General features: G+C 38.9%; 5 protein-coding genes across 6 annotated transcripts in view; 2 read left to right on the top strand and 3 right to left on the bottom strand.

Annotated features, from left to right (window-relative positions):
- Nucleotides 1-9,178, top strand: part of rasgef1ba (RasGEF domain family, member 1Ba) — a 102,511-nt gene extending 93,333 nt beyond the window's left edge. For both annotated transcript variants that reach the window (XM_027277406.1, XM_019272429.2), the window contains 5 exons: nucleotides 1,043-1,138; nucleotides 4,087-4,182; nucleotides 4,762-4,885; nucleotides 5,689-5,761; nucleotides 7,494-9,178. In XM_027277406.1, the coding sequence (XP_027133207.1) occupies nucleotides 1,043-1,138; nucleotides 4,087-4,182; nucleotides 4,762-4,885; nucleotides 5,689-5,761; nucleotides 7,494-7,518 (414 nt within the window). In that variant the 3' untranslated portion in view covers nucleotides 7,519-9,178. The remainder of the gene's footprint in view (nucleotides 1-1,042; nucleotides 1,139-4,086; nucleotides 4,183-4,761; nucleotides 4,886-5,688; nucleotides 5,762-7,493) is intronic.
- A 4,576-nt stretch (nucleotides 9,179-13,754) lies between these two features.
- On the top strand, nucleotides 13,755-38,147 carry prkg2 (protein kinase cGMP-dependent 2). Its single transcript, XM_019272408.2, has 19 exons — nucleotides 13,755-13,898; nucleotides 14,761-15,292; nucleotides 18,454-18,620; nucleotides 21,600-21,713; nucleotides 23,021-23,126; nucleotides 23,941-24,004; nucleotides 28,474-28,551; nucleotides 30,370-30,464; nucleotides 31,096-31,164; nucleotides 31,657-31,755; nucleotides 31,939-32,089; nucleotides 32,935-33,071; nucleotides 34,094-34,183; nucleotides 34,489-34,630; nucleotides 35,171-35,334; nucleotides 35,549-35,671; nucleotides 36,019-36,081; nucleotides 36,222-36,288; nucleotides 37,599-38,147. The coding sequence occupies exons 2-19, from the start codon at nucleotides 14,769-14,771 to the stop codon at nucleotides 37,692-37,694; spliced, it is 2,349 nt and encodes a 782-aa protein (XP_019127953.1). The 5' UTR covers nucleotides 13,755-13,898; nucleotides 14,761-14,768; the 3' UTR covers nucleotides 37,695-38,147.
- A 3,023-nt stretch (nucleotides 38,148-41,170) lies between these two features.
- On the bottom strand, nucleotides 41,171-49,157 carry bmp3 (bone morphogenetic protein 3). The gene is made up of 3 exons (XM_027273955.1): nucleotides 48,402-49,157; nucleotides 46,411-47,330; nucleotides 41,171-44,166 (listed from the first exon to the last, which is right to left on the bottom strand). The coding sequence occupies exons 1-3, from the start codon at nucleotides 48,676-48,678 to the stop codon at nucleotides 43,975-43,977; spliced, it is 1,389 nt and encodes a 462-aa protein (XP_027129756.1). The 5' UTR covers nucleotides 48,679-49,157; the 3' UTR covers nucleotides 41,171-43,974.
- Nucleotides 49,158-54,016: 4,859 nt separating this feature from the next.
- Nucleotides 54,017-122,514, bottom strand: cfap299 (cilia and flagella associated protein 299). Its single transcript, XM_019272413.2, has 6 exons — nucleotides 122,356-122,514; nucleotides 118,165-118,307; nucleotides 104,655-104,745; nucleotides 68,185-68,327; nucleotides 56,615-56,744; nucleotides 54,017-54,341 (listed from the first exon to the last, which is right to left on the bottom strand). Exons 1-6 carry the CDS (start codon nucleotides 122,512-122,514, stop codon nucleotides 54,249-54,251), a joined length of 759 nt encoding a protein of 252 aa, XP_019127958.1. The 3' UTR covers nucleotides 54,017-54,248.
- A 6,007-nt stretch (nucleotides 122,515-128,521) lies between these two features.
- On the bottom strand, nucleotides 128,522-138,647 carry fgf5 (fibroblast growth factor 5). Its single transcript, XM_010751104.3, has 3 exons — nucleotides 138,273-138,647; nucleotides 135,422-135,525; nucleotides 128,522-129,022 (listed from the first exon to the last, which is right to left on the bottom strand). Exons 1-3 carry the CDS (start codon nucleotides 138,481-138,483, stop codon nucleotides 128,651-128,653), a joined length of 687 nt encoding a protein of 228 aa, XP_010749406.2. The 5' UTR covers nucleotides 138,484-138,647; the 3' UTR covers nucleotides 128,522-128,650.
- Between the last annotated feature and the right edge of the window lie 5,532 nt (nucleotides 138,648-144,179).

The following is a 144,179-nucleotide window of genomic DNA, read 5'->3' as shown; positions in this document are numbered from 1 at the left end:
TTATATGATTACCCCCTCCAAAATAATCACAAAATACTGTAAAAAAAAAAGCATAACATAGGTTTTCCTACCACTGCCATCTACTGTATTCATACATAAATAAAAATTAGGTAAATAGGAAGAAAGAAATTTCAACTTTCATTTTGTTCTCAATTGGTCATTTTCAGATATATTAATCCCCAAAGGTTTGGATCTAAATCTCTAACATAAAACACAAAACGTGCTTTTTTTAAACCTCAGAAAAGGCAACAAACAAACAACAAATCTAACACCCAACATATTGAAGTGACAAATCCAAGCATGACAGCAGGTGGAGGGAAAGTGAGTCCAGCAGACAGAAAGTCCCAGATGTTGATGTATAAATGGGTTAAAACATTACACATAGCCCCCTCCCCTCCCTATACTACCTGAGGAAACCCCATACTATAGGGAGGACTCTCTCTGAGCTCTCTGAGACCAACAAGTCAGTTGGCCCTTTGAAAGAGGAGATCTGAGGTGGAGACAAGCCAGGCTGGCACACTCTTTGGGATCTGAAAGAGACTCAGTTCTTTAGGTTCCCTTCATGTCTCAGCGGAGTTCATCTCCTTCTCTTATGTTGCTCTCTCTGTCAATCACACACCTCCACACCTCTTTGCTCTTTTCATGATTTTCTTTTACTTTCCTGTTTTGTCCCTGTGAGCATTATTTGAGGTGAATTCTGAACTTTCTGTACCAGAGTCACAATTTGCTGTGATGGCTGTGTGAAGTTAATGTGCTCCTTGCATAAAACAGAAACCAAATCCTTAAACAAAAGAATATAAAAATAAGCAAATAATAACTAACCGTGGGTTTGTAGACACTGTTTGTAGAGACTGTCAGAACGTCCCTCTTGGATTTCATTTATTCGCAAACCAATGTCATCTAAGCCAGAGCATCGCAACAGGAACTTGCACTTTAAATACAGTTAAACATACTAAACTGACAGCTTGCTGTCCTCTTATCTTTGTCTCTTTGTGGAGTTTTGATCAGAGGTGCTCAAATTGACTATATTTTCTCTCCATAGCATCAGATGGATCCTTCCAGCAACTTCTACAACTATAGAACAGCGCTGAGAGGAGCCACACAGAGATCGATCACCGCCAACAGCAGCAGAGAGAAGGTGAGCCCTTTGGATAGACACTGTACAATACAATACTGGTGTATGGTTGAGCTGAGCACATTGAGTAGTGTATGTTCATAGAAGTAACTCAGTGGGTTTCACTTGTAGTCCAGCTCCTGTCTGAATGCACTGTGCTGATCAGAACTTAAATTAAAAAGCTGGCAGCTTGTTAAATAAAGTTTGAAATTCTAAGAAAATACCACAGGCAACTCGGATAAAGTCTGAGTCTAGTCAGGGCAAGTCGACAAATATTTCTTCAGTTCTTCATTCAGTAGCCATCATTTATATAAACCCCAAAAAGTGTGAACATCTGTGCTCCAGACTTTGGTTTACATTTCATACATTTGGCTGAAACTAACATCTAGAGCCACTTTGGTGTCTTGCTAAAGACTACTTGACAGCTGCAGAGGAACCAAAAGTGACCACTCAGTGCTCTGAACCACTGGACCGCCCTGAACAAAGCGTTGCTGACGCATGTTGCGGCAGACTGTTTGAGCTGATTTACAGTTATGTAAAAAGTTGAGATGGCTATCGCACTGCCTCCTAAGGCCAAACAAAAACAAACCGTCACGCTGTCACTCATTGTTCCTTGTTATCGCCTGGAAACTATTGTGTTTACAGCATCAGCAACTAGTTTCCAGTGTAGCGGGACGGTGGTTGCATAACAGCGTCACCCAGATGAGCACACAGAGGTCGAGTTGTAAGTGGGTCAAGATATTCCTCCTCATCAAACATGTTGTGTTCTCCTCAGTGAGGGTGGGGAAAGAAAACACAATCGCCTGCCAGATCACATAGTGTTCTTTGCTGCTCCTTGAGTTGCCCGCCCAGGCAGAATCTGAACCAGCACAGAGAGTGTGGGCTGCCAGACATTAGTGGTTAGTCTCATCACATGTTGAATAATGTGTGTTTTTTCATGGAGACACACTGTACCGTCAATATGTGTCTGGCTCCCTGAGGTTTGTGAGGGATGTTCTTTTGGAGCTAAGAAATGCAAACATACTCGGACAAGAGGTTGGGGGTCATGAAACGGAAAGTTCTCAAGAAGTCTGGTATGTTCTTGCCTTTGTGACCTCTCCTTATTGGGAGGGGTGGGGGTTGTTTGTGATCTCCTCTAGGCACCCACAGTGCTGTTGACTTTGTCAGAGGTTCAGCAGGGCCAACATTCACGCTTCATTTCAATGCTGTTTTACTGTAGTTTTTTTCTTTGCTGTGAGGGGCATAGAGACTGAAATTATCCAACAGTTGTTGCTGCACTGATTTGTTTGCTTGATATAACAAAATGCCAAATAGCTGATCTGAGGCAGACTTGACGTATCACATGCTGGAAAGCCATTTTACAAAGAATGTAGAAAAAGTTTCAGTTTACACCCAGTTACATCACATGACGTGCTTCTGTTGCTTGTTTCAATTAAAACTTGGACGGTGAATTAAAGATTCCAGAAGGAGTTCACACTTGGACTATGCCATCAGACAACAGGCAATACAATGATTATAATCTAGCAGTACAAAAGGCAGCACAAGTGTTTGAGAACAAAAGTAAAGGGAGATTTATGGGCTGCAGCTCTTGAATATTTCTATTATTGATTATTGTTATCTTGTTTTTACTTCATCTTCATGTAGTCTGCAAGTTAGGGTTAGTGACTGCAGGGAGAAAAAGTATTCATATTTCAGTAGGTGTTTAAAACATCCTTTGATGATAACCATCAAATCTAGAAACACATGGACATGGCACTGAATAGATATCAACAGCTTTTACACATCCTCTTTGTAGATCTAATTTTAGGAGACATGGTGCCCCTCTGGCTCCAGACCCTCAACATCCTAGATATGTCCAGCTGTGAAAACGACTTCCTCACAGCTCCTATTTGGAACGTTTCCTCTAAAAGCAGTACATGTGTACAGACGTGGGTGCCTCCATGCATAACAGTCTTCAGATCGTGCAAAAAAAAAACATGTCGTTGTAAACATCCTACCCAACACGCCCCTGAGAGTAGACTTTGGGTTTACTAGTTGTTATCCAAATTATGTTGAAGGGTGGTTGGGGAGGTGTTTTCATATAAGCAAGCTTAAAATTTGAGTCAGCCAAGAACAGGGTTAAAGAAAAACACATCAGATCAGGATTCACTGGCTTGGCAAACGACCATATTGTGGAAAGAACTAATGAGGAACGGATGTGTGTGGTTTACTCGAGTGCATCCTCTGACATGTCAGAATGACTATGGCTAGATAATACACAGAATGAAACATACCGTTAATTGTGCACAGTCTGCTGCTTTCTTTCTGATATTTGTTCTTTTTAAAGGCTTCACCACCATGTTTAATAATTAATTATCTTTGGTGGGGAAATGTTGCGACTGTCACAAAAGAGTTTTTTTTTTTTTTTATTTGATATGTCACTGTGCCAGAATACAACATACTCTGGACACACGGAGAAAAGTGGTGTTTATTTAATTTATTTTTACCAGTGTAAAACGTTTTTTTAATCTGATGCCCCTTCCCAACCTCGCGCTCCATCAACATCTATATCTGTTAGTGCCCAGACATGCAGTGACCTGAATCATTGTATGAGGTTGGTGATGAATTTTTTACGGGACTTTAAGGGGGAATTCTTCTTCTGTGGAAACTCCAGTCTCGCTTCTCCATTTTTGGTTAGAGAAATTGATCCTGGCTAATTTTTTTAGGCTATTAAAAGTTGAATTATCATGCTAATACAGGCCTGTAAGAACATCAAGTTAGTGGCTTTCTTTTAATGAAAATGTGTTTATGATCAGAACAGAAGCGGGTCTGTTTTTCCCAGGAAATGAACATTAAGAGATTCTCTTTGTCTTCTGTAATCCTTTCCCTTTGAATCAATGTTTATACAGACCACACACACCTGAGTCATGTGGAATCCCCCTTCACATCTTCTCAGTGAAATGAAATCCCTTTCTCTTTTGGTTCTCTTGCAGATTGTCATCCCTTTCTTCAGCCTGCTCATAAAAGACATCTACTTCCTCAACGAGGGATGTGCCAACAGGCTGCAGAATGGCCACATCAACTTTGAGGTAAGCTTAAAATTCCCAGCAACAGATTACACCAGCTTCTCTGTTTTGTTTTTTGTTTTTTTTCTGTCACCCAGCTGACTGTCAGAAAGCATTACTTCACATGGCGACAGATTTGGTGCTATTTAGGTCCACTTCCCTAAAGAGTGTTTAAGAATAAAGAAGTCAAACTTTTGTGTGCAAAGTTCAGCTGTGTTTCCATGGAAAACACACTGACCAGTGACTCAAGACGTATTTCCACTGGTCTTTGGTCACAGCTACACTGAATCAGACACTATTTTAAGGAGTGCTTTTTCTGTCCTTCCCAGTTGTGACGTTAATACATTCACATTTCAACACATTAACACTTCAGAACCGCTACGATGGCTGCAGTGTTATGTTAGGTCACTGGGCAGCTTCAGTGGAGCCCTACAGGGTTATAATGCAAATTTGCTCAAAGGTAGTGTGACAGTAATATTTGGAGCATGGAGTAAAGTTGTATTAGTCAAGTCAACTTTGCATACACGGTGTAGTGTAGACCCTTAAATATATTGATTCCTTCAGAATATTAACATGCATCATCTGTTTTTGGTTTCATTTCAGAAATTCTGGGAACTCGCCAAACAAGTGAGTGAGTTCATGTCCTGGAAGAAAGTGGAGTGTCCGTTTGAGAAGGATCGCAAGATTCTGCAGTACCTGCTGACTGCTCCAGCATTCACTGAAGATGGTACGTTTATCAGTGAATGAATGATAGAAGATGTGCTAAACCACAGTGCAGAAGTCTTACGTGATTGAATATTTTGGAAAATATGTTTATTCACTTTTTGGCTGAGTTAGATGTTCAGATTGATAGTACCTTAATAGACATTCACAGTCAGACATCATTCACAGTAACCTGAACCATGTGATTTTATTTACAATAAAAGCAACATAGACTCATTATTAAATAACCTTTTTACTAACCTACTAACTAAAGAAATTGTGTAACTGCAAAATCATAATGACCTGTGGTTCATTATCTGTGATAACATATTATCAGACAGCAGACTTTATTTTCCTACTAAACCTCAAATCCACACACACTTTGTTATCGCTCTCATGTTCGAACAGCGCTGATAGTCTCCTTTAATCCACATCAAAGTTGTATGTCACTGGCTCGGGCTCTTATCACTATCTTATCAGTGAGAGAGAGACAGGGAGGTCTGTGAAATCCTCCTGACACTGAAGTGCACAGACTGAAATGACCAATGAGCTCTTGTATAACCAATACTATCAGCCATATGTGACAGGGGTGAACATCCTCCTGTCAACCAATTGGATATAAACAGAATCACAAGGGGAAGCAGGTTGATCTTTAGAGGCGAACTACAGAAAGCAACAGTAGACGACTCTTCTAAGAGTAGAAGATTTAACACACTTTTAGGAGAACTAAAGTAAATTCTGCATGATCAGAGCAGTTGTTGTTTTTTTCAGGTTTAAAAAGAAAATCATTTTAGAAAAGCTAATGATTCTTTGATTTTCTCATTGCAGCATTGTATCTGGCATCATATGAGAGCGAAGGTCCTGAGAACAACATGGAAAAAGACAGATGGAAGTCTCTGAGGTGTGTATGACCCACACCCCCCCACACTCACTCTTCCCTCGTCACACAAACACAGACTCACCCTCAGGGGTCTGGAGTCTTTCAATCACGACTGTCACCCAACGTCCCCTCCATCCTCCCCACTGACCAGACAGACCGAGAGGGATGTAGGTCACACACTGATGCTGACCTGCACGCTATTCAATAAATACATTAAAGCACACTCACACACACAGAGGTGCTCATCATTCTTCTTTGTCACACCATCGCTTGCATAGAGCACCCAAAGGACATCAGTCATTTTCACACAATTACATCTTCACACACACACACATTGTACCCCGTTATCACACAGCACTTCGGACATGTGTGTGTGTGTGTGTGTGTGTGTGTGTGTGTATGCGAGAAGATGGATGAGAGAAAGTAGTCTTTGTTCAGTAGGCTCTAACTCATTGAAGGAAGCCCCAGAGAGCTGACAGAGGGATATTTCCTCTTGCTTCAGCATCACATGCTCACGTTTAATTGACACAAACTGAGTTTGAGGACATTTGGTTTCCTTGCCATGACAAAACGGGACATCCAGTACATCGTTTCCATCAAAGGTTTTTTACTTAATAGTATAAAAGCATATTTAATATTCTCACAGCTCATTTTTCTATCGATTAAATTACAGCTGTACTTTTACATCAGTGAATTTATTCGGAAGAAAACTCAGTAGTGTCATTGCTGAACAAAGACAAAGTACCCGTCTACTGATACTTGTTTAATAATGTAAAAATCGATCAAAGATCCAGTCTTATTATGCTCACTAGCTGGTGGAGACCAAAGCAGAGCAATTTCTTTTATCGGTTAGATAAAAACACAATAGTTGTCTCTGTTAGCCCTAACAAGATACTCCCATGTCAGCTTGTTGTACACACCTCCTTTCTCCAGTTGTCAAAAAATATATAAATGGATGCAGCTTAAAAATGTATATATTTAAAAAGGAGTAAGGAAAATCATTCAACCTATGTCAATATTAAATCGAGTACAAAACTGCCTGTAAACGGTTCCAAACCACGGTTTTGCTTACAATATGATTTTGTACACATTTTATTAAAAGATTGAGATAAATCTTTTCAAGGAGACAGACAGTTAAACAGTATTTATGGACAGTGAACACATGATTCAAAGCTGATGGTTATGTTTGGGGGTTGCCAAAAACTGACCCCCCACACACCCAGCCACCCACATATACATGTGTAAATCAGATCTGCTGGCAGGGTCAGAGGTGAGAGCAGGTTTTCTCAGACCCGGAGTCCTGTAAGGGTTAAGTTAAACCCAGCCACGGTGAATCCACACTGGTGTGTGGTGTCACGTTTTCTGATTTCCTGCCAACCCTCTCTGCATCCCCCACGAGCTTCGCCTCCACTGCGACACGATCTGTCACTTTATTCTAGCCGAGCTGCGTCAGCAGAACATGCTGCTCAGCTCTGCAGACTGTCTCTCTACACATACATCACCCTTAGAAATCCGCTGAATACAAACTGTTGCCGCGACTCAGACTCTGTGTATTATTGGGTACACTGTAAAAACAACAAGTTTCAAACCCAAACCGATTTAAGCAAAACTAACATTAGTCATAAGTCATATTGAAAAATTTGAATGTTCCTGTAACATTTTTCATAGTGTGAAATCATCTTGAATAAATAAAAAAAGACTAATTCAGAGGATTATCTTAATGTTGATGGTTGTTTCTGCCTTGTCTCCACAGATCCACTCTGCTAAGCAGGGTCTAAACTTCAATACTGAAGAAACCAGAACGATGAAAAACCTGACAAGCGGGCCGTGCCCTGCAACCGCCGCTGTTGTCCGAACAAAGTATCCCCATGTTGGAAGGGAAACGACAATCTCTACTTTGGCTGGCGAGGGTCTTTTGTGTTCCCCCCCAGCTTTAGATTTCTATTAAGCTCTGCTTTTCCTTAACCCCCTGCTCTTTGTGCTGTATATTTCGAGACAGCTGTTTTTTTCATCTTTGTATGACTTTGTAGTCTTTTTGTAAAAAAAAAAAAGAAGAAGAAAAAAAAAAGAAATGCTACAAACCCTCGAAGTAAAAGCCAGGGTGCTTTTTCTTGTCTTATGCATTTTGCCTTCACCTTCTGTGAGCATTAATTGAGTCATTGGGGTTGTTTGTTCCCCGCAATATTCCTCAAAGGTTTTTTTTTTTTTTTCCACTGAAGCTACAACGTTAGCTGCTGGTTGGCTAACTCAACAAAAACGCTACTTTTGCTGGTTCCATAAGCCAGCAAACTTTGTACGGAGAACTCAAGCCTTTCCCGCAACACTGTTTATCATTAAGCTAGCCATTATTTGTAGTTTTGTTTCGTGTCTTTACTTTTTAGTAGGAGTGAGTAACACTCACTTCATGTTGCTGATGGTTTTGTTCATTGTGATGTGTAAGGAAAAAAAATGCACTGGTTGCAATTTAAAGATGTAATAGTTTTGTTTTGTTTTTTTGTATAAAATGTTGTGATTTTCTTCAGCAGGAAGCGACTAGTCATTTATCTTTGACACACTCAAAGCCTCAGTGTGCTTTGGATGAATTAAGGTAAAGTTCAGTCAAGTGTTTTTCATTTGGTTGAACAGCATCTGAATTGCCGTCCCCCCTCACATCTCTCTGATGTCGGAATTGGGGTTAGATGAGCACTTCATTTGAGGAATACTTATGCCTTCAGCAGTGAGCTTAAATGGAAGGTGTGATGATAGTTTGTTTCCTGTTGTTCCTGATAATCAGTGTTAAAATAGCCCTCTGCTGCTAAAAAGATAAGCCAGGCTCTGGGCTGCTATTCATACTTTCCCCTTTTGTTCCTGCTCCAATATAGAAAATGAGTGTGGTTGTGCTGCCCCCTGGTGGTTCAGTTTGAAACGTGAATGGGTTTTGTGTGGTTGAATAATGTGAACTGAGGATTTCTGTTCAAACCCTACATGTGCTAAATGATATCCTTTTTATGTTTTTATTTTTCATATTATTAAAGTAAACTTTCCTCTGTTTGTTTTATTTATAAATCTACTTGTGTAGTCACATTATGTCCTCATGCCAATATTTACTATTATTTTATTGTTATTTAATTTTGTACTAGGTACATAACATGTTTAAGTAGTCCTCAGATATTGGCTTAACTATTATTATTTTTTTATATACTAGTTTGTATGAGACACTTATTTTTCAAGGTCCTAGCTCAGAGTATGAAGTTAAATGTTTGACTGATGTGTGCTTCGCCTTGACTGCTCCTCCCTCAACACTGAGTGCTGTTGTAGTTTATTTTGTACATACTGTGTTTCTTTTTTTTCCCCTCTCCCTGTGTTCATTCATTTGTATTTTGACTGTTAAAATGGAATAGAGAACCGGTTTATAAATTAGTGTTTAAAAGAGAGTTAATAAAAGAATGTTTAAAAGTATCTACTGATTCTGTGTGTTTGTTAAATGTCGTGGGTATGCAGGTGAAAACTGTAGGAACAGTATGTGTAAGACAACGGCTCATGGGTTTGCTTACTACCTTTTTAAAGCTTTCTACCACTGACTATCACTCCAAGAGGTAAATAACTTAAAATGCAAATGTCTTACTGTAGGCCCTCTTGTTCAGCCTTTAGTACAAAACACATTGCACAAAAGGTTGACATATGGAACATTTTTATTAAACCTACCCTTTGTTAAAGATGGCCACATCTTACACCCACATTTGTTTGCTATTTGGGTTAGGGGGTTAATCAGTTAACAGAACATAAACTACACAGTGAACACGGCTCAAGAAAGCAAATAATGAGCATGGAGGAGATGTTGAGGTTTGGGGGTACTAAGGGCTACTTTAAGTGTGGCCTTAGGACCTACAACAAGAACCAGAAACAAAGCATATCGTGTTCAATGACCATAAATACAGTATGTGTTTTTGGATCCACTATGATCTGCAAGAACAGAGCATGACAGTTTTTACAGTTTTTCTCTTTTTTTCTTTTTTTAGTTTTTCTCTTTTTTTAACTGCACTATCAAATAAATAAATTGAATAAACAAACGGCAAAAATGATTCTAGTTTCAATTGAGACAACTTAAGTCATGTATCAAAAAGTTAAGAGCAATACTGCAATGAGCACTTCATGCAGAAAAAAGTAAAATCAGCAGAGGTAAAATCTTAGTATAAATGGTCACAGAACAAAACAAACAGAAAGCAGCTGAGTCTGTGCTGTAATGTAACACAGTGACGCATACAGATATAATTACACATATAAAAACAAAACTAGCAAATAAAAGCACGTGGGATTATTGAAGTCTATCTTATCTTATCTTAAACAAACTTACTGACATAACACACGTTCTGTCTCCCTATAACAGAGATGAAAAGTAAAAAATATGGGAAGGAAATTAAAATTATTAAAGTTTAAGTTTCACCTAAACATCATTCACAGAACTTTCTTAAAGGTAAAAAAACAAAAACTTTACATGAAGAAGAAATAAATACTTGAACCCAGCAGATAATATTTTCTGCTGCTGTTGGATTTGAACAAAGATTTGGCTCCATCATGTGCCCAAATAAGATTAGTGCTAGTGAATTACAGACACACATAACAATGCACAGATCCACCCATCCATTATCTGTAACCACTTATCCTCGTCAGGGTCATGATGGGGCTAGAGCCTGGGGGTGGGGGTGGGGGGTTGATTGGGGCTATGTTGGACTATGGGAGGAAGCTGGAGTACCCAGAGAGAATCCACACAGAAAAACTGTTGTACAACTCCACACAACCACAACCCCAACTTTAACTCCACACAATGCAAAAAGATTTAAAGCAATAATAGAGTGAAAAATATATTTCTAGCAGAACTATGATTCGTAAGTGCTGGTTTGTTAAAACACATGCTAAAACTGACATGAAAATAAAGACAGCATGTACTAGTGATGGGAAGTTCAGCGCTTTTCAAAGATTCATCTTTTTTGCCTCAGCTCCCTTCGAAGAGCTGGCTCTCTAATGGCTCTTCATTTAGTATTTAGCCTTCTGTATTAGCCTAATTTAGCAATTATGAATGATTTGTGTGCTATTAAGCAATTTTTCATTAAGTGTGCAGGTTTGTTGTTGTCTCTGCTCTGATGGATATTTTCATTTTTACAAATTCACTTGCAGTCTCCAAAATCATTGAAATGTAGCCAGATGATGCTTCTTTTTCTTCTCTCTCATTTCTTTACTCCTCTACCACTACACTCACAGGCCCTGTCCTTCTTTCACATAATGGTATGATCCTAGTCTGTCTGTGCTTGCAATTGGCTCCATGGTGTGTCCATCAAAATAACCTGCCTGCATGAATTCTGAGCAGGAGCAGCTAAAGTTTGGCTCTTCCTGACGGGAGTCGGTTCTTGTAGTTCACTCTAAAGAATCGGCTCTTAGAGCCGGCTCGTTCGCGAACGACACATCACTGGCATGTACCTGTCCTTTTGTCTGATGATGTGATCTTACAACATTGCCTACTTGATGGTATTTAATATTAATACTGCCCTGATTTTATTTTATTTTCTTCCAAACTAAACATATGTTCTGCCAAAGTGGCCTTAAGCAACTTACTGAAGCCCTGTAGAGGCATGATTTACAGAGTCAGCTAAATACCTTTAGAGTAAACATGTTTGCTCATTCAAAATATGTCCTCAGATCATTTGCCAGCCTCTCAGATTTCCTCTCAGGTTCAGGTTGGGAGTCTGACCTGGATTATTTAGCTGTGATCTGAGTGTCACGGATGAATCAGGTTTGGCCACCTGCCATTATTGTTCTGTGCCTGTCAATAAAATGCGCTGCAGGCCGGGCTGCTCAACACACTGGGAAAACCAATTAATCATTTGAATCATCTGAATGTGAAAGCCTGCAGCTTTTGGTGTAGACTTAAGCTTGTTAAAAAAAAGAAAAGCAAAGTACATATAATGACCACATGGAGACCAGAGGAGGAACATAGTTAAAAGACATAATTGAGCAGTGCACTTTTCATTGCATCTTGTATCATCTGTCAAACAGAATCTCTTTCATTTCTTGCTGTCTTCATATTTGCAGCTCCAGCAGGCAGCTGTTTTTGAGCAAACAAGCTGATACAGAAACACAACTCCAAATCGATCATAATGTTGCTCTGTGTAATATAAGATAAGATTTTAATGTCCCAATGGAACTTTGTCTTGGACAAATGTATCTGTATTTACAAAGATACAAAATAGCACACAGTTACTGCTGAATGTATAACTGTATAACTTATCATAGGTCCAACATTGTTTTTTATTATCTTGTTCTACTGCCCCCAAGTGGCCAAAAATACTCAGTGTATCTTCAAAGTGCACCTATGTACATTTTACATTTTATAACAACTGTGGCCACAAATTACAATTCCAGGATAATGCTAAATGGTAAAATAGAGCCTAATGGTTGCACAATACAGAGGTCCGTCCAAGGTTTAACCTAATATAAGCCATAAGCTATGGGTCATACAAGACCAAATTAAGCTGCAGTAGCAGCTAAACTATTGAGTGTATTCAGTTGAACATGGTTGTGTTTCATTTCTTATGAATTCCTACGTAATTTCTCTTGAGGTCTCGCTTGGCCCACAGCCTTTACATTAGGTCACAATTTTTTTAAATCGCTTTTGTGTAACACTTCTACACAGGTCTCTCTTTTATCATGGAGGTCTATGCAGAAAATGTTTGGGTAACCAATGGACAAAATTGGAAGTGCTGAGCAGCAACGCTATATCTAGTGGTGTTTCTCAATTTGCATCCTTCCAGACTTAGATGTACTATTTTGAGTACTACATATTGTCAGTTATACAGTGTGCACCCATAACGGTCATAAAGCTGAGTGTAGAATGTTAGACACTTCTCACCCTCAATGGTTGCACTTTGGCTACGTAGTGGAAGAAGAGGGACCACTGGCATGGTGAAAATGGTGTATGAGAAAGCTGCTGGAACTGAAGATGTTACATTCAAATAGTTTTATTTGTTTTATATATTTTTTCTGGTAGTTTTATATTTTGTTTTGGCAGATGAATTGAGACACAGCACAGCTCTTACTGTACGTTCATGATCGCAACCTATGGGGTGCCGTTTGTAAAGCGTCTCGCTCTGAAAATAACAGCAACATTTTGACACATTTAGCTAAAAACAATGTTTAAAAAACTGGTTTGAATTTTAGAGAGTCACTTTTTTGCACATTTAGAATATTTGTGAACTTGCATTTTAGCTTAATATTTAGTTTCACCCGAAACATAGATTTATATTTAACATTTATATTTATATTTATATTTAACATTTAGATTTATATTTAACATTTAGATTTATATTTAACATTTATATTTAACATTTATATTTATATTTATATTTAACATTTAGATTTATATTTAACATTTAGATTTATATTTAACATTTAGATTTAGATTTAGCATTTAGATTTTACATTTAACATTTGGATTTAAATATTTAAAATATCTCTAAGTTCACAAATATTGTTCTAAATGTGCAAAAAAGTGACTCTCAAAAATTCAAACCAGTTTTTTTAAACATTGTTTTTAGCTAAATGTGACAAAATGTTGCTGTTATTTTCAGAGCGAGACGCTTTACAAACGGCACCCCATACGCAACCATGTTGTTAACTTGAAGGAGAAACTAAGGTAGCTGCAAAATGTTTGAAAATCATGAAAGAACCATGTGGGCTACTGTAGAAACGTGTCAGTCTCTTTGGAAGAAGACCCTTACAGTCTGTAGATATAAAAAACTGAACATTCTTTCAGGTGATTAGTTATGCATATTATATTCCATTTCTGACATATTGTGTAAATAGAGGCCCCTAAATCTGACACAGTGGGCCTGTGAGGTGTAATTTTTACAGCTTATACAAACTTTTAGAGTTGACGTTACCGTAAAAAAATAAAATAAACAGGATGTACGTCGGTCACACCTGACTTGCCAATCACATCGGTTGCCGCGCACGCGAGAACGCGCACCGCACAGAGGAGGAGGAAAGGAGAGCGCGAGAGAGGTAGAGAGGGAGGAGAGGAGGAGAGCAGGCTGTGGATGGACTGTTTGTCTCCGGATGCTCGAATGTGCAGATACGTAATTTCTTCCAGTAAATCGTCTTCAAGGCTCGTTTGAAAACTAACCGGGTGAGTACCGAGATTGACTCTGAGCTCAGCACGGATTCATTTATCACTCACATCTATGGAGAAGAATGACGAGGCACTGCTGTTGGTGCAGGTGCACGATCCTATTAGGAGATGTTTTAAGAAGTAAACTTTTTTTTTTAAAGGATTAAGGGTTCTTACTTTATTCTTATAATTTAAGACGTTCTCAGTTGAACTTTTATCTGGCAGCCTGGCTGTTTAAGCTCTATAACAAAAGGAAAAACAAGTGGAATCTCTTCAGTAATCTCTTTAAATATGTTTGTAAATGATGACAGTAATTTGGATTTTCAGAATAATGTTGGAGAACAGTCTGATCTGACATCCACTCACTGTATCCCAGCAAGAATGCCATGAATGAAGTCTACTGTATGTGTGAGTGGGTGACAGTCCCAAACAACAAAAACTGTATTGTTCTCAGACATTTTTTCCCATATTTCAGTCTTACTATGTGGAAAGAAACAAACTTTAAAAGATTACTTCAGAGTCAAATTCACTTTTATTTTGATACATTTTCTTTTTTCATAAGCAGCATTTCTTTCACTGCTAGCAGATAGGGAGTGACTGTTGATGTAATGTAATACTTCCTGCCTTCTGAATAATAAATGGAGAAGACACTCTCATTGACCATTATATACTGATTTGCTCTCTCTCCTCTCTCTTTCCGTCTTTCTCCAGTTTTCTCCCCTCACAGCGTCAGCTCTTTTGTTTGAAACCTCACTCCCAGCTTCCTCAAACAGACCTTTTCATGCTAAATGTCACTGTACTGTTGGGAAAGCTCACTTCTCTTTGATAACGTTTCAGTCAATTCAGCAAATATTGACTTTGAAATCTCTCGTCTCCTCAGGTGATAAGATGGGGAATGGTTCAATGAAATCAAAGCGATACAAACAGACAGACGGCTCTGCAGCTGCATCCAACAGCAGAGCTCACAAAGATAATGGCGGCGGGTTCAAGAACTCGTCCCTGGAGTCCCTCAGGGCCCGAGTGGATGAGCTGGAGCGAGAGGGCAAGAGGAGGGATGAGGAGCTTTGTGCCAAAGAGCAGCAGATCAAAAGTCTACAGGAGCAGCTGGCCAAACAGACGAGAGCTCTGGCCGAGCTGAGCGAAGAGCTCCAGAACAAGTGCATCCAGCTCAACAAACTACAAGACGTGATGAAGAACCAGAGTGGAGCCTCAGCAGCTCTGGCATCAAGAACCCCCTCCATCAAAACCAGTGGCAAGAACAGCCCCAACCTCGGTGTTCGCATCAAGGAAACCCTCAATAGAAGGAAAGGGGCCAAAGCTGGAGTGTCTGCCGAACCCACATCCAGGACCTACGACTCCAGCAGCCTGCCAAAGTTCTCCTTCGAGAAAGCCCGGGTACCGAAGGATGCAAGGTGAGAGGTTTGTTTTCAGGGAGGTTCAAAAACAAAAGGAGAAAGAAAATGAGACCAGACAGAAGGCAGTTAAAGGTTCATGATGCCCTCAGGCTCAGTCCATCTCAGTGGAGGAGAGTTAAAAATGCAAGCAGCAGAGGTTTTTAGTGGCTTCTGTGAGGATGTAAAAACCTATTCAGTCTAAGAGTTTTTAGCTGCTGGTCTTTGAATATATAATTAACTTTATGACGACTCTTCAGTTCCAATGCCACAATATACAGAAATATTGTGCTTCCAACTTTGTGCTTGTGCTGCTTTCCTGTTTCAAAATGTCCACAATGCCAGGTCTATAACAAAATGGTCCTCTCAGCTTGGTGTGGAAGAACATGACTAGCCTACACAGAGCCCTGACCTCAACCCCATTCAACACTGGGATAAACTGTAACACAGCTGTGAGTCAGACTTTATTGCCCTACATCAGTGTTGGACGTCAATCTGAATGGGAGCAAATCCCTGCAGCCAGGAGACAAACTCTGGCGGAAAGCCTGACACCAAGAGAGAGGAGGCTGTTATAGCAGCAGAATGATGTCTGTGATTTTGGACATTTAGTAATAATGTAGGTATAATCTTTGGGTGTCCCCATACTTTTGGCCATGGAATAAAATGTAATAAAGAAACAAAACCTTTACAGTTTTAAGAAAATGTTCTGTACACATTATAATCATATTTTAAATGAATATCAAAGTGCACACAATAGTTCTGTTTCTGTAATTTATTACCTAAAAATGGGGATTATTATGTGACTATATCTGTTCCAGCAGGTGTAAACAGGCATCTTTCTTTGCAATAAAAGAAGAGCTCCACCCCTGCCGTGAAAAACAATCACCCCACTGTTACCGTTATGATTGATTTATACTAACTGTCTGTGTTACAGTATGTCCCACCCCAACACAAGTATATCAAATTAAGGAAGTAAGTCGATCTCGAAATGCTGTTACCTTTTCGACAGTGCCAGGCTAGCCATTTCCTCCCATTTCTTTGAGCTAAGCTAAGATAACGTCTGCTTGCTATAGCTTCATATTTAGTGTACAGACACTTGATATCAATCTTCTCGTCTAACTCTCCAACATAATGCAAATGCACTTTTTTCCCTCAAAAGTCAAACTATCCTGCCCATTTCAGGTCAGTTCACTCAATTCTAATGGTATTTAGAAGTCTGTCATGCTTTGGAAAGCTTAAAAATCTTTAAAAATAGCGTAAAAATCTAAAAGGATACAGGACACAGACGCCACATCATCATGCCTTTTTCATTTTTGTTCTACAATCAACAGATCAGTTAACAAATGCTTCCCACGTCCCTTTAATACTCTTCTCTGATTGGTCATTCAGCCGCTTTTGTTCTTTTACAGCGTTAATGAGTGCAAACATAAATAAGTACTGGGCTTCTTTGTCATTTTAACACACCCTGGCAAAGAAAATTAGTCATGTTTTACATTTGTTTTGCCCATATGACACTGTGTAGAAAGATCCATTAGAATCAAATCCAAATGTACGACCCCCTGTCATGTCGCATCATTTACTGTGCACACAACAAGCTCAGGGAGACAAGAAACAACACAAAAGATGATTTAATGAGAGCAGTAAGTCTTATTGGATTTTCCAACATGAAAGGCAAAGTGTCTTTTGTCACAGTAAGTGTTCTTCCTATTGTACAACATGAATCACAGCGCTGTGCAGTGAATAAATGTGAGCATGCAGAGTCTCCCCCTCTCAACCTGATCCCCATGTTTAAAACATATGCCGCTAATAAGCCCAGCATGTATTATATAACCAAAACTAATGTAAATAAGGCAGGCTGGTACCCTCATGCAGACTGGCCCTTTGAAACAGAATACTCATCTTCTGTGAATGACAGTGTAACATGTTGCAGACTTGGGGCAGAGTAATGACACATCTAGGTGGGAGGAAAGGATGTGGTTTGAAAAATAAAAGACTGGATGTCATCTGCTCTTGTTTTATGAAGCCCAAAGTGATAATTTATTACACACGATAAGGTGAATAAACAGACCACCCACCACCTGCACTGCTCGGCTCTCTGAGCAGAGACCGGGTCTCATGATCTATAGTTTGCATTCAACTGTGACTCTTAACCTTTTCGGTTTACAACTCCCCAAAGCAAGTGATGTCTTCTTCTTATGGCCCCTTGCTGCAGCTGTTAAAATGCACAACGGTGAACTTTGACAGCTCATGATGATTTTATGTTTTCGCTGTTTCTTTTGATTCATTGTCGGAAGGAGCCCAGAGGCTGCAAATAGTCATCTTTTCACAGGGGACAAAATATTTATCATGCAGACTAAAAACGTGGTGAGTAATGTGGATGTGGGTGTCCTGGTGGCTCAGAGGGATCAGGAACATACAACATAGCTACAATCAGCGATGGGAGAAGTACTTAAAATGATCCGTAACAGTTTTAATACTTAAAAACAAGTATTAAAACTGCAATGGAAGCATACAGAAAGGCTTGACCTCAGTAAACATAAACAAGTTAAATAAATATAACATACATCAGGTATCAAAAGTATCAAGCTGAAAAAATGACAGTAAGGTTGTTTATGTTTTTGGATTAGTTGAAGAAGGCCATGAAGGATGGAAACAAGTTAAATAGGTATGAAGGAGGAAAAGGGAGAGAAAGCAGCAAAAGTAACAAAAACAATTAAAGAAAGGAGGTAAGGAAGAGAAAATGACTGAAAGAAAAACAAAGAAGAAAGAACAGAATGAAAGAAGGGAGGACAGAAATGAAAGAAGAAAGACGCAAAGAAGACAGAGGAAGAAAGATGGAAAGAAGAGAGAAAGAAGTAAAAAGGAAAGACATAATTGATGGAAAGACAAAATGTAAACACAGGAAGGATTGAAGAAAAGAACAGTAAATAACAAGTAACTACATCTGTATTCTACTAAAAAGAAGTGTAGCTAGACAAAACACTTACATTAAGTACAGTTGTCGATTAAAGGAACTAAGGCACAAAAACAATCTAAAGATATGCGACAAACAACATGTGATTCGTCCAGTGCTGTCCATTACAATCAAACATTAGCTAACGTCCCCAGTTACAATCACAAACACCACTTATTCTCAAAGCTGAAATCATGTTTTCAACTCTTCCTCTGTCTGTTGTGAACAGTGTAAAGAAGCTTCTGACAGACGCCCTGAACAAGAACCAGTACCTGAAGAGGCTGGAGCTGCAGCAGATCAAAGACATGGTTGAGTGCATGTATGAGCGCACCTACCAGCAGGGAGAGTACGTCATAAAGCAGGGAGAGCCTGGGAACCATCTGTTTGTCCTGGCAGGTAGGTTCAGGCCGGTTTGATCAACTTTTTCTTATTCAAGAAATAAATTAGGAAATTAACATTTTCTGTCCACCTCAGATTATTGAAGACTAGTGTTGGTAAAATATCACATGACATGTACGAAGCAGTAGCAATGTGTGATATTCTGAACCATGTCCAGTGGTGAAGCCAGACTGTTCTGTGACCTCAACAGGTGGTTTCACTGATAAAGTCTTCCTCTCTACTTGTTGAGTGTTTATCAATAGGTGGAGTCTTTGGTTGGAATGAAAATCTGCAGACCATCAGCTCTCCATTAACCACTGCTCTAAAGGGACAAAACAAGCACATGATGTAGAAAATCCTGGGAAAAGATGAATGCCTGTAGGCTCTCTGCACATTTTTTTATTTATTTATTTATTTATTTTTTTACAGTTTTTCTCCATTGATTTGTTGCTCTTCTGCCAACTGTGCTCTTAGACTGCAAATGCATTCACTTAAGATCTGTCTGGTTTTCTTCACACAGTTCTCTTAAGTTTTCACGCAATAGAAAATATGGGTTGCAAGTTGGGATTTTCATCCACCGCAGATTAAAACTGTGCAAAAAATTTTTTTACGTTTGGTGCATCAAACTGTAGTGATTCAGTGAATAAATCATGACGTATATAAAGCATGTGACTAAAATATCAGATATGTCCTCTCAAATGGATACATGAAACATCATATTTCCATAATGTTTTTCCCACCATTTGAGGTTTGCCTGTTGTTTTTTGACTACATCTTTTGCACCCTATTTTTCTACAATCGTATAACGGCACCAGACTGGAGCACCTACTGCACCCACTGCTATCTCCATGAACTCCTTCCAAATATTTTTTGCATAATAGCAGTAAATGGAAACACACATACAAATATATGCATATAAATATACGCATGTTTCCATTCACTGCTGCATTTTCTTTTGCAGATTCTATCTGAGAGCCTGCTCACAATATTCTCAATTTTGTTTCAAAAGACGAGAAATCTGTTTCTGCCGTTAACTGTGTGAATATAAAACTTTTGATTTCACAATCAGTCTGATGTCACATGTACAGAGACAGTGTGTTAGTTAAACCTAGATCTCATGTTCAGGTCACATGCCGAGGTCATGAATTTGGCCTGCGATGACGTCACATGATGTGAAGAATGCATTTGTCAGACAAATGTTTTTTTTATTAAAGATGTCTAGTCAGAGGAAATATTATAGTGTGATGTGGATAGCCAGATATAAGGTAGTACTTAAAGAGACCATTCATTAATCCTTCACAATCTGCGTATTATCTTACATTTGACTACATTTTAAGTGACCAATTACTGAGTTAAAATTGTGCTGACTGCTGTGTCTGAAATTAACAGAAAAAAAAAATTGGACTTTGGCAGGAAAAGCAGAATCACTTGCCACAGCGGCATGTAGCTTTTTGAGATGCCTTCATGATTTTTTCGTTCTTTTTTTTTTTTTTTTTGCATGCTCTCAAACCTTACCCTTACTGGCTACTGGCGTCTCTGACCACGAGCCAATCAAATCAAAGTGAAACAGCAGCTCTGCATCATGTGATTTTGATTGGTTCCATGGCTCTACACTAATTAATGGCAAAAAATGTAGATTGTAATTATTCTGTCCATTGAAAAGTATTCTTAGCAGGTGTTTATAATATAAATTCCTCCATTTTTTTTTTTAGCTCTTGGCAGGAGTCAAAAAGCAAATTTTGGTCACTAATATATTCACCCAGACACTGTGTGCTATGAAGTGCATGCAGGTGAATGCACCATTTATTTTTTATATATATATTAAAATATTGTTATTCACCAATCTTTTACTTCTTTATTTATTTACTTATTTACAGATTCTTTTAATTGTTTTTTTTTCTTTCGTTGATATAGGAAACTTACAGCTAACTTTTTGGTCTCGAGTAACTGGTACATCTCAAACGTCACTGGCAAATCTCTAAAAGTAACTAGGCAACTAAGTTTTTTAGATTACCACATGTCCTCAAAACAGTGGTTGGTCATCTGCCTGTGTGAAGTCAGCCATTCACAGACAGAATGTCCTAGTATTTGTTCTGCTGTCTGGTGTGACCGTGATTTCTTACCCTGGACAGAAAAATGCCATGGGTCACAACAGTAATGTCTCCAGTAGAGTCATTGCCATAAATGTAACAATCAGATGTGTCCAAAATGACCAAACATATTCATGTTAAAATGACTAGAAAAGACAAATAATAAGACACAAGTTTGACTGTGATGTTACTCTGAAAAGGGAGCAATGAATCTGTGACGTGTTTTATCACCAAAAATGAATCATACACAGCTTTTGCTTTTGTGATGTGTATAGTTACTAAGGTATTAAAACTGCTCATGATTAATGATTATTCACTAATGAAAGCCCTTGAAATAATCGCGCAGATGTCAGGAGCCACTGATTGTAATCTAATCTTCTAATGAAGTCTTTAATTTGATTCATAATTTGTGCAGCAAATGATTTCTGTCAGGGTCACTGATGGACCAAGAGCCTAAAAATACATAATATGTTATGTATATATATGTTGTGGTAACAGTAGGTGCAGATGGTAGGAAGGAGGAAAGGACGCAGGGGCAGGGATATTTTGTTGTTTTCTTGTCTTATGATTAAAAGATTTAGTAATTTAGCAAAGATAGTCTTTTCTTTTCTTTAGACTGATAGCATAGAGCTTGACAGGGGTCGCTCCAAGAAGAATTGAGGCTCTAAAGATTGTAAAATTACAGGAAATTGTCCATATCTATGAGCTGGTAAAATCATGGAAAACACATGAAGTATTTTGTGATGTTCTAGGCAAAGAAGCCTGATGAGTAACCAAGCCCCTTATCTAGTGTTAAACTTAATATATATATATCATTTAATTTTGCCTGTAGCATGTGTCTTGTGTCCTGTGTTCTAAATGTGGGTTTACAAAAAAACTATTGATTGTCCTTGTTTTAAATTTACAGATGGGAAGCTGGATGTGTTCCAACATAACAAACTGCTCACGTCGATAACGGTGTGGACCACATTTGGGGAATTAGCCATTCTGTACAACTGCACACGGACTGCATCGGTGCGAGGTAAAGATAAAAAACAATCTCAGAACTCAATTTCTCCTAATCAGTCTGTACTTTTACATTTTCTGAATATGACTGAAACCTGTCCTTAGACTGAGCAGTCAGTCGGTGAGTCCATGATGGCTGAAGATGAGTGCTCCAGGCACTGAATCAGTGAAAATCAGAACAAAGTAATGAAGTTATCAAACAGGCTCTGACGTGGTTGTGCTTTCCTGCAAACCTAATTGGCTGTAATTGTGGGAAGCCAGTGAGGGATTCTTGCGCTAGTTGCTAAACTCTAAACAAGAGTAAAAACATGCAAATAATTCAAAATAATTGTTTTGACTATTTTACTTTGACAGTGTCATTGTTTGGATAGATTGATTATATTGGTTTTTCACACAAGGATTATTAACAACAGCTAGCACCTGTAATATTGGGATCGTGGCAGAGGGTAAAAGATGGTAGCTACAATGTTACTGGCCACCCTGACCAATGAAAATGAGTCTCCCATCCGGTCCAGTATCTTTTAACATGAATGTAATCTGACACTTCTTTGACCTTCATCTGAGTTGCAGTGCCTTTGCCAGATAGTGAGAGCATGAGAATCAGATAGGTCATTAGACTGAAGTAAACAACCTTTTGCATGTGTGTGTTGACAAAGGCTTTACATGATATCCACAGCTTTGCATTCTGATTGGTTTTCACCTCCTTGGCATTTGGAAAGCACATACCATGTACTATGTGAGTGCTCTTTGTCTGGGTTTGTATATATAACCAAGTAATTGACTGGTGGTCCTTGGGGGAGGGACACAGAGCTGACCTCAATATTCAGGGTGAACTGGAAAAACCTTGACAGTTTGACAAGTCTTTCTGAGCGGGTTTTACTTGATACCAGATGAAGTGGATAACGGGGAACTCTTTCTTTGCTACCGGTTCATGTCAAACTTTCACAGCTACTTCCTCCTCGTACCAACAAACGCTTGTCTCAAAGTTCCTGTAGATTTGATGTGACTCACCACCAAGATAGAGGACAGATTATAGTGTTTTTCTCGTCTCCTTTGTCCATCTGGCAAAACAAAACAATACATAATTACTCTGCTGTGACAGAGGGGTTTAATTAAACTAGAACATGGGAAGAAAGATAAGGGAGGAGAAAAGAAAATGTCCTTTTTTTTGTCACTCACTTTTCCATCATGGTCTACAAGTTTTCCTCTGTTATTGAAAACAGCTGTGACTCCTTAAATATTTACTAATCAGGTTAAGTAGTTCATTGAAAGGTTAGAACCTGGACCAGGACCCAATTTCTGATGTGATGTTTGTTTTTTAAGCGGTGAACAAAGTGAGGACGTGGGCTTTGGACCGGGAGGTGTTTCAGAACATCATGAGAAGGACAGCCGAGACTCGACATGAACAGTATCGCAACTTCCTCCGAAGGTTAGCCCCAAGCTATAGCTGCTAAGATAGCATTGCCGTACTGGTATAATTCTGAACATTTTTCCTGATACAAGAAAGTAAGAAAGATAACAACATTGTTTTTCACTGATCTGATGTATGATATATGATTTTGATGGATGCCTGCCAGCCAATTAGGAAGTGCTTTATAGAGGACATGGTAGATGGTCAACAGATCTCTTCTGTAAAGGTTTGAGTTCCTGATTATTGGCAAAGTACCCAAAAAACGTGAAAATAGCCCAAGTAACTGAGGTCTGGGGGCTCTGCTGGCCACAATATTAGAATTAAGAGTGTGTCTTTAAGTGGTTACTTAATTTCAATTTTAAACAAATTTGATTGAATGGATTTTTGTACCATGGATAAACAAGGTAGTTTAGAGATTCCAAAACAAACTCATAGCTACAGATTGTTAATACATCAGTGGTGGCCTAATTTGTTAGCAATCAGTTAGATCCAAGTAGCAGACCCATGGCAACATGGAGTTTTGTTTGTGTCCCACCAATGAGTCCAATCTTAGCTCTGATTTGGTCTGGTTTGGATGGTCTCCACCACCACCTGAGAAAAATCTATTGGTCTCTCTGCTGCCCTGACGTTCAACTTTCTTTACTAGCAACTCTTTTCATATGGCTGTCTGCTGTTTGGTGGGCAGGTAGTGTAGGTCATGTAATTTGTCAGTTACATTGTCCTGGTTACTTGTTTACTGTAGAAACATAGTTCCCTTGTAGTGTATGTGCAGCAATTTGTTTTATGATGTAGAAATGAACTTTGATCATCTGTGTTTTGTCTTTTATGTCAGTGTTTCACTCTTGGCTAATCTACCGGAAGACAAGCTAAGCAAAATAGTGGACTGCCTCGAGGTGGTAAGTTATTCTGTCAAACTATCTATACTTCTACTGGAGGGACAATTAGACTTTTCATTGTATTTCCTCAGTATTGCACAACCCTCTGGCAGCTCATGGGAGCCCCAGCATTGCAGATAGCTGCTGTCAAAATATCATTACCATTTGGCCATATACCATTACTGTGTGTCAGCATATTCCTTCCACCTCCAGTCGGCAAGACCTCACAAATTACCTTGTTGATGAACAGAGCCGATATTATTCCTGTCATCGCCGGGTGCTGTATATTGTTACCATAATTATTTGACCAAGGCCCCAGAAAGTGTTTATTCAAATGGGGGACGAGTGATTTCTTAAAGATGTGCAAGTGACAGGCTTTTGGTGCAGAGAACATATAAGTGTGTAAAAGTGAATGTGTGTGTAAGGGTGTACGTCGAAACATGCAGAAGAATGGCTCTCTCCAGTTCTCCTCCATAAGCATTGTATTTCAATGGTGAAGGAGAAAGCGGAGCACAGCTTGTCAGCTTCAGGTCAAAAACAGCCTCTCTCAGCGTCTTTTCACAACGAAAACTTCAAGGACGTTTGTTGCAGTCCTTGGTTGTCCCACTACTTTCCACTACGGGAGAATTTCCTTATTCAGTCATTTCTGATGGAGCTGACTCTGTTGTCTCTCTCGGGGGGGGGGGGGGGGGGGCTGGGGGGGGGGGGGGGGGCTCTGTAAACTTAATAGTGGTGCAGATGTTCGTCAAGAATCCGCCAGATAATATTGAAGCTTCTTGTCAAACAGTGGCGGAATGGAATTTTGTGCTTTCTGGTGTGTGTGTGTGATTTTTTGGCAGTATAGTATGTCTGTGTGTGTGTGTGTGTGTGTGAGTGGGGTCCGGGTACCTTGGGTGCTCTGTCAGGTTTTCAGTCTGATCTGCAGATTGGAATTTGAACTGGAAAGTTTCAATGGCAAAAGAAGGAGCTCTGTTGAAAGTAAAAACCTCAACTAGAATTTAAAATAGCTTACCTTTCTATTCATTCAGGATCTTGGCATGAAATAACTTATATAATAAATAAATAAACACACACACACACACACACACACACACACACAGTGCCTCTTAAATATATCTAATTCTATCTAAAAGTATTGTCCAAAATGAGGAAGATGCTAACTATAGTACACAACACAGGTTGTGAGAGCTACTATATAATGTTATATGTTCGATGACAGATGGTCAACCTGAACAATGACATCAAATGTGCTTTCAGACAGTGAGCTCCATCTGTTTGATATAATTCATGTTAATTAGTCCAGCACATGCATAAATTGTCACGTTTTCCTTCTGTTTCCTTAGAAGTGATGAACGTGGATGTTACTACCATTGGACGTTGAAGTGTTTCTTAAGTTAAGATCGAATTGATACAGACAAATAAAACAATTATTTGGTTAAATTTATGGAAAGATAGCCTTCGTTCACCCAATTATTATTATTTACCGGGACGTGAATGGAAGAGGTTTGCTGGGAATGTGTTTATTATCCCGCTGGCAGAAAGTTAAATGAGAAGATCAATACCACTTTCACATGGTATAGTGACTAGAAACAGGTGGTTTCCAGTCACTGTGCAAAGTGTTAACAATTAGTACTGTTATTTTTCCAGTCTTGAACAAAGTTGCATAACATGTTGTGACACTCTACATGGCACACAGATGGCATATGGACCATGTGACCTAAAGTATGTGTTGTACATATATATGTATATAAGTTCTAGTATATTATAATACAAAATTTAAAACCCCAATGGAAAAAATCACTCATGCAACCACTTCTCTACTAAGTTGTCCAAAAATACCACTTCACTGCAAAATGGGGATGGCTGAAACTGTCATATTTTATCCCCTTTCAAATTCATTCATGCATGTTCATGTCATGACTGATATTTCAACAACTCCAGTACAATGTTTTTAAGGAGCTGCACAGAACAACAGATCCACTTAAGGGCTGCTGAAGACTGGGGTGGTCTTAAAAATAGGTTTAGTCCTTCCTCTTGTTTTAGTGTCTCTGTCACTGGAAGCAGAAAGAGGCGTGCAGTTGAATATGTGCTGTGACTGGTCGATTGACAGTCTCCAAAAATAGGACGACTGCAGCCAAACCCAGCACACACAGGGCAGAGCATTAACACTTTAACACTGACATGAGCAAACCAAGTTGATGGTAAGGATACGACAGAAGGGAAAGTATGTGATTGTTGTGGGTCTGGGTACTTGAAGTCTTAAGAAGAGACATAAATTTAAAGTTTTTAGAGAAAATCTTTCTTTCCTGAAAAGATAAATGTTAGGCTCAAGTTCAGGATTCAAGCTTGGAAGCTTGGTATAACAAACCCGAGACATAATTCAAATGCTGTCGCTCCCCTGCATAGTCACTGTATCATCCAGACAGACTTTATAAACAAAACCACTGTCTCCACTTTTACAGGCTGGTGTTAAACTAGGCTCTCCTGAAGCGTAAATGGGACGTAAACATGCTTGGACGCTCAAGGAAAATGCCACTTGTGTCAAGAGTTTTGACAGTAAACACTGAGCAATGTTTACACACGGTTACTCTGATTTGTTTGTTCACTTTTCACCAAAATTCTCTATAGTCAAATGGATCACGGCCATTATCTCAGTGGCAGGAATTTGGCATCTGTCCCAGAGAACATTTCATCATGGTCACCTTCATTCTTTGCACTTTTCTACTTCACCCAAAAACTTTAAAATGGAAAGTGATCTGGCAGATTGCTGATTCAGCAGCCTGGCTTTATTGCTGAGGTGGAGCGAGAGAGACTGACAGCATAAGGTGAAAGAATTTGTCTCTGAATTAGAGCTCAGTGGACATATGTGGTTTTGTTTGTACTCAAGAGAGAACATACTGTACCTCTGTTTAATAAGTGTCATTTAGGTTTATGATGCTTGTAAAACTCAACTAAACATTGAAACAAACTTTCTCGGTCAAGTGTGATCCTACTTCTGCCCCATCTAGAGTGTGCCAACCAAGTCTGATTTGGGAGTTTCTACTATAGCCAGAGGAACTGTTTGTTAATGATTGAAATGCTTGATTGATGAAATTGATTTTAAATCAGTACAAAGAAAATATTTAATCAGCAAAAAAAACATAGCAACAATACTTCAGGCTTTGTTAGCGTTTACCTCTTACGGGCAAAACCAAAAAATTAATGAAGATTTTTGCCTGTAATAAGTGCCTGTGGTATAAGGGTGATAATGCACTTCTGATAAGTGATCTCATATATAAAATAAGGGACTTACATACAATTTCGCAACATAGTGGTTTTTACTTCCACTTTGTTCATCATTTCAGGACATCATATATCAGTCCAATTCATTTTATACTATGACCAATGAGAATGCCAGGCGTTCATTTCTTGTAATGGACAGTATAAACGGGCACCTCTGTTACAGATATTTGTCTGCTAGATTAATGCTTGAGAAAGAGAGAGAGAGAGAGAGAGCTAGCATGTGTGTGTGTTCATGTAACTTAAGGAGAGTGGTGAATGTAATTGTAAAAGATAATTGATAATATCATGTAGCATGTGGTGAAGCACTGTTCTCTATACTTCAGGTTACGTGTATCCACAATTAGATAACCGGTTAAATCAATTTTATTTATCTTTACAATTTGTACAGCATACAACACCCTCAGCCCTCAGACTTTTGTCTTAGGATGAACAGGCATGCATTTCAATTACAGTTAATTACAGTATAGACAATATGGATAATGGTAACATGTGAATGCAACCTGATATCAAAATGGTCTGGTTTAAGACTGCTGTAATCTGAGCATCTGCATCTGCTTTGCTGAAACCCTTTCCTGCCATTAGCTATTGTGCATTAGATGTTTATGCTAGGCTATGTCTTGCCTGACAATGCCAGCAGCAGGAAGAATAAATTACATTTATAAAAACTATAAATCTAAGAATATGTTGGGATTCATATTTTAAATTTGATTACAAGTGGCAGTTTATGTGTTGCTCGTTTTTTGCCTCTGTGTCTTCTTTTACAAGTTTGGTATGTACACCTCATCAGGTTTGTGTATTGTCACACATTATTAGTATTAGTAAATGAATCGAATAGTAAAAATGTGTTACATTATGTACACGTATTCCTTCAATGGTTTCAGTAAATGATCAAAAATACTAATATTCACCATTGTACCAATTCATCCTGTTACCATGAAAAGCTCTCATAAAATCATTTTAATTAACACATACTATTGACCTATGCTTCATGTTTCATTATTCCCATGAGCTCCCTAAACACCCCCCCCTCAGCAGGTTGAGGAGCTCTGTATGACAAAGCATCATCGATGGCTGAACTACAGCTCACGCAGGGGACTGGGACTACCAGGAATCAGACCAGCTGGGTCGATGGTGAAATCAATATAATGCTTCAGTTCTGACTATGTCCCCCCTTATCGTCCTCCCCCCCGCTCCCCTCATTCCATTAGGAATACTATGATAAAGGAGAGTACGTCATCCGGGAGGGAGAAGAGGGCAGTACCTTCTACATCATCGCACAGGGAAAGGTAAGGTGTCATATACACTGTAAAGGAACAGTCACACACAAGCACATCATTTAGCTTATGTTATATGTCAGCACTCTGTAGCACTTACTGTTTACTTTAATCCTAACCCAGCGAGTTCACCTGTCTTGCAAAAAAAGTCCATGTTGGTACAGAGAGAGATAGATGCTACAAACATGTTCCATCTTTTCTACCTTGTTTACCTTGTAGGTATAATTTTCTCATCTTAGGCTAACATTTGCATGTTAACACACAGCTGAGGCTGATAAATGTCATTCATTCAGCAGGCATTAGGTCTGATGGTGGTGCTAGATGAAAGGTCAAAAGATCACAAGATCAAGTCACTGAGATTCATCCTACGGGAACCATGAATGTTTGTCCAAAATGTCATGGCAATTCAAACAATAATTAAGATAAGTCTCCAGAAAAGCAGTGGATTAGTGGTAATTAAAATAACTTTTGTCTGGGAGGGAACTTGCAAATACTCACTACTTACAGGAAAAGTTCTGCTCATTTTTTAAATCGATCTTTTTAAATAGGCTTACTCCATTATTTCCCTTGGTTATGATAAGATGTTGTACATGGGCTGCACTGCAGCGATTTCTGCGACGTTTTCAGACTCTGGAACAATGACACTTATTAGGGCCAAAGTCACAAGCCTTAATCCTCAATGTGGTAAGGACACCACAATAAAAGAAGTCCTCCAGTGTTTCAGTAAAACGCTTTTCTCATCAGTCATCATGAGTGTTAAATGGCCACAGAAATACCACTAGTCTGGGACCGTCTCTGCTTTCATTCTTCATCTTTCCCCTTAAATTTGGTTTCTATTTGAGTACAAACAAAACCACATATGACAATGAGTATAGTATTGGCAATTTTGAAGTGCTTTTAGGACATTATCAGACCATAATGGACATTGTTGTATACCTTACATAATGTCTGAAATCACAACCAACGGAAATAATTTAAATGTTAAAGTTAAAATACAAACAAAACAGACCAGTTTTGGCCAATACTTCAGCAAAACAAGATCTTGGTCAAACTGTATGTGAGTCTGGGAGGTGTTGGACTGTTACTCACCCGCCCGGCTGTCTGATAAGTCAGCAACCTGACACCGAGGAGCGAGGGGAGATGGAGAGGGGCCAAGGCTATCCACAGGGGACTTTCAAAATGCCATTATGAGCCGATGTGAGACACAGCTCCATAGTGCTAAGCTAACCAAACCAGAGAGAGACACATGTTGTTTAGGAGTAAGGGGTCTAATACAGGAAATGGCTCTACTACCCCCACCGCCACTGCCACCCCTCCACCTCTCCTCTGAGTCTGCCACCAGGAAAAACAGGGGAAGTAAAGGTCACTGAGGTCAAACGGGACACTTACCTAAAACACACCCCGGCCGTTATGGCTGTGATGTCATTGCAGCATTTCTTCGGCAGGATGGTGCCACAAGTGGGATGTCTGATTCTCGACCAGGGTGGGCCACTGGTTTTTAGAGCCTCACAAATAAAGAGGAAGTTTCACAACATCCAGGCTGCCAGAGCACTTTTGTTGAAGTCTGCTCCTCTATAGGTGGCAGTTTGAGAGACGACAACAGAGCAAATAGAGGCAGCTGATTAAAAAAAAAGTGTCTATTTTGGCAGCATGTCAAGAAAATATACTGTATGAACGCCACTTAATCACTCATAGCCCATCATGCTCCAATTACTATAATTGAATATGTCAATTATTTCAATTTCTTAGAATTTGGACTTTTTACAATGCACATGAAAATACTTGGAAAATTGAAAGCACCTGTAAAAGCTAGCTAACTATGTCGTGCAGGTGAAGGTGACCCAGACCACCGAGGCCCACAAGTTGCCGCAGATCATCAACACGCTGCAGAAAGGAGACTACTTTGGAGAGAAAGCACTTATAAGGTAAAAACAAACATCACATACCACCACAGATTTTCCTCCTACCTCTGGATTTTTTAGTGGAAAGAAATACTGTTGTAATAGCCAAGTCATATTAAGTCATTTTTATTATTCTGCACGCAATCACACATTTGTCTCAGAAGGTTTTAGGACACCCTCTGGCCTTAAACTCAAATGAGGAACACTCCACAAAAAAACACTCAAAGTGCAGGAAGGCAGTGTTTGCTTTCCATATTTAAAATAATGAGAGGAAGGAGCAGGGCTATAAAAACTTCTGGTGAATATGCAGCCGTATGAGAACATGATGACTTGATTTTCACATTTTAATTTGATTGACTTACCTGTTATCTTATTACATGTAATCTGATTGACAGCCTTACATGTCAATCATTAATATGAGATTCAATTTCCAAGCTTCATTGCTTAAATTGCTTTATTGTTAAAAACTACTAAATATACTAAAAATATTTTAGGGATACAAAATGTTTCATATGTTGATTGTTTTAGAGGAAGCACAGCTGTGACTGTCTCGCACAGCCTTTTCTTGTACACACTGAATACAAAATGTCCTCATCCTTATCAAAACAGTTGTTGAAGGTGTCAGAAATGTGTGCATTCTCTCTGTCTCTTTTAGTGATGATGTCAGGTCGGCTAATATCATCGCTGAGGAGAACGGGGTGGAGTGCCTTGTCATCGACAGAGAGTGAGTATTCTGACATTTGAAATGTCATTTTCTGATTGGGAAATCAGACATACAACATGTTCTGTCTGTAACAGGTTATCAAGTAGCACTTTATATTTAGCCTATATAATTATGGTGTGTGTGTGTGTGTGTGTGTGTGTGTGTTTATTATTTTGTTGGCTAAATTACGGTACCAAAAAAAACACTGAGTGAGTTTTCTTCAACACTGAGTTCCAACTAATGTTTGAATGCCAGCTAAAAGTGGCATTTCCAGTATGTTCTCCTGTTAACAACAACAAAATGTGATCTTCCTTAGAAAAACATACAATAGGGTAATTTTAGCTATCAGCTGCTGTCAACAGTGTGCACAAAACTTTTCTCTTTCCATGATTTCGTCTTGTAATGTAGATCTATCTCAGCAGGACACCGCGGTTAAATCAAAGTCGCGTTAAGAAGCCTCTCAGCCAAGATTCCAGTGGTTGCACTGTTGATGTGTGGTTGTTGCTTTTCCAGGACATTTGATCAGACAGTGGGCACCTTCAATGAGCTGCAGAAGTACCTCCAAGGCTACGTGGCAACACTTGATCGTGACGACAAGAAGAGACATGCCAGGTAGGTGCAGCACTGCATGCTCAGGCCAGAATACTGAATGAAAAGCTGTGTTAAATATATATATTTTCCATTTTTGAACAATAACCTTCTTCATGTTACTAAGGAAAATATACACATAACATTTTTCTCATAGTTTGAAATCCATTACTTTTTATTGGTTGGTTGTTCTATGTCTCCATTCAGGAAGTCAGTGTCACGCCACCAAAGCCAGCCGCTATCGCCGGACGTCATCCAGCTGAAGGAAATGGTGTCAGTGTTCCCTTCATCCAGGCCTTTTGACCACCTGCAGATCATTGCTACTCTCGGGGTCGGCGGCTTTGGACGAGTAGAACTGGTGAGACGTCAATCTTGAATCCTGAATTACATTTTGTTATTTTAGACTTTAAGCTGAAAAATTATTGATTCTAAAAACAAGTTAGTGAAAATACTGTTTTACAAAGACAAAGAGGTCATATGTATGACTGCAAAAAGCTCCAAAGTTTATCTAAGTTAAGGGTCCAGTGTGCAGGACTGGCATCTAGCAACTGCAACTAGTTAAATGCGGATCATCTCACCCTTCGCTTCCAAGTGTGTAAGAGGAACTACGGTGGCAGCGAAACTCGCAAACAATAGAAAGGGTCCTAGCTAGACCAGTATTTGGTTTGTCCGTTCTGCTACTGTAGAAACATGGCAGAGTGAAAAGACCCGTAGTGTCTATAGATATAAAAGGCTCATTCTAAGATAACAACAACATAATGATTCTTATTTTCTCATGGTCATACATGAATTAAAGCATAGTTATGTATATTATATTTAATTTCTGCCAATGGGTCCTCCTAAATGTTACACACTGGATTTTTAATTTGAGTTTTAGCAGTCTGAGTTAGACAAATGAAGTAGGTGTCTGACAGTTACAGTATTTTAGCATAAAAAGGGGAATTTTGAACAGAAATGACTTGGTTTGGGTATGTCATTTAACTTAAAATAAAAAGAAGGAACAATTACTGCTAGTAAAACAGGTTTTAATGTTCATATGGAAACCTGTCTATTGTTTTGAGACAGACTTGAAAAATTGTGAACCTACCCTTTAATGTTATTAATTATAGATGTGCTTTTTCTGCAATCAATGCTACAAGTTAAAAAGTCTGTTTTGAAAAAAGCTTATATTGTGACATCCACCCTCATATTTACCATCTGCAGGTGAAGGTGCGGGGTGAGGACATCACTTTTGCACTAAAGGTCATCAAGAAAAAACATGTTGTGGACAACAGACAGGAAGAGCACATCCACTCAGAGAGGAAGATCCTTGCTGAGGCTCGCTCGCCCTTCGTTGTCAAGTCAGTCCTCCCGCCCAGCCTCCAAACCCATTTCCATTTTTCATCCTATGTGATGAAGCTCTGCTCTATTAGTCTGGGAAAACAGTGTGGCGCTTATTAGTTTTTGATGAGATCACAGTCGAGGCCTCAAGCTGATTACATCTTCTCAATGGGGTAGAATGCCAGGGGATATTGAGATGTCTGCTACGAAAATGTTATTTGTTATGAAATATCACAACGGTAGCTTTTCTTTGCCTTTTGTGAGATTACAATGATCTAATTTCATTGCATGCAGTGGAACAGACTCAGATATTAAAGCCATTCCTCACCTTCTGAAACGCTCCTTCTGCTGACCTCCTCTTCATGCACTACACTCCATGTGTTTATTTGACCTTTGTCATATGTTTTAACTATTATTTCTTCATATTTCTAATCTGTTTTCAAGACTGATGTTAGGTAATCTAAGATTTAAGACTATGCAGGATGACTGTGGTAGAGCAGTTAACATCTGTATCTGTTGTCTGGAGCGTGATATTGAACCTGGTCATGCTCCTGGGTTGCTATTAACAATTTACTCTGAAAAAACCCCAGAGTCAATTAAAATCCCATTAGTTTGCAAATTAAGCTATAACTTGTCCAATAATGCCTCTAAATATATTATAGTTCACTGCACTGCAGTACATTGTAATAATATGCACTGGGGCTGCATTAGTGAATTTAAGTGTCCTACTTATTGCTTATGATCTTTTTTGCATCATTATTCCATCATTCTCTCCCTGATGCTTTTTCATGTGTTTATCAGTTTAATATTTAATAGCAGGAAAGTTAGCCTGAGTAATGTTTTTTTCTATACCAAAACAAAGCTAATGTGGAATATTTTAGCAAGTGATTATTAAATGTGAATGCTTTCAACTCATTTTACAGTGACAAGAAATAATAGTACAAATATATAATAAAAGAGGACAAATGCGGATCTTAAATTAATTTTGTTGACATGAAACCTTTTTCTTTGAAGGTTAACACGTCTGCTTCTCTTATTCCAGACTATATCGCACGTTTAAGGATAACAAATATGTGTACATGTTGCTGGAGGCGTGCCTGGGTGGAGAGATTTGGAGTCTGCTCAGAGACAGGTAGGAGACACCAACCACTGACTGATGCCACTGACGCTGTTACATTTTTAGAAATTTTGCATCCTTGATGTGTAAAATTATTGTATTATCGTTAGGTTATCACCTATTGAGTGGACTTATATCCTATCTTACAAAAATAAATCTCAGGCACACTTCATAAATCACTGAATATGGGCTGCCTGCAAGTGGGTTCAGGTGCATTTGTGTAATGAGACCACTGGTGCTGCTTCTCTTTCTCCTGAAACATGTAAGATCTGACCTTACTTGTCAGAAAAAAAGTTTAAATTTGGCTTTCTTGTCTTTAGGGGGAGTTTTGATGAGCCCACTGCCAAATTCTGCGTTGGTTGTGTCACAGAAGCTTTTGATTACCTCCATCGCAAGGGCGTCCTCTACAGAGATCTGAAGCCTGAGAATCTCATGCTGGATACTGAGGGATACATCAAACTGGTGAGTATGCTGCCAGTGATTGAACATATAATGTCTTGAAAACATGAAATAACTATGACATCAACTGGCAGGATAATCTTGTTCTTAGATTGGCATTGTCAAGAGTTTGATGACTGTGATAACTAATGTGTTTCTAGAAGGTTTAAGTAATCTAGTCACAAATTTGCATTATACAATTAAATGACAATTCAGAAAGTCTGCAGCTTCAAAGTCACAAGACACAAAAGTTTTCTTTCTTTTTTGATGGCACACATTGAAGTTTGTCTACAGGACATTTCAAAATTGAGAAAAAAAAGATTGCAGTGTACATTGTGATTATTTTTTGGCCAGTGAGCCCACCCCTTCATTGACTGTAGTACTCAATGTACTAAATTTATGGTAATAAAACTATGTACTCATGGGAGGTACAAGCCAATAAGCACTCCAGTGCCTCAAAAGCTCCTTAGTTAGTGGTCATTTTCAAATTCATTAAAGTATTTTTCCAGGAATAGGATAAAAATTCCCCTTTCTGGAGTTAACCAAACAACTCTGTCTATCAAGGTTGACTTTGGTTTTGCCAAGAAAATCAGATGTGGCCAAAAAACATGGACCTTCTGTGGGACACCAGAGTATGTGGCCCCTGAGATCATCCTCAATAAAGGCCACAACTTCAGTGTGGACTTCTGGTCTCTGGGCATCCTGGTGTTTGAGCTCCTTACTGGCAGGTTAGTGCATGTGGTCATTTGTGCTTTCACTCTGTAGCAAGGCTTTGTTGGAGTGCAGCACCCCATAATCATCCTTCATCTAGTTATCACTTCAATCTTCTTCTGCTGATTTGCAGTAATTATGTTTGTTGACTTGAATAGAGCACTGCTAAAAAGCTTCACTACAACAGACCTCAGCTAAATCAAAGCCTGCATTTTTTTCCATCCACTCCAGTCCACCATTTTCAGGGAGTGACCAGATGATGACGTACACTTTCATCTTGAAAGGAATTGAGAAAATGGACTTCCCCAAGAAGATCACCAAGAGACCCGAGGACCTCATACGCAAGTTATGCAGGTACAAGATCCTACAGGCAGAGCAACATTCAAAAATGAAACTAGAAAATCCTCCAATCAACCATGTTTACTCAGCTACCAAATTTCTCAGAGCAGAATGTGATGATGACGATGAGGAGAAGACAGATTTTAGCCTAACAATCCATACCTGAGATGGGCCTCATGTGATTTAGTTAAAACTCGCTTAGCCTTTGAGTGTTTCAACTAAAATCAAGGAAATGTCTTCACATTTCTAAGCACTTGGAATTTACCCAAACTAGAAAATGGCAATAACAATATTTGAACAAAGCAAACAAGATACAGAGAAAAAGAAACTCCAGTAATTTCCCATCCTGATCTACTTTACAGGCGAAATCCCTCAGAGCGACTGGGCAACCTGAAAAATGGAATAACTGATATCAAGAAGCACAGGTAAGAAGGAACTGGCTCATCTTGTTGCTGATCTCAGTGGATAGATTAGCTGTGCAAATTAGCAGTGATTCAACATTATGAGTGTGGGCCAGGGGTTTATGACCTCTTTTTTTAATGCGCTGTTCATAATGTGTCTGAAGGTGGTTTAACGGCTTCAACTGGGAGGGACTAAAGGCGAGGAATTTACCATCTCCACTGAAAAGAGAAGTAAGTATATTTATTTATCCGAGCTTGTAACTAAGACTTTGCAAACTCTAATGCAAATATGATGACAGAGCACAACCTAACCTTTTTCACTTGCAGAACTGTCAAATGCTTTGTTTCCAAAAAAGGTTGGCGTGCTGTCTAAAATGTAAATAGAAACAAAATGTGATGATAAGCAAAACATTTAAACCCCATATTTAATTGAAAATAACACAGAGATAACTTACCAAATGTTGAAACTGAGAAATGACACTGTTTTTGGAGAATTATATGCCTATTTTGAATATGATGCCCACAACACGTTTGAAAAAAAATTGTGACAGGGTAATGTTTACCACTCTGTTTATCACCTCTTCTTCTAACAACACTCTGTAAGCTTCTGGGAACTGAGGAGACCTATTGCTGTAATCTTGTAATCTTGCCTGATGTAGGATTTCACCTGTTAAACAGTTTGGCGTCTCCTTTGTCGTATTTTATGTTTCATAATGCGCCAAACATTTTCAATAGGTGACAAGTCTGGACTGCAGACAGGCCAGTATAGCACCCGGACTCTTTTGTTACGGAGCCATGCTGTTGTGCAGAATGTGGTTTGGCACATCATCACATTTTCTTTCCATTTTACACAAAGTGCCAACTTTTTTTTTCATATGTGGATGTGAATTTCAACCATTAAAATAGTGTAATTAAAATATTGTATTAACCTTTTGTGTGTCTTGAAGCAGGCAGCTATACCCCTTAAAATTTGTATTTGTTCACATTTTATTGGGTTTTCAATAAACACATAGAAAGGGAGTGGAGAAAACAGTCAAGTTTCTGCTCATGTCTGTGTTGCATGTGTCACAAAGGGCAGCAGATGTAGTGGTGAACCTCTGATTGTTGATTTCTAGCTCTCCTCAAGGCTTCTCAAAAGAGGTTATCAGTTAAGCATAAACTACCTTATGTTATTACATGATTGGTCAATTACGGCATTCTGCGGTCTGTAATTTCTGTATAGCACACTGCTGCTATGAATAACAGACTGTCACTATGGACGCTGTTATGATAATAGGCTATGGAGGACCACAGCTTATGCAGTAAAATAATTTTAAAATCTCTAGTAAGTAGCTGCATGACTCCACTTCGTGTCAGGATCTCGAATCACTGTGAAGAGGTTTATTTAGCAACAGTGACCAGCTTGCTGTACATTATACCTGATATAGTAAGAATTGACTTAAATTGACCATTTTAAAATCCAACAATGGTCATCCACTACTGTTTGATGTCAAAACTGAGTCTCACTCTTTCCCCTTCCATTGTATTCTCGTCAACTACAGCTTACAGGACCAACAGATCACAGCTATTTTGACAGCTACCCTCCAGATGAGGACAGTCCTCCTGATGAGCTGTCTGGTTGGGACATGGACTTCTGAGACCTTCTGCTCCATCTTTCCATTATTTTCCCTCCGCTGCACACCTTAACGACCAGAACATAATGGACGACGTGGGTTTTCAGGTTAACTCACATCACTTCTGGCAACCATGATGGAGGTCCTCAGGGTCTAGGCAACAGAAGCTTTACCTGGTTACTTTGTGAGGTTTGTGGTCTCAACATATATGAACAGCTATGAGAATTCCTCTTTGAGTTGGACTGTAAGCTTGTTATGAAACTTTCACTTTCTGTCCTTTTGGTTAATGTATCTGACTGGCACTCTAGCAAATCAAGTGAAATGTAGTGCTGATAGTGGTACAGTAGTAGCAGCATGTTACCATTAAAGCTAAAATCTGAAATACTTAGCTACCGAGGTTCTCCTCAATCTGGGACAGTGGATAAACACCTAAACTGAACACAGCTGGCAGTGTTTATGGTAGGGAGGCCATGTAGGGATTAAGTCCTTGTTACTAGCCCTTTCTGGATGGTTGGAGCTAGAATGGCAGTTGGTGAGCGCAGACCTCCGCCAAGGTGTTTTGGTCCTAAAGAGATGTTTTAAGTGGCTTTTATAATTTTATAAACAGCACACCGTTCACTTTAGTTATGATGGGTTCGCACATGTGTGACAAATACAATTCATTTTGCCATAGACACCTGTGTTACAACTGACTTATTGAGCAATGTCAACAAAAGCGACAAATCATTTGTGTATCTGCACTGGCATCTGCATCTTCTTTAGCCCATGCTACACCTTTGCACCAAATTTTATGAAAATCAGGCCAGTAGTTCTTCTGTGATCTGACAAATTCTGATAGACAAAGGCATTTTGACTTGTTACCTCTTTGGAAGAGGTAACAAGTCAAAATGCCATTGTGGTAAAGTGGAAGAGTGGTATGTCAACAACATTTTCACCACATACTGTAACAAGAGAGTTTCAAAAATACTGCATTTTCAAAGTTTGAAAAGATATTGATTACTGATTATTGATTACAGCTTTAGTTTTGCTAAATTAGCCAGCAGGCCGTAGAAATAGTAACTGTGTCCAGGATAAAAGCTGGCCTCCTCAGGCTCCATTTTATATTGCTTAGGAGGGAGTAAGTGTTGAGTCAGTGTCCTGTGTCACAGTATTATGTTTTTACATTCCTTAATCAATCTACGCCCATATAATGACCTCTAAAATATTGTTTTCAGACACTTTTTTTCTGGGCCCACATCATGGCTCCAGATGTGATGCAGCTGCTAAGTCTTTATTTCTTACAGCTGAGGGAATTTGTGATTACATGTGCAGTTTGTTTACGGCTGTAGAGGAATGGAGGTGTGTGGAGAGGAGATATCTGTGGAGATAACACTGCAAAACAGGCAGGCAACTTGAGACACAGACTTGGGAGAAGAAATTAACTGCTTAGACTGCATCTTACCACAATGCTTCTACTATCCCACACACAACAGTTGTGCTAAGAAGCATCAAGAGTTCCTTGTGTCAACTGTGTTATCCCCACAGTCCTGCCACTGCCTGAACTAGACACACAAAAACATGAACACCTTCTCCACTTAAGTTATAGAGTGTGAGCATCCCGCAGCAGGGTGCCTGACCTGAAGAAATATTTACCTTTTTGAAGCTGAGTCAACTCTGCGGTTCCCAGCTTCTTAAGAGAGAGTGAGAGCTATGCTCAGACTGAGGCGTTGATGATGTGAGGAGGAACAGCAAAGAGACCAAACTGAGCAGAAAACCTTCAGGATTTACTATAAGGGGATTTTCAGGAGCTTCGGGTTAAAAAAGATGTATTTTCCATTTTTAAACACTTGAGGTTTACAGTAAATCCACTGTGCACCATGTGTCTATGTATATACTGTATACTGTAAAGCACAAACATCAAAATTACACAATTTATACAATCCAAGCTACTTGTTCCTTTATGTATACCTTAAAAACTGATCGAGTGGATTTTGTAAATATCACATATATGTATATGTTGAGTGGTGAATGTGTACAGTATGTACAGTATGTGATAATGTCTCTGTATTGAAGCACCTGAAATTCTTGGAGAAGCTGTGGCCTTAAGATAATGACTTTTAGGATGCAGCTGTGTTTGTTAATATTTAAGAGAAGTTTTATGTGTTTTGTGTTTTTTTAAAAGTTTAAAAAGACTTTTGCAAAACTGTCTTCTTAGATTGGTAAATTTCCTTTTTTATTTAAATGTTTTATGTCCCAATAGATTATTATTTTTTATCTTTTTTCTTTTTCTTACCAACATTGCAGACGTTTCTCATTGTAGACATTTTGACTTCTCAAGCACGACTCTCCAGTTGCTGTAGCTAACATCACAACATCAGCATAACTTGGCAAACTAGAAAGTAAGCTGAATGTCCATGGGCAAGTAATTTAAAATGACCTGACATGCAAATCCTGACTGGAATGGCTGGAATAACAAGTTAGTATTGTGTGGCCCAGTCCAAGCCACTTTTTTTGTTTTCCATTTACAGAGACGGTGTACAACCACCAGTGAGCATACACACAGTGGAAAGCTAGCAGACTGTAAGGAGATATTTGCTAAAACTGAAATGAATTTGAAAATAAAATCAAATAAATGATTAGATATTGGATTAGAATTCCATCACGTAGAATCATGTATCCCACCTTAATGGCTATATTTCATTTAGTCCAGTGTCAGGCCTTGACCTAGCCTGATAATCAAGCTAAATTGCAACTTCATCTGACTTTATACATTCAACCTATCATGCTCAATATATATATATATATATATATATATATATATATATATATATATACACACATACACACACACAAAGTTCGAATTGGATGCCCCTAAAACAACCTTCCTTAAACAATACAATGTTGCCTTACAGCAAAAAAAAAAAACAAAAAAACATCATCAGCAGTGTTATTACACTTCCTTTACTGCAATGAAAAGTCAGAATGTCTGCCACCAGAATGGCCTGTTGCTTAATTTGTGTGGATTCTTGACTGAACTATACCTCAAAATAAAGTTTTACAAAAACAGAAATGTAACAAAACTGTTCAAAGCCTCAAAGTATATTTTGACCTCACTGAACATTGTTGGCTTTCGAAGATATCAAATGTCTCTAAGTCTTTTAGGAACTGGGGTTGAAAAGTTTGTAGTGCAGTATGTCCTGTACTGTACACAAACACACTGTGCTATCTACAACTGCCTCTGTTTAGTGCAATACTACAAAATATATTCTGCACCTGTTTATAAAATGTAAATATTGACTTTTTTTTGAGCAGTAAGTGAAAGCTGTAGACCATACTGTACATAGAGGAATTGTATTATTGAATTTCAGAAATATTGATCTTGTATTTTATGCAAAATGGATACCAGGGGTATAGAGTATAATGGAAATAGAATTTGAGTAGTTTGCTTTGTTTGTGTGTTGTTTTGTGCCACTATCCTTTAAAATCTTCCGGTTTAGAAACTAAAAAAACCTTGATAGATCTGAGTCTTGCATACTTTTATTCATTTCTTTGAACGCTTTGTAAGGATGGTCAGAGCTCAGAGGAGGGGAGAGCTTTAAACAGTTCACCGCGCTTTCACATCAGTAGTGACAATTGCCCATCACAGACATAAAGACCATCGACATGTCAGAGCTTTTATCCCCCTTTCCCAGACCACACCTCTACAAGATATGCAACATACAGAAAATAAATAGATGCATGTTAAAGGTCATTTCCATATACAAATATATTTTATGAAGCTTATTGTACAAGCATTTCTTTTTCTTTTTTTTTTTTTTTACCTACAACATAACATTTACAAGATAGGCTTGAACAGTGAAGTAGAGTAAGCTTTTATAACCTGCTGATATACTGCACTGTAAACTTGCACTGAAGTTTAGACATGGGTTGATTCTCAAATGGAACAAAAGCAAAGGCCCCAAAAATGACTCATAAGAAGGCGACTCCATTCTACAGCATGAATTGCTAAAATCTGTATTGACACAAGATGAGGAGGCACAAACTGAAAAAAAAGTGTCAGTACAAAATATATAAAGTAAAAAAAATCTGCCTTTAGCTATTGACACAAAATAAATGTCTCTGAAATATCAAAATAGCGACTTATTTGCAATACATTTTCGAATGAATTCCACTGGCAATCATACTTTTGTTTTTTTAAGTATATGCACTATGTTCACTCATTGTAGACTATTTTGTACCATAAAAGATATTCTCAGCTGTTTGCTTTGACTTCAGCTTCATTGCAAACTGAGCTCAGTTCTCTGAATAACTCAGCCCCCCTGAACAGGCGATGAATCAAATCAAACTTCTTGAAAAGCAGAAATCCACCCATTCAAAAGGCACTTCTATCTGAAAAGGACATTAGAATGTCATCAGCATATAGTGAGCTATATACAAAAACAATGTACAAGTCTACAGTAAAAAGCTTGCTGCTATATTTCAGTCTATTTGCTCTGAATAAATATTTGGTTTTATGAACTCTGACAATAATGCGCAACCCAAAGCAACATTATGACATGTTAACTGCTCTTCCAAGTGTGCCTAATATTCAACCTGTTGACCTGACGCAAAGTACATGTGATAAAATAACACACCCTTTAATGGTTTATGTAAAATCTACTCTATACAGTAATATTAAAGGCTTATGCGACCTAGGAAAACAGATCAGCTCTCCATGATCATTCAATATATTATATGTATTGGTCATAATTTTTGGCTTTTATTTTCTTTTTTAATGAGAATTTGAAAATCAGATGAAAAAATACTTTCTATTCGCAAAAAAACATTGTTCTTTCCACCCCCATTACTGTACGTCAGATTTTCAACCCCTCTCAACCAGAAGAAGAAAATACAGCAATTTATCACTTACAATTAAAAGAAAAAAAAATAAAATAATGAGCCTTAAGGATATGCAACGGAAAACTGATTCCAGACCAGCAGTGTATATTGACTTGATACTGACTTTGATATCAGTTGATAAAAACAGATTTCTTGAAGCATTCTGGCAGCAATAATAGTTATTCTTCATAAATGTCATTCTATGCTGTAAATACGATACATAATTTTAAACATTATGTAATGGCAACATGTTTTGAACTTTAAAAATGCCAAAAAACAAGGTTCAGCCTGATATCAGACTCACTTAAACCACTAGTATTAATCCTTGATGCCTGCCAAGTTCCATGACTTATTTGATTTCTTTGTGAACTTATCAGGTCACAAAGGCCTCAAGAGTTCCACACAAACATCAAGTTGCTTTTTAGTGCCCTGTAGTTTGACACTTGTAATAAAAAAAAATGTTGATAGCCCTTGTATCATAAACATAGTAGTTTCTCCTTTTGATATGCTTTATCCCTTTATCTTTCTAAATTAAACCTTTATTTGTAAAGCTTGAGCATTTTCTTGGCAAAGCAATAGCATAATGGGTCTCCTTAAAAAAAACTCCCCATTCCAAATGTTACTGAAGACCACAAATGAAAAGTAGCTTACTCTTCCGCATATAATAAACTTAAAATGTGGGTTCTGTACAACAATGGAGCAGTGATCTAACACAAATATGTATGGCTATCTATTGTACCGCCTACATCATAATTCTGGCTTTGGAATCTAATATATCTCTCTATAGCAGCCAAGCCAATAATTATACAATAACTTCTCATATAGTGAATAACACAGTGATAGTACAGACATAAATACATACACATAGTAACAAAAACCATGCAAGTGCGAGTCTGACTTTGTGGTAATGACCAAAGACAACTTCAAGCTATGAAGGAGAGAAAGATATGAACGCCCCCAACCCCCCCCCCCCAGAGGCATCAAAGGTCATTTTTTCTGAAAGGTGATTTTTCCTTCAGTTTTTGTCTCTCTTATGCCTCATTGGTAGTTGTATTTCTTGATAGTGAGTTTATGATTGCATTTACCCTGCTATTGCCCAAAAGAGAACTGAGCAGCGATGGTGAAGACATGAAGATAAACAGTGGTGCCAGAAGTGAAATTGGAGCATGGAGATTTGATTTTCCATTCCAGTTATCTTTCACATAGATAACTCACATGATCCATTCCTTCCCAAGAACAGAATGGTCTCCTCTTCACCTGGAACAACAGGAAGTACTCTCCTCCAGTGCAAAAGGTAAGTTGCGTTCAATGGGTGTTTGTGAGTGAATGAGTGTATGACTAAAGAAACAGGAGGAGAGAGTGTTGTTCTTTGGCTGCATGTGTTGTTGTTTTTCTTTTCTGTATGACATGAGTTTTATGTGAACAGGCATTGAAGGAAAAAAAAAAACTATCTACAGGCGCATGAATCTACAGTCATATTGGGGTAGACTTTCAGCACCACGTTCTTGTCTTCATCAAAGAAGAGGATGCTGAGGGAAGACATCTTCTCTGGGACACAGCACGGCTCGGGGATGCCTGGGACGACACCCACTGCCCGCACTATGCTCTGGATGGTGGCATGGTTAGAGGGCTTCAGAGCCTAAAGCAAAAGGACAAACATTTATTAAAAATTATCTTTTTTTTCCTATGATAGTATCCTGTGAAGCATTTTTGATCACTTTGTAGAATAATGGGATTGTTGCAAATTGTGACATGACTTTCTTACTCTAATTTTGTTTTTAGATGCACTTATAGAGAAGATTTTTAACAGCTTAAACTTAGCTTGAACACTAAACTTAACAGCTTTGTTTTGGCCATCATTCCTCTTGGTAATACTCGAGGTAGATAGGTAGGCAAGAGAGCGTTATTGCTAAAAAATAGTCTGATGGGGCAAAAAAACAAGAGCAGGCACATATTTTGACAGGTTTTTTTTTCTTTTCACAACTTATTTGGGAAAAAAAAGAAAGTAAATAGTATAATTATTAGCCAAAATGACCATTGCTAACATCCTCTATAGTTTACAGACTGAGATCCTGCTTTAATTTTAAACTTGCTGTAGTTGCGCATGCATATAGTTCAGGTGTACTCCTTGGTTTTTCCTTCAAATGAAATTATTTCAGTTATCTTGATAAAACTATTTGATCAACTGCCCCATCTGATCCTACTGTTGAAGTGATGTTGTTACTTTTGTGAGCCAAATCTAATAAAATAAAACCTATATCGTAATCTAATTCATTAAGAGTCTAGAGTCCAGAGGTTTTTGAGTTTTGCTACAGCATCCATCTTTTGGATCACGCACAATGTTGTCTAGTGCGTTCAACAAGCAGCTGCAGGTAAATCAAACTCTTGAGTGCTAGCTCTATCCCGACCCGTTCCCACACCTGATCAGCTGCTTCATGTCTTAGCAGGATCCGATAAGTGACAGGGCTCTTCCAACACATCATAATAAACTAGTCAGAGCAGCTTTTAATAGTAGCCATTTAGCAGCTTCTAAAGCTTTAGCCTGACAAAGGAGAAACAACATCACAGGATCACAGGCCTGTCTGAATGAGAAGCAAACCTGCAGGAGAGAGAGGGGGTTGCCTTACGCCCTAGGCCCTACTTCTGGGACTAATTACATCCGACTACAAAGGCCAGCAACTTAAGGTAACGAATTAAGTGGAGGGACCTCGTGCATTCCCGCCATGTTTAAAATACCTGTGATGTTATCTTGTCACCAGGGCCACAAGCTACACGGGAAGCTGATGTTCAACATCAGCTGAAGCACAAGTTTCTTTGTTTCTCTTACTTATCACATCTTTGTACGATCTTTCAAATGTGTAAAACTATATGTCATGTTGCTTCCTTCAAGGTCCTTCAAGGTTCGTTTTCCTTGAGCATGGTTATAAAGTTTTACACATTTTCAATGTCAGTGTCAGCCACCTGCTCCCCAGGAAGTTGCATAAGAACTATTTTTCATTTTTTGTTACAAATCCATTTAGATGACTCCATCCATAGTTGTAATAAATTGATAATAGTAATTTTTACTGCATGTTTAAGACAGCAGGGGGTTAGGGTTTGGATTAGGGTTCACCCTAGTCCATTTGACTAACATTCCTATTAAAAAATATAAATTTATCAAAGTATATATTTTAACTCTGATGCATATCTTCAAAGATCTCTTAATTCTTAAGCTATACTGTAGAGCATAAAAGCATGAAGAAAAAACTGCAGGCGGTGCTACCACTGTGACGAGTTTATCATAGCAGTTGAAGATGAAAGCAGATGGCATAAATGTTTATCAGGTTCTTTGGTATTATCATCTATAATATGAGACAGATTGGCTTCAGGGACTTCTGAAGGTAATATTATCCAAGTGAACATACTATAAAGCAGTAACAGCATCAGTAAACAACGGACTGAAAGCTTAATGGATACATTTACTGATAGCTCAACATAGCCTCGCTATATTTACATAATGTATACCAGACTGCCTGGAAAAAAGCAGTTTACATGTTAACAATACAGACTGGTGTGTTTCATCTTCTGTACTGTATATGCACTTATGTCAGTATACCTGGTGCTAAATGATGATGCTGGCAAAACATGGAAATGTTAGTGCAGAGGTTTAAATTCCAAAAATAAGAAAAAGGGTTTTGTAAATATAAACCAGTTATGAAATGCTTGTCTTCTTTTGGCTTGTGACCCATAAAAGCAAAGTCTGCTCGCCCACTGTCACTAATTGCATCTATCTATGGGTTATGACCAGGTCAAGCAAGGAGTATTTTTTCTGTTGTTTTATCTCAATAAAATTCAGAAACCTGGAAACTTTGGGAAAAGTACACTACAAGAGTCAGAGTCTCACCTTTGGCATCGGGAACTGGCAGGACCCTGAGCAGTAGTAGGCGTCAAACGACTTAGGTGATATAATCCATTCACTCCATCCAATGTCAGCGAAGTCCACTTTCAGGTATCTACGAGCACAGTTCCTGGGCTCGTTCCACTGCTTCTTTCGTGCCTTTTTAATCGTCTGCTCGTCAAACTGCAGGAGAGGCATCTTGTGCCGCTGATTCTTGCGTGTCTTTTTACGTGGCCGACGGGCCTGCTTGTTTTCGAAAGGTTCATATGGACTCGTCTCATCCCACCCAGTTGTCTCGTAGGGATACTCGGGCCCAGGAAGTTCATTGTTTTGCAGCGGGAGCAGAACGTTAACCGAACGCTTGTGTCTGGGCTGTTCTTGTTCTGTGTGGTTTCGCTCACGCAGTCCCAGTTTATGGAAACTGTGTGACACAGAACCTTCCCCACCTACCGGGTGGTGTCTCTGGAGGGTGGCAACCACGCTTTCAGGTTCTGAAATGGCAGAGTCATTGGCATAGACCAGGATGTAGGGTGAGCGGTCCGACAGGAGCTTCTTCCACGGCTGGGGACCTTGTGAAGCTACATCAATTCCAATAAGCAGCTCATCATGGTTTTTGGCCTGGTTGACCACACGAGTTATGTCCTTCCACTGCCAAGATATGAAGTCCCTGTAGAGGGTGGACACATTGATCCGAAAGTGTCCTAGAGTCCTCATCTTGTTATCTACAGAGGCGAAACTCCAGATGACCATGTGGATGTGGCTGTGTCTCCGAGGGCCATGGCGACCACAGCTTTTGGACCTAGAACAGCCCTGGGTGCTGTTCTGAAGGTCTCCAATGTAATAATGAAGAGTGGCTGACAGAACGTCTTCTGACTTGGTGACGGAAGTGAGGTTGAAAATCTGAAGCTGCTTCTTGTTTATCGTACCTGTGTATATAATAAGTAATATTAGTTATTAATCCAACACAGTGCAGGATTCAGAAACTAATCTCACTGATTTACTTGGCCAAGTTATAACATCTTCTAAGTCCTCTAAGTCCTCTTCTACCCCAATACAATTGTATTTGATTAGAGGTCCCCAAAGCACTTAAAAAGTAAAATTCCACAGCAATGTCTCTTTCCAGGATTTAACTTTTACTCTGGATAATCCACAAAACACACTTGATGGTTTTAAAAAGCATTCTCTCTTCAAAGATTCCACTGAAAACATTTATCTTGTTTGTAATTTGGGTGAACTGCCCCTTTATATGACATGACATACAGCTACCAGGCGATAGGAGGCAGTATAATCTAACAAACTTTGACCTTATGTGGAAACTCTATGTCTTTAATGCAGTCCACGTATGATAATAGTATAGCGAAGCCTGTGAGCAATTTTGACCTTAATACGATTAAAGCTACTCTCGGAGTTCCTGGAGAAAACACTTAAAGCACCTTAAATGCAAAAGCTCACTTCAGTGAAAGCTCTGCAGTTCTGCTGCCATACACGCAGGCTGGGCAACTAGAGAGATAATCTATCTAGACTATCTGACACTAAAATCTCAAGGTGTGAAAACGATTTTGTCAGCAAACGATTTTGAGTTGAATGTAGAGATCTGGTGCGGGTTTATATGTTCTTGGCACAGGGAAGGGGCAACAGGTTGATCACATTTCCATGACTGGATTAACAGGTGTATTTCAGTTTCAGCTCAGTAAACCAGCATGCGAATGACAGCAATTCTACTTGGTTTCTTTCAGTTTTTAAATCTAAGACAGGATAATAAATCTGTTTTACTGAACTGTTTGTATATATTTTTTTTAATATGCCTAAATTGCGCAAAGATTCTGTGGCCACACAGCTCGGTGCACTTGCAATGTGTGGATAATTCCAATTCAGCAAGGCAGGAGGCTGCAGTTTAAGATTTACCAAAATACAAACAGCAAAGCACGCACACATGCCATTCACTAGGCTGGCAAAACCCCTTGTTGTTAACATGCGTAAAAAAATTAGATACCTACCCCAGTGCGCTTTGAAGCTGCGGACAGTGTTGCCGTCTTTGAAGGGAAATCCAGCCCGGTTGTACTTTGCGTAAAGCATCTGCATGTGTTCCGTCATTGTATCCTGTAAAAGCAGATCCTGGTCGTCTTTCGTGAGGTGCTTTTTATCCACCGATTGCGTAAAATCCACCTTTTGCCTCTCGGGGAAATTGTCTGTTTTAAGCATCGCGCAGTATCCAACGCACAGATAACTCCATCCATAAAGCAGCACGAGCACAAATCGAGAGTAGAGAGCCATGCTTGAGCCAAAGCAAAAATAGCAGCAGAAAAAATAATAGTTCTGGAAAACCTAGCACGTTTCCAAAAATGGTTCCTATCTCCCAGAAGACATACCATCACCTGAGAATGAGTCCTCTGTAAAAGAATGATACCATCACCTTTGACACCAGTCACAGCAAGAGAGGAGGGTGAGCAGAAAAAAAAAGTGTAGCGTTATCCAAGTTACCTCTTTTTGCTTTTGATGAGTTACAGGTCTAAACGTACTACAGTCAGTAAATGATAAAAGTTCCGGCGCACAGCAAAAGGTGTAATGGGGCAGATGCGGGAGAACTAAGCTGCTAAAACAGTGACGTTCCTGGTTTTGTATCCGAGCTCTGAGTTGATTTCAGGACCAGCAGTCAACCGTCCCCCCGTCTCAGCTTTCATTGAAGGTAAAGCATGTTGTGCTTGGTATTATAGGGCTTGTGGGACCAGCTGGGTATTCCTCTCACACACACATACACACACACACGCAGGGAAGGAGGGAGAGAGGGAGGGAGAGAGAGAGAGAGAGAGAGAGAGAGAGAGTTTCCTGTTCAAGATACTTTTACGCACGTTTAGCCTGGGGACAAATTATCTCATGTTATCAAGGGCTGAACGAGATTGTTTAGCCAGTTGATTCGAGACGGATTTTTAAAAAATATTTTATTGAGAGACATTCCGCCGATTTATTGAACTGATTTTAATATCTGAACTGGTGCCACAGAGCAGCCCCTCCGTGCGTAATTTCTACTCCGCAGAGCTGTGCGTCTGGGCCGCGCTGCTGAATGAAGCGGCTTATTGTCGGCATTAAAGGCTCTCTCCCCTATTTAGTTTAGTTCAATGGAGTTAAGCACACACATCCTGTACCATCACGGTCCGATCCGGATGCTGTTATGGTGCCCCCCACGTCCTTCCCCACCGTCACCCAAACAGGCCATCCAGGCGGGGTTTAAACACCCCATCCAGCCGCCCTCCACCCCCCACCACTGGGCTTCTCTTTCAGGGGCACTCGGGAGGAAATGATTAGGGCATTTCCCCGCCCTTGGACATCTGATGGCAATAATATTAGCATGCCATGTCCTTCATAGGAGTCAACACACTGAACGGGTTTAACCCCTTCTGCTGGGGTGGAGATGGGCAGGAGAGATTCAAACAACATAAAAAAGCAGCAGTGAAGTGAAGTCAGCTGGCGTCAAAGACCTGACTGACATCTCAGAAGATCTCAATCAATCTCAATCAATCAATAAATCAGTGCAGATGTGTAGTCCATGAAATAAAACATGAAAATTAAATTAACCTCACTCACTCACTCACTCACTCACTCACTCACTCACTCAGGTCTTTCCTTTAGTTTTGGATTGATTTAAAACCTATTTAAAGTATAACAGGGAACATGTGGATGAATAAAGTGATTACTGTGAGTTATATTTGTCACATTGCACAAGATGGAGAGGTTTATACATGTGGGCAATGCTGCACAGATGTCTGCTGTGAAAAAAAACAACAACAACAACAACCTCTTAATAAAACAGACTTAATATTAAAAGGTTAATAGTGATATTTAAATTAAGACTTAAATTATGTTCTGTTCAAAACAAAATGTGGTCCAGTCTATCAAACAAGAAAGTCAATTGGAATATCAGTGTGTCATAAAATAAGACAAGATAAGATAAGATAAGATAAGATAAGATAAGATAAGATAAGGTTTTAATGATCCCACAGTGGGGAAATTCACTTATCACAGCAGCTTGTACACACAAGGTGGATAAAAATTTACTCAATAATAATAATTATACATTAAATAAAAGTCATGCTGAAGAAAGTATGACTTCATCATGCTGGTGTTAAAGAGACTGACAGCTGTTGGAATGAAGCAACTGCATTTGCGCTCCTTTGTACTTGGTCGGAGTAGCATGAATTTCAAATTATTCTCCAACAATAGTCAGGTGGACATTGGAAGATACTTAGCTCTAACACAGACAACTAAAGCCTAATTTTGGTTTTAAATGAACTTTGCAATGTCTTTTTATACAAAGGACCTCTTAATGACTAGCATGAAAAGCAAGCTTTCGATGTACACCTGACTCTTGTTTTAAGACAGACCTGAAAAAATGTGAATCTTCCCTTTAACATAAGGCCTGCTTGACATATTGAGGTGCAGATGCTCAGAGGTTTGGCTTATCCAATCTCATCTGGAAGACTGAACTGGAAGAGATCATCAACACACTTATCATAAATCATATTTGCAGTTTTGCTTAAAATCCCAAGAATCTCCAGTATTATGCAGTTATAACTCAGGGCACTTTAATCAGAACATATACTGGGTTCAAATTGCTAAGGTATCCTATAAATGATATATGATTGTGAACAGAAACATAGTATAGTTTATTGTCTGTTTGTTTGCTTTACTGCTCCTGTCAGTACCATTTTGAAAAAAAAGTTTGGCATGCCAGGCTATACTTTTCATTTAATTTATTGTTGCATCGTCTGAAAAACATTATTATAACCAGCCCTCACACCTGCTAGTTCTCATGGTTTCATGTGCAAGTTTTAATCTAAGTCATGTAAATTTAGTGACACAGTGTCATTGTGTTTGCTTCATCTATCTAGGTCCTCTGCAGCTCAAATGTTTCTGGCAATCACATGTCAAACGCATAAAGATGTAAAAAAGGCAAAGCAACAAGGAGAGATACAAACTGAAGTGAAACTGAGCTTGTTACATGGAGAAGACTAAATAGTGCCTCTACCTCCTAAACCCCAGTTTAGTCTGAATCCACCTCTTTACCTCATGTTGTGCATATTAGGGGCAAGTCAGGCCTCAAACTAATAAACCACGCTTCAGTTAAAACCCTAACAGCTTAAAAGCCCAATAAAAGAAATGAAGAGGGATATAACCATTTAAATTAGACTTTATTGTGAAATCATTACTATTTGCAGACACATGATCTGTCTGGGTGAGTTCCAGGGACTCGGTTTTTTGGTCTTCCACAGAGGTAAGGCACATAAAAAGTAGCCTGTGTATTTCATGAGCGATACCTGCTCATTTGTCAATCAACTGGCATTTTAAATTTGCCTATTTTTCATGGGCATGATTGGTAGGTGTTTGGACTGACCAATGCTATTTTCAGGGAGGGAGAACAGAGCGGGGCTGTTCCATCACCATCACCAGGCCACATGAATAAGTTGCGGCCTGTAAGCCTGCACAGCTGTAGGTGGGGATGAAATATTTGTTTGTAACCCAGCCGATTTGTGTTCTTACTTCCAACACATTAAAAAAACAAAGCAGGTCAGGTATTGAGACAGTCAGGTGGATGGTTTGTTGATAGCTCTCGCCCTTAGGTTAATCTGGCCTCCGAAAAATGTCAGGGAGGAAATGGCATTCTTAACACAATCATTCAATCAACATTTGAATGTGCCTCCCATCCTTGTCAGTCAGGTTAGCATTGGTGACACAATAAGAAGAAAAAAAACTGTTAGAGGTTAGAGAATGCTTAACACAACCAGCTCAAGATAAACATTAAACAACAAACAAAACAAACAAACAAAAACAAAAAAAAACAACATATAATGACATACAATAACAAAGAGGACAAAAGAAAGGATCACACTCGCAATCATGGTCACATTTTTATAACCCCTTAAGACTTTCACTAACTCATTATCACCCCAAAACAGGCCCAGAACTCACATCTTCTTAGAAAACAACCAGAGACCCCACTGATTATGAAAACCATAACCCCCCCCCCATTCCACAAACCCTTGCTTTTACAGAACCAGAACCCACATCCCCATGTCACCACACATATTGTTTCAATGAGGCCAACAGGGTCCAATTCAGTCAAAACAGATAAACAGATGCAGCCAGTGGAAATTGACATTAGACATTTGTGTTAGAATGAACTAATTTGTTTAAATCCCATTACTTTCAGAAAGAAATTTCAGTTAAATGGACGCAGTGATATGAGTACAAACTCTGCCTGCCACTATGTCAGTTTGAAGGAGTAGTTGAGCATGTTGGGGAAACATGTAATATTAAGTTAAGGTCAGGTCAGGAGACAGCGAGGGGGAAACAGCTAGCCTGGCTGATAAAAAAAAAATTATAATAATAATAACGAAGAAATGGCCAAGAAATAGTCCAGCACAACCACCTGTCAAACAAAATTTTTGATTCTTGTATTTATTACACAAAAAGATATATTAGTTAGCTTAAGAGGTGCTGGTAGGCAGATTTTATGATGAGCATCACTCTGCCCAGCTGTTTCCATGATAACTTAAGCTAACTGTCTGCTGGCTGTAATTTCATATTAACCATACCATATGGACATCTTTCTCATCTAATGCTCAAAAAGCAAATAAACATATTTCCCCCTCAAAATGTGAGACTATCCTACTAAAGAATATTATTTTTCCAGTGAAAGGTGATTTTGTTGTGATATCATCATACAAAACTTAAAGTTGTGTAACTACATCCTTGCGGGAAAACGTTACAAACTGTATTTTACATATTAATTCAATATAGGTTTGGCGGGCAATTTAAACAATGGGGTAAGAGCGCATTGCTGATTCAAAAGTCGATGTATGTGTAAAAGTGCATACTCCATAGTTAAGATTGTACAAAAATGCCTCCATGGGGCACATGTGCAGGATGTCTTCTTGTGACTAAATGGAAAAAGCCTTTTTCTCCCCCAACTATGTGTATGCCGATTGTACAGACAACAAAATTAGGAACAAATAACAAAGACCCTGTAATTTATTAGCTTATAGATGTTACTTGTGGGGTGACTGATTCCTTCCATGTGTTTCAAAACTAATGCAAACATTTTTTTATCTTAAATTAAAAGGGAGCAAGTTGATAAAAGTCTTCCGCACTTCCTAAATAATTCCCAAAGCAGGTTATTTGTAGCATTGACTTCCATTAAAAATGTCATAGTGAATGGCTAATATGTAAATGATAGAGCACTTTGATGTCCTGTAAAGTGTGCCTTGCATCTGGGAACATGTGGAATGCTTTAAGCCCATTACCCATTCTACCAGTCCAATCGGAGCTACCGCAGCCTGGGGGAAGACATAAAAGCAACCCCCATCATCTTTCAAAGCTCTTACGCCTTTAATTTGTTTAGACAAACAGCCCAAAACATGCCAGGCCAAACTATGGGACAAGCCCGGGGTCCCCAAGCAGGTTCCTGCCCCTATTGAGGACTGCTGCTTGGAGAATGTAAAACAAACTGGGTCTAAGTCTTCACTATAAGGAATAAAGACCTAAACAAAAAACTATTTTTTGTTCTTGCTTTATAGAAGGATAATGTCACAAAATGTAAAGTAACACACACATACTCTTTGCAAGGAAACTTCCAGGCTGTCACACCAGTCCATCAACTTCTTCCTTTGGGATTCTTCAGTTTAAAGTCATTTTTTCACTGCAGCACCTCCACCCAGATGGCATGCATGATATGAGGGAAACCGTTTGTAAATGATGGTGCAACTACAGCAACTCACTCAAATTAGAGGCTTCCAGTAAACTCCAATATGTGCCATATGTATGAATGTGTCGGCAGCAGCCGCTGAAACTTAGACCGTCCTGATGTTGTGGTCGTAGACGACGACATGGATGTAGAGGTCCGACTGTAGGAACATCCTGTTGGAGTCCTCACCGGAACCAGACTGGAACCCAGCACAGATTAAGAGCACTTAATTTACAAAGGTTTATTCAAAATAAATGTAAAGTGAATTTCCACATTGCTTTATCAAAGTGTCATCACGTGTGATGTGCTTACATTTTTTTAAGCCCTTGTGGACGCATCAGTTCACTTTCTTTAAATTTGCTTCACTTCAGCTCAACTCAATGACATGCAGCAAAGGGCTACAGGTCGGATTCGAACCCTGGGCCGCTGCGGCACGGACTGAACCTTTGTATATGGGGTGGAAGCTCTACCAACTGAGCTAACCGACACTCCGACATAGGATGTTTTTATAGTGGCATTAAGAATATTTGAAAAACATTTTAGCAAAGACTTCCACATTGGTAAACGTCCACAAGTGTTTCAAAAGTGTGCGCGTAGGCTCATCTGTGAGCCTCCCACATGACCCTTCTCTACATAGATTGATGTAAATGTGCAGAAGCATAATTTCATCTTTAGCTATTATCTACCAGATTGTTCCACGTTATAAATAAGTTAGCCAACTTTTTCCGTCCATTTAGTGCTGGGCATGCAGTGTTAATAAAAGCCACGAAACTCAACTATACAGTTTATGTTTCACTGGAGAACCAAAACTGTGAGCTAAAAGCATAAAGCTTTAAGTTGGTATTCATTCTTCACCTTTCCCTATGACAAAGATTCATTAGATTCAGTGTTTTATATAGGAAATATCTCTTAATGCAAGTTTCAAATATGAAAGATGCCATATATTATGTTAAAGCGGAGGCCAAATGCAATAATGTGACAGTGACTGTCATTGTTCATTCTCCAAGACGTTTTCTGTTACTTTGAATGTCAGAACTGACATGGCCCCACCCCTAAGATGTGAAGCCACTGCCAGCTGGGAACATTTATTTAAGGCTAAGTGTGTCAAAAGCTTCTAGTGGGAGTGGATCCATAGCCAACCATTACACTCAATTTACACTTTTACCTCAAACACACTTGTGGGTGTCCTAATAAGTGAGGTGGCCTTCCTTTGCTAGTTGAAAAGAGTGTAAATAAAAATAGGCCAATAAAAAATGACTTCATAGACACATAAAACCCAATTAAGGGAAACTGGGAAACATTAAATGATAAGCTTTTTAAAATGTTTTTACTTTTTTTTTTTTACAGAAACCAAAATGTGTCAATACTCAGGTCATTTAGTAACGTTAAACATGAAAGTTTTACTTTGTCATTTTTGAAATATGACAACCCCTCCATCCCCCAACCCAAGGACAAAAAAAGTGGTCATGGTATAACAAAGGCAGAAAAACAAACAAACCACCCAAAATGAGTTGATGGGAGCCTTGATTTTGGAAGGTTCCGCTGCGGATCTGTGGCCACATGAGCAGCTAGTGAGCTCATGGTGGGTTAAAAGCCGGATGGTTCTGTGCTTCTCCATGCCGAGCCAATCTGGGCTGAGCTGAGCTGGGTTCTGGGCACACGGGTGGTTTGCTGTGTCTGGCTTCCTATGCCTTCTCTTGTGTTTTTAATAGACAGCCTGGTCGGGGTGGTGCTCGACCGCAGCTAGAACACTGTGCTGCCATTTTGGCGCTTGGCCTCAAAAACGCAGTCCCCACAGCTCTGTCTGCAATTTCAAAATAGTTCAGCCCCACCAACTACTTCCCTACCCCCCAGCAAAGAGGGAAACTGGAGAGAAAAAAACACCGTCTGTCAAGCGTTATTCTTCCAGGGCCCCTGTCAGACTGTGAGTGTGGAGGAAGCACCTGTCTCGACCCCTTGATCCTCCATTCTTTGTGCAGGTGGAAAGCAAATATCTTTCCCTCCCATTGATTTCTTTTTCTCTCCCAGTTTCTCCAACCACTTCTCTTATAGTGTAGTGTCCTTCTGTGTCTAATATCTGTTGTTAATTAAGACGCGCTGAAAACTAGGTAAGAAAAGTAACTATTTAAAAAGTTCAACATTTTTACATTTGATGTTTTAAACTGGAGACGAGGGAGAAAGTAAGTCCACGGAATGCAACAAAAGGTCCCAGACCATATTAAACAAACAAGATGTTGTGGGTACATGGCAAATCCCTGAGCCATGAGGACAACAAAATTAGCTTTAAAGAAGTGCAGCAAAAAAGATTCGAAAAGAATTTTTCGCCCTAAAGGCTTTTTGCTTTCCTGGGATGTTTTTACTGCTGTGGAACAGGTGAACTGATCTAATTAGCAGTACCATTTGTCTCCCTGGGGCCTAAAAACAAAGAAGGGCAACAACAATAACAAAAAAAACAACAACAAAAAAACCTACCAAGGGGTCCACATTCAGGATCTTCTTGTCCCTCTTGTTCTTAAAGAGAAGGCCGTTAGGGTCGTCATAAATCACCTCAAAGTTAGGACTCGAATTAGATGTGGACACCTGTGTTTTCCAATTGTAGTAGCTGTAAAAAAAAAAAAAAAAAGGTGACAGTAACTGTTAGATGACTAAGATGATGCCATTGTTGAAGCTTTAAGTTACTTTCAAACAATCAGCAGTTTCACTGGTTGTGCTGTCCGGCCATTTGGCCATTTGGTTTGTTTTTGCTTTTTTGGGCCCACTCAGAGATATTGAGAAAGACATAGCATTCAGGCGGGACGGGGGAGTGCTGCGACATAGTTCTATTTTCCTGTTGTAAAATAGGTCTAACCAGGGGCATGATGTTGATGCAATATGGATATATGATGAATGAAGTAACCCTACTTGCACATATTTGTGGCTAAAACACTCTAAATACACAGCAAGTCAAAATACTCAACAGTCACTGAATTTCACTTGAATTAAAGAAAATAAACAAAAAGTTTTGTTTTTGGTTGGGCTATGATTGGCTACATGCACAGAAGGAATAGATAGGACATGGTTCTTCACAAGACCAGCATGGCGGATGGTCTCCAATGTGTTTCAGCTCCAAATGTTTGCTCATATAGTAGGAAAACAGTGTATACAGATATTTTGGACATTACATATGTGTGTGTGTATATATATTGTATGGCTTTACACGATTGAGTGAGAGTGACTGATGTTCAGATATCGTGGTGTGCGCTACCTAAACATTTGGCATTCAGCTTTTTTTCTCCCTTCATATGCTGACACAGCAGGAAACTTAGCATGTTTCACAGAGTAAAGAAAACTTCACATATTACAGAGCATTACTCAGCCATTGTTATTATATCAATATTCAACAGCAAGTTATAAAAAAATATTTGCTTTGCAGAAACGGAAGAAAAGCAACCTGCAGAGAGTAGAGTATCGTTTGTGAGAGAGGCAGAAGGTAAAAGTCTGTTTCCAATTTGATTGTGAGGGTGCTGTGTTGGAGTTCGCCAAGCCAGGCATTAAAGCAAAGCTGTAGCTAATAAGCAACTGAAACCAAAGAAAGGGTTGAATTCCAAAATAAATGACCGATTAATTCACAGCATCCGATTGGATCCTGCTCTGCTTTTAGGTTTTCTGTTATTTTTGATAAAGCAGAGTAATAGTGTGCAACTATGTGACAGGGTCAAAGGGCCAAAAATTTGGGCCCTTCAGGTTAAATTAATCCATTTAAAATTTGATTATATGATATATCCCTGTTAAATGACTGATCAACTAAAGACTGCTCAAGCTGTTTGCTCGAGGCAACATGTACGTTGAAGAAAAGAGAAACGTCCATAGCAGCTTGACATTTCCTAGCCACAAAATTGGCAGATCTTCTCTCTCCTTGTTGATGTGAAATATGAGGTGGGTTGCGAGTTGAAAACATCTCATTAAGGTAGTGTTGAATACTGCATTGTTCCCATGTTAAGTTTGGATTCAGCACAACCTTTCAGCTGAGAGGAGCCAAGCATGGAAATGAGAAAACCAAAGACACAAGTCTCAAAATTGGTCTAAAAAAAATAAATCTGTTTTTAATTTATCAGATTAATAAGCATCAAACTACCTTTTCTTCGTATTGTTCAAATAGGTATTTTATTGTTTTGGAATGTGGCATTTTTCTGTGAAGCACTATTATACCTTGTTTTGAAAATGGTTGGTATTATCACTACATCATGACATGTCTAAACCCGTAACCCTACTGATAATTTCAATTTAGAACGAATTCCACAAAAGGCCAACAAAAGTCTGAATAAGATAACTGTGGTAACTGTTATTCCAAGTGATAAGTCATAAATAACCCTTGCTTTACATAAATTTCCAGGCAGATGTGACCATTTTCAGTTGTTCTCATCATTAGCTACTCACATCACGAGTAACACAACTCCACATGTCACACTCTGGGGCGCTGAAGGTTGCTTTATCGGGCCTCGACTGTTCCCCAGCAGCAGTTTGTGGTTCAAGAACAAAGTTGGACCTCAGGGAGAAGGCTCTGTGTAGATCTAGGAAGAGGTACATTATGTTGGGAGGGTTTGAGTGGGCTGAAGCTGCAGCAGCAAGTTGTTAAAATATGGGACCATAACAAAATGGAGAGGTGCCAGTGTGCTGCAGGTTATATTCCACTTGCTGTGATTATTTAATGGAGTCAATACATGATGAACAGCTGGTATAAAGTAATAATGACCCACACTATGTAAAATACATCTCAAAATGTTTACATTTACATTGTGAGAGCTCTGCAATCTTTGAAATATTTTAGCTGTTTGGCTGGTGTCAAGATGTTTTCTGCAGGATCTGTTTCAGAGGTAATCTCCAGTGGCACATAAAACCTGTTTGCAAATACCCATTTGCATTTGAGCCATAAAAATATTTTCTGACGGCAACATATCAAGCATGCTTTCTACAAATTACAAGCAAACATATAGTACAAGCAATATAAAACCTTACCCCTGTGGCCTTTCCAAAACCCACAGGCACCCACCATGCAATTTTGGGAAATGTAAATACATATTTTTGCAGAATGGCCTGTTTTTGAATAGCTATGAAAAGGGCCAGGTATTCCAGCCAATAACGAGAGCGACTGACTTTACTGCTGGTATCCTGGCAACATGGTTTTCCTGGATTGGTCATCTGTCATATTCCCAAAGACAGTTATTCAGAATAAGGAGAAAGGATCGACCTCCATGTCAGCCTCTAGAGGCTCACATCAAGACTTAACATCTTGACACAGAGATCCAGATCCAACTCCTGAGAGAAAAATGTAGTCTGTTTGTAGGCCGCATTTAAAGACAACAAATGCTGACCAAAGTGCAGTGGAGTGGAGGCATTAAAAATCAATTACATAATCAAAATGAGATTACTATGCAAATAATAAGTAATGTCATAAAAATATCAAAATATTTAATTGTTACAACTAGATTAAAAAGACATTGACTTTAGCGTTGGCATTCAGAGTTGACATATGTTAACTGGTTTGCTTATAAAAACTTTGGCTTGAACTTGCCATCAAGCACTTGAGAAGAATCACTTCTTGGTCTGACAGACTTGGAATTTGTCTTGACTAATTTTGACTAGAGACTTGGTTTGGACTTGACTTGACAGACTTTAACTTGATACTTGACTTGGACTCAAATGGCTGACTTGGTCTCAATTTACTTTAACTTGAGACCTTCTCTGAAAGACTTGACTATGGTTCTTTCACACCTGTACATTGCTTCATTTGGGGGGAAAAAGTAAGTTAGTTCTTGTTCACTTTTTTACAAAACCAACCAAGAGGAGTAAACATAATGTGATGTTACAAACTGAAACGTAACTCATTGATTGGAAAGTTTTGGCAACTGTCATCGTGCATCATAACTCAAGATCACGTGGGCAAATGACTGAAGTTAATGCAGCACTTTAATGCTATATATAGCATATTCATGTTCTCTGATGTCACAGACCTTGAAAATGAGACGTCTTACAGTCTACTGTAATAATTTGTCATGCATGCACAACAGTTTTAAAAGCTTCTGACCTGATAGCAGCTTCTAACAATCGATAATATTGTTTCCTGAACAGATGCGATGATCAGTAAATGGATTTATTTGTAGTTTAGCTTTTGAAATTGTGCTAAACATATATGTTATCACAAAATCCTGTGTTTGGTCCATTTGTTTTTACACCACAGTGAACTGCACCAGAGTCTGCTTGGAAGCTGACCAAGATCATCATCCTTTTCAAGTGGTCTCTGCCCAGTTGTTTGGTCCAGGGGTTGGTCCAGGGTTGGTCCACGGTTTAACTGACAGCTTTCACACCAGCCCAAACAAACTGTGCTAACCTGGGCAAATGCATCAGGGTGCGTTTTTCAAATGACATGACTTACTGTAGATTTGTTGCGATTTACTTAAAACTTGCCTTGCACTTGTCTTCTTGACTTAAATTATATTAATTGACTTTAACTCATTGGTTGTTTTGCATGCGTCACAGCTTTCACATCAGCCTGAAAGAATTGATCAAAACTGACAAATGCACCAAAGTGTTTAAATCACATCAAACTTACATACTTATAAACAATTAAAACTAAAATTAAAATTGCTGTAACATATCTATTCACAAATGATAGTGTGAGATAGAAACACACAAAACGTGTTGAAACACTTTCTTCATGTTGTCCACTTCTTACAGTATTAGGCTCTACTGTATTTTGATTTTGAATAAAATCCACTGAATTTCAAACACATGACACTGGATACCATCTGATGTCTCAGATATCTGTCAACCATTTCCTGACAGCTTTCAAAGTAATCTTCCTCTTCAGGAAACACATGCACTGGACGCCTCTGAACAGACCAAACTGTGTGGGGAAATACACTGATGCATAAAATTATAAGGTATGATAGGACAAGAGGTCTGGCATTTTTTTTTTCAAGTTGCCAACAGAGCTGAGTAAAGCATGTTCAGAATAGACTGCTGCAATGCCCCAATTATGAAATACAAATTGAGGTTTTTCCCTTAAAACTCAGGAAAATTATATTGTCTGAGACTTTCTTTCAGACGTACGCATACTTCTTCTCTTTGTAAATTAGATCTGACAGTGTTTCTGTGACTATTTATACCGACATGCCATACAACAATTAACATTTTTTTGGTTGACCACTTTTATTCCATGGTGAACCGCTCACTTTTGCTAGAGAAATGGGACAGATGTGAGATATTTTAACACTGAACATGAAAAGACTGACGAAAGTGTGAAAAAAAAGTATTTTGGAAGCAAATGCCAAGAATTTCTTTCATACTTTTACTTGGATGTGTTTATTGGACCCACCTCCCTTACTGTCCCATATGAACTGTCACCAGGGCAACTAACTGCATGGTCGGTGCACATTTGGTCACAAAGAAAACTTCAGCAGCTGGATGGAACCACACCCAGACACATTGACCAGTAAAAGTGTGAGAACCTGGATTTGGTGGAAACAATGACGGTGCTCCCAGCATCGGTTCCTGGTTCCCTATGCATTTAGCATGACTGACACGTGCACCGTGTCCTTTCACTTTCCATAGTTACCGTGCTTAGCTCTATTGTTATCTCGAGGCGGTCATTTTCCAGGGTAATGTCAACAGTCTCATTATAGGGCTCAGAGGAGCTGGACTCTCTGCGCTGGATGATATATATCATAAAAGAGCAAATACCTAGCATGTGTATTCGTTCAGCAGTTTTTTTTTTCTTTTTTCTGTAGTGGCTGAAGAACACAAGTCCAGTAACTGTGTCTGAAGTTAATGTTTCCAGTGTAAATCTCCAAAGGCCCAGTTCAGTGTTGAGAGGCACAATGTAATGGGTTGAATTACTGTTAAGCCTTCCTGTGGTGTCTTGGGTCTGATTCAACAACAAATCACAGATGAGAAATGATTAGTTAACAATCTCATTAACAAACCCATATCTAACTACATACCTACACACCTCTAATTAATTCCCTCATTATTTTTGGTTTCATTTGGAAATTTATATTTGCTTTTTTTAAAGATTAATATACAAGTGAAGTGGATTATGGATTGTGAAAATTGCATACGTTGGTGCTCTTGAGTTCATGTTGTTCTTCATGTTACTGTGCCTTGACAAAGTTGAAAAAATGGGGGGAAATCAGATGAAAGTAAAGAAAATAATATAAAACTGTAAAAAGAACATTTGCAGTGTATATCTTTTAGGGGGATGTTGGGCAATATCAGAAGCTTTAAAGTGGTTATGCTCTACATTTGATTTCCAGAAGCATTTTCCCAACTGTCAGTATCACAAAAAGATAAAGCAATGAAACAATTAGTCAATTAATCCATCAGCAGAAAATACACTTGGAACAACTTTTATAATCAATTAATTGTTTCACTGGTTAAATCCAGCAAACATACTGACCATTCTGTGTCCAGCTTCTCAAATGTGAATACTGGCTGTGTCTTTATGTTAAATAATTGTATACAAAATATCTCTCTATTTTTCACATTTTCACTATTCTGTAGACTTTTAAGTATTTTTTAGTAATTAACCAATAAAAAAAATGAATATAGATTAATCAATAATAAAAAATAATGGCTAGTTTAAGCCTTATAAGAGGACCTTGGTAATGGTAATCTGCAGTGGTCAGTGGCATAAACATTTGATGCACACACTGACATAAAAATGAGGTGATAGATAGTTACGCTTGTGTTGTTAAACATTATGGCCAATGTGAGTTAGGGTTATTATTTCTATGTCAGTAATCCTAAAATATACACACAAGCTGCTTAGTTTTAGGGCATTGCACTATAAACTCATAACAGTGTGATACCATTTTATCACATCAGGTTTTTCTGAATCAAAACAAACTAATGTAATGGTGTAATGATCAGAGCCATTACATAATATGGAGTTTTCCTGTATTCCATTTGACTGGCGCTCAAGAAGCTGATAGTGGCTTGACTGAGGGAGGTTAGAGGTCAACATCTGGGTGTAAAAAGGGCCCAGAAAAATTAAGGCGACCAGTCCAATATCTTCACTCATATTCAAAGAATGCTCACTAAACTTATCAGTGTGATATAATAACACTTTAATTAACAAAGAGTTATGGTCACTTACAAGAGTTTGTGTTATTTTACATAGACAGAACAGCCCATCGGACTTGGCAGGAGGTCTCTGATGATAATACTGCTGGTGGAGTTAATCTATCAAATACAGTCCAAACACTATCAGCATTAAGAACAAACAGTCCAATTGGATTTAACCCTGAGGGTCCAGCCAATAAAGTGTGTGTGCACCATGTGTGAAGATCAACACACATGACATGGAATGTTCCAGCTTACCAGCAAATATTTATAGAGCTGGCAAACTCAACTGTGATAGAATATCCCACTGCCCCCCATTAAAGCTCGGACACAATGCTTCAGACAGGGCTGCCAAATCACCTTCGGAGCTGGAACAGTTTCTCTTTTGTATTAAAAGTTAATAAAATAGGACAGCAGTGCAAATATTTTTACAGCAGAAAAAGAAGCCAGACACACAGGTGCATTGCAGAGGCTGAGCATGGAGGCAATATGGTTTTGGCTTCGGGGGAGGCATGCGCTGTGTTACAGCCGAGCAGATCCTTCAAGTTCAATCTGTCACCAAATGCACGCAGAGCGAGTGTGCGAGTTTTATACGGTCCTACATTTCAAAAGGCTGTGTCAAAAGATTTACTGAATAATGAAAGTATGATGTTGCTTATTTCAGATGAAAATCATTGCATTTGTATTGTGTTGTTAAGAGGATATTGAAAAGAGAAATCTACTTGGTGAACAATACCTTGATACAAAACACACTGTAACAATTTAAAGAGGAAAAGAATCAATTAGGTCCATGCATGTCATGTGTTGCCCAGCCTCTTAAAAGTCTTTACTAAACACAGAGACTGAAAAGGGAGAGAGATAGAGAGAGGAAGGAGGGGAACAGCCAGAGTGCATAAACAGATGGTCACTTTGCTGGGGAACATTAAATAGACATCAGAGATGCTGTAGGCACATCTGGAGTGGCAGGAAGCTGGGTGCACGGAGCTGTAGATCTGTGGGATAATTAGATGAGGGTCAGGACTTTAGTGTGTGTGTATATTTATGTGTGTGTGTCTGTCTGCGTTGGAAGCTCACAGTAAAAAGTAATGGAAGCAAAAACGTAATGAAGTTTAGCCTTTAAACACTATATTTTAAACAGTTTCTTTTATCCAGTCATGTGCAGGATCAGTGTCAGATTTGAGTTAAATTTACTTAAAGGCTTCACCCAGAGTTTGCCCTGAAGTTACAGGAACGGAAACAGACCAGTTTCACATGCGTATCTGAAAGTCTTGCTAAGGCAGTCTAATAGAGTTACGGTCAGTCACGTGTTGCTATTTTTTTATTGTTGTTGTCAAGAAAAGTGAGTTTTATTCATATTATTATCAGTATTGTTATATGGTATTGTGCTATTAACTGCTTCTCAAGTGTAAGCTCTCTACAGATGCAACAAGGAAAATGCTGTGCTTGATTTACTTTAACCAGGTTTCCCAGGAGGTCAGAGGCTTACAACATATGCCTTTACAAATGATGTTTATATGACCCACCCACCCAGTGTGCCTGCTAAAATAAATCAAGCCCAGCGTTCAACTGATTTTCGCTCCTTGCTGCTTCTATAGACTCAATGAAAATGCAAATGCAAAGATGCCAGAGGTGACTAAGAAAGTACTAAACTGAAACATATATTTCAGAATGTATGAGTGAGATTTACCCTGATTAATATCTGTATGAGCCATTTTTTTAAAAATATAGGTCTATAAATGACAGAACAATCTGTATTTTAATATGGTATTGCCTCAATAATTCTACATATTTCAAGGTGTTGAAGAGTTGAAAAACCTTCTGCATATAATCCTGTGCTGTTACAAATTTTGGAATGAATTGAAAATTAATGTCAAAGGAGAAAAGCTTTTAGTCTTTGGTTAGTCTTTAGCATCCAGTGTGTGACCTAAAATACTTCCAACCAATTTATTCTCCCTCTTCTTGTTTTTTAAATTCTTCTCCATACATTGCTCATACGGAGATACTCTGCTACTCTCTCTCTCTTTTTTTTTACTCGAGACATTGCAGACTGTGTACGTGAACCTATCCACCCTTCCTTTGCTGGAGGTGGGAGGTGGAGGCCAGAGCTGGCGCTGGTGTCGCTGCTCTGTGTTCTTTGTGGCTGTGGAGGAGGAGGAGGGACAGGATTCAGAGTCCTGCGGTGGGAGGTTTAGTGCACTGAGTGGGCAGCAGCTCCAGCATCTGCTCCCTCTTAGCGGCAACCACACTGGGTGTTATTGTTCCCGACAGAGATGAAAAAAAAAAAAAAAAACGGGTGGAGGGTGGGGGTTAGGGGTGGAGGATGACATAGGAGGGGAGAGGAAGGGAGAGGTAGCAAAGCTCAGAACACAGGGTTAGTTGAAAAAGCTGAACGTAAAGATCGAGAGATGAGGTAGAGTTTTAGTGGGTGAAAAAGAAGACAGAGAGTGAAGAAGAGTGTGAAGTCAGATGTCATATAGAGGGAGGGCAGGGAGACCCGTGTAGGGGGGGAAGCCTCATAAAAGCATCATTAGGGAGTAGACTGTACCTCCAGGCATGCTCGCCCAATGACTCACACCTACAGCTTGTTAGGGCTTCCACTCACCAGAGAGGAGGCCGAGTTCAAGGCCACGAGCAGGGGTTGTGTGTCAGAACACATGGTGAGAAATGGATAAATAAAACAACAAAGCTTTGCATGTCTGACTCTGACACTTTGGTTTTAAAGAAAGGGAAAACCACTTCCAAAAATAAAACACAGTGTTAGAGGACAACAAGCACTGTTCTACAAACCAAATCACATTTTTAATATTAAGGTGGATACTATGCTTACAAATCTGGGGATACTGATATTCTCAAAAAGTTTGCTATTATTATGTTTTTAATTATGTTTTTAAGGCAGTTATGCATAGTTTATCTTGTGACAATGTAAATCCTATTGCTGAATAACAGTACTTTATATGTGTATCATTATTTATGAACATTAATCATAGAGGTATGATTAATGTTGGCTGAAATCTTAATGCTTGGTCCTTAAGACAGAGTACAAAGCAAATTTTAGATGTAGTGTGACTGCATATAACTGTAATGCAAAGCTGTGAGCAGATGCAGTCAAGAATTTGCTTGGGGTGAACTGAGGTGAAGACATATGCACGCAAAATGTTTGAACTTGAGCAAAAGAATGTATGCTTATTCCAGGGATTTATAACCCCAAATAATGAAAATAAAGAAGAAACAGTAGTTTTACAAAAAGATGGTCGGTACACAAATAGGCAGTTTAACCATGTTATCGAGACCTTTTATTTGGAAGGGAAAATGAAACTGAAATTCAGAAATTATCGTGCAAACTTGAAACACCCATATGGGTTTGAGAGCATCTAGTTAGCTAGTGTACTGAAATTGCAGCAGCAAGTAGTTTTACAATGTCATGAAAAATGACAATGGTCCTTCCAGGTATGCTCTTTATCATTTTCACTTCCAAATACTACAAGACACAAACTGGGGATTTGTTGTGGTTTGGCCCTGATTTAAGCTACACAGTAAAAGCTCGAGCCAACAGGAATGATGATCAAAACAGAGAAAAATAAGATCCTGATCGGGGGGGACATTACTGTAGAGTCCATGTTCCACCCAGTGTCAACGAGGTTATACAGGGTGCATGCCATTTGGCTGAACTCTGAAAATAACCATGTAATACACACTCTCATTCGCCACTTGTCTAGTTGTGTTTGTCCTCAAGAGATTTCTCACACATATCTGAAATGTTGGTAATATGTTACTATGCACGAGCATGTGGAATGTGGGAATGGTTTTGGCTCTGGTAATTTGCTGACAGCTCTCTATGTCCACAGCTCTCCTGATGGACATCAAATTATAAAGATTCTACCTGCACCAATGAGGAGTACGAACTAGACTTTAGCTTACACCTGTAAGGTCAGCAGTTCACTTGTGGATTGGCCTTGGAAATGTGTGACTGGCACTCATGAATGTAGCTGTTCAGCATACAGTATGTGTGTATGTGGCTAAATATGCCAAATTTAAAGCACCTGGTTTTCAAACCATAAGCAGTCATGTGTAGATTTTTTTAGATTTTGAAATATTACCACAGTGGAGATTTTTCAAATTATAAATAATGTGGTTTTAAGTTTTACTTGTTATCAACAAACTTGTAACGTTTTATAAATCGTCTTAGCATCTTTCAGCTCATTATTTTGGTTTTACTGCCCAAAACTGTTTTGGTCCGCAGTCACCACTTATCAACCTTATCAACCTTGTTTCAGAACATTAAGTATGAACTGCTTCATCAAAATTGTTTAACACTGCCATCTTTGTAGCAAACCACCCAACACCCATCACTCTAACTCTGCATGGAAACACCTGACTAGTGCTACCACTAACGATTATTTTTGTTAAAATACAACTGAGGAATCCCACTTAGAAAACTCAGGAAGAAGAGCCCAGACAAAAATACAAAGAGTCGCAAAGTAAATCAGTCACTTAGTTGATCTATTTATCTTTCAATGTATCTCAAGTAATCTGTAGTTCTGATGCCTCTGTTAGCCATAAAACGTATTACATTCATCTATGATGACAAATTCACTGCACATTAAAAGAAGATCACAATCTCATGGTTTAAGCCTGCTTTGATCCTGACTCTAATCATGTCTGTCTTGTTCAGACAGGTTCAGTACTTTGGCAGCTCAGCTCAGTTTTACTTATGAAGTACATATTTATTCCACATCTATGCGGAGGCCGCAAGGGCTGGTTCTGTACGTACCAACTGCTGGCCCTTTGCAGAGCTCCTTCCAAGCCTATATTGGTCTCTCACGTCAACCTGAGTCTTTAATCCTGGATAATAAGATTTCCTTACCCTTCAAATCTTGTCAAATCCCACTCAAGTCAAGGCCTACTCAACCAACGTGGACATGTTACAATGGAAGGAGACTTACCATAAATCCGAGCGTCCTGGCATGAGCCTCTTCTTTCCGCTGAAATATGGTTCAAAATCTTGGGTCTTGAGTCTGTGGGCGTAGTCTATATAGCCAGATACTTCCTGTCCAAGAGTATTATGATCCCTTATGAAAATGACTGACTGTAAAAAAAGAGAGAAAAAGAAGGAAACCCTCTGTGTAAATAATCATGGCCATCAAGCCTCTCCTGAGTAAAAGCCAGTAAGGCCAATGTCACTTGTTAAAAGTGAACAGATAGAGGGGATCTGTTACAAATCCTCCCACTTTGAAATGCAAAGGCTCATGTTATACTTTGAATCAGGTCCAAATCAGAAACGACTCCAACTAATGTGATGGCTGATCCTGCAATGGCCTGAGCTCACCGAGGAGGGCTGTCACCAGAGTATCCTGCTCAGATAAGTGCGTGGGACTTACTTACTTACAGTAACTAGAGTCTCAGTTTTGTTCCAATACACCTACAGTCCAGGCAAAAATGAAGCTTGAAATGACATGAAATGTGGAACCCTGAACTTAAACTTAAAACTGTAAGTTGTATGAATAGTAAAAGGGGAAAAGTCAAGTAAATACAAAAAAAGGGCCTTTAAAAGGTCCTAAAAGGGTGATAAAAACAACCTTCCACAATAAGGATTTATAGTACATTTATAGATGCATCTAATTTTAGGGCATCCTTTTAAAAGTTTAAGCCTAAATGTAACCAGATGTCTAGATTACAAACTAAAACATAGCTGCTGCTTCCACATATTATATATACTAGTAATTCTACTGTGCATCTTCTGTATACAACATATTTTGCATGTCTGCACATTATGGAAGACAAGTAATTTGTTTTATCTCTTCTGTTTTCATTTAAGGGTTTTCTTTTGTTATGTTTTTCGATACTTGATTCAAGAATATTGGGGGATTTTTCCTACAGAAACTGGTTTGTCTTGACTAGAGTCCTTCATAAAGAAAACTGTAAAACATGATGTTTATTTCAATTTTAGCTGTTTTTTAGTTCAATAAGTATGATACTTTTGTTTGTTTCTTTTTTAATGGACACCATTTCCCATGAGCTTACTACCTATCGATTCATTACCTGCTTGACAAACCAACCAACTCCTCAGTCTAGGTAACAATAGCACATGGAAAAAGCAAACCAGTGCACTTATGTAGAGGTCTTTAGATAAGTAATGTTTATGCTGCAAATACTATGAAGTACCATAGGATCTCTCTCTGTCCTATCATCTCTATCTCTTCTATCACTGATAAAAAAAGGGGGGGGATGTAGATGCCGACATGTTGGCTCTCTCTATCAAAACACTGATTTCTGATTACAACTCAATGAGTAAGAACAAAAAAGGCTCAGATTCTCCAACACAAACAAAACACATAAATCTAAAGACAGTTTTCCGGCTGCTCATCAAAGACCAGGTCTTTGAAGTGAGCTCACACCAGACATAACCTGGAAAAAAAAAGAATGACAAATGGTTTTGTCACCAGATTCAGACAAAGCAAATGAAAGGCAAGTTGTCCAAATCCCCTCAGGTGACAACAGAACATGAAATGATCTTTTCATGTTGATTTGATGGTTTAGATAACACATGATGACAATGGATGGGAAGAACTCCAAACAGGACATACTCAGGTGTTAAGAGGTTGTTTTGTCTGCCAAAGATAAAAAGCTTTTCTTTCTTTCTTCTCTACATCGTCATGAGAAAAGCACTCCTTTTGTGTCTGACTTGTTTTGTTTACTCTGAGCATGAATGAGTCCTACTTGTCAGCCTACAGTAACACAGGATTCAGTAAGTGGATCCAAGCGGAATATCTCAGCGAGTGATATCACATTTGTATAACTGTCAGGACACGGGCCATCTGTGGATCCCTTTACTAAAAAGGCGTGAGATAACTAGCACTCCAGAGCTCAGAAGAAAAGAGGGCTCCTTTCTCTCTGCCTCTTAAACGTTTAAAACAGATGCTATCAGGTTCACAGCTGGCTGGAGGCCTCAGCCAGATACCCTATCTACTGGCTTCTGTCCTCCTGCAGCCAGCCTTGAAAAGACATCATCAGGTGGACCCAGTAAAGGAAAAAGAGCAAGTAACATTTGGGTAGAGGCGGTAAAAATCTATTTGTCTATTGAGGATATGCAAAGTAATCAGTAAAGTCAGTTTGCTAAACAAACCAGAACAACGTCTTAATTTGATACAGTCTTTGGTCCTGGGCTGTTTTCAGATTTCATAATTGTATCATTTCTAACTGGAAATCAGTTATATAAAGATAAAAAATAGGTTCCAGATTGGCTGTTCTGCTTCTCTACAGAAAATTCAGCATTTAAACATCAAGGTTCTCCACGGCCTATCTGATTATCCCTGTACATATGGGCTATGAAAACCATGTAAAATAAAAAATCTGCTCATATTTCTGTATTAAATGCTTAAAGCTTTATTTCTTTATTTAGTTTTTAATCATTTATAGAAGTCAGGATATTCATCAGTATCCATTAAGAAAAAATAAAAAGGTCAAAACTAGAACTAAATTATAAAGATCATCTGCATGTGTATGTAACATCACAGGAATAATATAAATGTATTTATTAAAACGTAGGTCTTATCAGTTAGGATAGAAAACGATAAACTTATTAAAGTATGGAATGAGATCTGTGATACAGCAACATTGCTAAAACGTCAGATGGGGCTATAAAATAACAGACAATAATCTTTTGGCTAATCCATGAAATTATATACCTGACAAATCAACATGTAAAAGTCATAAAAATCCAGTATTGTCATAATGTAGTCCAGCTCAGTGATTGGCAACATTGCACATAATGGTCTATTATACCCCAAAACATTCACCACATCCTACCATAGTATAAATTGGAAGGCAAAATCTCTGTTGGTCAACAAATTGCCCAAGCCTTGTACTATTTTATCATAAATGATAATTCAGTGGCCACCAAACCTGTAAAAGTTAGTCAAGTTATCTGTAGATAAATTCAGGGTAGAAAATACAAAAAAAGTTTGTTAGTGAAACGAAAATGATAAGCCTTATTTATGCCTATCACAGCACAGAGTAATGGTGACGGCCCAAATAAAAGTACATCATGACATTTTCCTTTACTAACAAAAGGCGAGCCAAAGTTCATTTCACTCTCATGTGGGAACATGGGGAGAAAACGATCGAGTCAGACTTGCTTATTTGCTACAAACAACCAATGTGAATTTTCTGCTTCAGTGTTGGAGAGAGCCGGGGGACCTCCACCTTACACCATGGAAAACAAGTGGAAGGCTTACGTCACCTGCCAGCAATTACTAAGAACAGGTGCTGTGACCTCACAGGGCAGCGAGTGAGGGGCCCCGCTTTATGGCAAACATCAGTCTGGTTAGTCCCTGAGAAGCTGAGCACTGCACAGGTCCCAGGTAAAGATTCTGGCTCCTTTTCAGTTCGTCACAGTTGAAATTTCAGCTGGTTGGAAGAAAAACACCAGTGACCTTAAGATGAAGGTAAAGAACAGTAAACCAGGAGTTTCCTTTAAATCCATGATCCGTGCAGTTAATAAAAACAACAAAGCATCTGAAATCCTCATGGGGACCCCGCCCTTAAAAACCCCCACTATGGACATGTGTATGTGCTCAGAAATAAACTGTGAAACTTGAACAGTGTTGACAATTGTAATTATTGTGGTCAGTGAAAAATGCAGAGGGATCCCCTGCCTCCTGACAATAAGTAAAACCTACACAGATGTGAATTACTCCACAGACCTTTGGCTAATCTTTCAAAGCCCCACGGCTGAAAGAGAGGGATTTACAAATTCAAGTCAAACAGGAGCTGACAGCAGGCTGACACGTACTGTGCCCCTCCTTTGTGCTTTGACAATGTCCTACAGGTGGGGACACAATGGCTGGACCACCTGACATCCTGTGGCAAGAGGAGTGTATGAGGAGTATATGTCTGAATGACTGTGACTGTAAGTGTTTGTTTGTGTGACATGACACAGAAAGAGCAGAAAAAAGCAGAAAAGCTAAAAGACACCAGGGCTGGGTACTGAACCTGATCAGCACAGTATAGGTGATGATAGTGTCCTGCAGATAACAAATCAAATGTAGAATCAGAGAGCAATTTGGGGTTCAGTATCTTGGCCAAGGACACTTCAACATGCAGACTGGAAGGACTCGAACCGCCAGTCATCTGTTTAGAGGACGACAGCAATCCTCACATTTGGCATTTTGTGCAATAAATGATCATTTTGTCCCATTTGTTTTCTGCCAGTTGTCCAATCAAATGAATTGAGGAGTTGTTTCAGTATTTTATGACATAAATGAACATGCAAGGGCTCTACAGATAAAACCTCACTGCCAATGTTTAGATTTAATACCACACATGTCACCTCACAAATAAATCAGATGAAATTAATGAAACGAGTCCATCCATCATAAATTACAGAGTGAGAAAGTGGAGCAGAAGCAGTAGAAACTAGTACAGAATAGATTGAATTACACAAAGCTGGTTTGACTCAGTTATGTGCGTGTTTGTCACCAGGTCAGTGAGAATAACCTGTGCACAACACTGACTGCTTTTAGTTTAACTACCCTACCCCACCCCATACACACACACACACACACACACACACACACACACACATACACATACACACACACACCACCAACCTGCCTGCCGGCCCGCGTGGCCCCCTCCCCAACCCATTCTCCAGCCCACCTCTGCCCACACCAAGCCCCCACCCCCAACCAACCCACTCCCTGGGAACAATCCTGCAGTGTCAGGGAGCTGTGCAGGTGTCTTGCGGTGTCAGCTGCCATACTGTTTATTATTGGTGGGCTGCGCTTCAGGAGGAATCCCGGGCCATCACTAACAACTGTGTAAATTTGTTGGGGTAAGGAAAACATGGCCTGTACTACAGGAATGTTTTAAGGTGGGAGTCCTTTTTCTGGCAGGCTTTACCCTTGTCCCCTCTCTGGATATCCCTTGAGGAGTGTGAGTGTGTTGTTTATTCAGATCCCCATTAGCCACTGTAACAACAATAGCAGCTACTCTTCCTGGGGTCCACATGATGTATTTATAACACTCCAATGACAAAAAAACAACAAAAACATTATACATAACATCTGACATCTCGAAGACTAACCATGCTAATGACAAACAACATAAAAATTCAGAACTGAAACTGAAAAACATAATGAATTTCAAGCAACCATTGCTCAATAATCCATTGTTCTCTATATTATATTAAAACATCTCTACATGAGAGAAATAAAAAATGACCCCTGAGATGATAAAATAATGTCTATCCAAAGTGTTTCAATTAATTTAGGAGATGATATTCCCAATAAAACAAAGTAAGGAGTAAGGCACCTTGTTTTTGACTTTTGATGTTATTCTTTATTTGTTGGACTATAATACATGTTATAATTATGATAAAACTGATGCAAGATTGCATGCAATTACTTAAAAACAAGATAACTGAACTTGTAACTAACTTCAATTTCCATACTTTTTACTTAAGATTCTCCCTCTGACTGGCTCTGAACATAGATTACTACGTCGTAGTCAGTATTTTGTTTCTTAGACTACAAATATTTAAATGATTTATTCTGAACTCCTTTTTTAGGCTATTGTATGATTCCCTAATATCCTCAGTTGATCTGCTTTGATGCATGCTAAGCATGAATGTGTTTTCCAGAGAGTTTAGGGAGGGGCTCAAGAGTCAGACAAGTGTTACTTATTTGAGTTGGAAGTGACTTCACACAGCTGGCTTGTGTAATAGATGCAATGGTAGAAATCATACGTGCTAAGGTGTGTTGCATCTTTGGGAATCTATCCAAATTACACATCCCGCAGGATATGTGATCTAAAGAGTTTACAGACAATGATCCAGGTCATCACAATCACTAACCTACCTGTGCCAGTGCTGTCACTTCACAAAGCATGAGGGATTGAAGGTGTAATTCAGCCATTGTGCATTATTATCTGAGGAATTCTTCTGATCTTTTGACTTTAAATGAAAGAAAACTGCTGATCACTTTTGTACATTAAGTCCATAATAACACACCAATAAAATTGCAATTAATATAGGAGGTAATGCAAGTTGTCAGCCACATTCAAAACGCACACAGGCTGAGGTATGTACCACAATGAGAAAAGTAGAGCAGTATATTTGTTGCTTCAAAACAACAACAAAAAAGATTGCACAATCAAGTTACCAACGGGAGTGTAACTCACAAACACACCACAGAAGTTAACACTGAGAGAAAAGGGCCTTTGAGGGTCAACATCATGCCAGAATATGGATATTAATGTGCCACATCTGCAGCATTTCACCTTGAAGTTCAAGGGACAGTTCAACAGAATCTGTTTATATACAAACAGGTGATGATGACCTGACCTTTAGAGGTGTTGGTAGATGTCGTTTTCCCCCAAACCACGAGTTGTTTACCCCCTGCATTCAGTCTTTAGATAAAGCTAAGTTAGCCACCTCCTTGTTCCAGCAATTGGTCTCACACACAGTGGTGTGGTATCGATTGAGTGTTTCCCACAAAACTGAACTATTCTTTGAAATATGCAATCAGCATGCATCAATTTAACAAAGTACATTGATTTGTCACATTAAATAGCATGATGAATTCAGTTCATGTCAGAGCTTATTAGACAGACATTAATGGGCTAAACCGATACCACACACAAACACACTTATTGTACGCAAAAGTGTTAGAGTGTGCCTTTTAGTTACAAGAGCAGGGTTGTGAGTTGTTTGCACAGTCCTATGAGTCACCATAATCTGTTTAGGCACCCTTTAACATACCCTCTCATCACAACCCTCCACATGGGCCGCTGATAGACTGCAGCCACCCTTCCCAGACTTCTCTACACTCTCTCCTGGCAAATCTGCTGCTTTTCCATCCACTAAAAACCTAAATCCAAGTTTAATTTTAAAACAAGTCTATATCTGCGAAAATAAATAAAGACTAGGGACTTTGATTATTTCCATCCTTTCATTTCAGCTTTGCCCCACAGATTCGGTGGTCACTATGACTTCAAATATTTGAGTGTTTGCAATGCAAACACAGTATTTTAAACCTGGTCATTTCTGTGCCATCACATTACCGAGATACCTCACCATTGTGTCGAAGAAAAGAATTTCAAAAGCTTTTTGTTGTGATTGTTATAACAGGCCTTATTGTGCGTGTATGTAATAAGGATGGAAATAATCAAAAGACATTTCTTTTCCTTTCGTTTATAATTACAGGGTGTGTCACTAGACAGATGTCTTGGCACCGGATACAAAAATGCACAAGTTAACTGTTCAAAAGGACTTCTTGCCCTACACTGTGGTTTAATGTTATATCTGTATTCTCTTAAAGCCCTGCACAAAGACTGGCCAGGCCACACAAAACGGTGCAAAAAAAACAAAACATTTTCTTTATTCTGTGCAATGAATTATTACAATGAAAGATCTCCTTTTGTTTAATTATTTTTCCTTGGCAGCTCACCTCTGTTCAGTCCTCAAATATATGATTGTTTTCTATTTAAGTTGGTTAATGATTGACACCATTAATAAATTATTATATTTTGAGTGGCTTTAAGTTATTTAACGTCTTCCTTTAGACCAGATTTGTAATAGTGTGTGTGAGTGTGTGTGGTTTTGCATGTATAAAGTTACAGGCTGTGTTCATTTGTTGTCATTTCATGTCCTTGAAGACCACATGGATCTCCTCAATTTAGGAAATTCTGGGAAGTTGACGTATGTAAAGAACAGGAAGCCAAGTAGCAATTAGAGAATATGTGACCTAAGGCCTGCATTAGGTTATAATGCAACGTACCCTATACTGTATGTAAATTTTAGTGATGCATGGCAAATAAGGATACAAGGATATGAGGATGTTTGGTTGTTGTTTAGACGTCAGTTTAGCAAAAAGGCAGATTTGTGCATTTGTTTATCCCAAGTGCTCTCCATCTGCATCCATAAACAGACTGCATGGGTGTTTGTGCAAGAGATGGAATAAATAAATCCAGAAGCAGGTGTCCTCCTATTGGGCTTTCTAAACACCCAATGGTGGACAGCTACGCCCAGTGAGGTTAGCCATGAGGGCAGAACAACTGTGGCCAGATACCAAAGGGGAAGCGGCTCGGTCAATCAGTAAGGAAGGCAAAGCAGCTAGCTCAACCCTCGGCTGCGTTGGCCTCTGTCTTTTTGGAGAACTCACCAGTAAAGCCATCACCACAAAATAAGTGGCTTGAACCCACACACTTCAAATTACAGGGCACTCGGAATCAGAAAATGCTATCCTGCTTTTCGCAATTGGTGTTTTAGAAATTCTATTAAAACCTCCTTAGTTTGGCCCATGATGCTGATGTTTTGCTGTTTTTCTCCGACTGCATCAGTTCACGGTGTGAATTGTGTTTTGTTTGGACAATTTTCATTGAATTTTCATGTCCTCACAAACAATGCATAGCAACAACAGGCCATCATACTGTAGAGTAGACATGGCTGCATGAAAACATTGTAGTTTGACAGAAAAAGCAGCATGGTTTCTGATTTGGAAGTTATGGTTGTCTTTGGAAGACATGTTGGAAGTGCCTATTAGGCTCTAGAGCTCACAGGGAAAGAGTAAAATAGTCACACTATGCTCTTACTGTAGTAGTGCCAAAGCAACTTTCTGCTGCAGCATAAAGCAGTGAACATGAAAAGATGACCTTGACCAGTTTCCTAAAACCAACACTTCAAGTAGCTTAACAGCAAAGCAATCTTTGCACAACCAATTTAAGGAGTCTGAACAAAATTCAAATAGTCATTTGCATAATTATTATTTCTACTTTCCAGGGTTACTATAGTAAAGTATTACTCAAAACCCAATGTACGTGCAACAAATGCAGACTTGTGGACCATCTGCTGTGCAGCTGAATGAGTGAATCTTTTAAAAAGTAACTTTTTTTCTAGAACTGTTTGCTTTTAGTAACAAACCAACTGACTTACAATATCCAAAACACACTTCTCATCTAACAGACTAAAAACAGTGAACAGTAAATTAATAAAACCACTGTAAAGTATATAACCTGTTAAAGAAGAGACTTAAATGTTTGAAAACTTGAAAAGGCAGGTGGCAGACATTTTCCTTGTCCCCACAACTGCAGCTGATAAAGGCCTTCCACCATATGGAGAATAAGCTGTCAGGCTGACAGGTGGCATCACTTACAGCGCCTGGTGCAGAGCCCTGTAACAGAAAAGGGGTAAAGTTTCTGCTCCCTGGAAGAGAAAGAAATCCTGCCCCTACAGTAAATTAGTCGCATGCCTGAATTCAGTGAGGAATTACGGGTTGAGAATAGCAGGCGGGTCTGGCACATGTGGTCAAAACACAAATCAGTCAAACGCCATCTCAGCTACGGATTTCAGACACCAAAGTGACCAAGCAAGGCATATCTTTTCCCTCCCCTGCACTCCTACAATCATTTTCCACATTCCACTGGCTTTTAAATTACCAGTGGGAAGAAGAATAAAGTTTAGCCTAAAATATATGTGAAAGCAGTGCAACAGAGCTGCTTGTCCACTCGTGAGTTTGGGAAAGCTTGTCTTGGGATTGGGATTATGGTGTCATTAACGTTGTGTGCACTTTAATTTGTTCTGTTGCATTTCCTGTCCTGTTTAGAGATCTCTTTTATTTTAATGTGCAATTTCAATGCGAGTGCTGGCTGATTGCAGCAGCTGTCCACATGTATGGACTCTTTATCTATTACATTAGTGCACCATAAAGCAGAATCTACATTAATGGAGGATAGCTTTTTTATAAGATCTTGCAGCACCATGGCTCACTGGATGTAATAAGCATCTGTAAACTGAATTAATGTTTTGTATTATATATTAAATGATACTCAACAAATAAAAGGTACCTATTCATATTTCATTATTTTTCTCCCTTTTCAGTCTGCGATACTTTTGTGGCTCTGATTTGTGAACTCTCTCTGTATTGTTTGACGTGATTCTTGCGTAGGTGGTAAAAGAGATTACTGGTGTTTGAGTATGTTGTGGGGACCAGTCTGCGGTATAATTTTGCAAAGTACAGTTTTCTGGTCTGTGAAGGGCTTTTCATACACAAAACATGTCCAAGTAGCTCCTCTTTTAGGTATGAGCTATGAGGAATCCTTATCCTGTTCAAAATGACCCTGTTCTGTGTCACATTCACTCCTCCATGTTTGTAAAGGTAGCTTTCACATATGTGTGATAAACAAACAGTTCATCATCTGTCAGCACATGATTTACAGTACATTGTCATATCGTACATACCTACTTGGAATTGTGACCAAGTAGCAGCCTCCGTGGCTGTGAAGTGAAGCCAATGTAGTGCCAAAAATTGCAGTTCTGGAAATGTCCACTTGAGGCTGGCTAGAGAACAAGTCAATCTCCATGAGCACCCACTTTAAAATGTCCAACTTCTCAGCAGATATAAATGTTTACAGCCTGGTACAAAAAAGGGTTTTGGCCTCTATAGCTAATTTCTCCATTCATGACAACTGTCTATATATTTTATAATTTCTATAAAAGTGTTCAAATTATATTAAGGTTTAAAATTAGGCATACTAAGACTGTTGCCTCTTTAATTGACAGGTGGGTGCTGTTACAGGTGGCTTGTTTGAGCACCAAGGCGTCTTTCAGCCTGCCTCAGGTCCACCGATGATCGATGTCTTTGCTCATGTTTAGATAACCCAGGAAGCAGCAGAGGCAGTGGCCAGAGCCACCACACTTTGAGCTTCAAAATGGCTCTTCAGAAACATATGGGTGATGTCACAGATACAACGTCCATGTTTTATGCCGTCTATGAGCTTAATCTTCTTATGTGATTTTCCTGTTATTTAAACAGACTTCAGTGTTCTACAAACCAAAGCCATTTTGCAAACTTAGGTCTTTTCTGTACTCTGAGAAAACAGTATTATTTTAAGACCCATCCCTTATGTGAGACACTCCCACATAACTGTTAACATCACACCAAACATAAATAAAAATATAGACAACCTGTCTGTCAACCTTGCCACCAAGCCAAAGCTAATAAGCTAAAAACTAATGGCCTCATAAAAAGACCAAAGATTACTGGATTAACACCTTGCATGGGCTGTTTTCAATGGGACAGAAATTCTTCTTCTGCACTTTTGTCACTGTACAGTACCTCTATTGTAACTCCTTCACTCTAATCAATGTTAGCAAATACGTGAATTTTACAGCTAAAGACCAGGGAAACCAAAAGTCTGTTGTGCTTTAATTACTTTTTCTCCTTCTCTTTTCTTGTTTAAGAGTATGACAGGACAAACGGGAGTGAGCATATGAAAAATGTATCTGCTTGACTGAAATGAGCAGACATTAGTCTTTAACAGTACAATATATCAACACATAACTAGACACTAAAGTGCTTACACACATAGATCTGCTTGTGCAGGTGTGTGAAACAGTTTGGATGATTTGTAAAGCAAGCATTTATTAAGATCTGAGTGCCTGAGAATTTGTTCGTGAATGCCTGACATAAAAGTCTTGAGGTTTCCCTGTCTGTTTTTCAGTGGGGAGCTGCTTAGAATCTAAGCTACTGTGTTTTCTTGAGAGAACAAAGGCGAGACCTTGGGGTAACCGTAGCTGTGTTGAGGATTTTATTTCTCATACATCTGTGTGAAAATGGGGTATGCAAACAATGTTACCATCTGTGGTAGATGCCATATCATCTGTGACAACTGATTCAACACTGTGGAAGAACATGGTTGTTTTTACTGAAACCGATATGCTACAAAATGAACACAATAAAGTTAAGACTGTCAATCATCACTTAACTGGGTTGTCTGGAAAAATAATTTCAAACAGAGGTCTAGTTTTTTTAATATCTATGTAAAATGGAATATTAAAAGAGCAGTTTAAGGATTTATAGTTTAAACTGTGGTTGACCTGAGGATAAAACTTTACACATGGACTGTTTTTATTTTCATTGAGTCCTTTATACATTTGTCCTACATCTACTGTATCTGGTTTTGGTAGTAGCTCTTTAAACATCTCACCAAATCCACAATCCCTGTGCAACATGGGATGTGAATCAATGTTCAGTCATTAATATGCCAATACATTCCTTCATTTATGCCACGCTCCCTAGATTGAAAAAAGAAGTTGCCCCTTAATGTAGCATTTCCCCAAATTATACATATACAAATGTACTGTATGTTGGAGAAGACAGGATTGCTTTCAGTCTTCTTGGTGATTTTCTGGGGGAGTAAAGTGCAGCAAATGTTCAGCAATCATGTACTGGATCCCAATAAATTATTACAAACGAGTAACATACTGTATTACTACTAATTTTCATAGCATAAAGGTTTTGTGGTGAGTATATAAGATGTCCAATGTAAATATCTTAAAATGGACTGATATAAAACTGTATAGAGCAGCAACGCTGGAACATCACTGTCCAAGCAAAAGATTTTTTAGAAATGTAATACTTTTTTAAATTATTATTTTCATTATTATTTCAGGACTTCCTGGATTGCTGGTTTATTTTAAATCTTTGCAGCTGTGATTGGATTTTCTTTGTGCGATACACTGAGGGACAATAGTGTCAAAACTCAAGTGGATTTAGTATGCATGTAGACATGAGTATAGGAATAATATGTAACATAATATTCATAATATTTAACATTTATATATTGGAGCTATATGTAACATTATATGTATGTTACTTTTCAGTGAGAACACTACTTACTCAAAATCAGGTTTGAATTAGTATGTAGTATGGGATAGGTCACAGCTACAGTATACATTTGCTGTGGAGCTTCAATGGCTGCATCTGTACAACTGATTTAACCCAGAGATGACATGATGTTAAACTGCATATCACAAACATCCTGCAAGTCATTCGACTGGAAACAGAAACAAATTCATCCTGGTAGGTCTGAATACTTGTCATTGTCACCTTGGAGACAAATCATTATAATGTGGTTCAAATTATCGTACGGAGTTACCCACAGTGCAGTTATGCAAAAATTACATAGTACCCTTAGTTCTAAAGTGGGCACGAACAAGTCTGCCACAAACAACTTTATTTTTGAGTGCACTCCCTTCCTGTTATTTGAGGCGGATGTTTTAACAGATTTTTGAGTGGAGGCAAATACATGTTACATTGGTCAGCTGCATATGCAGCTCAACAGATACAGCAGTGCCCCGAGCTCACAAAGTTACAACTTTAGGCACAGATGTTGGCTACAGAAACCACATGACGATGATCCGGCAGTAGTAAACACATACCAATCTTTCACTCCAACACTTACTGGAATTTAAAGAGTAACCAGCACCTTCCATAGGGATGACTATAATCCACAGCTCACAGAATTAAACTCTTTTCATTGTGAACGCTGCATTCGACAAGACAATATGAGCTCACTAGATTTGAAATGTCATTAGTCTTTGTTATCAACTATCATGGTACAATAGACAACAATTCCAAAAATAAGACATTCATAACACACACTAGCATAAATTGGTGGTCTTTAAGGCTACATATGCATAATAAATTCCCGCAGAGTGGAGAAGAAACAGCTGTGCATTTGACTGCAGTATACTGATGTACACCTGAAACTTTTACGTCATCTAGTATAAGAGCAGCTACTGTGTTACACTAAACAGATAAAATAATACACATTAGCTGTTGCATTAGTGATCCATTCGATGACAGTTTCAGATACTGTACACCCTAATAACATTTTCTAAAACTATACAGATGCTGCACCTGTCCAATATCCCTTTCCTGATCTTACAACTGTTCTGTAACTTAAATCCACTCCAGCATCACAAATTAAAAGCAAAGACCTCACTAATGTAAAACAAACATGCATGTTTCTTTGATCTGTGAGGCCTTGCCAGAGGTTTGCCAGTTTGTCTGATCCTGTCAGTACAGGAGGCAATGTCAACTTCAAGTTTGTAACCTCTTACGTCATTATGGAGGCGGTGTGAAAAAGAAAAAGAAAAAAGGTTGTCAAAGTGGGGTTTATACAAGAAATGTTTAATATCTCTACTTTGATGTGCTCAGAAGCCAACACAGGTGTAAACCGTCACTTCAGCTCAGGTGTGGAAATCAGAAGGCGGCAGAGAAAAAAAACAAGACAAGGATTTTGAGAGGGAGTTGTCCTCTGAATTACCTCTGTGAAAACACACCAGAAAGCCCCTGAGACATTATTATTTTCCTTCCTTCTTTGTCTTGGATAAGGTTTGGTTGAGGTTTTGTCAGATGAAGTGAGAGTAAGAGGTTTAGTGTCTTTATTTCCCACGTTCTTACTGACTACATGTCTGTGTTGGGATCCAAAAGAAGTGTAGATATTCACTTCACTTCAGTGTATATGGGTTGGGTTGCAGAAGCAGCCTTTTGTGGAAATATTGTAAATCTAACACCACACTGATCTTGTGATTCTGAAATACTCAAGGGTTGTTATAGATATATGGCTTCATGATTAACAAAACTCTGTGTTTATTTCTGTCGCCCTTTGTACCCTTTTGTCCGAATGCTGCTGGTGCAGGATGTTGAAAGGCCACATTACTAAAGTCCATGACCAACCACATAAAGCTGTAAAAATGACTAAATCTCAAAGTCATTTCCTCAACATCTTGCATCCTCAGATGCAGGAAGCCACATACTAAATGCTTAGAAAGGTTCATCTTGATACTGTTTACCACAATCCAAACACCATGCTTTAATTCAATATGACGTGTGAGGCTACAATACTGTGGGAAATCTAATATCTGAAGAAAAAGAAGAAAAAAAAGAAAGCACATGACAATTTCTTCAGGTCGAGAGTGAGAGTCAGCAGTAACAAGGGCTGTGGGGTTCAGTAGAACTGGACTTTCTAAACTGGGAGAAAAAGGGAAAACTGCAAAAGATCTAAATACTAATATGTTGAAGGACACCGTGGAACATTTTGTGCTTAAGGTTAAAAGTCTTTCAATGGTAAATAAGATCATTAGTCCACAACAGTTCTGTTGTTGAGCTTTACCAGGATTTGCTTAACATTTAAATTAAGTGTTTGCATTCCACAAAGTCTCATTGACAGGTGTGTATGGTCAAAAAAGCTTCAATGAGAACAATGAGAAGTATTACTTAGATGTATTTGTTTAAAATGTTTGGTCTGCTTTTTGTTTTGTTTTTTGTTTTTTTACTTTATTTCTATTTTTAATCATCTCTCAACAGTCCCCACAGTAAAGAGTTTACATTGATATAAATCATATTTCATGGCAAAACCTTTATTTATACATAATTTTAAGGGAATTTATACAGAATGAAGTCGTATTTTATTTAGAGACAACCTTCATTTTTTATGCCAATCGTGTGGTATTTATGGTGGTCAATTATTTGGCAATTTTTTGGCAAAACAGTGTTTCTTCTGATGGAAAATCTTAATAAAATGCTAAAATATTGAATAAAACACTAACCTTAAACATGAAATCAACTCTACTAATATCCTTTCCGTAATGTAAGAAAAAGTTATACTGGGTTTATTACAGAAAAATTCTGGCAAACACAGCTGCCAGTTTTTTTTTGTAAAAACAAGTCACTCAAAAGTTTACTGTGAATTAAAAGAAAATCTTGTAACTAATTACATTAAAAAATCAGGCATTTTAAGTCTTCAAAACTCAAAATCAAAAATGATATATAGTATGTAAGAATTGGTTTAACTATTAGATTAAAAAAATGATACGAAAACAGCAACATTCCGTGCAAAGGTCCCTTCCCTGACAACATGGATCTAACAAAATAAAATATTGTAAGACTTTAGAATGATTATAAATCCACTTCAGAAGAAAGACCTCTTTGCTCTGGTACACTAGTACAGTCTCCCTACATGAACTCCTCTTACTCCTTGTTCCCACTTTTCATGTTTTAGCCTAAACTGTCAATCCTTTGACAAGAAACAGACTTCAAAGTCTCTGGGTGGGGCACAGTTTCCTCCTAAAATGTTTGGAGATTAGTCTGATCTTTGCAAGTCTACCAAAACATAATTTGCAGACATAAAACAATTACCCTTCTCTTCAAAGCAAACATGCCATGCATTATTACAGAACGTCTTCTGAGACATTTCAACATTTTACGTCTCTAGGATCTCTATTTGAAATGTTAACATTTGTGGTGTGTGTCTGTTACAGCAGACCTCTCTTTGAGGGTTTGAAGTGAACAAGCACTTTTCTAATTGTCAGCTCTCGCTCCGAGTGCACATTAATCTGGGCAACGCAGCCAAGGATTAGCTCCAAACAGAGGGGAAGTCCCTGCCTGTTGATCTCCCATGGGCCATAAATACACACACATACATACAGAGGCACCAACAACTAAATGTGCCTATATCTGTGTACAAGAGAGTACAAACACACACACACACACCTACACCCCCTTACACACACACACACACACACACAATATTGATTCCAGTCCATGAGCTAATGAGAACCAGCTTTTCTAACCACTCACTGCATGTGACATGATGAAGTTCCACTGTATTAAGTCTGTTAACATTTAAGAATATAACAGAGTCAAGCCAGGAACCACCGGAGTGCTGAAGGCAGCAGGGTGGCCTCATGGTTACAGCAACCACCTTGTAACTAAAAAGGTCACACAGGCGTGATCCCTCCAATGGCCCATATGTCCATCAAATTAAATTGAAGCCAAACCCTTTCATTCACTGTAACAGGCTCTAAATGTCAGCTGAACGCCAAATGTGCAAATAATATGCTTCAGGACTGGGCTACGGCCTTCAGAATACAAATGAAGCTTTAAAATGTGTTGGTCAGCATTTCTGTTCTTCACTTAAGTTGATATAAAATGATAGTTAGCTAGCTTTACACATTACTGCATGCATTCTGAATGGTCGGGTCAGGTTTTGGCCCTAAACTGTAAAATTTACTACTTGACATTAAAGCTGCTACCTTCAATATTTTTAGTGGATCACACAATTTCTTGGATGTGAAAGTGGTTGCCTGTAGTGATGAATCAGCAAATAATTATCACCCGACACTGTAGTTTCCCTCAGCTCTATGAGACTTCTATCTAGCATCTATCAACTCATTGATTTGGTATGCAGGCCGGTGTCTTTACTACTTGGTTTACTTTCATTGATTTCATCTGTATCGTTTTCGGCAGAAGCAGGTAGCCGTTTTCTGGGAAGTAGCTAAAAAAAGCACCAAACAGCAGGCAGAAAAAGTTAGTGACTAGTTGGTGAACATAGTGGAATATTAAATCTTCTGGAAATGTAGCTTAAAACAGTAAAAAAGTATATATGATAGAAAAGTTCAGTGTCTCATTTAGAATCCACAAAATCTGAATGAAACTAAATGTTCATTAGTGTTCATAACTCAGAACCTTCAAAAAGCAGAATCACTCCTGTCAACTGACGCTTGGTAAGTTATACCATTGTTTGTTATATCAACAGTATGTTCACTAGTTATTTAATGTTTTATGATGGATGGGGTAACTTAAAGCGGCAAGAATGCGAACAGTGCGTTAACGTCTGTGCATAGCTCTGTGTCTTCTGTGTGTTTTGATGTTAAAATATTGACTTTGGGCTTAGTATGTCGTACAGATCAGAAAGTTTAGTTCATTCTTAGGCTCTGGTGAGAATGAAATTAAGCTTGGTTAGGCTGGATTTGACTACACTAATCCTTTGGCTTGTTAATGCATAAACAGGATTGAAGCTGATGCATAGTTAGAGCAAATATGTAGAAGACAAGAACACAAATTAAGGCTGCATGAAAAAACTGAAAGTATTGCAGGTGTTGGTGTCTCTAGACGCTAACTAGAGGTAAGCATTAGGTAGACTCTTACTTTAATAATGTGCCATAAACAGATTCACAAAGCGCATAGCTCATAAGCCACGACTTTGTTTGAGATGTTTTTTATCATTTTTATTTTTGCAGTTGGAGAAGTGTAGATATCCCACATCAGACGTAAATTTGGGAGACAGGCTGAAACTATTGCTTCTCAGTTCGTGGGAATAGGACTGTTGGAGCTCTGAGCTATGATTTAGGATGATTACACAGGTGTATTTCACATGAAAATGCACCAAGGAAGGTTGATTGAGACTAAAGTATCTGCACTTTGCTCTCTGTCCCTCTTTATAAAAGATCAGTATAATTTTTGTTTGGTTTGAAAGCCATGAGAAGGCTTTTCGCCACTACACTCATTAATATAAAAAAAAAAACAACAACCGCAAATAGAAACTTTGTTTTTTGAACTTTTGCAGCTGTATAAAGAATTTTGTGCCTATGAACTGAAACTAGCACACACACACACATAACCGCTTTAATAGCCCTGCTCGAAGCATAATGATGAGTTGTTCCGTGATTACTGTTTACCCTGCTTAAAATAACTTATTAAACAGGTGCAGCGTTATCAGAGCCTTATATTTGTGGACACATTCCCAGGCAGACAAAGCCACAGGTGTAAGGCTTTGAAAGGGAAAGTGTACATAGCACAATCAGTTCTTAAGACAGACAAATGACTGCTGGGGCACGGGCTGGGCACAGCTTAAGCAAAATGTTTGCACAAAATTCAATTACTTTTGTTCATGGAGTCAGTACTGAAATTGTTTGTTAAAGGTAGATTCCTACAGAGCATTATTAAGTTGACTGAAAGCAATGCACAAGGTGATTAACTGTGTAGCAACACTGGAGGTACTGGATCTATTTTTTACGGCTCACATACAGCAACATTTGTAAACTTCAAATAGGAAGATTTGCAGACAAGCCTTGTAATTAAGTCAAACTATTTGAAGAAGCAAATGAGGTGACAGTATGACTTGCTAAAGACATAATATGCTACTGTAGCACCACTTTCTGTCAGAAGGACGGTGGAGAAAGCTCAGTTCCCCACTTGCATCTAAAAAAATGTGGTATGATTTTATTGGTGGCTAAATGCAGATAATAATTTAGGTGGTCAAACACTAACAAATGAAAGACCTGCAAGAGATTGATATTCTGTTTGGTAATTAAAGGTTGAAGGACAGAAATAAACACAGCAGAAGAAGGTTATGATTAGGCCTTTGAAGATGCAGATAGGCTTCAGGATAAAGAAAACTATGTTTAGAAAACTGCATGTGGTAATACAAGAAATATGCCTATAGAGAGCTTGAATACTGTACTTCAAAGTATAGACCTCTACACAATTTGAGTGACTGAACTGCACACACAGTTCTCTCAAATGCTATAATTGTTTAAGGATGTTCAGATTATACCTCAGCATGGCAGATGGACAGAGGGTTCAAAACAAAGAATTCAAATGCAGCCAGCAAGTCCTCCGAAAGTAAATGATAAAATGCGCTGTTTTTGATTGCCATCTAAAATGACCCACATTAGTGTTTTCTGATAAAAACCATTGCAAATTGCCCTTAGAAAAAATATCTACCCTCTCTGTATGGTTAAGTTTAGGGGGAAAAAAAACTTCATCATCATGATCATGGTTTGGGTTACAAAAAGTACTTGGTTAATGGTTAAGAGATCATGAATGTGGTTAAAAGAAGACCATATTGGTAAAGTATAGGAAAAGAACCCTGTCAAAAATGATTTGGCAGGAGACTGAATACGAACAGTGGTTTTCCACATCACTTTGACCCATCCATCCACCCCGGGTTCCTCCCCAAGAGGTTTTGTGGCTCTATAACGATGTTACGCTACTTCTGCCTTTGCTTCTGACAGACCCCAATCATAATTTACAGCACCACTCTAGTGGGACTTGTTAGATTGTTGTAGAGAAATTGCTGAAGTCAATGGTGAGGTCAGGAAGGAAGAAAGTGTTCAGGAGCCTCTGATGTCTTATGCTGTAATATTTATTGACACTTGATCAAGGAGAATTAGAGACACTCTCAAAGTACATCAGAAGTGCCTGAGTCGGTCTCACATTCTGCCGAACTCATGCTGGTGGATAGACTTTAAACCCAAAGACAAAGATAACACCACAAATACTACACGCCCCAGATTTAGTCAATGAGAATGTCTTTACCCATGGAGGTGTTATTGTCAGCATATTCTAGTCTGAAGACACTGTTGTCTGTTTACGCCAATTGGAACGTCAACGGCAAGCTATCTATTATGTCTAAGAATGCAGCAATACACAGTAAGCATGAAGATTCATTCAGAGGTCATTGAGCATGGTAATCTAATGCTGCTGTTTTTCTTACTGTAACACATTAATTATTTCTCATTATTATTGTCATTTAGTTCTTCTGAGGCCTGAATCTTCTTTAGAGACACACCAGCATTGGTTGTTTATTATATTTTTGATTATGTCTTTTATTAGTGACAGTCTTGTTGCAGTAAAAAGGCAGAAGTAGTGTAATAGTGCTTTAAAGGCACAAAATGTCAGAATGGCAGTGACTATGTCCATTTGCTGTTGCGTTGCAGCAATACAGTTAGCTAATTACTGCTTCTACTGAAACAAAACGTGTGTTGTTTTAGAAATTCAAGCTAAATTCCGTGCTGTACACATTGAACACACAGGTTTGTGGCATGTTTCAGCTACAAATCTCTGCATGTTAGGGTTAGGAAGAAAGTTGGGGTGAATGGTTGGAGTACAAAGTCTTCAGACTGTCAACACTGACTTCCCGACTTTAAAACAGTTTTTGTTGTCTAAACATAGTATACATATATATATATATATATATATATTATATACATTTATTTATTATATATATACATTTATGTCAATGGCCTGTCCCTTTAAAACAATGTTCAGCCACAGAGTAACCAATAAGTTAAGAAGGCAAACGTGTTCTGGTAGTGAAGCCACAATACCCCAAAGCCTCTGTTTCAGCTAATCTGAAAGTATGCTGAGTGTCCTTATGTGGGGAACAATGAGGGTGTGTGGTGGGAAGAGGAGGAAATCTTACACATACCAAGGAGGCCGTGCAAAATTAACTGAAGAGTGTTTTTAAGAGTGGGAGGGACCCAAAATAAATCTTGAAAGACCTGACTATCATGCTCCTTGTCTGACTCTTATCCGAGTTTAGCCACGCACACAACAAGAGGTTAATTCTTTTGACCTGAGACAAACTCTTTCCACATTATTAGGCATTTCTGCCGTTGACAGAAGCTTTCAAAGCCTGTTCGTTTGAGACCAAACATGTCAGAGAAAGTACCAAGAATGCCAACCATCTCAATGAAGCAGCAGCCTCCTGTTTGGTGGTCGAGATGAGTGAACTGTTCACTGGACTGTGAGTAACAATCAGCGGCGATAGCTCAGTTTCTCTTAATTTTTTACTCTGGAGTTACAATCCTCCCAAATATAATGCCACAAATATAACACTAAACATACAATATATATCCAGAGTTGGCATTAACTCTATACTCCAATACAATACTGAAATACTTATGCTACAGCTAAGTGCATATCGAGTATATTCAGTGTTTCTAATGCATAAAATCTGATTTCTGAAATTTGTTTCTTAATTTTTCTTTCATTTTTGTGTCATATATTACTTCCAAAAGTCAAAGTTAGATTCTGAACTAGAGGAATTTAGTAGCTAAATGGACTTGGGTTGGCAGAAAGTTCTTCTTTTTTTTTTTGGCAAACCCCTTCTACCTAGTGATTTTAGACAAATCTGAATTATCCAGATGTAAATACCAATTTAATGCAATGACATTTAAACAAACAAAGAAAAAATAATATCTCAAATCATTATTTAAGACCCACCAAATACCCTAAAAATATTAAATAATATGACAATACTGCATCCAGTAAACTTCACCTCAATTTCTTGTCCATTCACTTCATTCTTGAAATCATAGTCATCTGCAGTTAGGCACTGGAAGCTGCCCAGAACAGACCAGTCTTCTACCGCTGGACACTGGGATTAAGCAGCTTGCACATGGGCACCTTGGTACTAATTAAAAGGTGCCCATCACAGATCTTTTTTAGCTTTATGCAGGGTTTAAAACTGCTGATCTCCTGGTCACAAGTGCACAGCTAACCTTTAGGCTACTGTTGTAGTTATTCCTCAGCACCTTTTTATGGAGGGGTCTGTGTTTATTTAGAGAAGCGGTTATTAGTTGTGTTTACTCTGGGCGAAGGTTAAAACGTTACATGCCTGAGTGAACTCACTCTTAACACAGGCTTAAGTTCCAGCGAAAACATTTCCGTAACATTGTCAGGCTCTTAGAACCTAAACCAATCAGTGTTTAGAAATTCAGATGACTTGTTTATCTTATGAATGGTAAACACCGAGGTGAAAGCTGTAAATCTAAACATTCAATGCACATGAAACCCAACAGCTGAAGCTTTAGAATAGGGTCACAAATGTTCACAAATATGTTTCAATTTAAATAGGAGGGTAGTTTCAAACCATAATCAACATCCTTAAGTTTCAAGAAAGGTACAAAAGGTAGTTTTATGTTTGTTTGTGTTGCCTTCATGCCTTCATGCCAATGCCAATTTCCTGCCTGCATTCGTGCCATGCAGAAGAATGCAAAACGGTGGCCAGATGCCGAAAAATATTGCTGTAACCCAACAAATTAAACGTTAGAGCATAACATGAAAAGACATTTTTTGTGTTGTCACACACAATACCTTGTCATATCACGAAGCCCTGTGTGTATGCGGGTCTGCTGAATGGAAAAAGACATCATAAAGACATTCAGGAACAATTACAGGTGAAACTCTTCCAAATTTGTGTGACAAATTGCAATAAACAGCAGTCATAAATAAACGAAGCTCGGCCGAGTGTGTTGAGCTGGCACAGCTAATGTTCAGTCATAATGGGGTCAAGAGCCACAGAGCTCTTTACCAAACAGCTCACACCTGTGCAACTTAAAAGATAGCTGCACTGCAGTGACGGCAACACTGTGACACAAAACAGAGCACCTCCATTCCTTGTAATTTGAAAGTAAATTTACAAACCATTATCGTAAATGTCTCTTTGCGAGCTCTTTCTTTAGTATCAGTTTATGATCCGTCAGTTGGCCCTGAGGGGGAAGGAAAAAGAGGTGGGCTGAACTTGCCCTATGTGGGTTAAGTGGCAGCTCAATGTGTCATGGGAAAGAAAACATGCCCCCTGTGGCTGGCCTGTTTAAGGTATCCTTTCAAAGGTTATCGTCTCTCTTTAATGCCAACATCACAGGCTGGCCTGGCCCCAAGCTAGTCGCAAACAGGAAGTCTCTGCTAATCCTGGTCTTCCCTAATGACGCAGAGGAATTCTCAATATTCCCATTGTCTTCCTGGCTGCACTTCCTCTAAGTCTTCAACTGCGTTGTTTGGCTCAGGTTCTTTTCAAGAACTTAATTAAGATTTGTTGAATCCATATTCACTGTAAACGACTATGACTCAGAAGCTCTGAACTCTGTTCAGCTGAAATAACAATAAATTCATCAAATTTTGCCACTTTGTTCCCATTTTTGTTTGGGGGCAGCACTGTTTTGCATTTTCCTTGGATTTTACTCTGGTAAAGTTTTTTTTTTTTTCTGTGGACATAAGGCCCTTTTTCAGCTGTTCAGCCATTGTGGCTTCACCTGCTTATGCTAAGTCGCCAATTCTTCTGTTATTTCCAAACAAACCGCTTCTGCTGTCACAAAAACATCATTTCCAGTACACGAACAATACACGATCAGCAGCTAGTGTGGATTGCCATTGTCTTGAATCAGTCAGTCTCTGTCATTATTGATAGAACTGTAACTTTATGAGAACTTAAGTCCATGCAGAAGTGTTATGCCACTGCTTGGTGTGCTCTGAATGCTGATGCACAGATTAAATCTGAGCCTGTCATGGGTATAGTCCAGTCCAGCTCAGCTCCTATCAGCATTATTCCAAAGCACTCAGGCATGACATCTGCCAAGAGGCCTGCTGCAGGGTTTGGCCTCATCACCAGGAACACATCCAAGTCAAATATTGTTGCCCTCGCACATTGTGGGGCAGCACCCAGTCACAGCACCTCTTTAACCAGGAGGTGATGTTTATGACAGTGCTCGGAAAATTAATGGCACTGTTTCCATACAGGAGGGGGAAAAAAAACGTGGGAGGTACAACATACCACACACACTCATGCATTAGGATGTGGTGGCGAGGAGGGGAAGGTGGGGTCAAGGCTGCTGTTTTTTTCTTTTTCTACATCACAACTTGACCAGTGTGTTATCGCAGCAGAGATACGTCCGACACTGTGCTTCAAAAAAGTAGGATCAAAGTGGATGACATAAGCCAGCAGAGCCTTCAGAGGAATAAGATAAATGTACAGAGCAGAGTCTTTATCAAAGGCTCGCCTGTTTTAAGATCCTGATTAAAGCTTGCAGAGCTCCCCCTCCCCCCTTCCCAGTGGAAATAGGTGTTCAAACATGATTCTGTTTTAGTTGGCCAGCAGCTCTGCTGAGAAGCTCCCCCTTTGGGCTTGCCATGAGACTCCTGCAATCGCCGGCTGTCACACTGCAGCACAAGGAATTCACAGTGTTTTTACTGTGTTTTTTAAACCATGAAATGCACTTCAGTTCATCCCTGCAAGAGGAAAAGAATAATAGAGACTATGATTTTGTTTGATCTCTGTTTTTTGTGGCTCTAAAATAACTAAAAAGGGGGCTTGTAGTTTAAGACAACTCTAACACTGTCCAAAGCAATAAGAGCCACGTTACATGACTGGTAGTGCAAACATGTTTATCTTTTTTACCCTTTTCCTGGTCTCTGCTGGCTGATATCACACTGTTTTCTGATGAGTAGATTGGGTTTTGTTTTTTTGTCATAGGGGATAAGATAAATTAGGGATGTATCGAGATTATAACCAGCCCTCTTTGGTGATATCAGCTGAGCCAGATGGTAGCTGGAAATGCGTACTGTCACTGATAAAAAAAAGTCAAGCTAGAAGTACTGTAAGAGCACACGACTGAAAAAGGCTGAGAGGGAAGGATGGAAACTTAATACCAACCCTCAGCTAAATACTGGGCAATTCTGGCTGTGGTTTGGAGGTTTATCTACTGTACCAGCCACTTTGGTAGGTAACTAAAGAAAACAGTTAAAGCAGCAGGTGAGTTCTGGCCAGCCACTGCGGTAACTGTGGCCAAATGTTCGTTTGGATACGTGTGTGTGTGTGTGATTTGGAGTGAAGACAAAAAATGTGCTGTAGTAAGCTCCTGTAATAAACAGTATTATTTAGTCATTGGTGAGACCTGTGGTTTCTGTGCTGGACTTTTTCAGACTCAAAGGCAGTGGATTTTCTGATGATAAGTGTGGGTTTCTTTAGGCAGATGTTCTTATTTCATTTGTTCAGCCTAAGTACTCATGCTAATGTCCAAGTCTTCCTCTATTTATTCCAACCAAACCGATGTTACTGCAACCGGAAAACGCAGCACTTCCTGTTTGAGGATTCTTCCCAGGAAGGATCTTTCTCATGTTTAGAACAACATGTAAACAAAATGTAAAAGGCCATGTGTTATTGACAGAGCATACCAAATAATGGGAGTGCAACGTGGAGAGAAGTTAGGCTGCAACACAGAAACAGAAAAAATGTGTTACCCAACTGGTACTGGCAAGTCTGAGACGCAAACCCAAACTTTTCTATTTTAAACTGAAGAATCACTGGGAAAAATCCTAAAAGGCTAAAATTTTACGTATTTAAGGAAAACTGCACCTCAATATAAGATTAGCTGACTATTCAGTCATACATAGCCATCCTGAAACATTCAAAAACAAGTCTTCAGAGCTCACTATCTGACATAAGATAAATAGGTTACATATTGCCTTTGTGACAAATATGGGCGTGCAGATTTTCACTCTTGTTTGCCTTCCAACAAAGTTCATACAAGCAAATATTCCATATACTGTATAGGTGTCAGATAAATTCTCAACATGATACATAGGGTTCAATTCATTTTACACAAAGCTACACACGATAACTGTTTGTCCTTTATTATTTTACCACAACTTTGGGTAAGGCCATGTGTAACTTGTGTGTGTGACTTTTAGTTAATTTTATTATTCCTCTCTTCATTAATAAAACAAAGCTGTCACCTGCGTTATTTCTTATTGTCAGTGTTTTTGTATATTTGTGTTCTATATTCTAAGAGCCCATTTTGAACCTAATTTTGGTATCCTTAATATTTAACGTGTGTGTGTAACCCTGTAGGTAAAGTAATTGGATAATATACATAGATAAGTTAACTTGATGATAGCAGAGCCCAAAATTGAATATACTTTGTTTAATAGCAGGTAGCTCCAAATGGAATCCTTTGTATTTGTTAATAGACTCAAACCATCTGCATTTCTCTCTGGCAAGAACCTCATACATGTGTTAATATGCATTACAATGACATGAAAATATGCTGAGAATTTGGCCTGTCTAGATTTTAGGAGCTTGAAAGTTAAACCATGAGCTCAAATCTTTGGCATTTCAGCGGGACTGCGTGTAGGAAACAGAGAGACACACTGACATTGACCTGATGAGAAACTGTCCATCAATAGCAGCTGGTCTCTCAGGATACGAACCAAAAACACAAACTCCTGGACTTGCTCTTAGATGGCAGGAAGGGATGAGACTGTTATTGGGCTGAAGACAAGGTGAGAAGGTACAGCGGCTGAAGCCTGAACACCGCTGGAAGACATGCACACCACTCTAAGTAGGAGAGATGCCGTCCAGTGTTTACTCAGGTGGAATAATACACAGCCAAAGCAGTCCAGTGTGTAGTGATAAAACAAAGAAGATTCTGAAGAATGTGCTCCATATGTTGCTCATAGTGGAGAAGCATTAGCTGAATTCCCAGATTGGGTATCAATGTTTTGACCATAAATGGATTCCTTCATCACTCATGGGGCTACCTTGTTAGCAAAAATGATTACCTAGTGAACCTTGGTAGTGCTTAAAGAATATAGCATAGCTAAGTGCATAGGGGCTTGCACAATAAGGCCAAAGTTCTCACCCTTGAGAAGAAAGGAAACCACCGAGGGATTTCCACAGGCTGATAACTGGAGCTGCAGAATGGCTTCAAGGACGAGGCTGGACAGAAAGTTTGATACATTCCTGTAAACTTGAAGCTCACATTACTAATATATTAATATTAATGTATTAATGTGAACTGGCTACACTGCACGCCACCTCATGGAATTGTCATCTTTAATATGTTGGGGACCTTTCCTGCATTACTTGAAGTTTAGATTTAATTTCAACCCATTGAGGACTAGGATGATCTGTGCTCTCTTCTCATTTACTTTTATCATCACTTTTATCATCATCTTTTATATTATATATATTCTTTACTTAAAATCGATACAGTAGTTACAAATGTCTTAAAAGATCAAGATCTTTCACACACAAACACACACACTGCACCTGTAGCCTGTGTCAAATCTCACAAGTTGAGCTCAGACTTTGACTTGACTTGGCTTCCCTCCCCGACAGAAGGCCAGGAAGGCGATGGGTCCAGACACAAACTGGAACGGTCTAATCACTGTTTTGGAGGGAAATCCAAAAAGATGATGTAAGAAAGATGGGACGTGGAAGAAATGTAAACAAAGGCTGCAATGTATGACTGCACTGGCAGTGGTAGAATGTGGGGCTATAACTGATTTTGAAGAATAAATTAATAGACAGAGAGCAGTCATGTTAAGATGTTTTTTTGTGTATTTTCCTCCATTACAGTTGATTTAAAAGGCATTTAAGTGACTATATTTCACAGTATAGCAGGTTTATTATAGGACCAACACAAAGTGTTGATTTTGAGCCTAAGAAGCCTAAAAAACATCGCCTGCACATGTCAGGTGCACATTCCTCCAGGGACAAGCCAGAAACCTTTAGGTAGTATTTAACACAGATGTTCAATCCTCCCTAACATATAACAACCACATGCACCCTGTGTCTTCCTAATACATGGATGGGAGTTGGAGTAAAACTATGATAAGGCTCGTGAATCCATGAAAAGTGCAAATGAAAGGAATGCAAAAGATAATATGGCTGCAAATAGTGATTTAACACAGGAATGGATGATTTCTACTCAACAGTACTAAATATGTCATACAGGGAGAAGCCTGTGTTCTTGATGTGTCAAAGAAAAATATGAAGGCCAAAGACATTTTACAAGCCTTCTGTTGAATTCAAGTATTTAAAATAACTAAACCTTGTGTTTATCTGTCTTACGTAGAGACAAGCTCTGTCTATTAAGACTGAAATGTCTGTGTGTCAAACCTTCCTTATGAATCTGAATTCTGTATGTTCACTATATAAAAGTAACAAATCAAGAAATCAAAACAAAATACAAACTCTCTCCTGAACAGAATAAGTCTGTGAATAGTATAGCAAGCTTACCTTTGACGTACTGCTAATACCACTGACCAGCAACGATTTCACGTTGTGTGATGCACCTTCTAAAAACCTTCTTTCATATCTTTTTTCTATTAAGTCCTGTATCAAGTTGTCTCTTTGGGTTGTAGAACTTACATCACATAGGACACACTTTTAAAATAACTTGCAGGATGCCTTTTTGAAGGGCATCCTTAGATAATAGTCATTAAAGCTACCTGTGCAACATAGGCATTGAAATTAATTGGAACAGATAGCTGTCCCTCTACTGTAGGAACTTAATGGAACAATGATACATAAAGTAATGTAATACAATTGTGGTTCTTTGTTGGCAGCAATGCTTGGAAATGCTCAAGCATTTGAACCATCACAACAAGCACAACTATAATGGTAACCACTATTTTACTGCATCGACTAGAATAACCAACACTTGTGTAGAGCATTGGCAGTAGTCTGAGTCAGGCGTTAGAGAACAATTTTTCTTCTTGGGATATAAAACTTTAAAGGTATACTGAAAAACCTATTTTAATCGATGTTGCTTCAAAACCTTGGTTATGAGAAAGGTTATAGGTTTTTAAGATGTTGCAATGGAAAAGGACTACAAGGATGTGACTTCCTGTCTTTGTTTCCTGTGATTTAAGCAATATTAGTAAAGTACAACAGACCTTAATACCAAATAAAGTAATCTCTAATCATCAGTGTTCAAATACATTTTCAACTGTGTCCAAAATGTGAGCTTTTACAGACAGTGACAAAGAGCAATTGTAGTTGATCCAGACTCCCAGATGGCCTCTGCTTAATGCAAGACTTTGATACCAAGTAGGCAGCTTAATACAGTTCCCCATCTTCCCAGTGGCAAAGCAAGCTGGTGGATGTTTTGATGGTGATGGTCCACAGCTTAAATATGTTCCCAATGTAAAAATCCACTAAATGCATTGAGTAAAAGAAGAAAAAAAGGACCCAAGAGAATAGATTAAGTGTATCCGTTTTCATTTGCTCTGAAAATGGTCCAGGGGCCACATTTTTGGGGCGATGTCTCTGGACAATAGCAGCTGTTCACAGGAGGGAGGGGTGCTGAAGAAATCATTACAGTGAGGCTCATCCAGGCTTTCAGTGGCAAAACAGTGAAGCGAGTAATGCCACTTGCATAATGGGATAGGTTTGATATATTATGTGATGTTTGATTTCATGGGTAAACAAACCTTTCATCCGCCCTGAATGAGCTTCCAAAAGGCCCACGGCATGTTCTCACTGCATTTGGCTTTTGTAACTTCACCAACTAATTATGCTTTCATTCAAGAAAATATTGCATGTCAAAGCTCTGCCATTGATAGCAGCTGTATCTCACAGAGGAAACCCTCTCTAAATAAATTCAATATAATCCAGATTAATCTCAATCTATTATCATCTTTCTTGCCATTTATTAAGAGCTCCAAAAGACAATTGTATATAATATGAGGGCGGTTTAATCTTTCTTTTCCTCATTCCTTTCCAAATCCCTCAGTGGCAGATATGGTGCATTGAGAGACAGGGCACAGCTGCCATGTTGGCTGTGTGGACTAACGTAACACATAATGCTTTGGCTATCCATTTTCTTTTTATAGACTAAGACACCAGCCATGAAATCCACATCTTGTAATCAGCCAAAAGTAATATTTCATAATTAAATGTTATGGTTTTTCTTAAGATCTGCAACTGTGAGAAAGTGTAGAACAAGTATTGCAGTTCAAAGCTCTGAAGATGTGGTCACATGAATCAAGAGCCAAAATAACAGAACAACAGTTAGTTTTATGTCATGTGGAGTACATATGTAGGTATTTCTGTCTGTAGCAGGTGAACTCAAGTCTTAGGACCAAGAAAGAAAATAGATGCTGATCAGGTGATTCTCAAATATCACAATGGTTGCTTCTCCAGACAAAAAGTCCTTTTTGTCCGCTTGATAGATGGTTGCAAACTGTTGGGGCCTTATCCCCACCTCTCCACAACTCTGTGACACAATTCAAGTCAAGGTCATATGATAGCCCTGCAGGACTCTTTCCTTTCTAAAGGCTGTCCACCATGGTCCTGCTGCTTTGAAATCAAACTTGCCATTGTTATTTTTACTGCCCATGGCAAGGACAAAGGGACTGGGCAGCAGGGACACACACACAGCTTGTAATGCAATAGGGCTGGGAATTCCTCTTTAATTTCAATGCTATACTTGATCTCTGGGCTGCATGACTGACCACCTTATTATCTATAGTGACAGGAGCTTATCAATACAGAACTCGCTGGGTCCACAGACCAAAGACAAACACTTCCTTTATGCAGGATGTCCCCTCTGGGCATGAGACACGCAGCGCAGGCCAACCAGCTAAATTCCACAACTGAAAGGGTAGGAGACTGAAAATCATTTCTGAACAGTCAAATTAGTCTAACAAAATAGTAAAAAGAAATTATCAGGAAAATATTCACTTCTTCTAGAGAGCTTTCCTCAGTGTCTTAATTAAAAAAAATCAGCATTTGTATTGACAAAATGACAGCAAGTTAACTATTGGCTGTCACCAATCAAAACTAATTAAGTATCTCCCTACATGTGATTACAGAATATGTTACTGTTAATACCATGCATATGTGTAACACAACAAGTAAAAACTGTGCAACAGTGCAACAAATTCAGCAAGTTTGGAAAGAACATCATATAAAGACACAAAGTCTTCTTCAAAGCCTGAAATTAGTACATGAGTTGTCAAATCTCTTTGTCACCTCAAATGATATTTACCTGCATGAAATAATAGAAGTTAAGTCAAGAACAGTTTACTACTATGAAATTTATGGGAACATTCTCAAATCTGTAAACAACTTTATCCCCAATTAAATTTAGTCTTTCTGAGAAAATACTAAAATGCTTTCATGCCGTATGTGCAAACTTACTTGATGTAACTGGGATTACTGGTCCTACCCTCCTGCTGACAAAGCCTATATGTTTTATTTTTGTTGTTGAGTTTTGATGATTGTTAACATACATTTTCAGCATGTTAAGCTAATGTTAAGTTTCTAACATCATATATGAAACACGGATGAGTCCATTCTGAGACACTTGTTCAACGCTTCTTTCTTTCTCTCCTGACAGGTTGAATGCGACCTCCTTCAGTTTGCTCTTTACTGATGACACAACAAACTGACTTCTGTGATAGCCCTGCTGCTTGGGAATGAGCTGCGAGCAAACATACTCATTCACTATTCATGGAAAGGCACTTTGCCAGGTGCATTGTTTTAATGAAGTTGCCTCTTGTTACTGAGTGACTGATGGCTTTACTGATAAAATAATAAACATATTTATTAGCTTCTTAAAGGGCAGTGAATATTTACTTTCAGGGTTCATTGTGTTCTTTAGACATTTGAAAAATCATTTGTATCTAAATAAAAGTAATTAAACAATGTTTGATGAAGGTGGAATACATCATGATCATCAATCATCACATCTGTCATGTAATTTCTTTGTAGTGCACTCTGAAAAAACACATTTTATTCATGGAATTGCATATATTAAATCTAATATAGTTCAGAATTTTGTTAAAGGAATGTGGTTTGGTGATAGGACACATTTTTAAATAATATAAAAAATCAAGATTTGGCCATGGTCTTTACTCTATTGGGACAACATGTTTCAGACAAATTATTATCAAGCCCATTAAATTCAAACATAGAATAAAGTTTAAGGTGAAATCTAGATGTTATTACCCCCAATTTTTAATTCCATTGCATTGCAGAGCATGACCACAAAGTCTGTAACAAATTGTATAGAAGCTATAATTTTCTATAGAGAATATGATGTCATCATAGCAGCACCCATCAAGGCCATGCAAATTTTAAACTACACTATTTTCTGAACTACTGTAGTTTAAAGAAAAGTTTTAAAAAATTGGCACATGTATCCCATGGTAATTGGTCATCTGTATTGTAATGCAGATCTGATCTATCTATTTTATTTATTTATTTCAGTAGTATGCCATAGGATCTGTGTGTGCATATCACTTCTGGCTGATGAATAATAACAAAGAACTTAACAAGTTTCAGTAGATTAGTCTCACTGCTTCATGAATAACTGCCTTTATCTGTTCATTAGCTTAACATTACTTTTGGATGTTGCAATTTCACATTGATACCATCAGAGCCTCTCAACAAACAGCTGAAAACAAACAGGGAGCAGGGTGGGTGGTGGCAGCACACCTTCAGTTTCAGATGTGAACCTCTTAACAATGGACACCCTCAGGCATCCTATGCAGGTGTGACCTGGATTTGATAAAAAACTTAACTTCTTACCCAGTGCAAATAAAGCCAAAGCTGCCCAGGTGCAGCTTTTGTTTGTGTGTGACTTTTGGCAGTGAAGCAGCTTTCGTAACAGGGCCAGAGAAGTAAAAACACAATGAAAGCAAGGCCCTGAAAGCTTTACAAGTTCAGCTGATCAGCAAGATAGTGGAGGGCTCTTTCTATAGACCAGTGCTAATAGGAAAACTATTAGAAATGTATCAGAATCACTATTATGAATTTAAAATAGCATTCCATTCTTAGTATTTTCTTGCCTCTAGGGGAGGAAACTGGGTGAAGATGAGCTCTGTTTATCAATAGTCAAGTTTCCTATTAGAAGATTTATAGGTTTTATTTTTTGAGCTTTGATGATTCCTAATTATAATTCCACATTTTCAGGACATATGGAGTCCTTTCAGAGACAGCTGTTTAATATAATATATAATTTAAATTTTTTTCTTGGTCACAAAGTTGACAAGCTGAATGCAACACCCTTTGGGTTGTCTGCTATCAGTCTTTCTGCTATGTGGACCTGGACTGAAGAGACAGAATAGCCTAACAAGTGTATTATCTGACAGGTGTAATTTCAACCTGACTTGAAAGGCTGAGCGTGACATGAATGGAGAACAAAAGAGTGACCTCTCTGATGAATGAGACTGAAGATGACAATGAATATGTCATCTATATAAAGGATAGCCAATAACTCAGCTTTAAGTGTTTTCTTTTCCACGTCCATTGTGCACCTGAAATGGATGATTTTCTGTGTCCTAACAGTTCTTCACAATGATGATGAAAGCCTTTATGATAAATTAAGTAGCTGATACTTGAGACAGTGCCAATACATGCTGGTTAAGTTTACAATAAGGACAGTAAAAATGTAACAAATCAATCAACTTTCTTTAGCTGGCAGGCCATATAAGTATGCACAATAGAATGACTTAAATGCCTAAAATAACAATAATGTGCAAACATAAAAAAAAAAAAAATCTGGATAGAGTGAAAAACATGTGTAGGAGAAGGATTGCTTTGCATTAGAGTGCAGTAAGAACAAGCAGATATGAGGACCTGGAATGTGTTAGTGGGACTGATCCTCAGGTTTGAGGAGCATGGCAGATCGGAGCTTGAGTCATGTGTTTCAAAAGCCTCTTAGAAAGCCCACGCTGAACAGTGTGAAAGATACCTTACGACACTGGGTGGTCTTATTATTGAACCTTATCAAAGATTAACGTGGGTAATTTGAAACTTTCATGAAGAGGATTTTAGGTGCAACAAAGAGCAGAGGGAGGAAATCCAAACCACATCCAACTTCTTCATACTGCATAATTGTTAGCGATTTTTAGCAGATGTCAGTAAGAAAATACAGACTGAACATATTTATAAAGACCACATGGATCAATGAATACCAGCAAATATTAAAAAAATACTGACAGTAAAATATGAATGTAAAGTATATATAAAACAAGGTACAACATATGTTTTACTGTATGTCCACACATGTGCAAATGTTGTCTGGAATACATCTGTCTAATGTAAATATACCAATGAGGTCAAGCCTTGTCAAACTGTATAAAGATTACCTGTTACTTAAACAGTTTCAAAGACCAGAGGTATTAAGCGCACAAATGTGGGTTCAATTTTAAACGGAGCGGTGCTCAAAGGAAAATAAACATCTTCCTGATCAGATTTTTCAGCAAAGGAAGCTTTGAAAAGTAAGAAGAGGTGGGAAAATATAATGTCAGCAAAACAACGTTGGTGATACACAACATGATATTTTGCTTGTTTTTATTCTGGCTCTCCTTTCTGTATACAGGAAGAGATATTTTAAATTGCTTAATTTTTCACTGGAGATTTCTTTGAGAAGAAAAAGCTGTAGTTATCACCCTGCAAAGTTATGAAGGGCCGAAAGAAAGAAGTGGGGGTTTATTGCTTCGTACTGTTTACACAGTGAACATCCAGTGGGAAAACTTCTGCTGTTACTACGTCTACTCCCCTCCATGCACTTCATGTGATCGCATAATTGCAAAGCCCACAGGGGCAGGTAGGAAGAGGTCAAACAAAAGTCTATTTTTGTACACTGGCATCTCATAAGTGAATCATTTGAAGTCTATCAACACTAACACTCCCTGCAGAACAATGCTACATGAGCAAGTACAATCCCCAAAATAGTACACAAAAAAGGTTAATTAAGCATGTAGGCTTTGTCCATGAATCATGAACCCCTCACTGTAGGGCTCACTTAATTGCCCAAACCACCTCAATGACGTAGCATCAGTTGTACTCCAAGGTACCACCAGATGTCTGAGCTCCTCTCTTACTTCATTTTGTAAAGAATATGATTTTGGCTGCTTATTCCAGTTTATTACCATATTACCACATACGGTTAGAGCACAGATAGATTGGCAAATTGCGAGTTAAGTGCCAAAACCAATATGCCTTTTGATCCCATGCTCCAGCTTACACTTACTCTTGAACACGGCCTAAAGATAATTTAACTCGCTCGCTTAGGGCAGCAACTCACTCCCAAACCAAAGAAAGCATTTTATGACCATTTTCTGGTCGAAAAAAAAGCAAAGAAAAACAAAGAGCAGATATGCCGTAATGGCCCTGCGACCCTATTTTCTCACTGTAACTCCCATTAGAAACTCAATCAAGACTTCTCCTATAGTCTACAAAGCAAATGCAATCAGTCAAATTCCCATCTTCCAGGCAACATTAAAGAGACGTGACAACTAAGACAGCCCAACAGCATCCAGAGCCAAATTTCATACATCCCTGCCACTTCACAACTGCAAAGCTTTTAGATAACTTCAGTAAACTCCCTGCCAGAGAGATGGTCAAGGTAGTCCTTATCACTCAGCACTCAGCCAGGGAACTACTTGGCAACTCTGGAACATAGTGTGTGTAGACATGAACAAAAAATATCCGGCTGATACTGTGCTACCATGAGCACCAATGTACATCGTTTTTTCATTTAGTTAAATGATTTATATTTATAATTTCAAGAACAATTTATGTTAATTAAGTCAATCAAACACTTAAATCAGTAATATAACTATTTATGCCTTACGTTCCTTGGGTTATAAAGAATAACAAGTGCTAGTACTCAATTACCATAACATTTTCATTTTTAAGCCATTTTGACATTCAGGCTTATGTTTTTAGCAACACTAAACACACATTTTGTCTTGTGAAAATTCAAGGTGTTGTTGTGCAAGGTTAAAGGACCAGTGTGTAGGATTTAGTGACACCTATTGGTGTAATTGCGTATTTACTGTTTGCAACCCCAGCGCCTTACCATCTCCTTCCTAGCATGAAGTAGAAACTACGGTGGCTGCAAAACACATGGAAAAAAGATGGAAAAGGCCCTATCAAGAGCTAGTGTTTTGTTTGCCCATTCTGGGCTACTATAGAAGCATGGTAGGTCAACATGGGGGACATCTATAGATATAAGTAGTTCATTCCAAGGTAACAACAACATAAGAATTATTATTTTCAGGGGATAAAAAAAACATAGTTATGCATATAATATTAAGTTGTTGCCTTATTCTGTAAACAAAGCCCCCTAAATCCTGCATATTGGACCTTTAAATAAATAGCAATAATTGGAATACTGAGTCATAAGTGAATCTTAGATTGGTATTATCCTTTCAGGCTTGTATCCCGGCTCCTCACAATTTCCCCTTTAGAAATTATCTTGGTGGTTCAATCTGAAAAGCACACTACAAAGGTAGTCTAAATTTGATTAACAGTGTTTTATGGATACGAGCGGCTCACTCTCATGTCATTGGGGGAGATACAGTGAGGCATTTCCAGTCAACTTAACACAGTATGGATTTTGTTCCCATCCTAATGGAATTGCAGAAATATTTGAGGGGAATCCCATTACGTAGCAATTGGAGTGCTGTAATAATGTACTCACAGTCATTTTCCCACTGCGGTTGGCCTCCTCTCGCTCTGCCAGGGCTTTCAGGAAGTTATCTTTGAGTTCTTTTCCTGCACTTGCCAGTGTCCTGGAAAAGACAACACTCAAACGGTTTGAAATGTTTCTCTTAACCTGAAAAAAAAAGAGTCACATGAAGCCTTAAAGGTTCTTTATGGAAGCCTTTCACACTTGAATATACTGTAGCTTTAGGGTGCTCTACACCATCTCTGCTCTAACATTAAAAATGAACTAATGTTTAAATTTTTTAATGTACTTTGACGCTATAGAGGAAAGATATTGTTCCTAACACCTTTGCATGTCTCATGCAAAGAAATCATGACTTCCATGTGAGCACATGAACACAGCCTAATTAAAATGTATTAATAAATTAATAAAAATAATTACATTACATTTTTCACATATATGTTTAATTAATTAGTGAATATGCAAGATCAGACAAGAGCATGACACATAACCAAAGTCATGTAGTAGGCTCAAGCCAGCATTTAATACGTCAGTGCAGAGCACCTCACCAGAGCTGCCAAGCTCCCATGACACTCCCAAATACTCCAAATACCATTTCTTAACAGAAATGATCATAAATATTGTTGATAAGTCAATGTTTGTACCCTGAAAGAAATTTGAAAACTACAAAAATGTTGGAATTTCATGGCTGCTTTTGCTAACATCAGTATGCAGAGAATTATTAATCATATTAGAGTTTAATGACTTTTTATGACACTGTGGCAGCCTTTTACACTTTGGCTGGCCTGTTTCCATGGAAACATGGTTCTGGCACACACTAATGTATCCACACCTGAAACAACATTGGCACTAATATTTGAACAGTTAACACTGCAGTACGAGCAACAGAACTCTGGCATGCATCCAGAATTGACTGTGCAAAACATTCATCAGATCCGCACTGAGTTAACATCCTAAAGGCAGTAAACAGGTCATTGGTAGCCTCTCAGTTGTGGTTAAGAATACAGAAGAAGAAAGGCAGGGGAAAAATGTAGAAAGGACATACATTAAATCAAAGATACAGTGCAGTGGAAAACACATAGAAAAGACCATATTGACTGTAGCTATCTGATCTACATCGAATATTTGATGATTTGTGCTTGTGCCATGTCCATGCATTTACACTTTTTTCTCTTCAAATATTTTAACCAGAACCCAGGGCTAAACTATATTAACAATGACTTTATTATAATTTAAATCACCAAGATTTTGACTTTTTCTTACAAGTCAAGTCCAGAGTTGCCTTTTTACACATCCAGCACACAACGGTGGACTGGGTGGCACCTGGGTAGAGCGTGCAAGAAGAGGAGGACTCGACTACAAGGAAACATGTTTTCTGCATCAATATCAATTTGAATGTATTCACAATACCAACAAAAGAGTAGAAAGCAGTATACAGGCAAGCAGAAAAGAATATGAAGAAGCTACATTTAGTGCACCATCATCAAGACGCCCACTCACTTGCTGTGAATTCTCTGGACAACGCCTGCTCTATTCAAAAGTGGGCTCATTTAGATATTACACCAACTTTTTACTGTGGGGCTACCTAAAACTATGGATGTGGGATCAACTGAGGTAGTGGAAGTAAGATTTAATGAGCAGTGCCTTGCTCAAGAACACGTTGACTAACAAACCAGTAGTGCTGGGTATCATTGGCAATTATATGATGTTGTGCTGAAGTTCTTTGTTTCAGTCCCAAATTAATACTCATTTTGATACTTTACTTTCAAAACTATACAACTTCATATAAATAAAATAAAATGTTGTTAATCAGCAATTTCATATCAAAGAAAAAGTGAAGATTATGAATCCGGTCAGTTTTTGAGACTTGCTATGTGGACACATTTGCTCTGTAACAAAATACTATTGAGCTTCAATGCTTAGCCTTTGACGGAAGTTGTAAGAGGAAGTAATAATCTCAAACTTCCTAGCAGCGCTTGTGGATTTGAACCAGCAATCCTTTAGTTATGAATTTGCTTCTTTCATCTTTATGTTACTGCTGAGTATATTCAGAACTGCTGAATCCAGTTGTGTCTGCTTCACTGGCCAAAGAGAAGACAGGTTCAGTTATATTCTACATTAATGGCTCCTCAAATCCACTTTCCATTCCCAAAGCACTTTAAAAAGCCTCAACAGCCACAACAAGCACGGGCAAATGCCAAAGCCAATTTCTGCTCTTAGCCTAGCTTACAGTAAAAGAGAACAGGATCTGAATGTTTAAATTTACTAGAATTTGGAAAAGGATTGTAATTTATACTAGTAGTTTGGCCCGTGCCCCATAATGAAAGTCTTAGAGGAATCACACAGTGGTAAAAGTGCACAGACAGCACATATTTGGAGGCTGGAACCTCACTCCATCTTATGAGTGAGTGAAGGATTGCTGCTGGGTCATGGGGGCCGAGGCCCCAAAGTAAACACAGGTGTTGAGGAGGCAAGTGACTGGGGTTACCCCATCCAGTAGCTAAAGCAACACACAGAGTCACGGAGAGTGAATAATACTTCAGCAAAACATATGGACCGCTGCAAGTTTGAGTTTCCCGTCAATTAACAAATTTCTTATCAAGCCTCATTTAGGAGGGATAACAAGAATTTCACTATTAAATGACGGTTATTAGTGGCTAATGACTAGGTATTAAGCTAACTGTGATCAAGCCATGTGTTTTAAGTGTCTTGTTTTTGGATTGTGGTCAAGGCAGGTGGGCCCTGGAATTAGTAGAAAAGAAGCAAGGAGGGGATGTGAACAGTCATCATCTGGCTTGTTGAAAAAAGGACGTTTGTCCTACAGATGAAATCACTTTTACAAATTATATGTGCTGCTGTGCCAGTTAAAAGTGGGAAACACTACAAAACAATATAAATCTAAAGCTCCATGAGTGTCAGCGTATCTGCTTTTTGGATACTTACTAGCTTTCTTTGCTCTGGTTTTCAAGATCTAAAATTGCCAGACTGACTCCGTTCAAATAAATGAGTGGGCTCAAGTTGGTCTAAATGGAGGAGGTTAGTCATACAAAATATGAGACTTAAAAAGCAGAGGCCACAATTCACTCCAAATCTCAACTGTAACAATGTTGGTTTCTTTTTTAAACCATGAAAATGTCTTTTTTTAAAAACTTGCAAACAAACTATTTTTTCTCACTTTGGAATGACAAGTTGTTAGATTCATTCATATGAAAAGTGACATATGAAATTACTGTTTGGAACTGAATCCCTTAAAAATATATAAATACTATAATACTATAAAACATATTACCAAAGCATTAACATAGCAACCCTAAAGCAAGAGTAATAACTATTCAAATGTATCTAAAATGGTATGAAAATGTCACACAATCAAAAACTGAATTAATAATTCATCAATGTGCCTCTTGGTTGTCGAGAAACTCCTGTTCACTGTGTTAGAAACTTAGAGTTTATGTTACACTTTGTCCACCTCAGTTGGGGGTAACCAGCTGTTATTGCACAGCAAAAATCCTCCAAGTGTGTTTACACATGTATAAACATAGCATGACAGTGAAATGTACTCTGCCATACCAAAACCCAGGGGCCTTCTTCCTGGACTGTGAGCGTCCTAAACTGATGTTTTAAACTATTTATTCTCAGTAAAATTTACATTATCTGGAGGATAAAGGCTGATCAAACAGGTACATGATGTACTAAAGTCACAGGAAAATCTTGTTATTGTGCCCAAAACAAGTAACTTAATTTTATTTTTAGAAAACAGTCAGTTGGGGAAAAATGTTCATGCATAACTATCAAGGTGGAGGGTAAAGTGTAGCATAGCAGGTTCAGAGTTTTCTTTTATTAACTAATTGACTGAACTAAAATGCAGTTTCTGAATGATTGCCCATTTCTTTGAAATTGGAAACTGGACGGAGACACACACACACACACACACACACACACACACACACACATGCACACACACAGACGCACATGCTCATATATCAATAGCTGGTTATTGGGCTGGTGGACTAAGAATTTTAACATATTGTCCAACCCTTTTCTTAGTTTCACTGTTTTCCAGGTGCTTGCTGTTCATGTATTTACTGACTATATTCACATCTGTCACTTTTGAATTTGTGTTAACCTAAAGACCTTAAGAGTCATTGACCTACAACAATGAGTCATCTCTTTTCTTCGACTCAAGCACAATTTCGTTATCTGTTTGCACAGCTTAAAGGAGGAACTATACTTACTGCATGGAATGGTTAAGAAATTCAATATAGCGTAGCGCATTGCTCAGAGCCCCACCTTTTGTGCAATTTCATCACCCTTGCCAAACAAATTTGATCTGTATCAGCTTGTGTCCTCTTTCACACATGCAAAAAACTACAACAGCAAATAATTCCCAGCATAATTAATGGCATCTCATTAAAAAGTTCTTTGAGGAATGGGGGCTAGCATTCCTTCTTAATTTGTAGCATTCGTTTTACAAATAAATATTCAGCAACTGGACAAATGGTGTTTTCTGAGAGATTTTCTTTTCATGACGGGTAACAGATGTCATGCTTTGAAATAATTTCTTCTTTTATACTCGAGACATACTAGCAGATTAAAGCTTTCATTAGCTCGCAGCTTTCGACTCTATGGCAGATGGGAACTTTCAATAATACAGTGATTTCTTAAGAAACAACACATACTGTACCAGAATATTTTTCCTCAGAGTGCTTGGGAAAATGAATCTTATGGAAAATATTATTTTGGGCTGGTGGACGTCAAGGGAAATTCCACACAGCATGACAATTTACTTTATTTTGGGCTTTTTCTAAAATCCTCTGTCACCTCTGATTACAATGAGCTGAATGTATCAGTTACACATGTGCTATGTATGATATTCTACCTGAGCTTTTTTTGTGTATTGTGGCCACCTTTTGGGGGTTGGGGAAGTTGCACATTGTGCATTGCCTGCCTGAGTAGTTCATGTTTTTGATGTATTCCATTGTAGGGAACATGCAGTACTCCTGGATGCTGTTGTCCAAACAGAAAGAGAAGATTCATGTTTTGAAGTGAAATCTGATGTGTGGATTTGGATAGAGGCACAAGAAACTTCAAAGTTTTGGATTGCTACTTGAGAGAACAAGCTCTCATCTCTGAATGTCTGTCTGTCTTGCACATGTTAACAGTGTGGTTTCTTCCTCAACAGTTTATTAGCTTACAATGTAATGCAAATCAACACATATGAAATCATTTGAAAATATTTTTCAAGTCATTTTTCTGCTGATTAGCGAAGAATGCCTTTAGCAACAGAAATCTTACATTTCATATTTCTGGTTGTATACTGCTGAGTTGGAACTCCAGCGTGTCTTTGGACTGTGGGAGGAAACCAGAGTACCCAAGGAGAGACACAGGAAGAACATGGAAACTCCACATAGAAAGCCACAAACTCCCCAGGCACAGAAAGGACCCAGCCAGCTGGCAGGTTTGCACCCAGAGGCGACAGTGATAACCACTTCTCTATATTGCCTGTAGGCGTGAATGTGAACATGAATGATTGTTTGTCTCTAAGTGTCAGCCCTGTGATGAACTGGCTGATCTGTCCAGGGTGTACTATGCTTTTCACCCAACGTCAGCTGGGTTTGGCCCCAGCGCCTCGCAACCCTGATAAAAATTATGGAAAAAGAACGAATGAAGTGAATGAGTTGGAACTCAGCTTCATCGACCAAAACTACTTAGTCATGCTTACTCTCCAAATTCAATTAAAACAAGGTGGCAATAATTAAAGTAAACTTGTTCTACAGATTTTGCCTCAGGGAGAGGCTTGCAGGCCACTTAATTCATCATGCATATCTTCCATCAACAGCATTTATAAGTACAAAGGAGAAGATACAGACAGTTCAGCCTGGTAGCCTGATGGGAAGAGCTATATGTGGAAACCACTTCCTCCCCTACATCATGGGCACTAGGCTGTAGTATACTGTGTGTCAGTAAATGCAAGGTGGCTTCTATCAAATATGATCAAACATCAAACCCCAATTGAATCCAAGGGTGCAGCATGTGAGAGGTCAAAGTGAAAATATCCAGAGGGTGAGACAGTCACTAGGTAAAGAAAAGGAAATGACCACAAGACCAGCTGGATCTAAAGATGACATGCTGGCCAGAAGTGTATGTATCATTTAGGCTTTCCTTAGACCTCGCCGCACATTGTAAGAGGAGTGGAATGTTAGCCGGGTTATAACAAATAGTGTTTCGACCACATTTTAATGGATCGTAACTAAAACATTGTTGTTAAAAATCCAATCCGCTCTTTAATGAACTCTTTTTTGCAGGAGTTTACATTTAGGTAGCAGCTATATATTTTCACAAAATATCACAGCAGACTATATTTGCTGTAATAATGATGGTTAATTCCAAGAGTAACGTGATAGCAGGCCAAAATCAAACACGACTGTATACACAAAGGAAAATGCTCAATTTGCCAAAATATAAAAGGAGATGGTCTCGCCTTCTGGGTTTACTAAAGGTTCAGCATTGATTTAGAAAACAGATGTCAAGCTGACCAAAATCCTTGTTTTTTGGTGATTCAACTAACTTATTAAAATGAATAAATGGAACTTTTAAACCACAACTTTTCTGCTTTTTTATCTGTACCTCTAAGCCAATTTGTCACATTGTTAATTTAACACTGTAAAATATTGTGAAATAACATTTATTTAAAGTATGACGTGAAATAGTCTCACTTTAGAAAAGATATCAAGAATGTTGCACACACTTTATATTATTGTTGAACTACTATTAATATGAATATTACTGAATTAGAACGTTGATACCAGTTATTCATATCTAGCCTTGCAAGTCGCTTGGGAAATCTGTGTTTTCCATGAATATATCAGTAAGAAGAGTCAGCAGATTTAAAGGTTAAGAATTTAAGTTTGACATAAATTCAATCTACACTTTTTATTGATGTGCAATATGTAATATGCCAATAGCTTATCATCAGATCATCTTATCTTCAAGAAGGAGAAATGCATGTGTAGATACACAGAGCAGACATTGTAACGATAATGCTATTGGATCCATCAGACCACATTTAAGGATCTTTAGAAAAATCTTACTGAGTGAGATGTGCTTGAAAGCTCCAGAAACAGCTATTGAGTAGACCTTGAGTTAGGATTATTTTGTCAAAACAAGTCATACTATTTTTTGGGTGGAGGCAGATGTTTCATTAGTCAAATCATAAATATGATATATGGAATGACTTTGAAAATGGGGAAACATCCAGGTCAAATGACAGCTTGTTATTTATTATCTGCTGTACCAGCTGGTCCTAAACTGTGTATATGTTGATTTATGTGCTGCGCGGTGGGATGTGGTGGCAAACTTAAGCCTGGCAGGATATGTGTCTCTGGACAGAGCTTGCAGGGGAGAGCTCCAAAGTTACACACCCGTCCAAAATCACAAAGTGCAAGGAAGGCAATTGGCTTGACAGCACATGTAATAGAAACGGCAAAACCTCGTCGCTCGAGGGCCCTCACCAGAGTAGCAGTCGTGGAGAGTGGCGGGGGTTTGGTTGGCTAAAAATGAGCTTGGGATCAGCTTTGTGAGGCTTCTCATGTCAGTCACATCCACAATCTTATTTTCGCTAAGCATCTGGAGGTTGGATCCGCAGTGAAATGTATTCACTGTGCGTGTTCGTGGCACTGGTTTTACTTGGCACAGCGAGTGATAGCTCACTTTTAATATAGAGTAGAGAGTTAGAGAGTAGAGAATTCTTGAGGCAGACTGTAAAAACGCAGCAGCACAATGGACAATGAGCATGGCTGTGGTTTGGACTGTGGGGAGATCGCGGGGAGCCTGATGGAAACCTCGCAGGGCTGCCGTGAGCACGCGAGGTCAGGACATATGCTGACATGGACTTCTGGGCTCGAGCCAGAGCCGGAGCAGAGAGGAAACTGAGGCCTCACGTCTTCTCAGCAGTGCTCCCCTGCTCCTCTTGTTTGTCTCTGACTTTATATCAAATGTTGTTCTTGTGTGAGATAAAACGCAACTTCTAATATCTGTGTATTCAGTTTGCATAGAACAGAGCACAATTTCCAACATCTGACAGGTTGAGAAGTTCAAGTGGTCGTGAAGTACTGATATGAGCTTAAGTGAGCTAGCCTACAACCCTTAACTGTTAACTTGCTACTCAAACACACAAATGTTAACAAAATGTAAAAAAAAAAATTAACGTATGATATCCACTAGTCAGATGCAAATTATTTCTGGCTGTTACCAGATGAATTTAGGTCCTGGTTTAAACAATTTAAAAAATAAAAGCTTTTTCAAAGAATCAGAATGACTTTTCCTTGCCTAACTTGCCTAACTCATTGCCTAACTACATTTCTGATAGTTATATAAGAAGATAGAGAACTGATAAGTACTTCACCTTCTTTTGTAACTACTTGTTGATTCTGACTACCCACTCAGCTTCCCCCTAACCAAACAACCACACAACTGACTAAGCGTCCCATTCATTCAAGTTTCCTTTTTCAATCACGTATTGAATTTCACTTATGTCTGATGAGAGCACCAGGTCTTTTGTTTGGTCTTTTTGTGATGTGCTGGCAAAGCCCCCCCTTTCACAGCGAAGCTGTCAGGAGGAGCGTGTTGTCCTTAAAAATGAGACAGGGCAACAACAGGCCAACATCTGATTAGCATTCACGGCGCTATCTCCACTCCCTTGGTATTTTATTACCACAGGTGCAGGGGCATTCATTGATCAGATGCACGCTACAGGCGAGGTTAGCCCTTAATTGAAAACAGCTCTATTTATACACCTGCAGGCACTAAAGGTCTCCAAGAGAGCACAGGGAGGTTGAAAAGAAGAGAAAGGAAGGGAAAAAAACACAGAGCAGTGACAGAACAGTGAAAAAAGAAATGCCTTGGGAGACAGGTTATGGCCTACAGGGAAGGTAAAAGGCATTCCCAAAACAGCATGGCATGAGTGGATAAATATGCAGGTGCAAAAGTCTTTAGGGAAGTCTTTGAAAAGAAGATTAGCATTTGTTAAATGAAAGCACAAATGAATGCAAATCCAAACATCACTCTTTTTTTAACTTGGACAGACTTTTGTTAGTTTGTTTACCGTACAGCTGCTCCACAACACTGTACTGATTGTGCTTCGCCATTTTACAGGTGGTACATCGCATCCTGGGGCTCGTGTTTACACAATGTGACCACAACAGGAGGTCAGGGGGTCAGTTTGGTGGAAGTCCAATCAGAAAAACCACAGAGGAAAGAGCAATCTGCATACAGACAGAGAGGGGTGCACAGCTCGAATTTGTGACTTTTGACGGAAACATCCTGGGTAGTTTGGGGCTTTTTTTGTTTTTTTTTTGTCCTTTCAAGGTCTTTTGCAAGTTGTCAAATGTCCAAAACTGTTAATTAGTTCAAACCTAATATACAAAAAAATAAAAAAAAGTCGGTTTATAGTCGCCTACAGGTGGTTGGCATCCAGAGATAATCCAAACAACAGGTGAAATGTGGTAAAAATACTTTAACCACACTTCACTCTCAGGTCACACAATGGCAAGAGTGTGAGAAAATCTGAAAGGTACTGTAGCAGATGTATCAGACGATTATTTATGGGTTAGATTTAATTAGAAAAAATTACATTAATTTGTTAAGAGCTATCATTTAGCTAGAATAGGATCACGTTCAATATTAAGTGTTTTCCTTTTAAAATAACATAACCCCACTGCTTACCTTGGAGAGGATTCAAAAACCACTAGCTGAGGTCCGGCCAGCTCAAAACAACAGACTGTAAAACTGCTGTGAGTGATGTTTCTCCCAGCAATGTCCGATTATTAACGGAGCAATTTTATCTGTCTACTGCAGAGCGCTGATGAAAGACAAGGTACTCTGTAATTGATAATGGCAAGAATTACATAGCGGAGTGAGCCAGAAGGGGCTATTTTGAGACTATTATGCATTTGAACCAAATATTTCATTTAGTCTGTCTTTAGTTTCTTGTGCAGGTGCTTTAGTTTTCCAAACAAGAAACCATTCAAATGACCTGGGCAGATAGAAAGCAACAAGTGTTTTAAAACTGGCACAAAATATCACTTCTCATTGTTTCAAAGTAATGTTTTTTTTTTTTTGTATACAGTTCCTGTCAGATTCAATATGAAGAAGGCCAAATGGAAACAACTCTTTTGCACTTGTGGTGTTGACATTTATTAAACACATGTTCCTAGTTAAGACAAAGTTACATTGGTTTTATACTCCTAAACTGAATGTGGCTTTGTAATGTCTGTGGTGTGATTTTAAAGGAACTTTCAGCTTCCATCTGTATTTCTATCTATCTATCTATCTATCTATCTATCTATCTATCTATCTAGATATAAAAATTAAAGGAGCAGCATGTGGGATTGAATGACATCTAGCAGTGTAGTTGCAGATTGTGAACCCCTTTCCAAGTGAACAAAGAGAAACTACAGTGAACCCCACATGGAAGAAAAACATGTAACACCTTTTCTAAAGCCAGTGTTTGGTTTGTCCCTTCTGGGCTTATGTAGAAACATAGCTGTCCAACATGGCAGACTCCATGTAAGAGGACCCACACGCATCTGTTGATATAAAAGGCTCATTCTAAGGTAACAAAAACATAACAATTCTTATTATCAGGTGATAATACACTAATGAAAACACAGTTCTGAATATTATATTTCATTTTTGCCATATTCTGTTAATAGAGACACCTAAATCTTATACACTGGACTTTTAAATGTTAAACTCATGCATGCCTCAAAGGTGGCTCTGAGATTAGAACTGAAATTGGTTAACTGCTAATCAACCATCAATTCACTTTTTCCAGTCCAAACATTTTCCATTTCTATTTGAGGATTCGCTTTTCTTTATCATGGGTGATAGTTAACTATCATATCTGTGAGTTTTTCAGGTAACAAATTAGATTAAATTAGATTCCAATAGTGGCCCAGAGTCACAGAAAAACCTTAAAAACACAGACAGCATTAAAACTTCCACAGAAACTACTTTATTCTAACATCTAACAACAGAAGCCAACATTTCCTTTTGTAAAATCTCCGATCCAAAGCAGCAAGAGAAAAAACAGATCATCTACTTTGCTGACTTTGGGTTTTAACTCTTCTGAATCCAAACTTTTTAGAGACAACTTTCAAACCTACACGGGGCGAGTATTTCATACTCAGAAGACAGATTTTCCATGGACTACACCTTTAAAAATTAATCTGACTGGATGTTGTCAATGTGGAGTTTCTGTTCCTGTATTCCTTACAAGCATATTTTAGGATCACGCCTTTGAAGTAGTCCCTACATGGATGTAGTTCTTGGAGACGGAACAGACTACTGTGTATATAACATCCCAATGTTCCCGTACAACATTTCCCTGGATCCTGTTGGGACAAGATGAAAGGCTTTGTGGCCTAATATCACTGTAACTGCAGGTGTGGAGGCTCCCATTTCACCAGTGTCACTGATGTTCACAGACGTTTGGAGGAGGGGGGTTGGGGGAGGCAGCGGCGAGACATCTGCACGTTTGGATAAGCATCTGAGAGTTCAATCAAATTCAACACCTAGCAGGTAAATGTTTGGATCCAAAACCCAGAGTGTGTGTGTGGGGCTTTCTTTTTTGTGTGTGTGCGTGTGGTGAATGGCTTATTTGGAGTCTGTTCTGGCTTGTCATCAAAGGAGATACCACAACCACATGGCTTTATCAAGAATGAGAACAATATCTGTGTGATCACTTTCCTCAGGAGGGGCAGTTTATAGAGGACTCCAGTTTGTAGTTTTGTCATCCAGCTTGTTTATGTTAACCATTTTTATTTGACTTAAGACAGATGGGCAGGCCTTGTTCAAATAAAAGCCATGTTCATGTAGGACATGGACTTGATGAATTACTCCCATTTATCCAATCTTTTGTAAAATGCAATTATAAAGGATTATACAGTATGAGCTGCTCAAACCGCTACCGCACCGGATACAACTATAAAAGATTCAGACTTTATGAGCTGTCATGCTTTGATTAGCAGAGCAGAACCTCTGCCAAAAATGCATTTTACATTTTCCTCTACATGCTGCTTTTGCTTGCAGACGGATGGTTTTGCTTGCAACCCGTCACTGTGTTGTTTGTCATAAAGGTGCTGACGATCAAATACTGTGAGACTTATCAGGTCATTAATTAGTCAATGATTAGTCAATGAATCAATTAAAAGAGAATGAATCAGCAGCTTTTCTGATTTTCAATTAATCATAGACTAAACTATGAATAACGTGTGTGTGTGTGTGTGTGTGTGTGTGTGTGTGTGTGTGTGTTCAGTTCCAACTCAAAACTAACCACAAACTTTCCATACAAGTGGACCCTTTTTGCTAAAGTTGAACATATTCAGCTTGCACCGTCATTTGCGCCACCTTGAATTTGCATCTAATTGCGTCTTTCCAGTGACTTTGTATGCAATTGCATTCTTATCCATTTTAATGAGGCGCTGATGCCGAGGGCCCTTGGGTAATAAAATCACAGGGTTGTTTAACCAAAATGTTGAACCTGGCTCAACTTTTGTAGCAACGCAGTGCATTATCATTCGGTAAAGCACTGCATTGGACAATCACATGCAAACACGCATGTTAATGCACAATCCTGGTAGAGTACTTAATAACAGAATGGCATAATTCTACTGCTTACCCTGCAGTTGTTAAAATGACGTGATAACTCTACCGGCACATGAAGCAACACGCCAACTCAGACGCTTGGGGAAAACATAGCACTGTTCCTTTCCTGTGTGAGTACACAGTACTATTTACTGTACATAGCCTAACAATAACCCAATGCTTCAGCCCCCATGGGGCAGGTTTTTCTTACCCCCTTACACAGAGAGGTCAGAGATCAGGATCAGCTACGGCGGCAGTCTTTAAGCTGCTAGGCGGTGTTTTGCTCAACAACAGTCTAACAGGGGATCAAAGTCCACCGCATACAGAGTGGCCTTTCCCTCTCACTATGCACCCCATGTCTGGGGAACTTTTTTTTTTTTTTTGACATCTTGCAAATTTGAAAGAAATCACACAAAATGGTTTAGAAAAAAATCATTAACATTTCACATGTCATATATCATTTGAAAAAAAAAAAAGTCTGAGATAGACGCACTGGTTTGGAAACTGATACACAGGGAACCTTCCAGCTTCCACCACAGTAAACAAATCTTAAAGAAAGGATTGAGGATCACTCATCTAAAATATTATTCTTTCACACTGAATGAGAAGCCAATACAATGAACCACAGAACACTAACATACAGAGGCAGAGAGAGGGGAGTAACTTTTCTTCTCCAAGCCACATTGACTGATAGATTCCAAAATCCACTGACCACATTCAGACTATGAAACAGCTCAATTTAATTTTCAGAGTATAACAGAGCCTCCTGACATTCCAGCATCTGACTGGTGGCTGGTGTGGATTTGTCTCTCGTATTAGTCATGCAGAGGACATCATAGTGAACATGGTGGGTTGGTGAGAATTTACATTAACTCACATTGGTTGGCTCCTGCTGTAGAAAGTGTTGCTCTTCACAGCCTCTGGAGCCTGTGCAGCTGCTTTCTTCTCCTCAAATTCCTCCCTGCTCAGGACCGTGCCCTTGTGGCCGTGCTCCACCAGCTTACGGGCCAACTCCCTGTTCTGCAAGAGAAAAGAAAAGAAGAGGAGTCAGTCAAGGAGACGGGGACATGGCCTGCAGGCAGGGCTGAAGATTGTCAGATGTTGTCAGTCTTGAAGTTTGGCGTGAAAAGCTGTGAATGCTGGGATTTATTTTTTCACCGCTCTTCTTAGAGAGGACTTCCGGAGTGCAACTACTGTTTTTATTGAGTGTGCCTGAAAGAACACACGATATACTATTCACAGCGCTTATTATTATTATTACGCTCTTTTTTTGGCTTGCTACTCCTCCTGCAGTTTTTGTAGCACATATACAGAAAAGGTGCGGCTCTGTAAACTGCGACCGTAAACTGCGATTGAGGCCGCAAATGTCACTCTACAGACATGATTACCACTCAAAACGTAGGAAAATTCAAGGCAGTCATAGTGATAACACTGCTGAAGCTGTCATTTTTATAGTTTTGGGGTCAGACACAAAGATGCGCCAGCAACGCGCATCTACTGCCCAATCTACTCCCATGTTAATTTGAGAGGAGAAATTTCCAAAAGGAGCAGGGAGCACCTGTTCTTTCTCTAACACCTGAGGCCAAAGTTTATACAATTTTTGCCTGAAAATCGGCAAGGAAATTGTCCACAAGATGAGGATGCTGATGGTCATTTCGGCTTTTGGTTTTTTTGCATTTTTGGCCACCTTCGAAGGGCTTCATTTAGAGATTTTCTGTGTGTCTCAGGCTACGTTTACACGTAGCCGGGTATGTTGAGAAACGAATATTTCCCTCCCTCCGTTTTCCAAAATAACATCGTGCACATAGCATCGTTTTCAAAAAAATCAACCCGTATAAATACGCCATCGAGCGCCGTCATAACTACGCCAAGCCTGTGGGTGGCAGTGTAGGAAGAAGGCGAATCCTCTGCAAGCCAATCAGAATAATGCTTCCATGAGCATCGTCATAGCAACAAGTAAACATTGGTCGCACTTTTGGCGTATCCGCTGCCTAAAACTCTGTTTATCTCAGTTTACACGCAAACGCAAAACCGGAGTTTTCCAGAATCTCCACTCTCGCCGGAGTTTTTAGAAAGATTCGTTTTCAGAGGCGAATTCACCGTTTGCGTGTAAAAGATAGGTACAAACGAAGGGAAATGTCTCCGTTTTTAAAAATACCCGTGTACGTGTAAACAGGGCCTCAGGGGAGAGACACAGAGTGCATGCGCGCACCTGTGCCTAATTAATCTGACCTGCAGCTGACCCTGGTTGCTTGGCAACCTCAAGCCTGCATTTGACTAACTCTATTGAAGTCTCTGTATGATAACAATGACTATCAAGACTACATTTTTAATGTCGGCCATTTTATCCTTCTCTCTCAGACACAAACACAGACACATAAATAGATAGACAGACAGACACCACACACAGACAGACAGACAGGACAGACACACAAGCACACACACACAGACAAGACAAAAGTCTTTCAAAATAAGAGTCCCTTCAAAATAAAAGACTTTGTAAAACTTTCTGATTAACAGACACAAGACCACACAAGAACGCACGCACACACACACACACACAAACACAAGACAAAAGTCTTTCAAAATAAGAGTCCCTTCAAAATAAGAGCCCATTAAATAGGCAATGATGACACAGCTTGTTGTATTAATACTGGATTTGCTGAGCAGTGTCATTAATAATGTATGGGGGGCGACAGAGCCAGAGTCAGGCACACTCCAAATTTCTTTAGAAATGTTTCTAGTTATTATTAAAATGTCAAAAAGGAGGGAAAATGGCTATCTCAATTTCCCTGAGCTCAAGGTTATGTTCTTTGCTTGTATTGTCTGCCAAACAGTCCAAAAATGTGAAGATATTCAGTTTATTTTGATATAAAATAGAAAACAGCAGCATATCCTCACATTTTGGAAGGTGGAACCAGAGAATATTTAGCATTTGACGTTGAAGGTTTAAATAATTACTTTAAATGTCTATGATTACTTAAAATGATTGTCAGACAGTAAGATATAGGATTAACTCACCACTTTGGTCTTTAGTTTAAAATTGTTATTTCACTCCCTTCCCCAAAATATGGAAGTGATAGCCAGCTCTGCAACACCACAAGCCTCGGATCCAGTTTCGTTTTGTGAATTTAGTGTCCATTCATTTTCTAAGTGCGTGTGTGTGTGCGAGTGTACATATGTCAGTGCTACTGCAGGAATTGTTAGCTACGTTATTCCAATCACTGTTTGCAGACCCGCCATCATTAAAGCTAAGCCATAAAGTCATCATCTAAAAACCAAATATTGCTGTCAAATCCTGTGGCTTGTCAGATCAAAGCTTCGGCCACATGTCCTCCTACCCAAAAATCCCAGCAGCCGGGCCTGCGTCCGCACCCGAGAGGAAAAGTTATATTTTCCTTCAACTTTGATGTGGCTCACCAGAAATGAGTCTCAGACATTTGCCGGTCCTAAAATTGGCCTGAAAATCATTGTCTTTGTTTTCAAGGCTCATTGAATAATTCTATTTGAATGAACTGCTTCTTACGGTTGACACACCAGGACCTGGACCTGGCAAAACCATACAGGTTTTGTAATAAAACCTCTTAAACTACTGTGGATTTTCTGAGTGTATAGACATAGTTTGTGACAAGTCCTAAATAGAATCATGAAGGAAAGAATTGGTTTATAATTAGCAGATTTATCAGAACTTTTAGGCCCCTTATCAGCATGACTGCACAGGTTAGATAACCTGTGCTGACTGCATTGTGTCACAACAGAGGGATGATTGAGTTTAATAGTGAGTGACTGCAGCTGATTATCAGGTCAGATATGAGTTGTTCTCTTCTCTGTGTGGACACAGGTGTTCAAACAAAGTGGCCACTGCAGCAGCTATGTGTACGGTTAGCAAGTGTGCCACCTGCTGGGAAAAAGCACAATTTCCCATTTCTGATGAGCAGGTTGAATGTCTTTACTGATGCTATGGATCACCTTTTTCTTAATAAATAATGCTCTTAAGAACAAAATGAGACCAAAATGTTTTGGTCATAATGGAGAACACATTTCAAGCATTTACAAAAGTTATTTTTGAATTTTTGAGACTACAGAATATAAATAATTTTCAAAGATTTTTCAGAACTTCTTTTCTGTGGATAACAAAAATTTGAGATTTTAATTCTACAGTGGGCCTAATTAAGACTCCTGTTGAACTAGTTTTCAGAACAACAGTATAAATAACACCAATACTGCTTTTACTGCTTTCTCAGTCTGAGTCATACAAATATGAATTAATATACTTTGTCACATGAACCAAACTCTAAACGACTGGTGGTATCTGCTTGATAAGACCATAGTTTCAACCTCCATTACCAAACCTATGTGTGACTGCCACCTAGCGTATGATCATAGAAACTACACCAACAAAACTTCCCCATGGCAAACCCAGCATTTGTGCAAATGCACACACACACACTACTTTATTCAACAAAAGGTAAGGTATGCTCATAAAAGCAAGAAAACAAGAAGCAACGTCAATATCAAACGAAACGTTGCATGCTTTAGATTCCATTCAAAATTCTGGAGAGTGTAATACCTTCTTCACAGGCAAGCTAGGTATACACCATAAAAAGTCCATTAAATCCATTTAATAATCTTAAGAATACGGCAAAGTAAACGGCAAATATATTAATAAAATGACAAAGTCTAAAATAGGGACTCTTGTGCCATAAACTTCTCGCACCATACCGCCAGTTACCTGCTGCTGTCTTGAAAGCAATGTATCTGAACCAACAGATGTTGTATTGTTAATAATAATAATAATAATAATAATAATAATAATACTAATAATAATAATAATAATGGGTTGAAGGGGTTGGTGTATGCCGAATTGAATAACAAGTCTTGGTGATATTGAAAAGTCGAAAGTCATGTTGTAATAACGAGTAATGACGCAGGTATGCAAAGATAACCTTTAAGTAGCAGCTTAGTGAATTAGGTTCTGACGTCGTTTACAAAACAGAAGGAACTTCACGCAGGGGGAGATGTCTGAAGTTACACCACGCAGAGGATTAAAGTCGAAGGTTTGACTCACTTTTAAGTCATATGCATCCATTGACGTGACTTTGGAGTGGAGGTAATCTTCTTCGTAGACTTTAAACTGTGTTACAGAACAGGGGGAGCGAGCGGCTGTGCTGTATCCTTCTTCACGCGCTCTGTCTGTGTTGTAAAACGCTGCTATGGCAACCGCCATGCCTGCTCATACAGTTTGACGGCACATCACAGGAAGCGGAAGTTTCTAAAGATTAATAGCCTTTATTTTATTCTAGAAAAATCCTGCATCTATCCCAGGCAGCTCTTCTCAGATATTGTAGCCACTGCAGGTATACCATGTGTGCTGGCACAGTGCAGAGAGCTATGAAAGTGACATTAAAAAGCAACATCTTTATCATTTGCTTTGCATTGTGCTCCAGCTTCAGCTTAAATCAATGGCAAGTTCATCTTAGATCAGTGAAAATGAATGAGGACTTCCACTCTAGGCTCTAGGCCTGACTTCTTGAGACAAAGCCTTTGTGGTCTGGTGGCAAACCCCACGGATTTTGAGCTTGAAAGCGGCTCTACAGAAACCTATGGGTGACATCACACCTATGTGATAAACAAATGGGATATATGATAAACACGGTAAACCACTGAATTCAACACATTCATATTAACTATAATGTCTGTATGCCTGAAAAACTTAACTGAACTTCATTTACACTTCATATTGGGTCTAATGTCTGAGGTGATAAAGTTATCCAGTCCCATGATGTCAGTCCCTACATCCTGGCAAATTTTCACAATTTGGCACCTTTGCAGACTGTAAAATACAGAATAAAATGTTAATTGGGAATGTTCTCAGCTCCATTTACAGAAATGATGTGACTCTTGGCTGTCATTATCATCTTTTATTATCATTTTGTTTAAATTTTCTCATTGAGCATGACTTTTAATAGCTCTGCAGTGACGTCCACGGAAAGTGAGGTAATGATTAAACATGTTATGAATATGCTCTGCTCTCGTGCAACAGCCATGTAGCAGACAAATCAGACAAAAGGAAATGGCGCTGGATGGCAGGCAGGGTTGGTGGGTAAAGGAGTAGAGATGAGGGAATCTGCTCCTTCATGATCAGCTTTAAAGAAAGACTGTCACGCAAACTTCATCCCATTTCTCAGACCGCCAAGTGTTTTCTTACCTAGATATAAAGACCCAATTCATTATTTAAGGCCAGTATGAATAATAAACACAAAACTTCTGTTGTCCTTATTTTGTGTTGAACAATCTTTTTCATGGTGATAACTCTTTATCTCTTTTCTCTTATGACTCAAGTTTCTTGATTTTCTGCTGAACGTTTATCAAAGGATCTTGGTGCAGGATTATAGTCAACAGGATTAGATAACATTTGGCACAATCATAACTTTTATACAGGACTTCTGCATATTCTCTTTTTTATAATTATGCTGTTTTTTGTCTTAATCATAAGGACAATGAGCAGTAAACAAAACAGTGCATACTTGACTGCATACTTATTTTCTTTGTCTACTATACATGTACCCAGTTGCAAAAACCAGCTTGAATATATAGTACGTAGATAATAAAATGGCTGAATTCTATTAAGCTGCTTCAGTTTCAGTGTTCAAATTATCTGTCATGGGTTACTAGGATAGACAAATACTTTTATCCACACATTTTGAAATAACATTTGGATAAATGAATAACATATTGTTTTTCTTACAAGTGAAAAGACAGAATTCATAAGAAAACAATATAATAATAAAACACACAACTGCTCAATTCAGTACACTCGGGGGCTTTTGCCAGTACATCAATTTTTAGTATTATGAAAAGTGGCAAATGTCTTATTGCTGCCTGTCCCATTGCACGACTAGTTATGATGTCTTTAAAGCGTCTGACACAAGGGCAATTCAGTGTGTCATAAAATCCATAAATAAAAATATTTGGGTCCAGGGCATGCCATTTCTCATAATTTCCTCAGAGACATTAATGGGAAAGATTCAAATTTCTTTTGCCTTATGGACCTTGCACTGTTTTTAAAAATTACGTTTGTGCTGAAGTCATATACCTCAGATCAAAATCCTTTGATTAGGTACCTTTGGCTTCTGTTTTTCTTTCAGTTCATCAATCCAGATTATAATTCCATCTGAATACCATAAAAGCAATGTAAAGCTGCCATTTATATCTAATTAGTTTCCGTGTTGCTTCTGAGTGGATCATTAAATGTAAATGTACAATTTTAGATGATTTAGATGTGTGACTGTGTAAATGCAGGTTCCCCAGGAAAGAAGAAAAACATTTTTAATGTTTGTAATGGAAGTGATTACTCCTCACCTCACCCTTTACTTCTTAGTGTGAAAAAGAAACTATGGAAGCCATGAAATGCATCCCTGTATAGAGCTAGCGTTTGGTTTGACAGTAAGACAGTCTGTTATCACTTTTCAGTACTTCCAGTAGTAGTTTTCTGTAGTAGTGCATTATGACTGAGATCTATGTATGTCAGATTTTTTAACAAATATGTCTCCAATATTAGTTGATGAAAAAGGCTAAATGATGCAGCAGAGGCTTAGTATGGGTTCTGACCTGTTAATGAGGCTAAATGTTGAATCATTTGTGTCAGTGAAGAAGGAATCTCACTCATGCTCACATCTAAAAGAAGATGGAGAATGTTGGTCAGGGATTTTGGTGCTCAGGTCTGTTTTAGACCAAAGTAAAAACTGTCATGACCTCAGAGGATTTGGAGAACATCAGCCAACACAGTCCTGTCAGCACACACGCACACACGCACGCACACACACACACACACACACACACACACACACACACACACACACACACACACACACCTGTCTTTCATTAGTCGGACCGATTTCTCTTCTTTGGGATTTCAATGAGATATATGGAACACAAAGCAAATATCAAAAGAAGGTTGTCTTTTCAGACTCTTCCAACATATAAATACACCAGCCATATACAACATAATACATATGAGTATCCACTGATATATTTGTTTTTTAATAGTCATATTACTTAAAAACTCTTTGTCATACATAAGTTTTTATATAAAAAAAAATCTGGTACAAAAAATATTTCTTTGGGATGTGTATGAGGACCACACAACATGACAACACGATGACAACACAGAAGATCATTAAAAAACAAACAGCATCAAGATATCTACAGTTTATAACGTTATAAAGGGCCCCAGATCACGTAGCTTTTCACTTTGCTAGATAACACTTGTCCACAGTGTGTGGGTGTGTATGTGTGTGTGTGTGTGTGTGTGAGTATTTCCACTGTATTAACCTGTGTTATTACACTTCCCTGATATAATGGTTGTATTCTGCTATAATCTTCATCAACCTATTTGTTCATTACATTACATTACATTACATTGCATTTAGCAGACACTTTTATCCAAAGCGTGTTCAGCTGTGGGGGTATCTCAATGACTCTTTACAAATTGTAATACATTTGATTTTAATAAAATTTGTTATGAATTAAAATTAGCTGGAAAGTGAATCTATTGTTTAAGAAACAATCGATTTATTTTTGTTGCGGATCTAGAAATTCTATAAAAGAAATTTTAGTCTCGCAAATATTCAAATTATCTTGGTAGATATGGATCAAGATGTAGTTGAACAATTTAAACTTACATTTTCTACAATAACACATCCAGATAATAATGCAGCCTTGATGGATGTTAGTGCATTAACAAGAGTTCTGCACATGCTCAAATTTGAGACTCAAACCTGTGCTTTTCCTGCATCTTTAGGATCTCAATCAAATCATAATGACTACGCTGCCAAATTTGAAAGCCAAAGCTATATTTTTTCTTTTCTTCTTTCATTACTGGCAGTTGGCTCCCTAGGCTAATGCAGGACAGTGCATAGACTCTTGCCTCTTTCCCTTTGACCAACGGACATTGCATATTTACTTGCAACAAATGGCACACATGGGAGCAGATTATGAGCAGTCAGACAGAGAAAGAAAGAAACATAGTAATAAATTACATTTGAAAATGGCCAGTCCAAGCATGCAGTTTTACTCAACAATATGGCCTGACACTTACTTTACTGCAGCCATTGGGTTTGGGGAAGGTAGCAAAACTCTGGATGCTTGTCAATCTTAACCATGTCTATTAATTCCTTTGGGTTACACTGTGTAATAAAACATTTAAAAATCTAAGCCCTGCCCCTTTTCACTCTGTGCTCCAATAACAGTTGAGCAATATTGGTCCCTTTGAACCTCAGCTACCTCTTTCCTTTTCAGTGCACATATACTATGTGGTAGGCTCTATGTTGAAAAGAAAACCAAATTTTGACGATGGTTGACAGATGTTGCTGAGATGTTGCCGAGCATAGTGCAGGAGCAACATTGACTAATAGTCTTGCCATACTGAAGACTGTGTTGTTTTGCCATGTTCATAAAAGTTAACAATGTATATATAATCTTCCACCACATACTGTAGTCTTTGCTGTTGGCTTCTGGAAGTCATATTACCTGATGCCCAGAAACTAATCCAATACACACTGCGGCACCTGAATAAACAGAGCTTGCATCGTCATGTTTCTTTTTCTCAAGCTTGCCCGACCTAGCAACCGTAACTGAGGGGAGCTGGACATTGGTTTGGTGAAAACTGTGTAAAGATATGAAAAAAAAACAAACATATTCATCTTAGCTGTCAAAATGCATTATGACATTATGCACTGGAATATTTTCCCATAAGTTAATTTACAGGTTCTGACAGTGGAATATAATCAAAGTTGTATGACAGATTGTCAATTTCTTTGAATGCTCTTGCAAAAGTTAAGTTCAAGCTCTTGGAGAAGATAAGCCTTCTTCACCAGACATGTCCTTATATTCCTGAATGGCCATTCCACGGCTGTTTGCCATCTGATACACCTACAACCTCAACCTTCCCCCCAAAAAAAGCGTCCGCTCTTTCTCTGCATCTTTATCCCTGCGGTGACGGCGGTGCACACTCTTCCTGGGTGGAATGCCTTGAGGTCATGACTCTGGATTTTTCAAGGGACAGCCGGTTGCTAAAATGATAGTTTTGATGGACAGTTTTCGCCTTGATCCCTCACAGCTGTCCAGGAAGAGGGGGAAGTCTCCAGAGTTCCAGTCTATATTTTCATGTTGATTGTCACAAATCAGGAAAGGTGAATATTGGTTGGTGTATAGGTTTAGTCAGTAGACTTTCTAAGCCAGGTTTGAGAGATTTTCATGTCTCAAAAGTGGCTAAAAACACATACCTCAGGACAAATTTATCATTTAACCAACACTGAGAGCTTACATGTTTGTGATATTTTTTCATTGTTTAAAACTGAAATCCATAACCTATTTTTTTAACTGTCTTATATTTTGTCACCGGCATGGTAGAATGTGTCTTTCTGGCTGACAATGCCATCATTATAACTGTGTGTAAATTCTTCATGTAACTTTTCAGACTGCACTTTGAGGTACATTTCTTTTGCTATATAACAAAATAAAATTCATTAAGTTGGCTCAAACCAGAGCTGTTGAGCATGAGTCTAACTAACTCTAAGTCTAAACTCTTTAATTATAAAAATCCACTCTTATTCTGTTGTCAGAACTGATTATTTGGTTCTGTCTTAGCTACTAGTTGATTATGATGAGGAAAATAAAGTTGTGATACAAAGACACAATTGTTGTCTCCTGTTATGGTAAAAAGGATATCCATTATTATTTAACATTACTTAAAACATATTACTTGAAAAAAATAATAAATAAATAAATAAATCTGAGGTGAAAAGAAGTCCCCTGCAATCCTATGAAACATATTATATAACTCTTTTTAGCAAACAGAAAGAAAATATGTAGTCCTTCCTCTCCTTTAGTCCACACAAACTAATATTTTTGTACAGCAAGACAGAACAGCATGGATGATATTTTCCTCTTTGATGTATACTCAAAAAAATATTGCAAGTATGTCTCCCTCAAATATGCAGCGAGTTATGGATTTCAGTTTCTGAACAGCATCTGATTGTAAAGTAATTGTAAAGTAGTTGTTTTGTTTTGTTTTTTTTTAAGCTGGGGTACCGCCACAGTTCACCATGTAGACAAATGAAAACATAAAACAGGACAGAGCATCATCAACTCAAGTGGAACGACACAACTGTGATCATAGCTACAACAAAGAAAAGCTCAATAATTGAACCTGGCAGCCCTTTGAGGTTTTTCACACACTTCATAGATACCCGGAATGCTTTGAATGTCATAAATAAGCGTTGTCAGTTTTTTGAGCACATCCATCACTATATATGTCCACCATCTATGAACCTTGTCACCTAACCCAAACCCTCTGACATCTATCCAAACCGGTACTTGGGCCAGTACTTGACCTGAGTACGTCTCGGGGCTGTTCCTGCATTGACGTTAACCTTCGCCAGAGGAGGTTTGGGTGGTGGTGGCAGCGCAGCTTTCCTCCTCTCTTTGCTTCTGTCTGTGATGGTGAAGCCCTGCTCGATCTTGTCGTACAGACTGACCCTGGGCAAGAAGTGGGTGGAGACATGCTGGGATTTGACCCGTGGGCTGGAGCCCATTTTAGCTTTCCCCCTCTTATTGAGAGCCACGAACCACTCGCGACCAGTCCTGTGGTTCCTGTGGATTACTGAGGCATAAGTGTTGTAGCTGTTCTCCTGGAAACGTTCCCTGAACTTACAGTCGTCTGTGAACCATTCCTACAAAAGAGGGGAAATATGAGTTATTAACAGGTGTTACGTCTTGCCTTTTTTCTTGCCTTATATGTAATTGAACTTAAACTGTAGTTCGATGGTTTAGATCAGTCAATGAGACTATTTGTGAATAATGTTTTATTAACTAACCTTGAAATCTTCTGAGTTTATGATAGTAGATCTGTCCAAATGTAAACAAGGCTCAGCTGCAGAACATGCTGCCATGTAACCTAATCCTGTGTTTCTCTTAACTGCTGCTGAGATAATTGCCTTGAAATTGTGGAAAGAAAAAGAAATGGCTTATATTTCTTTACAAAAAAGCTCCCACCAACAAGCTGACCTTAGTTAGAAACTTTTTATGATCTTCTAGGTAAAGTGTCCTCACTGTGAGAAGTGTTTCCTTCCCTCTATTTCCTGTAACCACTTATCTTTATCAGGGTCACGGGGGGTTGGAGCATATCCCAGCTGGCATTGGGTGAGAGACGGGGTACACCCTGGACAAGTCGCCAGTTAATCACAGGGCTGTCACATACAGACAAACAACCATTCAGACTCACACCTATTGGTAATTTTAGAGTCACCAATTAACCTATTAATTGCATATCTTTGGACTGTGGGAGGAAGCCAGAGAAACCAGAGAGAACCCATGCTGACAACGGGAGAACATGCAAAATGGGCTTGCTGTGAGTTGACGGCGTTAGCCACTGCGCCACTGTGCAGTCCTTCACACCCCAGTATGTGTGTGTTTTTTTTACATACAGAATACAGGTGAGGCAAGTGTGTGTCTAAACCATATGTCAAGTGTGATTTAGACACACACTTCATACCTATTACTCCTATGTAATGACAAAAACTGAAGGTAAAACATATCCATAAATTCTTCAATTTCTAATGATACAGAGCAAGATCATTTGTGTAACACCATGATTACAGAACAGAAAACAGGATTCAGAGTTATTTGAGCCTGTAATTACATACTGCACAGGCCCGGTACTGTTATAGTATCGTCTATACTCAGCTCCGGAATAACAGAGGACTGCACTTTCATCTTGGCCGCGGGTTTCAGAGTCACATAAATGACTTTCCTTATCACAGAGATGCTTTGACTGACAGCAGCAGAGGTTCCTTTGTACTGGGACACCCATTATGGCCTATGCACCAACTTCATCTATTTAGATAGATAGATAGATAGATAGATAGATAGATAGATAGATAGATAGACAGATAGACAGATAGACAGATAGATAGATAGATAGATAGATAGATAGATAGATAGATAGATAGATAGATAGATAGATAGATAGATAGATAGATAGCGTATTTGACTGAAATTATTTGTCATAAACGTATCCAACTGAAATAATTTAGAATGTTCAGGGCAATGTACTATTACACATGCTTAATAAAATGTAAAGATAACACCGACATTACATTCTCCTATGGCGATACAGATATACATCTGTATTTCCATGTTGCATGTTCCCATTTTGTACCTAAAAATATCTTGGGTGGGAAACTCTTACATGTACCCTGGGATGCCTGCTTTTTTTTCCTGCACTATGACTTCCTTGTATAACCTCCTGCCATTCTGAAATAAAACAAACTGTTCTGCTTTGCTGAAGAGTGAAGCATAGCAGAAAATGATGCCATTACAGCGTTCGGTAAACATGCCAGTCACAAGAGAGCGTGCCGCGAAAGAGCAGTACAAACCCTTAAGTTATTCAAAGTGACCGACTGTTCCTTTTGGCTGTTGTCTTTAAGAATGATTAGAAAGCTGTACAGACCTCCCGAGTCACTGCTATGGATGGATTGAAATCATTTAACAGAACGCTACATTTGAGCAACATACCAGCTCTGGTACCCAGTTAGGGAATTACACATTTGGAAACAAATCCACTGGAGCATGTATGAATATACTTGCAAATATAGGCATGTATGCCTGCATACACACCCACACACATACACACAAGCATGCATACCAGGAAGGAGCTTAGGCTCCTGCTGTGTTTCATAGGATTTAATGGCTGCAGCCAGATTCCAGAGATCTTATTGTTAAAATCATAATACTTGTACAGCTGTTTAACCTGGCTCTTGCCCTACTGGATTGGTCACACTCTTTTAAAGGGACCTTTCCCATGATCCTCGGAGGTTAGCTGTATCAAGTGCAGAGGTGGAAATTTATTGGTGTCTTTTTTTCCTCTACCCAAATAATATGTGTTCACAAATGTGTCCTTGTTGGATAGATGGATAGAGCATTTTATTAATTCCACTTCCTGGCTACAAGAGTCTACAGCTTTGCTTTGAGCCAAATGCTGTCATATGAGTATGCTTACATGATAATATTTGGGAGTTAATGTTTACCATTGTCACAGCCTTAGTTGAGTGTGTTCGTTCGTTCTGAGCGTTCTCAGATTTTCTAATAAATACAGCTGATTGGAAAGTATTGAACACATTAACACAGTCCACATTAATGCAGTCAATCCAATACCTGTTGAAATATTTTACTCAAAAGCAAAAATGTCAACCTGCTGGTGGCACTAAAGGAAAACTGTCATTAGGATGCAACATCTCAGATCTCATGGTTCCCTGTCGGTACCAACGTGTGCAGTGGGCACGTGGGCATTAGATAGTCAGGAGATAATTAAAGTCTGTATCCTCATCCTCAGACCATGAATGTTTGTATCACATTTCATGGCAATCCATCAAATACATCATACAGCAAAGCTTTATCATAACTCTGCTCTTATTTACACTAACTTGTTGTTGTACTGGTTGGGAAAGGGAAACATGTAATAATCTGACATAATAAAAGGATCTTTAGTAGAAGAAGATGAATGCCTCATAATTGCAAAAGAGAGAAAGAAAAACAAATAACTGAAATAAAAGTTCGTTCAGGAAGTTTCACCACTGAAATCCTCAAGGCTATATCAGTATTTTCTGTAGCTACACAGTGTCATGTATCTGACTTTCCCTTCTCAGTCTTTCTCACCATGTCACTGTTTGTTCAACAAATGCAGGTGACCCTTTCCCCTTTCAGAAGATTATGTTTGTGGTGTCTTGCTGAGCAGGTCATGTAGAGTAATGTGCATCTGTCTCCTCGCTCATTATTCAGCCAATAAATTACCACTGTGAAAACATCTAAATATTAAATATGACAGACAATGCAACAAGATAAGGTTCAGGGTGTCACCTGACACCCAGACTTGAGGCCCAAGCCTGTCTGTGGCCCCCGAGGTTTACATCCGCCCCAAATCATCAAGGCGGTTAAATAGCACAGTGCAGCTGTAGCCACAGATTGGAGTTTTAGTTATACAAATATTTCTCTGAGGCAGAGCTGCTCTGGAGGCAAGAATAAGCCCCAACTGCAATGGCTGGTGCCAGAGAACCAGTCTCTCAGAGTGCAAAGTATTGAGTAAGTTGTAGAGCTATACTGCAAAAATATCAAATTTAAATGTACTGCACATAAAACTGGAAACTAAATGATAAATATAAAAAGGTTGTCAAGTGCTGTAAGGCACAAACAAAATACTGTTTTTGACAAAGTATTTTAACTTGCAGACTTGCAAACTTGCATATTTCAAGCTTGGAACCAGTCTTCCTCAGCAAATAGAGTTATGGAGCAAAGATGGAGTTGCAGTTGAAAATTCCACAAAAATCTCAGAATTGAGGGAACCAAGTAGAGTGTTTTTTAGTCGGGGTAACAGCACTTACTTACATTTACTGTAATGAGTCATATTATGAAGAATTTGTCCTGAAGATAATGCTGGTGGAAAGGTTAAAATGAAATGTGTTCATCTAGTGGCGACCATGAATGTGCTCAGTAACTTTCAGACCATTAGAAATTGATTTCCTGTTTACAAGTGCACTTGTTGCCCTAATGAATTGGGAAAAGGCCAAACGATCATCATAATTTTATAATTTTTTATAATGGAATAATTTATTCCATACTGTAGGCTAAAATATTCATTTTGATCTGATGGTGGTACTAGAACAAAGGTCAGTGTTGACCAAAATCATTAAGAATCATTTCACATATGAGGACCATGAGCATCCATGTCAAATTTATTGTAATGGGGTCATTAATTGTCAGAAATTCTGTCTGCATCAAAGTTTTAGTAACCTGCGTGATTGACACTGACATGAAGAATCACATCACTTTCCATGAATTATGACAACTGGATGCATAATTTTGGAAGGTTAGCAGGCTTCTTAACGAACTACGTTAGAGAGCTAAAACTGACTCTTGAAGGTCAACTATGTTACAGCCGTGTTGTGCGCAACTTCTTTGTGATAGATAGACAATAGTGTCAAATTCATCCCAAAGTAGCTTTTATCAGCAAATACAGTGACTTATATGTAACTGTGCAGCTTTTGAATGCTATTTTTGGGACAATGTTACTTAACCAGAAAAAAAGGTAATTTAGGCCCATGACACTGAATTGAGATTATTCCTGCCACTAAGGCAACTCTGATAGTGCGAATCATGGCAACACCAAATCAAAGATAATTCTACTGAAAACAAGGTAGACAGCCCTTCAGTTGTGAGGAGGAATCCTCTACCCTGACATGGCCTTGAGCAAGGCAGCTCCAGATGAATCTGTAACTAAACTTGCTCTGTGATCATGAGAATAAATAATGGAATTCTGTCCTTGATTTGAGGGCTCATTTTTATTTTATTAATGCAGCTTTCTGGATCCCTCCTGCCTATTAATGGTGGAGCCTGTGAACATCTCTAAGGTCAGGACTTCAGCCTGATTGTGTTGACTGAAGGAGTCGTGCAGACACAACAAAGCCAGTCACAAACAACAGACGATCGACCTTTGAGTTGGTGCAGGAGTGAAAGTGAAAAGTTGGACTTTTATCTGGGACATTTTGACTGGAGATGAGACCAGATTGGAGACATGTTGGACCACAAAAAAGAAAATCTCACTAAATTAGACCATGGCTGTGCATGACAAACTTCCAGCAGAACAAAGGCGGTGATCAGGTTTTAGTTTGAGGCAATAACCAACAGTGAACAGTTTTGCTTTGTCGCATTGTTTTCTGCTATTATCCATGTGTGCCCAGTTTCGTTTTATATTTAAATCTTGTTTGGGATGTGCTTTGACACTGGGGAAGTTTGGAATTTTCCTGTGCACTTACATAAGCTGCAGTGACAACTGAATATTTATCTGCTGGTGGACAATTTGCAGTCACAGTAGTGGATTTCAAGCTATGCAAGTTGTGGCAGAGAATGCACTTTGAGGAAAGACGCCACATTACTTCCCGCTGACAGGGTTTCATGAAACAATACTGGGAGCTGAGGGGGCATAAATCGCCATGGCTCAGCATTCACACCCACAGCAGCTCACAGACTCTCCGGCTCTCCAATTCTTGCCTGCGTGGCTGATTGTTTACTCAACATATTGATCTTAACTTTGTGGCTCACTCCTCTGTATATTATCAGCCATCCCAGACAGGACTTAATCTGCTCTTCCTATTAACACATGCTAATAGGGAGCCGCTTCTATCTATACGCCTGCCAAGGCTCCCACAGATGACTCGTAAGTGTGTCTGGCTGCTGTCTGGCCGGCCGGCCTGCTTACAGCAGAGAGGCCAAGCTGCTGTGGGCAGATTTGGGCTTACGATGTGTTTGGGGGGATTTGAAAGTCTTTGAAACTGTGGCTAAAAATTACAGCAGTATGCCATGACATGCTGATGTCAGATTTTGGGATTTTGTTATGCGGATGCACAGATGCAAAGCTGCACGATCTAATAAATAAAATAAATATAGCTACACTAGGAAAGGTTTTGATGGGGAAATACAGCTGAGTCCAAAAGAAGAAGGAAGAAAAGAAAGCTCCCACAGAGACATCAGTAGTAAATGAGATGCAGATTTACAGTATTTGGTCAAATTTAATTCTGGTGCAAGGTATGGACACTGGCGGGACACAAGATGTGAACAATATGAAACTTTGAAATTCAATGATTCAAATGGAGCTTGTCGTATGGAAATACTAGGGGGCTCTGTGGTGAATGCAGGGGATTGTATGTAATGTAAAAGTTAAATCGTTGGGCTTAAGGGAAGGTATCCTAGTGAAGTCATGAGACATTTGTATTAAAGTCCAAGTCCTTTTATGATCATCAAATTTGAGTCCATACCTCTCCTTCATGTCAGATTTCTGTTCCCCCAAATGACGAAAGAATCTATTAGTGCAGCTAATTGATGAGTAATTAACATTTTAAGAGCCATTTCAGCTGTATGATTGAACAACAAGATTGTGGTCAACATGTGTTATCTACAAAGTCTCACTCCAAAAGAACATGTTGTATCCCTGCACACTCAGCCGTGTGTATGTACTGAGTGTATTTAAGAGCGCAGGGTAATAAACAGAAGCAGTTAAAGAAGTGTGCAGGGATACTTACAGTGGCGTGGAGCCGTCCTCTTTTATTCATGGCCAGGAATCTGTTACTGTAGACCCCTTTGATGCCAATGACCCCTTGAGAAACCGCAAAGAGCTCCAGGACACCTAGGCGGACACACAACATGCTCTGATGAATGATGGATGACGTAAGTGTATTTTTACTCCTCTTGTCATTTTCTGTAACTCCTCACTCGTCCACAGTTAAAGTAAAAGAGTGGAGGTGATTAGCTCGAGTTTTATCTTGTCCTAACAGTATGTTCATTTAGATCACTAACGTCTGGCTAATTTATCAGTGATTTACATCTTCATCTTCTTGTAGGCTCATGACAACATCCTCCTGTGTTAAAAAGTTGAACATGGCACTTTCCTACAGTTTTAATTTTATATTTCGTCATTGTTTTTGGTTGTCATGTTTTATCACTCTTACAACAAATAAAGACTTTACAAACCAAACTCATGCAAGTGCAACAGAACACTTCAGCAGTAATGAGAGAGCTAAGGGACACTGACACCTTTTGGCTGAAAAGAAAAAAGATAGTAGGATCATACAAAGACTTGGCTGTTAATGCTGTCTCCAAGCACAGATTTGTCAGTGGTTAACTTGACACTGCTCATGGGTCTAACAGTAGCGGTCTGAGGAAGGGTCACCCCCTGTGGGTCACCTGGTTGAACCACAGACTGTTGGCTCAGTATGATGTAGAAGAATAACAAGTGAATCACCCTCCGTCAGTAAACTGACAGTGTGCTTAACCGCAGATGCTTCAGAAAGACTGTTCACTGGCTAAACGTGGTGGAGAAAATGTGGTTTTGGAGATGGCACGGTGTAAAAAATATCTGACATTTGTGTGTGTGTTGTTTATTTAACTAAAATCATAATCTTCCACAGCCTTCACCCAGTTACCTAACTGGAAACCTTTTTTCACTGAAGACTTCATAGTATGAAAAGCACAGGTGTTACTTATAGTATTGGTGATGACTCCGTTCTATTCAAGCATCAAGACGGTGGGACAGTGAGCCAGTATGCACAATGACAAGACCCTGAAAACACACAGCTAAACAGAATTCAGCCATCTTTAATTTTGTTTACGCTTTTCCGGTTGCAACATGTTAAAATGGCCCCTGAGGCCTTTTACTAAACCATCATTCAGCATTGTTGACATGAACATTTTGCTGGGCATCAGTACTTGTTCTTCATATTCTTAACCCTTGTTTCCTTATCTGTATGAGTGCAATGTCTGTTCTGCACTGGTATTCTGACTCTCGGGTGAGTTAGGGTGCCAGAAAATACAATAGTGGGTTGTGCCATTTTGGATTCTTTTGGAACATTGAGTCATTGATGAAAATCATTAGTCAGTTATCTCTTCTCCCATGCAGGATAACAACACACTGGCTCATATGAAGAATTTGTCCCAGAATGAAGGAAAAGTCCAAATAAGACTGACTGTGTTATTCCAGCTTAATGTTGTCAGTGCAGGTATTCTGTGAAGAAGCGATATGAAAGCAATGTGATGGTAAAAGGATCCTCATATTACAAATCTAAGACGCCCAGTCTGCTGCTCATCTCCAGCCCTGTCATGCAGTGTTCAAAACCACATGGCTGCCGCGTTGAAATCCATGTAACCTGACAACTCTTCTAAAAGTGACCATGAAATGGAGTGCGCTTTCACAGTGAGCCTCGGCTGTTTCGTCAGCAGATGAGCGATGAAGGTGACGGGACAAATGAAAATATGACTTACACAGGACGGGACATCATTTGGACGTCAACTTTGGTATTTTACATTGTGTTTTTGTTTCTTCTTAAATATTTCCAAACTCATGTGAACAGGGCTGATTTACCTTGGTCTGTATACAGATGAAAACTAGTGTGTGAGTTTATTTGAGTTCAGAGGTCATGTTTTAAAAAGGAGAGAAATGAAGCTCAATTTTAGATATCCAGATGTTCCGTCGTCTGCCTGATTTAAATCTTAAAACTGAGGCATTTGGAAGTGTTGTACAAGAGGAAATGATCTTACTCCACTGACATTTTTCAGTATTTTTCTTATTTGTAAGTTATATTTGAATCTCCCCCGCTCTCTACTGGAGGCAATCTGATAAACTGGGCCCATAAATCTTATCACAGATTCCTAAATTCATATTTTAAAAGTTTTTTGTTTATTTAGTGTATCAGCTTCAAAAACCACTATGCTTCTTAAATTACTTCACCCTGGAGAAATACATCTGCACTGCAAAGTAGCTCAATGTGTAAAAATCGTATTCCCCTTTAAAGTGAAAAGTTTTAGGCATTTCCACAGAGCACAACACTGCACTTCCACATCAACTTATTTCACAATTTGTGGCCTATTTTATTCCAAACAAGTCAGATCACTGAGCAGTTTGATGAGTCAATAACAGACAATAATAATTTTTTTTTTTTTTTTTTTTGCAGTGTATGCAGTAGCGTTTTTGTGATGACAATCGTGCTGATTGAGAATCCAACACATCCTGGTGTCTCACTGCCGCACCTGTTACTTCCACAAATAGTCTACCTGCCAACATCCCGGAGAGACACAAACAAGGCTCGTCAACCAGATGGCCGCTGCATGCTCAGATATTTCACAGGGTCACGCAGCCTAAGTTTAGGTGCGCGGTTCTTACTACTTCTTCCTGCATAAATCATTATTGTTATACGTTCCAGGGATGACATTAAAAAAAATACAATAAACACACAGCTGCAAACAGAATGGAATCAATTAGAGCAATAGATCCAAGTGCGCATTATCAACTGGACGCACTGGTTTCATCTGCGCGTCAGTCGTTTATAATTTAGTAGTTAAGCTGCTCCTTGCACCGTAGAACTGGACTGATTGACTTACTCAGCTGGTTGGGCTCATGGCTGCCGTTCACTCTGCCGTCGGGGTGAATCTGGAGATGGAAGCCGATGCCAACCCTACAGTAGAGTCTGCAAGTTCTGCGTCCCGAACTGATCTCCTCCTCCAAAAGTTGACGCTCCAAAGAGAGGTGCTGTGCTCCGCCGGCGGCGCAAATCAAATGAGCGACGGTCAGAAGGTAAAGAGGAACATTCATTCTTCCAAAAAGGAGACACTCGCTAGGCCAGTTCTAGCATTTTGGTGTCGCTCCAGGTCTGGGCACCAGAAACCTTGCGCACACACGCGTGCAGCGCTTCTGGGCATTACCCCGGCTGTAGTAGCTGAAGTTGTTCTGCTGGCACGGGGATATTTATAACGCCAATGATCTCACTACTCGATGCATGCCTGAGCTCTAAAGGACGCTCTTTCATCCAGATTTTGTCGCCGAGATGCCACTCCTGCTCAGCACCGATCCACAGCAGCGGGGCGTGAAGGGAACGCGACTGACACCGCACATTTTCCAAGGAATCGTCCGCGCCAGGACGCACTAAGCGCGGCATTTTACGCACAGGGAGACATCGTTTTTAATTGATCGAGGACGCGATGAATTCATTCACGAAAAGACAGGAATAAAAAGAATCAGAATAGCTGCGCCTCTTTCCATATAAGAAGACTTGAACCGAAATAATGAAACGTTAAACGCGGGAGGGAGGACGGTGTGGTTCAGACAGCACAGATCATCAGGTGGTGTAGAAGGGCTTTAACACTGGCTCACCGGGAGACTCAGGCAGCCGTATTTATAGGCTTTAGTCCACCTTATGATCTGATACGTCCACATGCTTACAGGAGACGCGTCTGCCAAGCTGATTAATGTATTCTGAGCTGTGTACAGTGGCAGATAAGACTCTGTTATTATACATTGTGGATTGTTGCAAAATAATCATAGAAAGAATACACAAAGCATTTATACAAACACAGAAATCTTCTCTCATAAGATTCTACATCCTTTTACCTGATGTGTTATATCTAAATCAGGATGGCAGTTTTTTGAGGTGGGTGTCACAGGAACAGTTATGTGACCTGTAAAGGGGTCCTTAACAACTATGAGTCCCCCAGATAAGAATTTCAACCTTATAAATAAGCAGTAACACAAAAGATCTAATTTGAAGTCAGGTGGCAGATAAACTGATTAGTTCACTCACATGTGAACCCCAATTCTGGCTTTTATGAAAGCAAACATTCTGCTTATAAATATTAAAATATCATTGGCTATCCTGGTTCAAAGTGATTTTTTAAGTAGCAGCAAGACATGCCACAGGTATGATTCTTCCTAACTTCTCTTGTGGCCAAATGTGCATTGAAAGAGTTATTGGGCAGCCAGGTTTACCTCACACAGCCATTGGACATGGTGTATGGAGCTGAAAAAGTAGGCGCAATTTGAGTTTTTTTTTTACACCGTTATCTCCTGCCCGAGAATTTCTTTGATCGGAGACTGTCTGAAAGTGTGCCCCCTCTTCTCAGTTTTGATGATTCATCACTTGTGACCCTTCTTTATGACAGCTTATACTCGGTATAATCTCTTTTGCCTTTTGACATAATCCAACAACATGATGAACAAACAAGTTCTGTTTAAAGCATAATGAATACTAAACATAAAAAGGAGATTTTGGAAGATGCACACTTAATGTGTCTAATTCATACTCATAAAACCTCAATTTGACTTTAGTTAAACTTTGGAATACATAAGAACTGTGGGCCCCTTTACTTAGAGTCACATTTGAAAGGGATTATTTCAGTTTTGAGAAATATAATATACATTAAGGTTTTTCTCTGTAAAACAAAACATCTATAGTTCTCAGATTGAAAACAGCTACACCTTATTTTTCTGTTTACTGCTGAATGTCCACCAATGATCTCATTCATTGATGTTTTAAAGACAAATTCATTTACAAGCAACCTGATCCTACTGGGACTCTTATTGAAGGAAGTTGTGTTAGTAATGTCAACTGATGCTTAATCAGAGTTCGTAAGTCACACAAAATAAAATAACATCTTCAGACTTTTACCAACCACAAAAGCTAAAATACAACAGCTATCACATCCATCTGATGCTGTTTAGTTTAAATCTTGGTTACTGTAGCACATGTTCAGTGCTAAGCTTATTAATTTTCTGTCTTCACATGCATTCATTGTAATCCTGTCCCTCATTGTTTTCGGGGGCCTGGCTATGTTTGAATTTGATTACCTCGTGCCCGGCGGTGGATTACGGCCTGTATAGGGGCCTAATTGTCTCTGGCATACAGAGCCGTAGCCGGGCCCACATTACCTTTTATGTAAACAGCGGGGCAGTGTTTAGTCCCACTGTTCTAATGGCCAGTCATTCCTGTGAGGCCATTCCAGTAACAGTGAGGTAATCCTCCTGAGTCGTATAAACACGGATGATCCTGATTGATTCTCCCGCCCGATTGATCCCAGCTTTTAGCAGCTTTTTAGTCTAAGCAAACAGCAGACAGCAGGTTCTGCCGTGGCCCTGAAACGTCTGAGCCCAGAGACAGTGATCAATCAGAGAGCTGAGGGCACTGCTTGGGAGCAATGGACCTTCGAAGGCCCCAATCATCAACATAATGACAATAATCCTCTGATGTCCAGTGGGGTTTAAATAGTGTAGTGCATATTCATCACTGGAGAAAAAGTCCTTTGTACTGTATGTTTTATACTGGGGCACTTTTCTTGAGTTAAATCACAGTAGTATTATGATTATTACTGTTTTAGTTTTGGACAATGTGTTCTGGTTCAAAGTTGCACTTGATCACATAGGACTCATATTTGTTGTATAAAGGCTAATCTAACTCTCAAGACTGCAGTTGTCAAAGCTGTGAAAGCTATAGATTCATGTGATAAAGGCTGAAAGAAAATACTGGTCAGAAGACAAAAATAATGAAAACATGAAAGAAAAGCCAACAGTGGTCAAAAAGATTCACTGATATAGAAGTGTCCATTTGAAAGACCAGTGTGTACTGGAGAGTGGATGCAAGATACAGGACGGGTGAGTGAGTGAGTGAACACAGGGACCAGGGTCGCCCACTGTGTGCTGAAGTTGGTCAGGACAGCATCCCAGAAAGTTCAAAGGGGGTGACACCCTGACATACCTGTGTGCTTATTATGATTATGTATTAGTCATGTGTTGGCCTGTAAGAACCTGCAGTGAAGACCATCTCTGGCCAAAAACAAATGTGTTTGTGTTCAAGTGACAAGGCTCTCTATTGGACATAGAAGTTAAGACTCCTGGGTTCTTTTAACCACGATCACACTTATTCCCAAAGCTTAAAGGTGGGATTGGTCATAGTAGAGCAAGATAGCTGATTGCTGAGTCTCATTCCCAAGACATCATATACCAACATAAACGTGGAGCAAGCCACACAACAAATGGTGGTCCCAGGTCATCAAATACAAAGGCTTTGGGTTGGTGACTCAAAGAGATTTGATTGTTGAGTCTCATTTTGTTGTTTGTTCCCCATTTATATTGGTATTTGATGACCTGGGAATAAGCAAAACAACTGATGATGTCTTGGCCTTCCATCATAGGTCTTGTTGAATAGTTTGAGTAGTCCAAGTACATTTAAAACTATTGTAACGCCTGTGAATTGGGTATTTGCAACCCCAGTACCACACAGAACATTCATATTGTTGGTATACCAAATAAACTTTGGTTATGGTATGGCTACTGTTAGGTACCTAAAATACAAAGGTAGGGGAAGATTGAGGTTATAGTTCAAAACAAAGCAAACAGTAATTGTTGGTCTAGAACTGCTCATGAACAGTCATGTAGATGTACTGGAATTGTAAATCATGTGTTTCAAAATCGTTGAATGTGGAGTATTACCTCTTTCTTTCTTGTTTCTTTAAAAAGGTAGCCTGAATCATGCTTCTGTGTACCTTGGTTTTGCCCCCTTTTTGGTCAGCTAGATGACTAAATCTAAATCTTTCAGAGTCTTCTCTACTATAACAACAAAAATAATTAGATAAAAGCATTTTTGACACAAAATAATAAGTAGTAAATAGTTCTCTAATCTTCTTTGACAGTGTGCAGGTTTTCCAGTTTCATAGTTGCACTGATGTGGACAAATGTATTAATTCCAGAATTCGCTTGTCCTGCACGTATGGCTCAGAATTAATGAGCTGTGCCTCTGATTGTTGTATATTATTTTGCTCTGTGAGCCCTTCCATGGGAGTCGAATCACCCGAGCACACTTTCTATTTGTGTGTACATATTCTGTGGCCACCCAATATTTTAAGATAGTTCGTCTGACTTTTCTGTGGTGGCTTGACTAAGTCCTCTGCTATGGTTAAAGAGGTCAGCCAAGTTCCCTTCATATTAATTAACCCTCTTCATATATGATTTACAGTGTTTATACGAAAGGTTTGTACAAGAATGAAGCCATGCTCTGCAGTGTGAAGAGGCCATTTTCATCCACACACAAACAAATCACTGCCATCTGATGGTATTGACTTTCAGTACTGTCACTGAATCCACAAACACATCATCGTCGTCGTCAGTGCCGTCAGCGCTTCCCACCATCAGCAGTCCTTCTGGAGTCTTGCCAACGTGTCGTCTGTAGCGTCCAACATTTGCCGCTGGCGATGTTGTTCCCACTCCGCAGCCGACCTCTTTGAGTTTCAACAGATCCCCATTTCCCTAAACCTTCCTTCTTTCAAAGTTCAAGGCCCGCTTTGAAAGACAGCTCTGAAAAATGAGAGGAGGGAGAAAAGGGAGAAGGGAGAGTCGCAGAGGGAAATAAGGAAAGCTTGGGCTCAGCAGCCCGGTGTTTTAACTAAACTTCAGACTAAGGTGATCAACACAGCACACTCACAGTAATTAGCAGGACAGGGACGCCTCTGCTTGTTTGTTGGTGGGTTTTTTTTTTTTTTTACAGCTTGGTGTTTCTTGGCAGAGCCAAAAAGCAGCACCTGTTTACTTGTTACAGACACACCACCTGTCAGCATGGAGAGGAAGGTGTGTGTGTGTGATGTGTGCTGTCAGGTTTAATCCATTGTTAATAGGCAATGCTGTGTATGGAGAACCTTGAAAGAAAATGTACCTGTACCTCTGCGACCGAGAACCATAACTGTTTCTTTTACAAAGTCACCATGAGTTAATTTGGAGATATAAATAAAAAGAAGATATTTAACAAGTGATGTATTGCAAACAAAAAGGTGATGAAGCCAAGCTGTGTGTGTGTGTCAGGAAATAAAAGTACAAAAACAGACTTATTTTGAGTTCCGCAATGGTACCTTTTTGAGATAATCTAATGAGTATTGAAAATATATAAAGATACATTTTAGGTGGGACCAACTTTAAAGGATCAATGAATAAGAGTTAGCAGGATTTATTGGCAGAAACAGAAAATATTCATAACTATTTTTTCATGAGTGTATAATCATCTGCAAATAAGAATTGTATTTTTGTTACCTTAGAATGAGCCTGTTTTATCTACAGAGGGAGCGAGTCTTCTTCTACAGAGTCTACAATGTTGAACCATGTTTCTACTGTAGCCCACAAAGGACAAACCAAACACTGGCTCTAGACAGGGCCTTGTTGGAGTGGTATTCAGTTGGTTGCAATCTGCAACTTCACCGCATTTGTGTATGCTTCAAACAAAGCAGCTTCTACAAATAGACACATAACACACATCTACTTGTACATGTGTAGCAAATGGGGATAATGGCAGCGTCTCCTCCAAAAACTGCTTTGAGTTAAGCTCTGTGCGCTTGCCGGAGAACTTACTTTCTGGACAATTACTGAGTGAAGTGGAAGTGCTTGTCAGATTTTCTATTATGGAAAGTTACAAAGATGTTGCTTCCCAATTCCAACATCAGAAAGGTGTGGGCAGAGAAGTTTTAAGAACCTGTTCA

The sequence above is a fragment of the Larimichthys crocea genome, chromosome III (assembly GCF_000972845.2).
Source record: "Larimichthys crocea isolate SSNF chromosome III, L_crocea_2.0, whole genome shotgun sequence".
In the NCBI taxonomy this organism is placed as follows: Eukaryota; Metazoa; Chordata; class Actinopteri; family Sciaenidae; genus Larimichthys; species Larimichthys crocea.
The sequence above is the reverse complement of the archived record's forward strand: the minus strand, read 5'-3'. Positions and strand labels throughout refer to the sequence as shown.

Coding starts and splice junctions, on each gene's coding strand:
- cfap299 (XM_019272413.2), bottom strand. CDS start 122,514: ATGGCGGTTGCCATAGCAGCGTTTTACAACACAGACAGAGCGCGTGAA. Junction 118,308..122,355: donor TGGATGCATATGACTTAAAA/GTGAGTCAAACC, acceptor TTTCTCTTGCAG/AACAGGGAGTTGGCCCGTAA. Junction 68,328..104,654: donor ACCGCAGTGGGAAAATGACT/GTGAGTACATTA, acceptor CTTTTTTTACAG/TCAGTCATTTTCATAAGGGA.
- bmp3 (XM_027273955.1), bottom strand. CDS start 48,678: ATGGCTCTCTACTCTCGATTTGTGCTCGTGCTGCTTTATGGATGGAGT. Junction 47,331..48,401: donor CAGCTTCAAAGCGCACTGGG/GTAGGTATCTAA, acceptor TTATATACACAG/GTACGATAAACAAGAAGCAG. Junction 44,167..46,410: donor GCCAGTTCCCGATGCCAAAG/GTGAGACTCTGA, acceptor CTTTTGCTTTAG/GCTCTGAAGCCCTCTAACCA.
- fgf5 (XM_010751104.3), bottom strand. CDS start 138,483: ATGAATGTTCCTCTTTACCTTCTGACCGTCGCTCATTTGATTTGCGCC. Junction 135,526..138,272: donor CCATGAGCCCAACCAGCTGA/GTAAGTCAATCA, acceptor GTGTCCGCCTAG/GTGTCCTGGAGCTCTTTGCG. Junction 129,023..135,421: donor GAGGACGGCTCCACGCCACT/GTAAGTATCCCT, acceptor CCTCTTTTGTAG/GAATGGTTCACAGACGACTG.
- prkg2 (XM_019272408.2), top strand. CDS start 14,769: ATGGGGAATGGTTCAATGAAATCAAAGCGATACAAACAGACAGACGGC. Junction 30,465..31,095: donor GGAGAGAAAGCACTTATAAG/GTAAAAACAAAC, acceptor TGTCTCTTTTAG/TGATGATGTCAGGTCGGCTA. Junction 36,289..37,598: donor CATCTCCACTGAAAAGAGAA/GTAAGTATATTT, acceptor CGTCAACTACAG/CTTACAGGACCAACAGATCA.